The sequence below is a fragment of the Paroedura picta genome, chromosome 5 (genome assembly GCF_049243985.1).
Source record: "Paroedura picta isolate Pp20150507F chromosome 5, Ppicta_v3.0, whole genome shotgun sequence".
In the NCBI taxonomy this organism is placed as follows: domain Eukaryota; kingdom Metazoa; phylum Chordata; class Lepidosauria; order Squamata; family Gekkonidae; genus Paroedura; species Paroedura picta.
In genome coordinates, this window is record NC_135373.1 from 68,917,714 (window position 1) to 69,061,892 (window position 144,179).

At 41.2% G+C, this 144,179-nt stretch overlaps 1 long non-coding RNA gene across 1 annotated transcript; it reads right to left on the bottom strand.

Moving 5' to 3' along the window:
* Positions 1 to 23,291: 23,291 nt before the first annotated feature.
* Positions 23,292 to 76,729, bottom strand: LOC143839071 (uncharacterized). The gene is made up of 3 exons (XR_013231579.1): positions 76,659 to 76,729; positions 64,215 to 64,449; positions 23,292 to 23,590 (listed from the first exon to the last, which is right to left on the bottom strand). It is a non-coding gene; the product is annotated as an uncharacterized LOC143839071 (long non-coding RNA).
* Positions 76,730 to 144,179: the final 67,450 nt, after the last annotated feature.

The following is a 144,179-nucleotide window of genomic DNA, read 5'->3' on the forward strand; positions in this document are numbered from 1 at the left end:
TGATGGCATTTCATTCTAACATTAATTTTCTTTACATTAATATGAGTTTTAATAGGCAGTTAAATATTCCTACTGGAAGATCATATTTTTTAAAAATAGACTTTGTTAGAGGTTAATAATATTAGATGATACTGCAATATATCCAGAATGCAAGCACCAGGTACATGACACATGTACAGACTATGAGACAGCAATTTATTGAAAGGAGGCTGTGCTATGATGACCATGTGGCACGTTACCTGGAAATAACAAGAATGAGCTATGCATACTATACATGTGCTTCATAGTGTCATGTGCAGGGAGAATATATATATTTGTTCCTTGTGGAGAGATAAATACCCCCATCAGTGTGTGAACTATACAGTCCATGCTGATTTGTGCAATTGTCAGAAAGTTCCATGGAGCGATAGATAGCTACTGCAGAAAAATATCATTGAGCGGCCCGAAGTAAGTCTTGGTCATGTAGTAGAATGGAGTCAGACTGCCATAATAATGTTTTGAGGTGGCTTAAAATGGACCTGTTCCTGTGTGTTTGAGGACCACATCCTGGAACTCTGTGCATGGGTGTATGCATACAGATTTTCCATACTTATTGTTTATTTATGTACATTAAAAATTCCTTTCAAGAGAAAACAATCAGAAGTAAAAAGGCTAACCTAGAACTTTTGTCGTGATGTTTGAGTTTTTAAGTGCTAAAAGGTTTTAAAGAATGCATTCAAAAGTGGCAGTCCTGCACCTGAAGTGGTACTTTGTCAACTCAAATTCTACTGCCACATTCTGTAATGAAACCGTGTTCTTCATTGGAGAAGCACAGGAGAAGAATGGAAACAAGCATAACAATGAGAATATTGTTCCTTTTGACAAAGGCCTGGATCCAAATATTCTGTGATCCAAACATTTTGTAAAATATCTATAGTGTGAAAGAGTCCTTCCTCAAACCATTTCTAGAAAGTCACTATTGCTTGAGAGTAAATGGACTTTAAATACTCATCATATTCCATTTAGCATGGTGAAAGTGGCCCAGAATGTGCTGTCTCTTTTATCACTGATCAGACTTAAGATTTCAGAAATACTGAACTTTGTATTGACTGCAGGATGAAGTTTAGTTAAGCAACAGTATCCTTTAAAACCACTGCCCTACCTAGATGTAGAAGCAACTGACATATTTAATTTCAGGTTTCTACTTAATGAGACCAGTGCCTCTTCTTTTTGTGAAATGGTTTTTACTCCTACTTTAAAATATTTTTCTAGAGGCACCTGCAGAGAATGTTACACCTGTGACAGAAAATCCACACACTTAAGATGTGTTATTTAATTTGTTAGAAATACTTCAACTTTTGAGTGGGTCTAATGAAGTTCAATAGATTCATAAGCATATCTTCAGCTCGCAACCTACTGACAAGCCAGCAGTTCATTTTGCAAAAAATATAATTATAGGAAAAGAAGAAATAAGGCTTGAATTATGAGTGAGCAAAGTCTCAGGCTTAGTGAGGGGCTGTGAAAGGTTGGGAAATATATCCCTCAGAGAAAAGTAATATAATGTTTGAGTTGTGAGTAACTCTGAACTAAGAATATCCAACCAAGGGTAGTTAGATTCATATATTATCACTCAAATATTATATTTTGTAATTAGCATATTGATTGGCTAAATAGTTCTATTGTATTAGAAATACAGCTTGAATTCCAGTGAGGAAGGTAACTGTCATGTCATGCCCCACTGCATGCCATCATATGGAAAAACTATACACTAAGCCAGTGTCCCAAGAACCTTTGCAACTTTGGCTCTCTTGCATCCCCCCTCCCTTCCTCCCCTCATGCTGGTTCTTTAGTCAGTCTGTCCCTGTTCCCAGGAAATGCAGATGTGTCCTTCATCTAAAGGATGCTTGTTATGTCTTTGATGTTCTTGCATCTTCTGGGTGCCTGGGGTAAAACTGTAACACTGTAACTGTCATTTTAGCCCAACTGCCTTTTGAAGATAAAAGTCTTTCAGCTGTGAGAAGTGAAAATGGTGGGAATTTGAAAGGCAAAGGGGGGCAGGGGGTGAAGCCTATATCGAGCCTTGTAGTGTAGTTTCCTGATGTTCTTAGCCATAGACCTTTTTCCTATCTTTAAATAGGACAGGGTCCTATTAAATAAAAGAGTAAGGCCACCTGGGGAGGAGATAGGGCGGGCACTGTCCAGGATAAAAACTCAGAGGGCCCAATCAGGAGCCGCGAAGCGGCACCTGATTGGGCCCTCCGAGTGTCCATCCAGGGCCAAGCAGCCAATGGGGAGGCGCGCAAAGCGCCTTCCTATTGGCCCCTCACCAGGACAGACCAAAATTCCATTCACCCAGCCCAGTCTGGCTGCCAGTCTGCTCCTGACCACCGCAGGGAGAGGAGGTCAGTAGGGCTGCCAAGGGGATGAGAACAGAGGCTTGGACAGGCTGCGCCAGCCCTTTTCACCCCAAGGCTGTCCTAACTGTCATGTCCAACTGTAAATTGCCTCAGAACCCTGACAGAGCTGGCAGGAGGCTGCAGAGTGCTCCCCCTCCCCCCTTCAGGCCTGCTGCGAAGGAGCCTCTGACAGGCCCCGACTGAGGGAAGGAGGCCTTTCCAAGAGCAACCCAAGGGAGCCTCAGGGCCTTCCTTTTGAGGGGGGGGGACTATCCCCTTCTGCCAAACAGTTGCCTGACAGGGAGGCTACAGAAAAGCCCCTTCTCACTTAAAATACTGCTCTGGCCAGGGGTTAGACACAGCCAAACCATGTGTCTTTGTTCTTTGCAACTCTCTGCAGATTTGAGGCCACTGCACAACGTTATTCTGCAGACAAAACTGGTTCTTCTGTTTCATCTGCACAACAACCCTGTGCAGTAGGCCTCAAGTCTTTCAATTCAACAACAACCTGTGTGGGAAGCCTTAAATGTTTCTTCTCTACCACAGCCCTGTCCAAAGTAGCCCTTTCTGCCTGGGGAGCTGATCTTTATACTCTGCGGATGAGCTGTAATTCCAGGAGCTCTCCAGGCCACACCTGTAGGTTGGCTACCCCTGAGTTGGAAATATTCCTGGAGGTTTGGAGGTGGGACTTCAAAATCGTACAATGCCTCAGAGTCCAGCCTTCAAATGAGCCATTTTTGCCTGCAGTTGGTAGGGAGTGGTGCAGGAGTGTCCCTCCTGGCCTATGGGTTATGGCCAGCCCTTACCAGCAACTGTTTGTATTCTGGGGTGCAGACAGGCAGACCAGCATCAGTCCTGTGAGCCTGGAAAGTGCAGGAAGATCTAAATAAATATTTACAGCCTGAAACCAAATAGAGAACAAGTAAATGTCTGGAGACACATCATTACTGAAATAGTAACTGGCAAATAACCTTGGCCTGGCAAATAAAAAAAACAGTATTAAAAACCTTACTAAGGTCAAGACTGCTGTGCACAGACAGTCTTCCTCTTAGGGTTGCCAGCTTCCCTGTGAGGCTCGCTAGCCCACCTCCCTCATGGGGAGTCTGCTATGGGGAGAGAAGGGGAAGACGATTGGAAAATGTTTTGAGACACCTGAGGCCTGCTGGGTCACTGCGGCCCATTCCCAGTTCTCTCAGATCTCTCACAACCCTACATACCTCACAAGTTGACTATTGTGGAGAGACAAATGGAAAAGGTGTTTGTAAACTGTTTTGAGACTCCTTTGGGTAGTAAGCAATAGGGTACAAAAATCCGTTCTTCTAAGGAGCAACCATGAAAGAAGCATGTGGGCACATAACATTTTACCAACAGTGAAAATATGGGAGACAGAAGGAACAGGGTGGACACCTGTGTACTGTGACTACCCTATGTGTATTAGGGCAGAGGGGCATTTTGGTGAATGTGGCCTAATTCACACAAGAAGGGAAATGATGCAGAACTGGGGGGAATTGGTTGCCATGTAATCTTCCCCTAAGAAGAGTCTCCTGTCTGATTTTCCCTTCACATTTCTGAGGACATGGCTCTGGAAAGCTCATCTGTAACCACTATGCCACAATTCCCAAAGGTCAGTCCTCTCCCACAATCAACGAACATTCCACACCACAGGTTCTTGACACCCATATCTCCACACCCATGGCCTCATTTGCCACCATGCCACCACAACCTCCCACACAACACACACGATAACCCCATGCCCTTACAGACTGGACAACTCCTCCCCTTCCTCTTCCCACTGCCAAGCTCTAGCGCCCGTTGTATTCTTGGAGACAACGGGCTTTGCCCCTAGTCATGATATATTCCAGAAGTACCCTTTGGACCTAATAAAGTGCTTCGATTTTTTTCTATGAAAAATAGTCTTGGTCTCTTTCTGTTCCCCAAAAGAGTATCATTGGTTCTAGGACAGTAACCTATAAATGAAAATAAACAAACAAACAAACAAATAAGAAATAATATTCTCATGGAAAACCATCCATTTCAAACTATGAGTTACTTAAACATATTGCAACATAACAGGATTGGCACACTTATCTGCTAGTTCATCAGTTTGACTCAGTCCTATAGCAAAACCTTCTGTCTGACATGTCTCTGATATTTAGTCCACTCCAGAAGAAGAAGAAGAAGAGGTGGGTGAGGCTGAGAGAGCCCTGATATCACTGCCTGGTCAGAACAGTTTTATCAGTGCCATGGCGAGCCCAAGGTCACCCAGCTGGCTGCATGTGGAGAAGTGCAGAATCAAATCCGACATGCCAGATTAGAAGTCTGCACTCCTAACCATTACATCAAACTGGCTCTCTGCCTTAAGCAAGGCAGGACTCCTGTCTCCCAGTCCAGGCTTGGGCCAAAGCCAGACACTATAAAAGCCAGGTCAGACTCCCTCTTAAGAGCTTGCTCTTAGGCACAGGTTCAGAATGGCAGCCTCTGCCTGCCACATGTATTGCTCTCCTCCTTCTCTCCCATCCCATTGTATTGCTGATTCAGTGGCCTAGCTCAAGTCTGTTTGCCCAGCTGCTCCTAGGCAAACCTCTTTGTCTTACAAATATGGCTCATACTTGGCCCCTCTGAAAGGGAAATCTTTTCGCCAACCTCAGCAGCTAGATCCATTAAGACATGATGGTTCCCTTTCTTAGACCCATTAACTCCTTTGTCTAAGCCCATCAATGGCCATCTCCAGACCTGGCCAAGGCATTGCTCCAACATCCTGCTCCATGGAAAATTCCATCATGTGCTCACCTAGGTTACATCACTTAGCCCCCACCCCCAAAACACATATAAACAGTGGCCTCACAAAGCCACGTTGTTGTTTCCAAATTGGGATCCATTGGAAGCTCCTTTCACACTGGTTTGTGTTGCAGCTCTCTGCCTATCCACTCTTCAAGACCAGTAATTATAGTGAAATCTCTTTTACCACTCTATTTTTCCATATATGACTATTTGCTAATGTGCTAGATATATTTTTATTATTTTTCTTCTAATAAAGATTGTTACTATTTTTACTGTATACCTGTTGCCTGCCTTGAGTTTTTAAGGGTGTAATCACCTCTGGCAAATGGTCCATTTCGCTACGTTACTGACCTCTCACAAAGCTGTATCCCCACTGCTGAATATACACGTTACAGCGGTGGTCCCCATTCACCGGGCCGCGGCCCGGTGCCGGGCCGTGAAGGCCCTGGCACTGGGATGCAGCTCCCTGCCTCTGTAGGGCCGCGCATGCGCGTTTGCGCTATGCACGGCCGCAAACGCTCATGCACGGCACTCCGGGCGATCCCCCTCCCCACCGCTGCCAGTCTGCAGCCTGAAAAAGTTTGCATTACAGGACATGTGTGTATGCGATTACTAGTAACGTTGAAAAAGCTGCATTAGTGAGATGCAGAAGAAAGTAGAGCTTTCCGGGACCAGGGCGCAACCAGAAGCAGCTCCGGAGTAGCCATGTGCATAATCGGATATTCTGGGTTTTGCTGCCATTGCATTCCGTCCCATGTGTAAGCAGTTTGTTTCGCTTCTTCCTCTTCCGTGTTCTCCATGCCACCATTTCAGCGGCCATGCATAATAGGTCTTCATGAAGGGATGACAAGAGTTTGTAACAGGATTAACTGGGTTTCTGGATAAATATCTAAGTAGTAAGTTGCCTTTTAATAACTGGAGGTGACAGCAGAAGATGGTGGCCAGGGTAACAGCAGTATACAAAGAAGTATAATCTGTTGAGTTGACACATCGGAAATTATTTGGTCACATCCAAACATCTCTGTGAATTATAGACTTCATGACTGTGATCAGCAAGCAGGACCCAGGACACAATGACAAATGTTTAATACCTGATGGTATAGGCTTGATTTCTTTCTATGTTTTGAATATTATAAAGTACTGAGAGGTCCTGATTAATGATATGAGTGCAAGGTTAAATGACAGTCTTATTTCTCTTTGAGACTGATATAGTTTATAGCAAGCATGGTAAGATTATCTGTAATTATATTGGTTCATATACCTTCTGTGCTGCTTCCTAATCTTTGTATTGGAAATAGCCCCAAAGTCATCTTTTGAACCCCCTGAGGCTGGCAGAGGGGAGTTGGGCTGCCTCCCAAGATGGACAGTAAGAGAGAAGCCAATCAGATGGAGGCTTGATGGCAGCTATAATGTGCACATTACAATTATTACTAAGATTGTTTGAATTCTTAAATACAGTAAGGATTGCACACTTACCCTCAGGTTCTGACCCAAAATATAGCACCTGCATCCTTCATAAAATTTAGGTACTATTAAAATTGTTGAGGTACCATTTTCCACTATATATAGTTTTATGTTTTTATTAAGGTTAGGTACTGATTGGTGAGTTGGTTAAACCTTTGCCTTACAGTTCACTGTTCACTGAACAGAGGGAATTGATTGGTTGTTGCTTGAGCATGCTGTAGCTTTTTAAAAAATAGTACATTTTTTGAAAGATTTGCAGTATGTGAGAGTGCTCAAAGTGAAATAAATGTATCGAATGTAAAATTACATTAAATAAGTTAACATATATAATGTGGAGGCCTGTGTGTATATGAGGAAACAAGATTATTTCCTCATATAGAGAGGTGTTTTGAAATAATTTTGCATTGGTATGTAATCTGCACGAAAGAAGTGTCACAAGGAAGAGCATATTGGTTCTTGCAACAATGGTGCTAATAAGAGATGATGAGTGCATGGAAGGAATTATTGCTGGTACTCAAGATATGACAACTGAACTCCTTTCTCAGTCTTTTGAAGAGATATACATGAAGAAGAATCCATACATTTTATATCACCATCTGTCAACTTGCACTATCTGCCATAGAGATTTATATCTAAACAGAGGATACCCATTTGGTTCTCATTTCCATGCAGTCTTTGTTTTCCATCTCTTTCTCTCTCTAAAGAGGAACCATGCAAAGTAGCTTCCAGTTTAGTAGGGCTAGCAGGCAAATCTTAGATGATAGTGTTTACCAATGCATATAAAAGCTACAGCTGAATTTTTTGCCACTCTCATTCGGAAGATTAATCAACCAGATTTTTAGTTATTTGATCAACAGAAGCTAATTTTAATCACAGGGAGCCAATTTAAATGAGCTGATTGGTCATATATTGCAGGTGCTATTTTGTCGGTGTGGTAATGCATTATAGAATGGAGAAAAACAGAAATGGTCTTTGTTTCCTGCAACAATCAGAAGTTGTTATGATGCTCTGAATTAGCTTAGTCTTCCTTCAAAATTCCAAAAAGACAACAAATTGAGATTTTGGTAATATGTAAATTAAATCTCTGGATCCATCAACTAAAATTTCTAACACGGGTTGAAAGCTCTGGTTAATAAGAATCTTAAATGTTAAAACAAATATATGCTGTCTGTTTTCCTTTCAAAACAACAAATAACATTTGCTACCACAACCAAAGCTATGAAGGCCTAACATACCCAAAACATTATAGAGGGCAATTCAAAGTCCAATATCAGTAATAATGAATAAATAGATTTCTCTCTTTATATATCCAAAGGAAACTGCTTTTATGTGTAAAGTTTCAAGCATCATTTGCTTTCAGAAACTTCAAATATATTTACAGTGTCATCCTAAATCAGGTGGTGCAGGGTGGTAAGGCAGCCAGCATGCTGTCTGAAGCTCTGGCCATGAGGCTGGGAGTTCAATCCCAGCAGCCGGCTCAAGGTCGACTCAGCCTTCCATCCTTCCGAGGTCGGTAAAATGAGTACCCAGCTTGCTGGGGGGTAAATGGTAATGACTGGGGAAGGCACTGGCAAACCACCCCGTATTGAGTCTGCCATGAAAACACTAAAAGGCATCACCTCAAGGGTCAAACATGACCCGGTGCTTTCACAGGGGATACCTTGACCTTTACCTTACCATGGCAAAACTTGTCAAAATCTTTCACCTTGCAATGTGAGCATGACCTGCTATGTGACCTGCTTCAGGATGAACTTTCTCCACTTCCTAAGAAGCCAGCACAATATTTTGATAAGTTAGTCAACAATTGCCAAGTGACATTAAAGCTATTAATTTCTTAAAATGTAATTGTTTGAAAATACTACAAGGAAGGCATATTAAGTTACACACTTCTCTTTGAATGCAATCAGTGGAAAAGCAATTTCTCTTCAGAAGTTTGCAAAATTGTGCTTAATTGCTGAAATTATTCTTCAGCTGCCACCTCCACATTGCAATCATATACACAATACTGTTTGGACCATAATTTTCATAAAAACAAAAATAAACAAACAACACGGCTGCGATATGAAGCTTTCACCACCAAGGCAATTAGTTTTATATTAGCAATGTTCTAATGTATTTCTCATTAGGTGGGATGTTGTAATTACAAAGGCTGATAGATTAGAATTTGCTTTACCATAGATCACAAAGTCAGGAAAGTATGGCATATTTGCATATTTATTGTATTATTTTAGCATATTAGGCGGGTATATTTTATGACGTGCATATTTATTAGTTCAGTGAAAAGCAGCAAGAGACTTATTGAATAGTCATATGTGTCACAAAAGCCAGTCTCCCTTTTTATTATGATTGATTATTAATAATTATTGATTTATTATGGATTTATTATGGATTGTGTGATAACCTCCATAGATAACCTCCACCCCCAGGAGACGGAAAGAGAGAATCTGTTATCCTAGTCTTCAAAAAAGGGAAGAAAGATGACTCAGGATACTATATGCCAGTGAGTAGGACTTCAATTGTAGGGAAGATAGTGGAGCAGACATTAAAGTGGGCCATCTGCTAACATCTGAAGGACAACTTAGTGATCTGGGGAAGCTTTGTCTCTAACCTGGTTTCCTTCTTTGACTAACTAGTTCATGGGAAATCAGTTGATGTTGTTTACCTGGATTTCAGTAAGGCTTTTGATAAGGTTCCCCATGATGTTCGGATGGGTAAACTGGAGGATTGCAGACAGGATTTTCAAATAGGGGGATAGGAAATTGATTAGAGAATCGCACCCAAAGAGTAGTTGTCAATGGTGTTTCATCAGACTGGAAGAAGATGAACAGAGGGACAACACAGAGATAAATACTGGGTCTGGTACTTTTCAGCATTTTTATCAATAACCTGAATGAGAGAGTGGTGGGACTTTATGCTATGAAGCAACGGTGAGCCATACAAGCCAGACAGCTGGTGGACAGCAACGGTGACTTCTGCAACAGCTGGGAGGGAACCAGTGGCAGCCTCATCTTCGGCAGACAAGGAGTAATCCTGGTGGTGGTCAGAGTGGTGAGGGCAGCAAGAAGCCCAGTGCGACAGCAGCAGCACCAGCCACTTGACTACAGCACCATGAACAGCTCAGGTGCCTCTTCCGCTTACATGGAGTCCAGCTATGGGGGTGGCCTATTAGATATGGTTAAAGGAGGAGCGAGGAGACTCTTCAGGAACTTGAAGGATAACTTGAAGGACACCCTAAAAGACACATCTACTAAAGTTATGTAGTCTGTTGCCAGCTATACCAAGGGAGAACTAGATATTCCTTACATTACCTCAAGAATTAATATGTCTTTTCCTGCTGAAGGGGTTGAATTGGCAAATGAGAACAAGATGCAATTGAATAAAGATAAGTGCAGAGTTCTACATCTGCTTCACAAAAACATAAGAAGCATGCATACTGAATGGGAGTTACATTTCTGGGTAGCAGTGCGTATGAATGAGATCTTGGGTTACTTGTGGACTGTAAGCTAAATATGAACAGACAGTGTGATGCAGTAGTAAAGAAAATAAGTGCAGTCTTGAGCAGTATGAACAGAAGCATGATTTCAACATCACAAGGTGTCATTGTCCAGTTGTATACCACATTAGTCAGAATGCACTTAAGCATACTGTGTGCAGTTCTGGAGGCCTCACTTCAAAAAGGACATGGAGAAAATTGAGAGGCTGCAGAGCAGAGTGACAAGGATGATCTGGAACCTGGGGACCAAATCGTATGAAGAAAGGCTGAGGGATTTGGGAATGTTCAGCTTGGAGAAGAGGAAGTTAAGGGGAGACATGATTGTTCTTTCTATGTATTTAAAAGGTTGTCTCTTGGAACAGTTCCTGTTAGTAGTAAAGGATAAGATCTTCAGTAATTTGTATAAACTACATGTAGAATGGTACTGGCTAGATATCAGGGGTGAAAAATCACAGTCAGAGTTGTCCAGCAGTGGAATCAGCAACCTAAAGAGGTGGATAGCTCCCCTTCACTGGCAGTCTTCAAGCCACAGCTGGACAGATAGTTATCATGGATGCTTTAGGGCAGCTGATATTGCATTGAGCAGGAGGAATAGACTAGATGGGCTGTATGGCCCTTTCCAACTCTATGATTCTAAGATTCTATTCTATAATTATCTGTCGATAATCTCAGAACACTTTTTTGCATAATTTGCATAAAACATTTTAGTGGCTTGATGTAATCCTCAGAGAGCCAGTTTTATTTGTAATGGTTGGACTAGGATCCGAGAAGCCTGCGTTTGAATGCACATAGCAATGGAAGCTCATTGGGTGACCTTGGACCTCTCACATTCTCTCAGGCTAACATAATTCTCTGGAATTGTTGTCAAGATAAAATGGAGAACAATCTATGCTGCCCTAAAATTCAAATAGAAATTGTGATATATATATATATATATATATTTAAACTAGATTCTTTGTACCCCCTGTTTTCATAAGAGTATACTGTCCCTCTGTATTAAAGTTAGATTCATGCAGAAAGGTTTTTTTAAGCCTCCAGAGTGTTGGAATATCATAGAGAATTAAGATGTAGAAGTGAATTATTTCCTGTGCTACAGTGCATACTGGCTGCATTCAGATGTCACAGCACAGGGTAACTGCAATGCTATTGGGCATCTGTGCCACCCTCATACCTTCCCTTCTTTCCTCCCACTTCTTGTCTTCTCCGACACATGGAATTTTCCAGCTTCATTAAGCTTTGTCATGATGTATAAATGCTGGTACCTCAACTAACTGGAATCTGTCTGCTTTCACCTGCTAGGATTCCACCAGCGTAATCCTATGCACAGTCACTCCAATCTAAAGCCATGGAAATCAATGAGCTTAGATTGAAGTAACTCTGCCTAGGATTGAACTGTAAATGTCACTTAATAGGCTGCCTAAGGAGGTAGTGAGCTCCCCCTTACTGGCAGTCTTCAAACAAAGGTTGGATACACATTTTTCTGGGATGCTTTAAGATGCTTTGGGCTGATCCTGCGTTGAGAGCAGGGGGTTGGACCAGATGGCCTGTATGGCCCCTTCCAACTCTATCATTCTGTGATTAATCCCAGTCTAAAATCCTGGTTTGTGTGGAAATTTTCAGCACAGTTCCATGTGCAAGAGAAGTAAAGAGGTGAGGCAGTGAGAGATGTGTATAAGCACAGCAAACAAATTATATTTATGCCCACTGCTGACAAACCTCTGATTACATTTAATTTCTATAATGTCAAAGTAGCATCATAGTATCTTAATAGATTTTCTTTGTACTGGCTGTGGTTTCTATTGACATTTAACACATTGGACTTTCCTCCCATTTGGTTCATTTGTATTAATAACTAATACCTTAAGGTGTTATTTTGTTATTTTTTTAAAAGAAAAATAGCGCTTGCACTTTGCATAGTTGCAATATTTAATACTTCTTCTGATATTGCTTATCTAATAAATGGGAACTGGACAAACCACTACTGAATTAGACTATAAAAGGGCTTTTCATTGATAGTAACTTGCCTTAAGAATGCCCTCCCTCTTGAGGTTTACTTGGACCCTATTCTTCTTTCCTGTAGGTGCCACAGCAAAACATTTCTTTTACATATGATTTTAAGTGAGGCATTCTATCTTTCTTGGTTGTTCTATGGTCTGATACTAGCCTTAGGACTGTGTTATAGAATACTAGGGGCAAAGCCCGTTGTATCCAGGAATACAACAGCACTAGAGCTTGGCGGTGGGAAAAGGAAGGGGAGGAGTTGTCTAGTCTGACATGGGGTTGAATGTGTGTGTTGTGTGAGGGGTTGTGGTGGCATAGTGACAAATGAGGGCATGGGTGTGGAGAGATGGGTGTCACGAACCTGTGGTTTGGAATGTTTGCTGAGTTTGGGAGAGGACTAGTCTTTGGGAATTGTGACATAGTGGTTACAGATGTACTTTCCAGAGCTATGTGAAGGGAAAATCAGTCTGGAGATTCTTCTTAGGGGGGATTACATGGCAACCAATTCCTCCCAGCTCTGCATTCAACATAATTTCCCTTCTTGTGTCAATTAGGCCACAGACACCAAAATGTCACCCTGCCCTAATCCACATGGGGTAGTCACAGTACACAGGTGTCCACCCTGCTCCCTCTGTCTCCATTTTTAAACTGTTGATAAAAAACACTTTTCACAGTTGCTCCTTAGAAGAAGAAGAGCTGGATTTTTGTACACTGCTGTTTTCTACCCTAAGGAGTCTCAAAGCAGTTTACAAAAACATTTTCCCTTCATATCCCCACAATAGACAACCTGTGAGTGATATGGGGCTATGAGAGGTCTGAGAGAACTGAGAATAGCTTGCAGTCACCCAGCAGGTCTCAGGTGTCTCAAAGCAGTTTCCAATTGCCTTCCCTTCCTCTCCCCATAGCAGACTCCCTGTGAGGGAGGTGGGGTAGAGAGCTTAACTTGGAAGATGGAAACCCTATGAGGAGTTCTCCCTGTGCACAGCAGTCTTAACCTTAGTCAGGTTTATGCACACCTAGGTAGTGTGGTATTCCAGAACATGAACCTACACCATCAGTTGTCTCACCAGAACCAAGGGGACATTTTCAAAAGAAGTTATTACATTCAGCAAAGTAAAATGACAGAAAAACATAGTGATGTAAGATAAAATTATCCAAAAACATAAACTATTCATAGATCCTTATTGCAGCTTGAAAATATTTAGCTACCTGCAAGGTGATAAGGGATTTTTGCTTGATAAGAGGTACACTATCAGCTGCTCTTTTGGGAGACCCTGTAGAAGAGTTTAAATAATTATATTCCTCCACTCCAAATAAAAATTATAGTAAAGTAATACATGAGGTAATTGTTTGGAAATCCTGGTCTTATATTTCACAAGAAGGGGTTCCCAAGTTTCCACCAAATAAAATAGCTGAGGGAAGGATATTAAGCCAGGCAAGCATAAAGGCTGTATGATTATGAGATGATTCAATATTAGATCAATAGGCAACTCTTTTGAGGCTTTTGGACTTGGCTTGGTCCTAAGTCCCTCCAGAAAAACAGAGCCGCAGTGTGTTTTGAAAGTATGCTGTTATTAAGTTACTTTTATGGATAAGGCACAGATCCAGACTCACAGACTGGGAAGATAATTTGCAAACATATATCATATTCATGTACTTCAGTCTTCGAAGTGATGCAGAGTACAAAAGCTGAAAGAGTACTTACAAAAGCAGCACATTGCAAGCCTCTATGGCTGCACTGCAAGCAGACTACATGCCTATACATCAACAGAGAGCCTGATGGGGTTTGTTCCTTGCTTCAGAACACATTGGTCCGCTCTTCCTGAAGAATCAGGGAGTGGATGGAAGCCCTCAATGTGGTGAAAGGGTGAACAGCCCGCAGGCCAATAAAAGAGGCACGGCAAAGGATATAGCGAAAACACCCTAAATAAAGGAATCCTCAGAGTTTGGGGGGACTTTCCATGGCTCATGGGTGCAATTCCTAATACTGACCATTTGGCACCACTAGTGAGCACACAGGTGCAGCTCACCTGCTTAAACAGCTCAAGAGCCCTTCATGGTTGCTTTCACCAAATTGCTTTCTGATTTCAGTTTCAATAGCCTGAAATACCATAGTCTGATGCAACATTATGGGACACAGGTGAGCAAAATCAGCCTGTAAACCGAATTTATGTAAGGGAAGTGAATTTAAAATTATGATTATGATTATTTAATTTCAGGAAGGGCATGATTATTTCCACCCCCCGCCCAATATTTGGGAGTATTGATATCATTTCAAAAATCAATTTTTGTTGTTTTTTCCAGGATTACTGGTTATTAGTAGATCTGGTCTCCAGATTCCAAGTTTACTTTCACATTGTTCAATGGGTATAGCAGTCCTGGCATCTGGAGACCAGATCGACCCCAATTTATTCCAATATGTAGTCTACCTGATGTCCAGATCTGGAGACCAGGACTACTGCCCATTGAAAACAGGACTGAAATAAACCCAAATAAACTTGGAAGTTGGGGTATGGATATAAATTGGACATATTTGAATGCACACCTCAATATGTGTTGCTGTAGAATAATATATACGTGATTCCCATCATTAACAAGCTTTTTTTTTTTTTTTTTGCATTGCTAGGAAAATGCATGGAAATAAAACTGACTTCTTGCCTATGTGGCTCAAAATGGATCATGGCAATGCTTACATTTAACAACTGAGGCTTAAATTGTCCTGGTATCCCCAACTAAATTATGTGGCAGTACATTAACCAACTGATAAGATTCAATAAATCCCCTACTGAGCATTAGGGTAGAGATTGTTTTGCCTGGCATCCAAATGTTTAGAGAATGGATGGTCCTCATCAGCCATAAATAATTTGCTCCTCTCTGTTTAGACTTTTCTGGTTTTCATGCACTATTGATGTCAATTGAATGGGAACATTTGTTAGACGAAGGCCTGGGCAATTGGTGCATATGCTATTAGAAGAGATGGTTAATAACAATGAGCAGAAAGGAAAGGAAGTACCTAAGTCCTGTTGAAAGAATTGGTCTATGGTCTTGAATTGCATTGAGCATAGTAGAATGTAGGTAGATAACTTTCTCTGTTGTATGCTTGTTATATACAATCAGGTTGGATACAGTGTGATGCTTCTATTGCAATCATAACCTAATCACAAATTGTTGTAACGTGAATGAGTGGGGTCTTCAAATGCTTTAAGTTACTACATCTCTAATATTTTGCACATGCAACCATCTTTGTGAGGATACCAGTCAACAAATACTGTTTATTAACTGTGAAAATATCCGATGGTATGGGAAACAGCTTGAGAATACAGACACTACAAATGAGGTAAATTTAAGTTTTGAAGCTACCTAATCAAAATTCCCCAGATATAAAAAAGAATGCAAATTCCTACATTTGCTTAAAAGCAGAGACACTATACCTGCAAAGATGATCACATAATCAGTGACCATTATAATCAAGTGTTTTCCTTGCTTTGATCCACAGTGCCTTAAAGGCCGTTGCTCACTTTAACAGCTACCTAGAATCATAGAATTGTAGAGTTGAAAGGGACTTCATGGGTCATCTATTTCAACCCCCTGCACTATGCAGGACACTCACAACCCTATTGCTGTAACTTGCCACCCCTTTAAACTTTCACAGAATCAGCCTCTCCATCAGATGGCTATCCAGCCTCTGCTTAAAAATTTCCAAAGATGGAGAACCTACCACCTCCCAAAGAAGCCTGTTCCACTGAGAAACTGGTCTGTCAGGAACTTCTTCCTGATGTTTAGATGGAATTTATTTTGAATTAATTTCATCCCATTGATTCTGGTCCATCCTTCCGGGGCAAGAGAAAACAACTCTGTTCCATCCTCACTCAGCAGAGGGTGGAGCTAGTAGTCAGCTCCTGAGATAATACTCTTCATTTCCCAGCTCCTCCAAAGACTGCCTACTCTGGCAAGCAAGAGACTTTTATAGCACAAAGGCTTACTCAGCAGAGGGCAGAGCTAGCAGTCAGCTCCTGAGTCAGTTCCTGAGATAATACTCTTCTTCTCCCAGCTCCTCCAAAGACTCTCCTCTATCTTGCATCATGTTAACCTTTAGGTAAGCAGAGACAAACACTACTAATCCTACACTACCTTTGTCTTTAAGATGTTGTTTTAACTGTTGGAATGGCCAAAGAATGATGACCCTGAAAACTTGGGAGGGGGATGAGAAGACTGAGATCGTGTCCCAGAATAATACACATTAAGGCAGTGGGACATTGCCCATAAATGGAGTAAAGTATTAGTATTACTTGAAAAGCAGAGTTTGAACAAAAGACTTGAGCTAAGGATATTGTTACAGGGACGGGGGTGGGGACCTGCTATATCTGTCACAGCAGCTCTTACTGCTGAGGAGGCAAGCTTTTGTTCAGTTTTAAATAGGGTTGCCATCTCTGGGTTGGGAAATACCTGGAGACTTTGGAGGTAATGCTAGGAGAGGGCAGGATTTGGGGCAGGGAGGGACCTCAATGGAGTATAATGCTATGGAATTCACCAAAGCAGCCATTTTCTCCAGAGGATCTGATCTCTGTCACCTAGAATCATAGAATAACAGAGTTGGAAGGATTCTCCTGGGTCATCTAGTCCAACTTTCCCCCCAGTTCAGGACACTCACAACCCTATTGCTCATCCACTGTAACCTGCCACCACCTGGAGATAAGCTGTAAAATGGGGGAGTGCAAACAAAAGTTTTAAAAAATCTGCAAGTGAAACATTGGTTGTCCTTTTCTCGCATTTAGCCTCCACAGCTTTTGAGAGGAATAAAGATGAGTCTTGTGAGAATTGTTGAACCATTCAAAAGGCTAGCTCATTCAACTAAAAATCATCCTACTAGTCTAATTAAACCTACTAATATAAACCTACTATTGCATTTCTAAACAAATGTTGTGTCTGGAGATCCAATTTTAATTCTTGTATGTCAGGTTCTTTATATGAACTATCTATGCTGTTTAATTCATGCCTCATTTCAGACAGTGCTGTGTATTTCATTCCTCCTGGGCATTTTCTTAACAGCTCCAGTTAGGACAAAAAAGTGAAAGTCAATGAGACTAAATCTATATAAGTCTTAATATGACAGCTGGTTGTTTTACGGGCTGCATGACAGTTTAACTGGATTGTGTATCAGGCTGATTATATGTAAACATTAGCAGTAGTCCACTGAGATCGATGTTTCTTTGTTCTTTATAAATGACTTAAGATTACTAACAAAATGCATATAATATTAAATAGTCTGCATAGTGAATTTATGGTTGGATAACTACTTAGGATAACAACGGAAGGAGTAGGACTTACTTTGGGGATCCTACTTGGGGGGGGGAATGGTAGCCTAGATAAAACAAACAAACAAACAAATTAATTAAACGGACCCTAGTCTATTAGTCCTGTGAAAATAGACTAGGGTAAGAAATATCCCAATTCACTGAATTTCATCTGATTATGGCTGTCCAATTTGAAATGGCTGTTTTGATAGATTAAACTACCTGGTTTAAAGTAAGCACTTAGGCTTGGATGCTGTGAATGCAAAGAACCAAGAGGGTTCCATCTGATTCTGTAAAGCTGCCTATCTTGTTCCTCCGGTGAGATGATTTGTTACTCAGGTATAGAGTTTGTAGATTGCATGTTTCTGTTTGACCATTGACTGCTAAGCACAGACACAAGTTTTCTCAACTCTCTTGAACAATGAACAGTATGGAAACTGACTCTGCACCACCAATGGAAACAGGATCATGGGGGTGGATAATCAGCAAGTTCCTCAGACAGGGGACAGTCCTGACCATCCGTAGGTGATTTCGCCATTAAACTGTACTTTTAAACTATTCATATAACAATCCTTGTTAGTATCCAAACCATAGTTCTTTTAGTTATACAGAATATGTATATTCCATATTACTCTAATGTTATAGGTACCCAAATTGAAGCCCTGGGTGCCAGCATGTGGTCAGTGCAGCACCAGCAAAGCTTGCTCGGCAAAGAAAGACCTGTCTCCAAGGTACAGAGAAGCATAGCAAGTGTACCCAAGTCCCTGCTCACAATTGTGGAGTGTTAGGCTGGCAATGCCTCTATGTTAGCCATTGATAGAAGTAGCTAAAGAACAGCGTCTTCCATGTACAGAGGTCTGGAACATGACCAGTAGGTATCCTGGAGCAAAGTCCCCACAGGAAGCTCTGCAAAAGAAAGTTTGAGTCCTCTCTTCCAATCATGTTTTCTTATGGCAGCCAGACTTACAGAGAAGGACCTATGTCCGCTCTGATCACGTAACCCTCTTGCTTCCATAGCTCCCTTGCAGAATGCCCAAGACCTATTCAAGCAGGACTCCAGGTTGGGTGGTGGGTGAGGTTAAGAAGCACAGTACAAAGCTGGTGCTGCAGACACTAGACCACTAGATAGTGGACACTAGGTCACAATAACTGACCCTCAAAGTATGCCTGAGTATGCCTGTATGTTCCTTGCCAGTATTCTCTCCATGTGACAAACAAGAAGTATCGATTTGAACAATGAGAGTATGCTGGCAGAAATACAAAGCTCATGTTTGGCCAACAGCAAAACAGAAGGAAAAGTTTAGATTAGAACCTATACCTTCTACACTCAAAAGCATTTCAAATCACACCAGTGTACACCTCACAAGTATGGCACAGAGAATTAGGACCCACCCACCAGCTGTAGTGTCAAGACTAATCAGATAAACCAGGACAGGGAGGACTCTAGAGCAGCAGTTCCCAAACCCCGGTCCAGAGACTGGTACTGGTCCATGAATCAGTCGGTACTGGGCCGCAGCTCCTCCTCATCCTCCTCCCTGGCTGCTGCCTCGGGGGCTGCCCTGCCACTCTGCTGCTGGCTCACCTTTGGTGCTCTCCAGCAGCCGCCATGGCTGTGGCTCTCCCTTGGCCAGTTGCTGCAGGGAAGTCAGGGGCGCTGGCGGGAAAGCAAGTGGAGCAGGGGTTCAAGCAGCATCCCTTGGCAAAAGACTACCCCTCCCTGGGCCTCAGTAAAATTGTCAAGCATTGACCGGTCCCCGGTGATAAAAAGGTTGGGGGCCAGTGCTCTAGAGAAATGTAGAGTATAGTGAGAATGTACAAATACCACACATACAGGTACCCCAGTTAAGCTTTTCATGGAGTTAGCTACAAGACACCCTAGAAATAGTCCCAGGCACAGCTAAGATGTCACACCATGCAGTACAATCACTCCAAATGGCCCACTCAAAGCAGCTAGCTGCCATACACAGCAGTCATTTTGGTCAGCCAACCCACATGCTTTATCCTTCATCAAAGAGCTTCATTGTTACCAACAGCAGTGATCACCAGCAGTGATATGACAGCCTGAGAGCCTCCTGTTCCTTGTTAGAACATAACTGTACAGATACGGAAAGACACCCTTACCTTTTTCAACTATGAATCCTGTATTTGTTGAAAACCAAGCCAAGGTCATTCAGGAGCAAGAGGTGGGAACTAATCTTTATCTATCTGTTGTAAGCAGAGACACAGCTGTGAAATGACCCCTGCATCTATCCAGCCCTCATGAAAGAAAGGCAGACAATGAGATTGCCAAGTCTCTTGTTCCAATGAGGAACCTGTGGCACTGCCAACTTCACTGACAGATTGCAGGATGATGAGTAGAGCTGTCCATATCATCATGGCACATCCTTTTGAAGGAAAAGTACTCTGGTGAATCTCGCAATGGGGGTAAGAGCCCATCTAGAACAACTGAACCGGCAACCTTACAGTACAGCAACTAGATGTGCAATGGGCATTGCAGCTGTTGTGCTTTAGGTTCTGCCAATGATTGGGGTACTGCACGGTGAATGGAATCAATCCTGTCCTCCCTCAGCAAAAGGATAGCTGCCTGCAAAGAGTCAAGAATGAGTCATATTCACAGTGGCTAAGTTGAGTGCTGACAGGTTGGGCACTAATTGTGCCTGGCAAAGATGGTAAAATGCCTGGTGAGCAACGTCGGTGACCTGAGCCACCTATTAAAAGTTTACCTTGCTCATAGGTGGCATACATCTGGGAAATTTTCTGTTTTAAATATACATATTACAGAGGAATCTGTGGTTTTCTCAGTGCAATATTTTTTTAAAAATTAAGGCTGTTGAAATCAGCATCATTTCTGAGCTTTGTAGCTTGGGGTATAAGGTGAAGACTAAATTAATTTTTATTTATTTATTTGATTTATAATGTGCTTCTCTCTGCAGATACTTATAAATGATTCTAAGTAAAAATATGCAGCTTTCATACTAGCATTGAAAACCTCATGTAATTTTAATTTTTATGCAACTACTGTAATAGAAACTATAATCTGATGGGGAGAAGGTGCAAAAATTTAGATAGGAGGCATGTAGCAGTCCAGACATTGCATTCAGAATTCTACATCTGTGTTACATTACCCACTTAATGGGAAGAAAGAAAGCAAGCCTAAAGGACAGGGATTAATGGCCTAGGTTTGTTTCACATCAGCACTGTTTGTCCACTTTATTTGAAATATCAGTGCCACTAAGCATTTATTTCACTCAAATAAAGGCAAGCAACATCAGCAGGAAATAACAAATACTTTTTACTTTCATGGTTCTCTAAATGGATGCTGCTGATAGTACAGAAAAGTATGTACAAAAACATCTGCATTCTATAATATCAACCAGCATTCCAGTATCTTAAAATGAAATAATAGACAGATGTAGATTTTGCTTTATTCTCTGAGGAGAATGTTAATACTATAGTTAAATATAGCCATAAACCATACCTGAATCCATAACACATAAAAATACATGCACCAGTAAATATTTACAGCATACCCCTCCCTACTCTTGTGATGGGAGGAGACTTGCATTCACCTTATGAAACATATGGTGCTATTTACTATTTTATGGTAGAACATATGGTCTGTGTGTATCTCAGGGTCCAATTCCTGGCATCCCCATTATAGGATATCAGGTGCTGAGAGCTACTTCAAATCAGAGCAGCCAATATACTGCTGGAAAGAATAAGGGTGTGAAATCCACTCTTCAGTTCAAATAGCAATTTGATGGGAAAAGGAGAAAAGTACCTTTCCATGACCAACATAATGTTCATTTATTAACTCTCAAGATTACTGTAAGTTGTGCTGCCTGTACCTGGGGGTGCCAGCCTCTACTTCCTTCTTCTCTTCCTGGTTGAACTCCATTCTCAAGCAGAGCAGCTATTTTGTTTGAACAAAACTGCATGGCAAGAGAGCTCCCTTTGGGCTGCTTTAGTCAAAATTAATCTAAGGGGAAAGAAGAAATTGTAACAACTGAATTATTTTGTAAAGCCCCAGCAGCCAGCTATTACAGATGGAGGGACCCCTCCCCCCCAGCAGAAGAGCTCCTATTCAGGTCTGCAAGTCCTTCCCAGTTCCTTACAGAGTGGGCAGGCAGCTCCTATGGGGGGAGGGGGGGGGGAAGAAATCCATTGAAGAGCCCATGTTTGGGACTGCAAGGGTTTGGGGAATTCTTCCCAGTCCCTTACAGATATCTCTAAGGGCTCTTGGAAGGGAAAAGCAAATAGAAGAGGGGAGCATTTGGGCACCTTTCCCATGGGGGGCAGAGGAAGGAAGGAGGGAGGGTTTTTTAAAATATCTGGTTGGGTTATTCTGCCTGCCAATGCATCCTGTTCATTATAGGTGAAAGCTTGGGGGGGGGGGCATGTTCCTTTACTATCGCATTAGTACACTATTTGCATTATTAAGCATGCTTAGCTTTAAGAAATGGAAGGGAGGCAAGTTGGAAGGCAGGATGAGTCACCCACCTTCCCAAGAAAACCATGGGAGGTGGGACCAGCTGCCCATACCTCCATGGTGCTAAATCAATTCTCAGTATTTCTATTTGGAGACGATATATGTGGAATGTGAGGTGCAAATTCAGAATCTGTTTACAGAGACAAATACAAAGGAAACCTGGAGAAAAAACACAACTGTGGAAACACTCATACTGTTTTCCTGAGGGCATCCTTTTCCTTCTCCTCACGTGTGATGGCTCCTCAACACACCCAAGGGATGGGAACTGTAGTAAATTTTAGGACAGATGAGAAATACTTAGATAATATATGCATGGAATTCACTGACAGATTATGACCACTAGCTGAGATAGACAGCTTTAAAACGAGAATTAAATAAATACATGAAAGAGAGCCATATTTGAGAGGCAGCATGCTCGGGCATTTGAGCCAGCAACATTCTTTGTACATTTTTATGCATGTTTGCAAATATGACCAGGAATTCAAGAGCAGAAATGCATTCTGTAAAATTCCAGAGGCTATTAAGATTCAAGAAAAGTACAGGTGTTATAGAGAATAACCAGAAATTATACATGCAGAACTGTATGATAGTTACCATAAGTAAACGAATTCTATGGGATGTAAGGATGATTTTGTGATGCTGAAAATTTACCCAAGGAAATTCAGATTCTATCTAATGAATTAATAGAAACTTCATTTCATTTAATACTAGGAGTGTTAAAAATACAATCCCTTTTGTCTTTCCACCTTAAAAATAACATGTCAAGTAAAATAGTGTGTTTATATTTCTATTTAAATAATGTCATTTGATATCTTTGAGTATTGACCATGGATCAACAAGCAAAGGGAGATAATCTCTAGTAATACCTTGATCAGCTGGGATCTGACATTTACAGCGCAATCCTCAACAACCTTCAAATCCACTGTAGCCAATGGGTTTCACTCTAGTTAGGATGGCTCTAAGCAGGAATTTTCTCTATCATATGGAGATCTGAGGGGTGCTCAAGCCCATCCAGATATCATAAACAACTAGAGAAATAATTACATTAATTCAATAAATGGTTTAGATATAAGGAATCAGATTGTCAATCTACTTGCACTGTTTTTCTCTGAGAATTCAGATACTTCCAGGAGAAGTTATGCAAAACCCCATAATACTCTGAACTGTATTATTGTAAAGCTGTAGGATTCCTACCTCGGTTTCCATAGAAACAGCCAGTTTGCAGAATTAGATTCTTATAGTACTGTGTGTACTTTTACCAGTAGGATAGTAAAACAAGAGTAACTTTCTGTGGTTTAAAATATTTATTATCTTAATGTTGAAACCAAGAGAGTATTTCTTGGAAGAAAGATATGCCTCAAAGTAAGTAAGCATGGATCAGGGAGCACTATTGATCACCATGTGAAGTGCAATGCAATCTTTCTGGTAATAGTTTCTAGAAGACTGACTATGTAATTTTGCCTAAAGGCTTCTGACATGGACGTTTTTTTATTCCATGCCTCTGTGGTCTCTGTACTTTCCCTAGAATTGTGCCAACAGTACAGAAACAAAAAGATCATTTCAAACAAGAAGCAATCTGTGGACTTTTTTTTTAAGTGTAAAAGATTTCTTGTTCTTCTTTTCAGTACAGTTCTTGTCATCAGCTGGTGATCACCCATGAAAGCCTCAGGCTGAATTTTATTGATGATTTACTCTGAAAGATGCAAAGTTTCAAGAATATGTTAAGACAATGATCACACATTACACCCATTGGATTCATTACACAGTCAGAAATTCTGCAGGCAAACATTCTTTCAGTATAAATAACTTGTTCATCGTTGTTTCAAAGATACTACTTTTGACATTACTTTAAAACAAAGGATAAAGGCAATGTTTTTAAAAAGTGAACACTGTGATTCTTCAAAAGACAGAGAAAGTGTTGCTTCTGTCCTTTGCTTTTATCCAGTTTATAGTGCAACCTGAAGCAGGAGTAAGACCCTTCTGAGCCCATTGACTTTAGCTGGCTTAGAGGGTACCCCTAGTTAGGATCATGCTGTTACTGTACAAGAAGTGTGTTGTCAATGTCCTTCTGTACTGGTTCATATTCCTTCACCCTCTGATTTTGATGCCAGGGTCAGTTCCATTCTGTGTATCACACCGGGCCTAGAAAGATATTCTCAGGCCATTTGCACAAGTATAAATTGCCTTTACTATGGAAAACAGCTGTCCCAGACAGAGCCTGCAAGTCAAGTCACCAGAGAGTTGGTCAAGGCTTGGGCATCCTTAAGCTACCCAAAAACTTTTCTGTTTAGCATTCTATCAAAGAAACAACTTTATGCACATCTGTATTCCACACAAACAGGGGACTTGACTGTTCCTACAGTGGAAATAAGACCAATTAGACCATTGCCTGCCAAAGCCATATGCCTTATATCAAATCTCATTTGTTTCGTTATTTTGAAACATTCCCATGATCCTAACTCACCCCTTTGTCTTGTGCTCTCTTTGCTCTTTCAAATCATGTGTCTTGCCATATAATTAGTTCCAGATTTCACTCACAAATCAAGTTTTTGCCTGCCCAAGACTACTGTGGCCTTGTGAGAGCTGGAGACCTAATTCTGCCCAATTTTGCACTTGTCACAGATGCCTTTCCCCTTTTTAGATGATTCAGGGCAATTCCAAATGTAGTGAAATACTTACTTTTGCATACACCATATTTTAGGCATTTTGCACAATGTTGCCAACATCCAGCATCCCAGCAGCAAACCGGCAGCTACATTCTCCATTTTAATGTGCTAGCTGGGGAACTGCATAAAGTGGATTTCCCCAGCCATGTAGCATGAGCAGGAGGAGAGCACTCAGCAAGCAACATGCTAAGGAACTGTGTGGAGCCAATGTAGTGCTATCTCTGCCTCTAGAGTCTGCCCCACCTCCCTCTCCCCTCTTCCAGGGGTGGGGTTTCTTTTTTTTTAAGTAAAGTGCCTGGAGCAATGAATATGTATTTAATTGTCCAGGCAAAGCAAAAAAAAAAAAAAAAACCCAAAACATTTCCCCCTCCAGTTAACACACTAAATATGCCTCTCTAACCCCCAACCCCCCGATTCAGGAAGAAGATCAATTTGTAAAGGCTACAAGGCTCATGAATACAAAAGGGGTGGCATTAAAAATAAGCACTATACATCTTTGATTATATGCCTAGGCTTCTAAATGGAGAAGTTTGACTCTAAAAATTTTTTGGTTTGGCTTGCAGACCTTTTAAAAGAGGGAGAAAGGTGATTGGCTCACTTGCATGACTGACAGGCAGAGGAGAAGCTCATGTATAGCGTAGCTGTCTTCTACCATTACAGGCAGGCGTGCAGAGTGCCAAGAAGTGAGAGAAGGTGGCAGAGGGAAATGGGAGAGCCAGGAGGTGAGGAATGGTGGAAGGCACGTTATTTTTTTGGCACAACGATAATTTTTTTCAATGTGCAGAAATGCCCTTAATTTTTGGACTGTCAGACCCTTGTTTTGGAAAAGGGAATTTAAACATCTGTATTCTGTAACCCATGATTTATTCTCTTGCTCTCTCTCTTTAGTTTCTTGCCTCTCCTTTTAAGAGGAGTATAGATGAAGTATATGGGTGCATGGAATATATGGTTCCTAAGAACACTTTCCCTGGAGTAAGCTCCATTGAATATACCTGATTGAGTAGATCTCCTGAGGACTGCTCTTTTTGTGGGCTTTTTACACCCCACTGATCTATCTGAAATGCAGCTTTGGAAGGAGGGGGAAAGAGTGGGAATGACATGAGGAGGGTCTGCTGTAGGAAGGTAGAATCAGTAGAAATCAGCAGCTATAGCCTGGATCTAATTCAATGTCCTAAAATATTATTTAAATCTGATTGAATGAACACTGGCTACTCAAGAGTTCCATACCTAAGTTGCAATAAGAGAAGAAAACCTGAATTCATGAATCAGCAGGAAAGGGTTTAATAAAGAGTGCAAAGTCCATAAAGGACCGTATAGATCAATAAGAGATGAAATTTTAGCAGGAACTAGAAAAGTAACTAACAAAGCCCCACACTTAAAAGAGAGAAAAAATGCAAATATTGTGTGTGCATATATATGTACAGAAAACAATAATTCAGGAGAATTTTTCTGTGCTTGAATTACAATAGGACTGACATTCTATGACAACAAATAACATAAATGGAAATAAAAAACCAATCTGGAAAACAAGTGAGAACCACAAAGGTTAGGGATAAGACCAAATATAGTAAAATAGAAACTATGTGTTAATAGCGCTCAAAGGTGTTTATAAACCATAAAAGTATATCTTATTTATTGGGCACACATAAAACATCTCCGCGTGTATGCAACAAATGCCAACAAGTTCAGACCTAATGCATCTCGATCATACTGATCTTCATCAGAGGTGAAGATCAGAGGTGTATATAAATATACACAGTTGTATATAACATTTTTTTCAGTTTACAATGGGAGGGGGAACCTGTGGGAAACATAAATGATGACAATCTATGAGCCACACTAGGGAACTCTTGGGATCTCTCCCCCAGGCATTCTAAAATAACTTGTAATTGTTACATATCTCTTCACTTGAGCTCCTTTTCTCTGGCAGGATCTGTCTCTGCCCTGGTATCATGTACCCTGGGGCAAAACAACAACCACCCTGTCATTTCCAGATTTTTTTGCAGCTTGAATAGTGCTGTGGTACATTCAGCTTGCTGGGGATGGCGAAAAAGTACACAGAGTTGAAAGAAGCTGATACTTCCTCTGCTGTGACCCCAGGGAAGGGAAGGAGAGGATTCTGCTGCAGCCGGAGACGAAGCGCAGACAGAGCAGTTAGTAAGCAGGTGAGAATGGGAAGAAGCTCTCTGAGCTGACTAAAAATCCACCCTTAAGAACTCAGTGACATAAATCTTACCTTAATACAGAAAGTCAGCTTTCTAAGCTGCTGAAGTTTGTTTTCTGAGCTAGGTAATCATGCAATACAGCAGCAAATAAAAACTAATTGAATTAGTAGATGGAAAAATGCAACACATACGCAGAAGGTTTAAGAGGAGAACCATGAAAACTGGTGAAAAGGGCATTACAGTAGGATACTACAACTGAATGAATCAAGCTATGGAAAGAAGCAACAGAAAGAAGACATCAAATTTTAGTGATATCTGACCATTGAACATCACAGGCATCAGGAAAACAGGGAAGAAAAAAATAAATGCATCCAAATAATACCAAGACATTTTAGGCCTAATGAGAAGATTTCATAACAACATTACTAATAAAAGGAACAAGAGTGGGAACAGAAGAATCTGACTGAAATATGAAAAATTTTTGAGTTTAATGCCACACATTTATTTTGCTACCAGTGATGCTTTCCTCAGGCATAAAGGGCCTTATACAGGCACATGAGAAAAGGAAAGAGCAACTGTTAAATCTAGAGGCTCCAATACCAGAATTTGAAAATTTAGTAATCCAAGACAAACCACACTTACAGGGCCAAATATACAAATTGCTATTAAGGTATGAGAGAGAAATGGAACGGGTTAAGCCATGTATGATTAAATGGATGCAAAATATTGAGACTAATGTGACAATGGAACAATGGGAGTTAGTATGGTCTAGAATACCAAAGTTTACAAATAGTCAAATACTTAAAGAAAATTGGTATAAAATGTTTTACAGGTGGTATGTAACACCAAAACTGATCGCCAAAATTGCCAAAAATTGTAATAATAAATGTTGGAAATGTGATGATAAAATAGGCTCTTTCTTTCATATGTGGTGGAGATGTGAAAAAGTTTATAAGTTCTGGGCAAAAATACACATTATTATGCAGAAAATGTGGGGTCTTAGATTTCCTATGAAAGCTGAAGCTATGCTATTAAGTGTACCTCCGCAGTGCCTCCCAACCCACACACAAAGTTTATTCTTCTACGCGATGACGGCAGCAAGACTAGAATTGGCCAAGAAATGGAAAACGCAAGAACTACCCTCGATAGAAGACTGGCTGAATAAATTAGCTGACTTTGCCAAGATGGCTAAACTGACACTGATAGTCAACGGAAGAACAGAAGAGGCCTTTCAAGAACAATGGGGCCCTTACCTGAACTATTTAAGAAAATAATTTAATAGGGGATGGAAACGGGGAACTAAGTGTATTAAATGAAGAGCATAACCTCTCTTTTTTCTGTATTAACAATGTTGATTACTTGTATTCTATTATCTTTAATCTTGGAAAAGAAAAATAAAAATCTATAAAAGAAAAGGAAAGAGCCAGAGAAAGTAACTGATCTGTAGAATCCAACTCAGAATTTCTACCTAATAAGAGGAAACCTCCATGAACGGGAGGAAAGCACTCCTCTTAGCAAAATAGACCCATAGGATTCAACCTGTATTTTTTGGTGAATAATTTAATTTCCAAGAACAAACTGACAGCCACAATAAAATACAGGAAGACCAAATGAATTAATATGAAGAAGATGACAAATCAGCAGTAGGGAAGACTAACTGAATATTGTCAGTATAAACATGAAAATCCATGCCAAACTAAAATGAAACCTAAGATGAAGAAAGGAAAATAGTAAAGAAGATAAAACAACAGCATAAGGAAATACAGTGCATGAAGAAAAGAATGACCATGCATACAAACCAGTAGGCATAGTTAGAAAAATAAGTCAAAAAATCAGATGGAATAGGACTTGTGATGAATCTAGATCATACAAAGAAGGAAGGGTCAACTATACTGACAAGAGGCAACAGGGGCTAATGCTTCTGTTAAGCCAGCCAAAGGGTGCATGCAAATCAGATTAATAGGGAAGAGATTTTTCCAATACTGCCAGATTAATTGAACCTCGGATCCGTGTGTACTCTTGGTTATTATTTCATGTGTCACTTTATGATAGCACTAGGGAACAAGCCCATTGTACTTGTAAATGCAATGGGTGCTAAGTGTGCTTTTGGGGCCGGGGGGAAGCCTTCCCTCCAGGCACAGAAGTGCAACCGTGGCCTCCTTTAAGGCTGGACTCTGAGGCAGTGTACGATTTTGAAGTCCCACCTCCAAAACTCCAGGGATATTTCCAACCCAGGGATAGCCAACCTCCAGATGGGTTCTGGAGAGCTCCTGGAGAGCTCACCTGCAGAGTATAAGGATCAGTCCCCCAGGCAGAAAGGGCTACTTTGGACAGGGTTGTGGTAGAGAAGAAACATTTAAGGCCTCCCACACAGGTTGTTGTTGAATTGAAAGACTTGAGGCCTACTGCACAGGGTTGTTGTGCAGATGAAACAGGAGACAAAAGAACCTCTGCAACAGCATCCAGTTTAGTCTGCAGAATAATGCTGTGCAGTGGCCTCAAATCTGCAGATAGTTGCAAAGAAGAAATAAACATGGCTTGGCTGTGTCTAACCCCCAGCCAGAGCAGTATTTTAAGTGACAAGGGGCTTTTCTGTGGCCTCCCTGTTAGCCATTTGGCAGAAGGAGAAATCCCCCCCCTCAAAAGGAATGCCCACCCCCATGTCCTGAGGCTCCCCTGTATTGCTCTTGGAAACGCCTCCCTCCCCTCAGTCAGGGGCTGTTAAAGGCTACTTCCCAGCAGCCCTGAAGGGAAGCGGAAGGGAGCGCACTCACCAGCCTCCTGCCAGCTCTGTCAGTGTTCTGAGGAAATTTACAGTTAGACATGACAGTTAGGACAGCCTTGGGGTGAAAAGTGCTGGTGCAGCCTGTCCAAGCCTCCATTCTCATCCCCCTTGGCAGCCCTATTGAACTCCTCTCCCTGCAGTGGTAAGGAGCAGACAGGCAGCAATGTCTCCAGATTGCGCCTGGGTGGGCGAGTCGGGAGTCGCTTTGCACCTTCCAACTGGATAGAACTCTGGTCTATCCTGGTAAGGGCCCAATCGGAAGGCGCTTTGTGCCTTCTGATTGGCCCCTCACCCGACTGGCTGGAATTCTTGTCAGTCTGGGCAAGGGGCCAATCAACACCTTCCACTATCCTGGACTGACCCCACCCCCTTCTCCTCCCAGTTAGGCTTTAACCAATTATTTATACCGCTTCCAGCGGTTTACAGATTATTTAAAACAAAATCATTTTTGAAGGAATGAATAAAAAAGGCAGTGTAGCTGTGAAGGAAAGAAAATGAGAGACAGTCATCAGATTCTAAGAAGGGAATTTTCTGCTGTTTAGAAAATAAAACAAATGTTGTACAATAGTTTCTCTGCAGTCTTACTGGCATCTTTAAATTCAGTCTGCTTATCTCTTGAGAAGAGAGCCCAGGAAACTCAATGAGGGGGAAGCCAGCTGAAAGGAAAAACTTTTCCCACAGACTTAAGGATTGACAATGCAGAGGAAAGGTGGGCCTGATAAAGCCAGTTTAGAAACAGGCCTGATATCTTGGCTCTTCATCACTCTCTGTGTAGAAGGATTTAGAAGAGATTTAAGAGAATTTGTGGTTGCCTTCTTCAGTAGCAGGATAGAGTAGAAAAAGCAATTTTTCTTCGGGGAGCCTTTGGGGAGGGCGATATATAAATATAATAAATAAAATAAATAAAATAAATTGCAAGAAAAGAGCTCACTGTGCTAAGTTTTATATCTGGCATCCAAATTTGCCTTCCTGAATGTTTTCAGCATGGAATGTCAACATTATTTTTAGTAAATTTTGGCATGAATGGTAGCCATTATACCAACATAATGGTCCATAAGACAGGATTTCCTTCCTAGCAGAACCATGATTTTGGCTGAATGTCTCTCCTGATTAATTTCTTGATTGTTTAGAGGAGCAGAGTTACTGGAAGAATGCTGAACTTTCATCATATGTGTCCGTAAAAACTGCACACGGAAAGGGGAAAAGTGACACTATTAGAAGCGCTACAGACATTTTAAACAACATACTACAATGACTCAGAAGAAGGGATGGACATGGACTGGAAAAATGCAGTGAGGAGGCATTCCCTACTGTGCAGCTGTTTCAGACTGTTTTCAGCAATCACTTTCAACTTGAAAAAGACTATAGAAGACAACCTGAAAAACAGTGAAAGGCAGATATAGTGGTGGTGCTGTGTGTGTGTGGGAAGATCTTCTGGGCAGGGAAAGGTGGGGGTGAAGTGTTGCTCAGAAGTCATGCCATCCCTTTCATTTAAAACCTCCTTTCTGCTCCCTGTGAAAAGCTGCAGGGAATTAAAAGCAAGGTTTAAATGGATCAACAGAAAGGCAAAAGGGAAGCCACAAAGTTGCTGGGAGCTCCCAGCCACTTAGCTGTTTCTTGTGAAGCACACGAAACACCTCTGATCTTCATGAACATTAGAGCCACTAGGAACTGTGCCAGAATTCATGACAGTTCACCCCAATTCTTCAGGCTTCAAAACACCCAACTTTGCTTCAAAAAACCAAACAGTAACATTTATTATGACATTATTATGACATTGGTTATCTGCTGGTTTGTGCCCATCCCTACTCAGAAGCACAAAAAAGAATTGACTGTCCATTTTTGTCAGCTGGAAGGAAGTGACTTTAAATGAAAATGTAAATAAACTACATTGCATAGCAGGTGGGCAGGGCTTGGTCAGAAAGAGCACTCAGACATAGTCAGTAAACAAGGCCACAGCATTATTATTTACAGGAGCAGAGTGCAGCATGGGGGGAGCTGTCTTCTTGCAGTCAGCGGACTGCTTGGGGCATCTGTTACCCGAGGCCTCTCTTGCAGCCAAGGCACACACTTGGTTAGCAAGCAGAGACATCTGGGAACCACCCCATCTGGGAACAGCAGCTGTTGGGTGCCAATGGGTGTGAGCCTTTGAGTGGCCGCCCTCTGCCATCTGGCACTGAATGCTGCCAGGCCACCCCCACTGTGACAGGTCTTGTTCAGTGTATGTCCATCCTTTTAAGGAGACCCCCATTTCAGGCAGTCTGGCACGCAGACTCAGACTGCCCACCAAAAACAGTTCTGTCTCCTGCTTTGACAAACAAGCATAACCACAACTGGTAAATATAAACCAATACAGGGAGGGTGGGTAGGAAGCATCGTCACTGGCCAGCAGGAAGATGGAGGCCTGGCACATGGGCAGCTTGATCTGCCCTCTTCCCCTTGTCTGCAAGGGGGCTGGCCAGCCATACATGGTGCCCATGCCACCTGCACTCATAGTAAACTTCTGGTTCATGTGGCATGCACTCGCCCTCTTCTGTCCACTCCCAACTGCTTCTGCAATGGAGCAGCCTCAGGTAAGTTGGGACCATCCTTAGCAGCCAATTGCTAAAACAATTGCTTCTGAAATGCAAATTGCTTCTGAAGTACAAAAATCTACTAGCAACCAGCTGCTAAAACAGATTACAAAAACTGTTTGAAAGGGGTTTTGTTCTTCCTGTTGTTGGTTCTGAATGATGATATGGTGCTTTTAAAGTGTTTACTCAGGGCCAATTTGCACTTGCTTGTAGCCACTCACAAGAACTTTGAGAAGTGAGGCAGTAGCAAATAAGCATGTGACCCCCATTGCTCAAGGTGGGGGGACACAAACCCAGCCTCATCCCCCCCAGCCAGGAGCCCACAGGATGAAGCCTTGTGGCTCGTGAGGAGCCACATGATCCAGGGTGGGGAAGGAGTCAGCCTGACCAACTAATGAAAGCAAGTGCTAGGCTTCATTCACCACTCTCTCCCCACAATTGTTCCTGCTTTCCCTGTTTTTTCCTTAATTTGTCGCTATGTATTTATTCAGTTTATGTTTCTGTTTTCTATGGTCACAGCTAGCAGATGAATGGAAGCGGATCCTTTTGGTTGGATCCCATGTCTGTGAAAAGGGTTCTGCCTGTTGGCAGGAACCTCATGTAGAGGTTGCTCATGTGCTGGACAATGGCGACTTCCCAGCTGGAGAGCTGGTTGCCTCACATGGCTGGGGGGAGTTCCAAAAGATGTTGACACCTGTGGGTCTTTTCCTATGTTTCACCTCCCCAGGGTTTCAGGAGGCCTGATGGGCAATTTGGCCTGAGTGTTGCTCAGTCTCTGTGGGAGGGCCTGCTGGTAGGTGATCCCTCCGCACATGTCTGTGGTTGGCTGGCTACAGGTAGGGAGGGGCGGTTTTCAGATCCGCCCCCTTTTCTGTGTGCCTCCACTCATTTGAATAACAATTTAAAAAGCTGTGCCCTTGTTTATACCAAATAAAAATTATGAAGTGTGTCTGTGTGTTCTTTGTGTGCCAGATCTAGTTCCCCCTGCCTAACAATTAATGGGACCACTACTGTGCTCATGGCCAGATAGTCCATGTGCAAAGGGACTGGTAAAGTGGTACCCCGTAGGGGGCTTTTATACATATAACTGCCGTGATTTGTGTAGTGAAGAGACACTTGAATGCATATAAGTAAAAAATGATAAGAATCCTTTTAGTGTTCCATTAAGTTTCTCCAGCATGCCGTGAGACTATGGAATAAGTAGTTTTGCATCATTCCCCTGCACTTTCAAAGACACTCTGAATGAAACTTTATAAAAGATTTTGCTGCAAAAGCACAGAAATATTTTTAGTGTAGTCCTTCTTTGGAGGCACCCATCCCTGTACTCAAATTGCTCATCTGTGTGGAACAAATATGACTTGGTCAACATGCCAATTTCTAGATAAACAAAAGCTTGTCCACTGAAAACTGAATTACAGCTTGATGGCTGTTTCATCATCATCATCATCATCATCATCATCATCATCATCATCATCATTATGGTTTAATTTATATCCCGCCTCCCCCCAGAGGCTCGAGGCAGGTCACATAAAATCAATCCCCTAAAAACAGTAACAAGAATAATGAAACACAGTACACCAATCACAATAAGGCAAGACAAGAATGGCGGCCAGGTTCATGTAACTAACCCAATTTCCATAACCCCACTAAAAGGAAGAAAAAAAAACACTTAACCACACACAACAGAGAAGCATTTTTATTGATTTACTGGATTTCAGGACTCCTTTGACTATCTTTGTCTAAGTAGCATAGACAAATTCTATTACATTTCAAAGCAAATGATATAACATCTCCTTAGAGATGAGGTGCTTTAATCTTCCAAAAGATAGCATACCAGAGGAAGAGAGATGTCAGGAAACTTAAGCCCAGCAATGAATTTGTACTAGTGACACTTAAATCCCAAAGTGTTTATATATTCTATCATTACTGGTAATATTTTTCCAACATTATGTAAAGCATTTTAGATGACAATTGCAGCTGGCTGCTGCTGACCATCAACTATTGTTGAAAGATGTGGGGTAGGGGTTATACGGCCTGCATAGTGAGAGAACTGGTCTTTTTGAAAACAGTGTTTACAAAAAGCCGCTACTGGAGAGGATGATTCATCAATTTGTGATCTGCACTATAGAAACTCTCAAGGACCTATCCTCTCTCCAATGTCCTTTTCATAGCTATATGAAACCATTAAATGTGACCATCTGTCAATCTGGAGTATTGGGGAATTTATGGGCTTTTCTATTCAGTTAGCAGAAGTCCACATCAATGAAGTGTGAGTGGAAACATAGCAAACATGCAAGACAGAAGCAATTTTAAGAACTCAACTGAAGTAGGTTCACAACCACTGGGTTATCCATGTTGAGTACATTATTTTTCCTACAGACAGCCTTCCTTGGCTTGCTACACTAATGCAGGAATGTACCCTTGAGCTTGCCCAGCATCCTGCTAGGAAGATGACCCTCTAGTGTCCAAAGCATGAAAAGTCACATTTACTCTAATATGGAGCTGGGCATCATTAATAAGTTGATAATATCTGGCTCTAACGGTTCTTTATAAAAACCCAGAAGCAGCCAACACAATTCTGAATTGGTGCTTAAGTACTGCAGTCAAATGCCTGGGGTAAAAAAAAAATTCAAATTATTGCTGCATGGGACAACTGATGTTTTGGATGGAATGGGCTTGCCAGCATTAGAGGAGAGTGAAGTTGTTGTTGGCCAATCAGGTGAAAAGGCTGGATGCTCTTAAACTCAATCATGTTAATTGAAAGCAGCTTGGAACTTGTTGCTGGGAGCATCTTATTTATGCTACTTGGAAACTCCCTCCCACACTTAGCTGCTTAGCCACAGTGATCCATGTTCCTGTAATGTCTTAACTAGATGACTGTAGTTTCCCTTTATGTGAGATTAACCTTGAAGATGACTTGCAAGCTTCAACCACTTCAAAACCCCAAACTGCCTGCTTATTAAAGATGGCTTGCCATTCTATCATTCCAATATTGAAGCAGCTATGTTGGTTGCCAGTTGCCTTCTGTATCCAAATCAAGTTGCTTGTACTTGCCTTCATATACCTTCATGGCTTTGGATCCACATATCTAGAGGAGGACCTCTCATAATATCAGTGTGTTCATCAGCTCAGATCAGCTAAGAAATATCTTCTGGCAGTGCCTTCCTTACTGCTGACCCATCTGGTGACAAATATTCTCAGTCATGGCTCCCAGGCTTTGGGACTCCTTTGGGTAGTGAAAAGTAGGGCATAAAAAACTTGGTCTTCTTCTCTTCATTTTTACCTGATTAGTATATGTGTTTTTATTTTCTTGCAAGATCCCCTGATGTCCTGTGATTTTAGGAAAAATCAAATAAAACATTTTAATTACTTTGTATTTGTAATGAACAAGTCTAAATAAACTTCAGTATGAATGAAGCATTTCTGGTGTTTTGATATGTTTGGCACTATGGAAGATGTTTGCTCCTGAAGAACATGGAGGATAGTATGTGGAGGTGGATCTGTCATTTAGGGGAAAGGAGTTGTGTGACAGAATTGCAACTGAAAGTACAGTCAGTCTGAAAACATGGCTGCCAATGAGTGCAACCTTGAGAAATGACACTGAGAAGTGACACCAAGCACTAGAAGATGTCAGAGGAGCTGAAAAATACAGTTAAAAGACATCAAATGACATCCTGAAAAAGGCCATAAACTTCTCAGAAGGAAGAGTTAGAGAATTTAATGGATAATTAAAGAGACAGTAAGAGCTTGAGAGAAATCTAAAGAAAGACAGAAACAGAGTATTTTTTCCTTCTATTTAAATTCAAGTGAGTATGAAGTCTAAAAAAGAAAAGAAAAGAAGAGTGTATAAAAACTCATATGAGACATAACATTCCAAGAGTTGTCAAACTGTGCTACTGAGCCATTCTTCTTTTCAGTATAATGGATGAAGGAAGGAAGGAAGGAAGGAAGGAAGGAAGAAGAAGAAGAAGAGTTGGTTCTTATATGCCGCTTTTCCCTACCCGAAGGAGGCTCAAAGCGGCTTACAATTGCCTTCCCATTCCTCTCCCCACAACAGACACCCTGTGGGGTGGGTGAGGCTGAGAGAGCCCTGATATTACTGCTCGGTCAGAACAATTTTATCAGTGCCGTGGCGAGCCCAAGGTCACCCAGCTGGATGCATGTGGGGGAGCGCAGAATCGAACCTGGCATGCCAGATTAGAAGTCCGCACTCTTAACCACTACACCAAACTGCCACCAAACTGAAAGGAAGGAAGGAAGGAAGGAAGGAAGGAAGGAAGGAAGGAAGGAAGGAAGGAAGGAAGGAAGGAAGGAAGGAAGGAAGGACGGACTTATTATGGGGTAATTCAGACAAAATGAGTCCTGAAGGATCTTCACAATCAAGTCTTGTGTTGACATGGAATATGCATATTATATCTGATTAGTTTAAGGCAGCAATAAAAACAAACTAAATTAGTTCTGATTTTTAAAATTTTATTCTTGCATTTGTCATAAAGGTGCACTATCAACTTGTCAAAATCCATTATTTTTAATATGTCAAATGATTGATTCATTTTTTATTATCTCTTAATTATGAAACTATACAGCTAGAAAATCTAATTTTATCTGATGGATATTAGTTTTCTTATCTGCTCAGTACATATCAACACAGAACATTATGGAAGCAGTTGTTACCGGTAGTAAGTGCAGAAAAAAAATAGTGTTAATAGATATTTGATTTAAACTTCAGCTCTTAACAAATTTTCTTAAAAGAAGGACACATACTTCTTAATCTGATGGCATTTACAAACAAAAATACCTCACATGTGACTACTGCTGATTTAATTTTTTAAATTCCGAATAATGTTTATTAACAGAAAAAGAGAAAGGCTATTTTTGACCAGTATAATTGACCAATGGGGACTTGCACTCTTATTTAACATAGACCCTAGTGGTTTAGATTAGCACCATTTCAGGTCACTACTTGGATAGGAGACTTCCAAAGAAGAACACAGCTGCTATATGTCAAGGAAGGCAATGTCAAACCACCTCTGCTCATTTCTTGTCTTAGAAACCTCATGAAGCATCACCATGTCAGTTGTAACTTGATGACACTCAGTATTTTAAATCACAATTTATTTGCAGGCAAGGAAAGTATCATACCCTCAATTCCCTAAATGTGAACACCACTATTTGTGTGAGTAAAACAAAAGCTATAATAATTCAATATCTGCTCTGCAGGGTAGTTTGTAGCTAGATAACTGACAGGCTACCCTAGTTTGGGACAAATCCACCCTGGCTTCAAACTTGGCCAAAGCTACTGCTGACCTGCACATTAACTGTGCTGAGGGAAGCCAAGCCAAGGGAAGCTGAGCCTGCATGCCAGGAAGGGCAGTCACATAAATCTAAACATAAATAAGCATAAATCTTATCCCCCTCCCACATCATGCTACCCTGACAATAAAAGGTTCAATTGATGCTCAACATGAATGGCATCCTCCTCACAATCCATCCTACCAATCCATGAACTGTTATCTTGTTTTAGGAACAGTCTTTCATCTTTAGAGCTCTGGAGATATTTGGCAGTGCTCCCTACCTATGTTGTAGTAACTCCCTTTATTCCTGCTGGCCTTAGCTATGGTTTAACCAGTGAAAGACCAGGTATTGACAAAGATAAGCAGAAAAGGATTGTCACCCTGCCACCCGCTGGTGCCATGGGGAGGCTGGCAGCCCTACCACCTTGCCTGGTTCCCAGTTTCCCTCCAATTTTCCTGTGACCTCCAACTTGCATTGTTAGAATCTTGATGTATATTTCAAGCTGCATGCTTCAGGCCTGTGCAAATAAACCAAGCATGCTCTGCCCTGCCAAATGCTTATCAGTAGCCACAGTCAGGTAACAGCTGCTTTACTCTAGTTGAGTTTTATGTGAACATGTCTAAGAGAGACTCTGATGGCTGATTGATAGGTCACAGGTTATACAGGCCTGCCTTGTGATGCACATAACTCCATCACTGGGTTGGTGTGATTGACTTTAAGAGCTGTTCAGTCCAAGTAAACAAGCTTCAAATAGCAGCACTAGTATTTGAGGATGAAATAAAGAAGAAAGCAAAACAAGCTTTGCATGGTGGTATTTTCTCACCTTAGTCAGGCACAGACAATTTGATTTTGGCATAAAATTGGCCACAGCCTTTAATTCTCCAATGACCAAGGCATAAAATGGGGAAGGATCTGCCCTCTTGCCATCAGCCGACTGCAAGGCAGGCCCTGTCAGCAGGCTCTCCCGGCCTGGGCTTCTGGCTAGCCAGCCTAAATGCCCATGATTCCATGGCCTGGTGACCAATGGGAGGTGGACACTGGGTAAGAGCCCTCTGGGCATCCGCCTCTGTCAGGCTTCATCCTCCACCCATCATCCTCCTGGAAAAGAGTGACAAGTGGAGTACCCCAAGGATCTGTCCTGGGGCCTGTGTTGTTCAACATATTTATAAATGATTTGGATGAGGGATTACAGGGGATACTTATTAAATTTGCAGATGATACTAAAATGGGAGGGGAAGCAAACACATCTGACAACAGCAACAGAATGCAGGATGACCTTGATAGGCTCAAGAAGTAGGCCAAACTGAATAAAATAGGGTAAATAGGGACAAATGTAAAGTTCTGCATTTAGGTAGGAAACACCAAATACACCAATATAAGATGGGGGAGACTTGTCTTGGCAGTAGCATGTGCGAAAAGGATCTAGGAGTCTTAGTAGACCATACATTGAACATGAGTCAGCAGTGTGACTCAGTGGCTAAGAAGGCAAATGGGAAAATGGGCTGTATCAAACAGAGTATCATGTCCAGATCACAGGAGGTGATGGTACCGCTGTACTCTGCTCTGGTTCAGCCTCACTTGGAGTACTGTGTTCAGTTTTGGGCACCCCAGTTGAAGAGGGATGTTTACAAACTGGAACATGTCCAGAGGAGGGCAACAAAGATGGTGAGGGGTTTGGAGACCAAGACGTATGAAGAAAGGTTGGGGGAGCTTGGTCTGTTTAGTCTGGAGAGGAGACGACTGAGAGGGGACTGATAAGCATCTTCAAGTATTTAAAAGGGTGCCATATGGAAGATGGAGCAGAATTGTTCTCTCTTGCCCCAGAGGGACATACCAGAATGAATGGGATGAAATTAATTCAAAAGAAATTCCATCTAAACGTCCGTAAGATGTTCCTGACAGTTAGAGCGGTTTCTCAGTGGAACAGGGTTCCTTGAGAGTTGGTGGGTTCTCCATCTTTGGAAATTTTTAAACAGAGGCTAGATAGCCATCTGACACAGAGGCTGATTCTGTGAAGGCAAAGGGATGGCAGGTTACAGTAGATGAGCAATAGGGATGTGAGTATCCTACATAGTGCAGGGGGTTGAACTAGATGACCCATGAGATCCCCTCCAACTCTATTATTGTATGATTCTATTATTCTGATTCCACCCAGAATGGTGAGCTCCTCACAGCTCAGCTTCCACAAAGCCCCTTACAGAGGCCCCCTGTCTCAGTAGGCCAGCATGCAAGCTTAACTTTTCCTCAAAATATCCACAGCACTTCCCCCTGAACCACAGCAAAAAGCCCCCTGAGGGCTCAGATGTGTTTATCAGAGTACATACAATAATTAATTAATTACTGCTCTGCTGAAAGTCATTCCAGATTAGGTTTCTTCCTCCTTACTGAAACCATTATCATTTCAAACCACTTCTGAAAATAATTAGCCTCTTTAAACTACCCAGTGCAACCAGTATTTGGTTGAAGGCAGAGGTTTCAATTTCTCTCACAACACTGCAGATACAGAAGCAAAATCAGAATTTTTTTGCTTGTTACAGGGCAATTCTTCTCCAATTTGATGAATAGGCTGTGGCAGCTCCTGCCAACCTTGCATAAGGTTAGGGCTATCTGTTAGGGCTTGGTCCTGGTGGAGGAGTCAACAGTATGTGGCAGTGATTCGGAAGCACCATCCTAGACTTCAATCCTAGTTCCAAGGTTCACTAAGCCCACCCCTGAATTAAACGTTTATCTCTACTCCACCAATCCTGGTATAATAATTTTTCTTATACTTTCTTTTCAAACCACAACTGCTGCTTCTCTTTTCTATGGAAAGGAAGTGGTGATACACACACAAATCCACCTTTGCTTTGGTTGGGAAAATAATAGCTCTGTCACTCTCTTCCATCCATTGCACCTCTTCCTCCTTTATAACCCCTCTCCCCCTCCCAAATACTTGCTCTGGATGGAAAAAGAGTGTGCTATTAACTCTTTCCCATGCATTAAAGCTGTTATTAGTTTCTTCCAGGGAAAGCATAGAAGTAACCTTTATATTTCTCTCTTTCTGGGCAAGTTAGAAGTTGGGGTTTGGTAGGTGGTTTGCTTTTGGAAAGGAAGAAAGGAAAAGTTTCCTTGAGTACTGTGTAGACTTTTCTGAAATGTTGCAATTTGTGTACATGCTGCCATGATGTGACTGGCTCCACTGTCAGAGGCACCGAGTGGTGGCAGGTTCTACCCACCCCATTTTATGACTGGAGATGTGGGAGACAACTCTATACAGCCAATTGCCTCACTTCAAAGACACTGTGCTTTAGAGCAGTGGTCCCCAACCTTTTTATCACCGGGGACCACTCAACGCTTGACAATTTTACTGAGGCCCGGTGTGTGGGGGGGGGTAGTTTACTCCTCTACTCTCAACCACTGCCCTAACGCTCTCTGATCGCTATGGTAATGTTTAAACATCCCTTCAAAATAAGATACAGACATGCCACAACAATGAACATAAGGAACATTTTATTTTCATGGAAATTTTAACTCATGACAATGACAAATCAATGGGAACCCTGAGCTTGTTTCTCTGCAACGAGTTAGTCCCATCTGGGAGTGATGGGAGACAATGACACCTGAAGTGTGTTGTAAAGGGCCAGGGGGGTGAAGTAAAGGGCCGGGGGGGGGGGAGAAGGCGTCCTTCGCGGCCCACCTCCAATTAGTCGATGGACCACATGTGGTCCGCAGCCCACAGGTTGGGGATCGCTATTTTAGAGGGGCCAAGTGGAGTATGGTGACAAGGTCATCGTTGATTGTATCTGCCCATTTATCCCCAATTTTGACAGATTTAATCTCTGCCTAGGAGTATGGACTGGTGATTCCCATTTCATCAGGTTCTCTTATAATTACTCTTAGATCCCACCACTGCAAATTTGTCTGTCCATTAATCTTTAATCTTGACATTTTTTGTTTCTTTTACTAGGTTTCCCCCAGAGTTGAACTCAGATGTATTATGACCTTATAAACTTAGCTTGTTATTTCTGTAAGGCTCTTGTATCCGGTAAACATCTTCTTTATGCTGTTCCAAGCTTACATCTTGAATAAAATCTTGTTGATCTTAAAGGTTCCATTGGACTGCAACTATGTTCTGCTATTCCAGACCAACATGGCTACCCACTTGAATCATAATACAACACTGAACATACTTTATTGGTAGCAGAAACTTCTCCAGTGGTATGAGTGAGTGTGATCATATCCATTAACACTGAAACCAACATGACTTTCTGCTTGTTTCTATTATTTGGGCCTACAATGGTCTGGGTTCATTACCAAGAACCCACTTGCAAACTTCAGCATTCATACAACTCATACAACTCATTACATATTGTAACTGGTGACCAGGTAAAGCATTTTAATTCTAAAACCATCCTTCAGTGCCCCAGTGTACCACATGGATATTGTCAACTGACATTAGCTCACAGTCACTGAAGCAAGATCTATCTGAAGAGGATATTGATCGCTGGGGAAAGTGGATGGTTCCATCCCCCCAGTCAGACTAAGAAGTATCTTTGGCTTATGTACCTGCCTTCTTGATATAGTAGTTAAGAGCAACAGCTTCTAATCTGGTGAGCTGGGTTTGATTGTCCATTCCTCTACATGCAGCCAATTCCTCTACATGCATGTTAGAGATGTTCTTACAGAGCAATCCTGTCCAAGCTCTTTCAGCCCCACCTACCTCATGAGGTACCTGTTGTGGGGAGAGGAAGGAAAGGATATAGTAATCTGCTTTGCCACCATTGGAACAAACAAGCCCAAATTCTGGCATAGTTAGCTGGAGAAGATGGAAATGAGAAGACAGGAAAGCAAAAGAATAATATTTCTCTTTCTTATCCTCTGTCCATTACAAATTTTTATCAGTCCTAATTCCTATATCCAAAATAAAATTTCTGGTACTGTCTAATTTTTGCTAATTTTATAGCAAAAAGTGTTCATACTGTTTAGCTGAGGTGACTAGAAGTGAATTGATCACTGGAATCTTTTCCACACCTAGAATTTGGCCCAACTCACTGCTTGTCTGGTTGTGGGGCAAATTCTGGGTTCTGCATGATATTGGCACTGACCTGGGGTAGTTCTAGACCTGGTCTCAGGCCCTCATTTGCCCTATGGCAAGGGGATGTAGATAAATCTGTGTTTACTTTTTTGCCCCAGGCATCAATGGGGCCTATGTCAGGCCACATCTATCCAGAAGGGAAGAGTTGGGCTATCCTGGCCTGGCTCTTCCCCACCATCACCTGGGTACAGCATCCTGGAAGGGAGAAAAAATGCCCAGGCAGCTTTGCCTCTAGCATTTTTTTGTTTAAGAACATGGTATTGTATTAGAATGCAATACCATGATCTCTAAGAGCCTCTTGTGGTGCAGGGTGGTAAGGCAGCTGACATGCTGTCTGAAGATCTGGCCATGAGGATGGGAGTTTGATCTCAGCAGCTGGCTCAAAGTTGACTCAGCCTTCCATCCTTCCAAGGTCGGTAAAATGAGTACCCAGCTTGCTGGGCGGTAAAATGGTAAAGACTGGGGAAGGGAATGGCAAACCACCCTGTACTGAGTATGCCAAGAAAATGCTAGAGGATGTCACCCCAAGGGTCAGAAATGACTCGATGCTTGCACAGGGGATACCTTTACCTTACCATGATCTTAAACAAACAAAAAGGCCCATATTGCCCCGCAGCATGGCAGAATCTTGCTGCCCTAACTGCCATGCAGGAGCACAAATTTGGGGCAGATGTGGTACAGAAAAGCTGCAGTGGGCCAAATACTCCTCAGTGGGGAAGCAGAAAGAGGTGAGGCAACCTGCCCTGGCTCAAAAAGAGGTGAGGCAACCTGCCTAGGCAGCAGCTGGGTCTGTTCATGCATGTAACAACTTGAACACCTACCAAATAGATTTGCCTCATGTTTTTGCAAAGCTGTGCATGCATGACAACATGGATGATTCAAAGAGATGGTCATCCATTACCCTCCCTAAAGGCTACTTAACTGAACAACAGTTTGTTTATATTATACTTATTTATGACAGATTATGAGCCTGCTTAAAGAATTACCTCCAAAGCAGAAAAAAGGATATGGAGAAATAGAACTCTATCAGGCTGAGTGAAAATTCACATCTATGGAAAGATTGCTTGCTATGTACCAAGTTATTAAGAATTAATAGTTGAAGCAACCCAACAAACAGCCACAGATGAATCAATGGACAGACAAATGATCCACTGAAAAACTGACTCCTTGCTTGCAACTTACAACAAGACGGAAGGAGAGTCCGCAGATATTTATGCATTCTTACATGGAGCAGACTACAAAATTCTGGAAAAAGTTGCTCTGGATGCACAGACTGATTCTAACAGACCTGATCTTTTTATGTGTATTATTAATTAATGTGGCGCACTCCTGTTTATCCTGTCTTGCCAAACACTAAGGAGAATGGCAAACAATGCAGGAGCTGACCCAGATGCCCAGTGGAGTGAGCTCTTGAATGTTTGATGCTGATGACCTTCTCTGACTCCGGAGTAGGAACTAAACATTTGCACTATCATCAAAGCTGTGTGGGCACTCTGCTATGCCCAATCAAGCTACATTCTTTGCCAAGGAACTGTCAGTACTCTCAATAGATGATTCAAACTAAGTAATTTTGCTTACATCTCCATTTCTTCATTTCAATAAAGGGAGCTCCCCACCCCCACAGTGTTAAAGAAGTTATGACAGATTGAATACAGACAGAGGGGAAAGTCCTGTCTAACTATCTAACTGTTGTTCTGCATTCATTCTGTCTGTTCTGGAGGCAAGCAGGAAGGAAGTGTGCTCAATGGGACAAGAAGTCTCCAATTAAATCAATCAAGACACTGGAGGAGATTATTTTTTTAAAACGTCAGGAAGTTCCTATTATGACTATGCTAAATACACATCACCAATGCCTCCTGTAGAATATACATTATATCCTTTTGAATCACTACAGATCTTGCATATTTCAACATTAGGGTTGCAAACTCTGGGTTGGGAAATCCCTGGAGACTTGGGGGGATGGAACCAGTAGTGGGCAGGATTTGGGGTTGGGAGGGACCTCAATGGAGTATAATGATATGGAGTCCACATCCCAAAGCAGCTATTTCCTCCAGAGGAACTAATCTCTGTTGCCTGAAGATGAGCTGTAAAACCAGGGCATCCTCAGGGTTTGCTGCTATTATGATCCAACATCCACTACACCTGCACTGATAAAGCAGGACTTCCAGATCAGGTGCTGTGGCCAGAGATTTTAAAAAATTGGTGAGCTCTCTTCTAATTAAGGATTTGAAAAATTCTGGAGACAGCAATAGAAGTGTCTGTCAGCTTCCCTGAAGCTGCCTCCCTCCCTCACCCACCCCTCTTGTCCACTCCCTTTCTCCCTGCTCTGGATGCCTGTAGACACATCCACTACTCTGCCTGACTACTTGGCTGCCCTGACCATTCTGTGCACCTCTCTTCTAGCTCATCACTCAGTCTGCCCCCTGCTGTCGCCACCCACTCATCCACTTGCCCATGTCCTTGGCCTTTCTTGGCAGCTTCTCAAATTGTCTACTGGGACTTCATGACATCTTTTCCCCATGAAAGTAGAAATTTGGATCTTACAACCTTTTGCTGACTGACATTCAGCTTGAAGACTGGCAATACAGCTGTAGCTGCTTAGCAAGGACCATTGGGGGTTATAATTTCTTAAAGCTTCAAGACCAGCTTCCATTATTGGGGGTGCTAGGCCCCCAAATTTTTGAATATTTCAGGTTTTCTGCAAATCTAGGGCTTTCTCAGGTTTGTAGAAAAATGTGTCTTGTCTGTCCTTGGCTTTAGTCACCAGAGATAAGTATTGGCCGACAATGCCATGTTGAAAATTAGATACACTGTTGATAAGGGAAGGGATTCTCAGAAGTATTGATGTGCCTTCAGCATGACACAAGATGTAATCTTACACAAAATCTGAAACAAATCTGGAGTTTCTTTATGTAAAACACCTGTGAAATTTCTTAGGCAATTGGATAATTCCTATTTTTATAGGATATAAACTACCCTGCCCCCTGTCCCCCAGTTACATCTGCCCCAAAGCCTATCAGGCCACAACATCCTTTCACAGAAGGTGTTATGAATATATTTCGAATAGCCTTCTTCAGTTTGAGATCTTTGCTGAAGTGTTAAAACGCCATATAGAAGTCTATTTTTGTAAACATAGCCAGTATTGTAATAATACATTCAGGACCTATTCTATGGCACTATAAACAGACTCCTAGCATGACTGCAAAACAAATCTTATAAACCCTATGCATCATACTAATAATGCTCTGTTTGTTAGTAAAATGGAATATAGCTCTTGAACATCAAGAAAAGCCATTCAGAGAACAGGAGTGTCATACATATACCTGTATTTGCTAACATAACTCTTCTTAAAAACCATTCCTAATTTCATGCAGGAACTTTATTTTCACATTAAAGCACATAACCTTTAATGAAGATGTCTAGACAATAGATTCTTAAAAGCTATTGTGATGAACAATCCTTGTGCATACCTTCTTCCTTCTTTCATTGCGTACTACCTTTACAAATACTTTGGGTATGACCTGTGAAAACTTTAATGGGGCTCTTTCTGGGTATGTTTCCTGCAAGTTATTTCTAAGCTTAATTAGGGGCTTTTTCAAAGTTCTTCATAGCCTGCTTGATTGAATGCCCAAGTTTGTTGAAAAGCATAGATTAAAATGGCTTTAATTTGGAACTGCTCTTGATTTTCAACGCTTACCATAGTTTAATTTATATTATACAATTTCTAATTTGAATGATAAGCTTCTCAGTCACTAACACAAGTGAAGCAATTAAGCAGAATTTGATATTGTACAATATTTTTTAACTGAGTGCTTTAGGAACTGGCCATTACAGTTGATGACTATGGGTATTTCTGCCGCAATCAAAGGCTAAATGCATCAACTCCTTATTAACTAATACTCCAATCACAGCCATTTGTTGGCATAAACCCCACTGAAACTTTAGGAATATCTTTCTTCTTCCATCGTAGACCTTTGTACATTCCTTACCGTTGGCTATTGCCTGAGTAAGATAATGTAAAATGTTTGTTCTTAGCTACTGTTAATGAACAATCCCAGGACATCTATTTATTATTTATCACATGGCACGTGTTTAATATAGCTAGGAAATCCTAAGACTGGCTGGCTGCCAGGCAAGAGACATTTCAGAGGTAGTTTGCCATTGCCTGACCCTGCATCATAACCCTGGTATTCCTTGGAGGTTGCCCTTCTAAGTGCTAGCTAGGGCCAACCCTACCTAGCTTCTGAGAGTGGATATGACTGAGTAATCCCAGAACAATAGTATATAGCAGTGAAAATATATACACTTAGAAAGTGATGTCACACATTAGAACACTCTTGTTTATTGTAAGATGGCTACAGCTTATGACCCATATTTGGTGCTTTTAAGAGAGTTCAGACTAGGGGAAGTAAGTAGAAGTATATATCAGATAGTCCACTGCAGAGGGTTCTTATTAAAACATTCATTCATTCTTTCTGGACTTCTCTCAAAGTTATGCCCCACTATCTTCTTTTTTTACAGTTCTGATGTACACACAGATGTCTACACAATTAGTTCCTGGAACTGATTTCCTGCTACAGAAGAAAGTGTGGAACCCTCTGTTGTCACAGATCTTTGCATGTGCTTTGGGAGGACTTGTAGCCACCATTGAACAAAATTCACGTGTATATGTAGTGTGGTTATGTTTAGGGTTTTGTGAGAGTTAAACTGCATGATTGAGAAGGTGACCACACATTAGGTAAGAATCATGGAAGGGGCCAGACAGGCCATCTAGTCCAACCCCTTATTCAATGCAGGATCAGCCTAAAGCATCCAGGATAAGTACCTTTCTAGCAGCTGCTCAAAGACTGCCAATGAGGGGGAGCTCGCCACACCATTAGGCAGGCAATTCCACTGCTGAACTACTTTGACTGTAGTTCAAAATACCGCACCTTAATTAAGTACCTTATATTCCCATTAAATGACAACCTAGTTTGCTTTTCCCACCATGGCAGAAAAAATATAAAAATTCGTTGTATACATAAGGCTCCTTGGACTTACTTTCTTTATAAATTATTATTTTGATTTATTTCTGTGCAGTTACCTGCTTGTTTAGTTTTGTGGGGCTTTGCTTCTAAAGTGCCAAGGCCTTTCCCTCACACCGTCTTAAATAGTGTGGCACAGTGCCAAAAATATATCAAAGCATCAATTTCTTCTAGCCTCTTCAAAGCCCATTTAAATTAGGTTTTTTTCTCCAATTTGTGAACTTTAGAGAAGATGCTGTATTAAAAAGCTGTATTATCTGTATTATTTTTACACTGTTTTGGAGACAAAAGATAAAGGCAAACTCTGTTTAAATATGGGGGGGGTGGACTTTTTTATATTCTCCAATTCTTCCACAAAATATGCAGTGCTGCTTGAAACTTAGGTCCATTCCCCACGGCTTTAATATAGCACTAGTCTTGCATTTTGTTTTCATCACTAAAACTATGTTCAGCATGACATCATGAGCAATCTGCAACACTAGCGCGAAAATCACATCGTTGTAGCGATTTCCGGGGAATCCAGAAAAGTGGATTCACCCTCAGAAAATCGCTACACTCCTGCCAACAACCTGCAACACTTGCGAAAAAGACCTGTGTGTTCTCAATGTAGCGGTTGCAACAAAGTCCCTCCCCCTGGCTCTCTCCTCTGAACTTCCGGCAAAGTGATCGCCATTTTTTTTCCTCAGAGCGAGCGGGGAAAGCAACGAAACAGCAAAGCTTCATTCACCCAGCGAGGCTTCTCTGGCTACAGTCCCTCCACAGAAGTGTTTTAAAGCTCCCCTAAGTCCCCAAGCACAACACCCCCCCCTAATTTCAGCCAAAAATCGCGCACTTGAGGGGAGGGGATTTTTTTTCCACTCGGGGGAGCGTGGTAATGATGACTCGCCAGCTCACATGTTAGGAAGAATCAATGCATATTCGTTGAAGTGTGTGTGTGTGTGTGTGTGTTTTTTAATCTGTGCTTAAAGGGAAAGGGGCTTTTTGGGAGCATGATAACAACCGCCCATTGGCTGTTCGTTTGATTGATGGCCAGGGTCGGGAACAAGAAAAAAAAATAACTTCCTTTCTAGCGATTTCTGCGAGACCGGAAACCTGTGGGGAACGAATGGAACGCTACTGGATTCCACTATAAATAAAGGTGTGCGGAACACCGAGATTCCACTATTTAAAATAGCGTTATTGCTTTGTGAAACCAATTGGCAACATTGGTTCTTGTGCGGAATGGGCCTTAATATTCTTGGGTGTGTGTCTTTGGGGGGGGGGGAATCTTAAAAGTCTTTGAACCTGGGGAAACTCAGAAAGATTTTTTAAAAGTCTTCAGAACATGGAAGTAAAAGCTGGGAAGTCAAAATTTCTATGAACCATACTTATTCTATAATCTTCCCCAATATTTGAAAGTAAGCTTCATTGATTTCAGTGGAATTTACTTGCATCAAAATGTATATTTGATATTATGATGCTTAGATGAGTAACAGTGGAACCAAATGTAAATGATCCCTAGTCCTTCATCTTTGTAGTCATGCATTTAGTACTTGATTCACCTGGTTGTCTTTTTCTTTTGATTACACTAGCCTTTCTCAACTTTTTTACCATTGAGAAACTCCTGAAACATTCTTCAGGCTTCAAGAAACCCCAGAAGTGGTGTGATCGTGCGTAATAAAGTTGGGAAATGCACCTGTATGTGCACCCACCTGGGGCCTCTCCCTTTCCAAGCCCATCATTGGCATTTCTGGGAGGAGGGGGGTCAGGTTGACATGACCATATAAGGTCATATCACCTAATAAATGTTTAACTAATTAAAATATATTAAAAATTAATTAACTCCCACCCATTTGGGAAACCCTTCCCAGGCCATCAAGAAACCTCAACCCTGGTTGAGAAAGCCTGGATTAAACACTCAAATGTTAACTGTAACCATTGGCTCTATATTGCTTGAAGCAGTGAATAAATACATTGTCATGTGAGCTTGTTAATAAACCAACCAACCAAAAACATATCTAATCACTCTGTTTTGACATAAATGCCATTCCTGACCAACCAACATGATAAGAGGCCATATATTTATGAGCTATGACATATTGTTGAACCTCCCGTTTTATGATTGGATCCCCCCCCTCCATGGCAGGCATTTTGTTGTGGCACCCACTGACTCTTCTCCAAATTTCAGTGTGCCACCAGGTTCAGGAAGACATGGGGGTGGGCTCTGAACTAGACTATCAGTACAATTCTAAACAGAGTTCTAGCCAGTTTGGTGTAGTGGTTAGGAGTGCGGACTTCTAATCTGGTGAGCCAGGTTTGAATCTGCACTCCCCCACATGCAACCAGCTGGGTGACCTTGGGCTTGCCACGGCACTGATAAAGCTCTGGCTGAGCAGGAATATCAGCCACACCCACCACACAGGGTGTCTGTTGTGGGGACGATTGTAAGTCGCTTTGATACTCTTTTGGACAGAGAAAAGCAGCATATAAGAACCAACTCTTCCTCTTCCTCTTCCTCTTCCTCTTCCTCTTCCTCTTCCTCTTCCTCCTCCTCCCCGAGGGCTCGAACAGTGCAACCCTGTTTAGGATTGCACTGTATGTATTTATATTTTGCGAGGGGATTGTTTTAAGGGGATATTTTTTTATTTTTTATTGGATATTGTTTGTATTTTGTTATGTGAACCACCATGAGCCAGTTTGCTGGGAATGGTGGTATACAAATGCAATAATAAATAAAATAAAACAAATTTTCATGAGGCTCTTGTGCCACAATAATATATATTGATAAGAAATTGGCAATGAGTTGTCATACAGATGTTCTTTGCAGGGCCTATTTATATAGTCTAAATTTTTGCTTGAAGGAGGCACTTAATGATAATATTGTGTACCTAGTAGGTGGGAGGGATTAAGAACTGTTGGTGGAGCTTGGTCATTGCTTTAGCCAAGGAGCTTACAATGTACAAAGAAGTTTATCAGTGGGCTCTGCACAGGCTTGCACTGTCAGTTTTTTTCCTCCAAAATCTCTCTCTCTCCCTCTCATTTATCTCTCATTTAATTTATACCCCACCACTGCCAAACCAGCTCAAAGGACAACTACTGCAAATCCATGTTCTCTTGTGGATTATAAGCTAAACATGAGCAGGCAGTGTAAATCTAGCGGTAAAAAAGTCAAATGCCATTTTGGGCTGCATCAACAGGGGCATCACATCAAAATCACAAGATGTCATAGTTCTATTGTATACGGCACTGGTCAGACCACACCTGGAGTACTGTGTGCAGTTCTGGAGTTCAAGAAGGACGTAGATAAAATTGAAAGGGTACAGAGGAGAGTGACGAGGATGATCTGGGGCCAAGGGACAAAGCCCTATGAAGATAGGTTGAGGGACTTGGGAATGTTCAGCCTGGAGAAAAGGATGTTGAGAGGGGACATGATAGCCCTCTTTAAGTATTTGAAAGGTTGTCATTTGGAGGAGGGCAGGATGCTGTTTCCGTTGGCTGTAGAGGAAAGGACGTGCAGTAATGGATTTAAACTACAAATACAACGATATAGGCTAGATATCAGGAAAAACTTTTTCACAGTCAGAGTAGTTCAGCAGTGGAATAGGCTGCCTAAGGAGGTGGTGAGCTCCCCCCCACTGGCTTCAAGCAAAGGTTGGATACACACTTTTCTTGGATGCTTTAGGCTGATCCTGCGTTGAGCAGGGGATTGGACTAGATGGCCTGTATGGCCCCTTCCAACTCTATGATTCTGTGAAGAGCCATTCCAGTTGTTTAAAATCTTTTTTGTGTAATTGACCCTCATTGTTTCCAAACAATCATTTCCCATGGAGAATGCAATACATGCATTAGAATTATTGCATACTAGTACGACAATCTTAAACTGACATTTGCAATCATGTGGTGGATTGTTTTGCTGTTGTGTTCATATGAGTTTAGGGTCGTTGTGGCTGCATGAACTTAGGATATAGAATGTATCTCTAGAACTAAGTCCCCAAGGATAGTTGGAGAATATTTTATGATGATTATTTGAAATCCCCAAATATGCCCAACTCCAGTTCATTCTGAAACTTTCCAAACTACATTCCTTCAAAAAGCAATACTAATAAACTGAGAACAAGGGTTGATTGCTTAGACATAAATTATAACAGCATCCTGGAATGACAAGCTACAGCCTGCAAAATTGCAGTGAATGCACAGACACAGTATTGTTTATAAAGAAAGCTGCACATTTGAAGTCTTATTAAAAACATTAAGTATTCTAGACACTTTTATGGACAATTGTTATTCCTGGACATCACCAAACAAAAGCACAGCAGACAGGCATTTCTGACTTGTTGAAAATATAGATTTGCAATATCAATACTCCAGGTTAGAATATAATACCAGGGTTTCTTTGTTTTACTGTCCATCTTCCACTTTCATTTCCAAACAAGAGTATTATGGGTAAATTCATACTTCATTGTAATCCTTCAGAAATGTTCAAAAGAACTCCAAAGATATGTTACTTTTATGGGTCTAGAAGCACAAATAACTATAAACGTAAATACTAGAATACCCTAGTTGTGGCAGCACAAATACTGGGTTGTGTAATCATGGTTCATCATATTCTTTTAAGGTTGTCAGATGGTTTCAACAGGTATACTGGACACAGTGGATACAAAAATGTGTCGACCCCAAACTTGCATGCGCACCACACAGACACAGAGAGAGAGAGAGAGAGAGAGAGATGTTCTGCCCTTTAATAGAAGCTTACATGTGGAAATGAGTTGTTCAAGCACTGGATTGCATAGATTTAAGCAAGACCTATTAAACTGCTATTAAAAGGACAAGACATTTTTCTCCAGGCATCTAGCCACCCTAACCAGGTTCTACTTAGTGCTAGCCTGACATTATTCCCTTTCCCCACATTCAATACATACAATTATATACTGGAGTTTCTGGGTTTTAAATGGGTGTGCAGCTGATAGAATTTCAACAAAGCTAATAATAGATTGAATTTTTCTTATACTGCTACTTAATAACTTCCAAAAAGCAAAAATACTGAGTTCTTCATCATATTATGGTCTCCAGGGGACAAGTAATAAACTGTAAACATATATTTAAATGTTGCACTTGTTTTGCCTCAGCTCCTGGTTTTGTTGGCAGAACCTAAATATGCAGGAAAAACTGAGTACAAGCTGCTTAAGGTTTATTAATGAAAAGCACATATTTTATAGGAAAGAGAAGAGATAGAAGCCTGTCTATACTAACTAGAAAGAGAGAAACTGTTATCAGAAGAACCAGGAAAAGCTCAATAAGCCGATCAGAGACAAGAAGGGAACAATTTGAAATAGGGGAGATCCCTAACTTTGCTAAGCTAGCTAGCTATCCCCTTTATTGCCCCTGCAGAATTTTTCAGTCCTCTCTCTGTATCTATGGACATAGATCTTACATATTCCAACATGTTCAAGTCAGTTTCTATCCAGTTTTAAACAGGATACATGGCAATCCTACATTCTCTGTCCAGCAAATTCTGTGCCAACATATTGCATCCCATAATGTTCTATGTCCAACAAACAGCTAATCAGAATACAGAGAAGGCAAACCATCCACTAAGGAGCTCCTGGAAGAAAAGCTTGTTGCAGGCTGAACAGATTTTCTGGAAACCCGAAAAGCTTTTGGGATGTCATACTATCACCTAGCGAGGCCATCTAAGCACCAATATGTGGCAATGGCTAAAGGGATGTTTAGACCAATTATGCTAGGACTGGTCAGTGGCAAAAGGAAACTAGGTCAACAAATAACACAGTGATAGATTCAAATGAGTAGCCGTGTTGGTCTGAAGTAGAACAATAAAATGAGAATCCAGTAACACCTTTAAGACCAACAAAGATTTATTCAAGGTTTGAGCTTTCGAGTGCAAGCACCCTTCATTAGACTATGATCTTCTTACATGAAAGGGAATATATCACAGTAGTTAGAGGTGATCAAAATGGACACTGGCCAGAACATTATATAGCTAAAAGAAGCAATGCAAGGTTGAAAAACATGGCAAAAGCTGACCCACAGGATCGCCAGGAGTTGGACAGTACTGAATGGCTAATATCATTATCATCCTTGCTGAGGTTACCCTTTGCAAAAATCTTACAAAGTTTGAAGATGAGTCTAGTTTGTAATGTGGGATTTGTATAGTAGGTATACATTTCTCACTCCAGTAAAAAACACTGATCCTTGCAGAGACTTCCCAAGACACACCATGAGAAGGAGAAAAGTGCTCTTGTGTTTTCTATCTTGATAGAATGTGCAAGAATCCCTGAGTATAAAAGGACACAAGAAATCAGACCTCAATCTATTCTGCCACTTCTAATTTCTCAGCTTCTACATATTCACAGCATAGTACTATGTCCTAATAATACATCCCTTGGTGCATTTCCTTGAATTTCTAATTTAACACAGCTATTTCTATAATGAACAAAACAACAACAACAACAACAACAAAAGCTTGGTTATGATTAGTTTTATAGCATCCACTAAAATCAAGAGCTTCCTATTCCCAACCTGTCTAAATTTTGTTTCCATGGAGTTCTTATTGAGCATATCTTATTCCTCTTGTACTGTTCAACCTCCATTAAATGAGATCCCGATGCTGAACAGTTCGCCCAGATGGATACCCTGGAAAGTGGAGACCCCTCCTCTTTATCTTATGTTTCTTTTACAGTACTGCAAGTGCAAATATGCCATTGTCTTTTCATCTGTCTACAGTGTTATTATTCACAGAGGATTTGGAAGATATTCTACGAATGCTGAAGCAATTGTATTTCTGGTTAATGGCTGTTAATAACCCTAGAAAATTCATATTTTTACCTCCCAAGCAGATAGTCAGTAAAACTTAATATCTCATTACAAAGTAACATGCAACCTAGAAATCAAGTTTTAAATAAATCCTCAAATCCTGTCACAAGGAGGGTTTTACCTCTTATCTCAAATTGGCCAATGACTTTTCTCATTTATTTGCAACACTAAACAGCTGTCTATAACTTATTATCTGTACTTGAACTTCTTAATTTTTTTACCTGATCTTCATTAAAACCTTGAGAATTTTGGAAAATGGGGAGAGAATTGTTGAAATGAAGAAAGTATCTTACTTTCATGTGTCATCTTTGTTCTGCTTGCTGACTGGAGGATGTAACTGAGATGACTGTCTTAAGTTTGTTTGTCATTACACTTCCTGTGGAATTGTATGTTGTGTCACCCCATTTCAAGTCCATGGAAACCAAGGAATTTAGACTAGAGCAACTCTGCATAGAATAGCACTGAATATTGTACCTTTTATTCTCTACTAGTCTTTCTGTCCTGCTTGTTTCCTTTGCTTGTATTTTAGAATGTAAATATGCAATGACTCAGTCTGCACATCTGACAATGCAACCCTAAACAGAGTTACAGATTGTACTGTAAAGACACTTGACTGAAAGTAATGACTATGAAAACTGATGTGATTTGATTTCCAGTATATTTATTTTGGATTGAGGCTGCCATCTTGTGAAGTACTTCATTAGCCTACCCATGCTAGAAGTTATGTATAATAACAATTATGAAAACTAAAACTCAAAAGAGAAGTTACCATGAAACATTCTTTTACTAGTTTCACTAGAAACCACATGCACAATTTAGGAGCAAGAAAAGGATTGAGCCCTTCAGAGTAGAAGTGCTGAGCCGGCCAGCGACCAAAGTACTTGTGGAAATCCCATCTAAAGGTCAATCAGAAGATCCATTTATGGTATCAGCCTGATAAAGATTGAAAAAGGCTTTTTTATAGCTATCTGTTGAGAAGCACTCATAAAACCATAGCAGAAATGTATAAATAAATGAATCCCTTGCTTTCTATTACACAGATACAGTATAAAACATGCTGGGTGAAGAAAAAATCTCTATGTACCTCTGAGTGGGGTGAAGATGATAGGACTAAAATCTGGTAGCCAATGAGTAAGTACAGGAGCATTTGCTACACAATTTCAATTTGTACTTTTCAATAGTCATTCAAGTGCCTTCACCCAACATGACTATATGTTGCACAATTTTAAGAATGTTTACTCAGATACAAGTACCATTCTTCTCAAGGGGATTTAGTCCCCTGAAGCTTTCATATTTCCTTGTTTACCAGTCATCAATGTTGACATTGAACAGAGGTTGGCAGTTGACGCTTGTTAGACGTATGTCTTTCCAGACACATTTTGTCTTGTACTGTGATTTACAAGCAATTGTCAGAAATGTGTGTGTTCTGAGGCTTGTTTCGAACATTTACACCAAGACCATGAAAAAATGTTATTCCTTTACCAGTAAAAATTGGCAACATGGACATAAATGTGGTACTTTGACAAGAGACAACTGATTGGCCTTGAATTTACAGTGTGACAATGAAAACTAGAATGGTGAGTGAATACAATTCTCCCCACTGGAGAGCTTGCTCTGTGCACGAGAGCCTGTCTCCTCCAGTACCAGTTAACAATGCTTTAGATTAAGAAATCTAAGGCAAGCCTTCAGGGAGGGCAGTATATAAATATAAATAATTAAATAATCAAATAATCAAATAATCAAATAAATAAATAATCAAATAAATAACTAATCAAATAAATAAATAAATAAATAAATAAAAAAAAAATAGTACTGTGGAGTCTGGGAGGAAATGCAGCAATGTTTTAATACACTATGAACTATTTTGGAAGGACTGAATTATCCTGAATTATCCCAGAAAGACGAAAACACTGCAAGAGCTCTAAGAAGACTATTTGGATGAACAGAGAACTTCAAGAGGAACTAAGAAAGAAAAAGGAAATGTTCAGGAAATGGAGGGAAGGACAGAGCTCTAAAGAAGAGTACCTACAGGTTACTAGGTACTGCAGACCAATCATCAAAAAGGCCAAAGCTGAGAGTGAGCTAAGATTGGCCAGGAAAGCCCATTGTAACAAGAAAAGATTTTTCAGTTATGTGAGGAGCAAACATAAAGTAAAGGAGGCAATAGGCCCACTGTTGGGTGCAGATGGACAAACACTAACAGAGGATGCAGAGAAAGCAGAAAGGCTAAGTGCCTATTTTACATCTGTTTTTTTCCTCACAGGTCAAAGGGTTTAGGCACATCTAAAGATGGCAGTAGCCAAGGGATAGCGTCTGGGTGGCAGGTTGACATGGACAGAGAGGTTGTCGAGAGGCATTTTGCTACACTGGATGAGTTCAAATCCCCTGGGCTGGATGAAATGCACCCAAGAGTGCTCAAAGAATTTTCCAGAGAACTTGCACAACCCTTGTCCATCACCTTCAGAACCTCTTTAAGAGAGCAAATGTTATTCCAATCTTCAAAAATCGGAGGAAGGATGACCCGGCAAACTACAGACCAGTGAGTCTGACCTCTGTTGTGGGGAAGATAATGGAGCAGTTATTAAAGGGAGTGATCTGCAAACATCTGGAGGACAATTTGGTGATCCAAGGAAGTCAGCATGGATTTGTCTCCAACAGGTCTTGCCAGACCAACCTAGTTTCCTTTTTTGACCAAATAATAGGGAACCGGCCGAGAGAAGGCCGGTTCCCGGCCCCCCACCCTGCCCTCTGGAGCCTTCTCCCAGCCACTGGAGAAGGCGGCGCGGCCCCCCAGAGGATTCACCGCATTGGCTGGCAGTCCAGTCTATGCGGTGATTCCATGGCCGGGCGAAGCAGCCAATGGGGAGCCGCGCTTTGCGCGGCTCCCCATTGGCTGCTTGGCCAGGATGGACACTCGGAGGGGCCAATCAGGAGCTGCTTTGCGGCTCCTGATTGGCCCCTCGGAGTTTTTATCCCGGACAGGGCCCACCCTAACTCCTCCCAGACAGCCCTTACTCTTTTATTCAGTCCGCGGTGCACCGCGGGGCTGTTTAAAGATGATTCATGCTAGGGAAGAAACAATGGGTGGCAGAAAAGACATAACCCCAAAACTACCACAGCTTAGCAAAATAGAAGGAAAAAGTTATCATGGCCAACATTAATACCTGAATTATAAATAGCCTATTCACCAACAGCAAAGGAAGATTTCTTTTTATCGTGAAATATCATGGAAGGCAAAAACACCTTGCTTAGTTGGCTGGGGTAGGTAGGGAATGTATATCATCCTCCCAGATGACTGACACGAGCACACGTGGAAAGTGAATATGATTTACTACCTTCCTGTGTATGTTGCACCATTCCATTATAATATGAGCTACATTGCTGAAAAATCAACAGAGTGACATCAGGAGGGTGTCTGGGTAAAAAGTTTTTTATGCAAAAAGCATGAAACTTGGTGAAGATCTATACTCTCACTTGGAAAATGATACTTTTAAGGTAGGGAAGTTTTTACTTGCAGGGTAAAAGGTAGGTGCCACTACACTAAGAACATCATGGCAGCAGTGGAGGAAGGGAAAATGTCTGAAACTTCAGAGGGAATAACTTCCAGAGATGCTTCCACAATAGCTATCCAGTCTGAAATCACAAATATTTGTTCACAGAGAATCCATTCTTGTGATTACCTCATTACATTCCACTATTTTATTCAGTTTCTGGAACAACTGAATACTCAAAGAATCCTCAAAGAATAATAAAGCCAAAATTCTACATACCAAAAGCACCTAAAAAAATGCTCAGATATTGTTTTTCAAAAGGTTAAAATGAAATATCAAGGTAGCAAATCACAACTAATTAGAGGATAGACAATCCCAAGATGACTGGAAAGTGTTTAGCTTTAAATGCGACATTTTAAACATTGAGTGAATCCCTCTGTCTCCACCCCTGTAGCTTCAAACTCTTGCATCCTAATTTACAATGGCAACTGAGGAGATTTTCCAAGTCATTTTCCAAGTCAACAGCATAATCAAAGAGTTACCAGCTGACAGGTTAGTGGGAAAAGTGACTAATAGTGCCTTTTGAAGCGAAGTTATATATACTTAATCCATCAAAACCAACATCCCATATTTTCATAGATTTTATACCTGTTTGGTTCATATATGGATATGTGATGAAAGGAGAGCAATAGATAAATATAACAGATGGCTGGGAGGACAGATAGGCAGAAAGCCTGAGAACAAGGGCAGAGAATTCAGTACAGGAATAAATAGCCAAATAATGTCTACAAAATATTAAAATCACTTGTCAACTCAAAAGGTTAACCCATGAAAAATATAACTTTAGAAGACATTCTTAAAACAAGCTGTTAAGGAATTAATGCTGGATTTATAACTATTTCAAATAGCACCAAAATGTCATTCCGAACCTATTTTCTAATGGTTCTCTGGAGAACATTTTCAAAGGTGTGTGTGCCCGCATGTGCAGATGGAAAAACCCAATAACAAACAGTCCCCTTTCCCTTTGGTTCATGGTTTTCAGACTGCATCCAAAGCATTTACTGGAGCCATTTACATTTGCTATGCAAAAAAGTCACCCCTTACAGTTAAGTGACAGATGAGAAATCAGGAAGTAAAACTCCTCCCTTCACTGCCTTTCCCTGCTGAGAAAAAAATACAGCTGCTGGATCACTTTGCCTTTCCTGTGTCTGCAAAAGGCACAGGAGCTCTGACAGAAAAAAAGGCAACCTTAATAATTTTGCTCAGATTTCTGCTTCCTCATGCCACTCTTAGTGAATTTATGAAACTCCCTGCAACGGGTTTGCTGACAAGTACTTGCTCACACACTATCTTTTTTTCTTTCTTCTGAAACAAAAGCATTCAACATGACAAATGAAAATGTGCTGAGAGCATTTTTAGATGTGAGACAATACAATTGACTAAATTTTTTAGGATTCAGGTTCCTGAGGGTACCAGAAGATGGTATTTTGGTTGGTTTACTTCGTACAATTAACACAGAGAAGTGTTAGTAATGTAAAGTTTAAAAAAGAGACATCAAATCAATCATAATCAGTGGTTGAGCATCTAAAACTTGGCCCAACAGGCCTCCCATGGCCACTCCCAGGGCAACTAGAAGTGACATCTGTCACAAACCCATCCCAGCTTGCATGTCTGTTGCGACCACCCCAAACTAAAGTCCAGCTCCTTTTATGTTGACTGATAGTTTTGGGTCACCAGTAGAAACTGTCTTTGTGCGTGTGTCTGTTGAGTGCTAGGTGCATGGGGAGGCTTTCTTTCTTACAGAGAAAAGCTTAACAAACTGCAGCAGCACATTACAAGGAAAAATGATGATTATACAATAGGCTATAACATATCTAGGAAAACAAAAGGAAAATCATGCTTCTAGTCCAGGCTTTCTCAAACAGGGTTTCGTGAAACTCTAGGGTTTCTTGGCAGCCCTGGAAGTGTTTTCCGAATAGCAGGAGTTAATGATTTTTTTTTTATAATTTTAAAATTTGTTGAACATTTGTTGGGTGATATGATCATATATCCCCCTCACTGGCAGTCTTCAAGCAAAGGCTGGATACACACTTTTCTTGGATGCTTTAGAATGGTTAGGGCTGATCCTGCGTTGAGCAGGGGGTTGGACTAGATGGCCTGTATGGCCCCTTCCAACTCTATGATTCTATATGGTCATGTTGTCCCCCCTTCCAAAATGGCCAATGTTGGGGCTAGAGAGGGAATGGGAGGGGGTGGGACCCCGGGTGGGCATGTACATAGCTGTGCTTCTCAATCATATTTGGCATGATTGCATTACTTCTGGGGTTTCTTGTAGCCTGAAGAATGTTTCAGGGGTTTCTCAATGGTAAAAAAAAGATGAGAAAGGCTCTCCTTGTCACCTGTCAACCCGCACCCAGTGTGGTATAGTGGTTAAGAGCTGGGTTTCTAACCTGGAGGCCTGGGTTTTATTCCCCACTCTATCCACATAAAAAGCCTGTTTGGTGACCTTGGGCCACTCACAGTTGTTTCTTATACCATCTACAATGGTTCCTAATTTGGTTTGGGGCACAATTCAAGATGTTGGTTTTGACCTTTAATGCCCTGACCTACTAAGGAAACTAGCAAACCACTACAGACATCTTCCAGGTCCTTGTTTTAAGAGCCCCTGCTTATTGAGATTAGACAACTGGTAACCTGGGACAGGGTGTTTTTTCCATGGCACCAAAACTCTCAAACTCTGTCCTCAGGAGGAGTTTGTATAGCTCCTCCTGTATAGCTCCTCCTGTTTTCCTTTTCCATCTGTAGGTGGAGATTTCTTTTATACTTGGCATTCCTTCAGTGATCCTTTCTTCTATCCTGTATTTTAATGTTTTTAAAAATATTTTTATATGTGGATTTAAAATATAATTTTAATTGTTTTAATAATGCATTTTAGTTTGCTTATTAATAGTTTTAAAGATGTGTTTTAATGTGCATGTTTTTACTCTGTTATCCATCTTGGTGCCCCAATGAAGGCAGAAGGAAGGATATAATTTTTTAAAGATAAATAAACACAAAGGCACTTTTGGGGAACGGTATGTGGTAACATACTGACTTTGAAAACGCACATGTAATTATGGCCTGAAATTAGATATGTTCGTGCTCCTTAACAAGGATGGGACTTCAATACCAGACACAAAGTTTTGGTATAGATGGTTAACTCCTGCTCTCCTTACAATATCATGCTGCTGATAATTAGCTATCTTGGTCTGTGAGACTGACTAAAAAATAAAACCATTAGAAACAACCAAAATTAATTAACTAGCTCCACACATTTTGGCATCAAAAACTACCTTTGGAGGACCAGAGTTCTTTATTAGGTTATTCAGATTAATGGTCTGTTCCGATTGAAAGACTCAGGGTAGCTAACAATAATTCAAATATATATACCATTGATAAAAATGATGAGTGAAGTAGCATATTCTTTTTGGGTCTTTAGATCTTATGGTTTCTCACACAAGATATACCGTATATACTCACATATAAGTCTACCCGCATATAAGCCGAGGCACTTAATTTTACCGCAAAATCTGGGCAAACTTATTGACTCGCATATAAGCTGAGAGTGGGAAATGCAGCAGGCTACTGGTAAATTTGCAGGGTGGCCTAAGTACTTAATCCATGCTCAATCATCACAGGCTTTCCCATCCAGCCTCCCTCTCAACAAATACAGAAATGTCAAGAGGATGAATAGCTGCTGGTTTTTGTACCCCACTTTTCACTAACCAAAGGAGTCTCAAAGCGGCTTACAATTGCCTTCCCTTCCTCTCTTGATGCCAGACACCCTGAGAGAGTACTGACAGAACTGCTCTGTGAGAACAGCTCTGGCAGGAGAACCAAACAGTTCCCCCAGGCCATCAAACCAGAGCAGAACAACAGTACCCAAAGTTAGCTACCTACTACAACAGGTACAACAGCTACCAAACTGGGGGCTAAAGTGCCCCTCAGAACAAAACACTGAAATAAAGAACTGTAAAACTGAAAATTCAAAGAAAGAACTGTAAAAAATCAACTTAAAAAAAACACAACCCCAAGAAGAAAAGCCAAACAATGCTGCCCCTCAGATAAAAGAAGAAACACTAAAGAAACAGTAAATCCCAAAGCCCACCCACAGAAACCAAAAGAATAGTTTGGAAGAAGTGATTAGGAAAAGAAGGGGGAAAATATCAGAATCCCTTAGTCAAACCATTGATGTCCTACAAGCTGCCAGAATAAGCTTTCAAGATATTTGCAGAAGGCAATGGTTAGCTGGGAGCAACTAACTCACTTGCAAAGAGCTTAGTTTTTAAGATCTTTGCAGAAGGCAAAGGTTAACTGGAGGCAACTAGCTCACTCGCAAAGAGCTCAGGTAGCAAATGCAATGCTGCGATTGGCTGGCTGGGACAGGCTGTTAATCAACTACCTGCGTATACCAAGGAGGTCTTTTAAGTGCTAAAAACTGTGCTGGAAAACCTGGCTTATATGTGAGTATATACGGTAAGTCCATTCTTGGGCTGATAGACAGAATTGCATCCATTACAAATATTTGTTGTGGGTATTAGTCTAAAGCAGAGATTTCACACTTCTGGCTTAAACCACTTTCTGTTGTGCCCCCCCCCCCCCAGTCCTCCTCAAGCCTACCTGTTAACAAGAGTGGTGATGACACTTCCGGGTTTGGGCTGGGGGTGACAGGGAGGCAAGACCAGCTGGCTCCTTGAAGCCTGAGTACAGTATTTGCTGGCGTATAAGACTACTTTCCCCCCCTGAAAAACATGCCTCCAAGTGGGAGGGTCATCCTATATGCCGGGTGCACTTCAGTTGGGATAGACATAGCTGCCCATAGTGGCCCATAGTACTGTAATGTAATGTAACAAACTCTATATTTTGAGTGGAAATGTTGGGGGGTCGTCTTATACGCCCAGTCGTCTTATACGCCGGCAAATATGGTAATTATTTCAGGGACTTCTCCACAGTCAAAAGGCTGGTCTAAAGGAAGGCAGCAGAGGAAGAAATCACTTGCCTTTCTCTTCCTGCAAAATCATTACATCTTCTTGGAAGCCAGTACTATAGAGATGTTGCCTGTCACTGCCTTTGCGTAAGATCTCTATATAACTTTAATTATTTGCGTATTTAATCAAGAAAATTCAGCTTTTTTCTTGCCCACCACACTAAACCTATTTAGGATTGTATTCTAGGTGTGTAAATCTGGAGGAGTCCCTATGTGTCTGTTTCTTTTCTGAAGGTACACATTATTGACTCCCTAAGTTCTTCTTCCCCCTTTGAGTCTTCTTTATACCCATGTCATTTCACTGTCTCTTTATAATTTCCATGTCTATGTTTAGCCTTGTCTAAGAGTCTATCCAGCTGAGACACAAAACCAGTGAGCTGGTGACATGACTGAAGTGGTCGTGTCAGAATCCAAAATTGAGGTCAAGCACTAAATTGGAGAATACATTTGTATTGCAGCATTTTTTTGTTTGTTATAACAATGACTTGATAGCTGATCTATTATTAGAAGTCTAGTCTTGTTCAGGCTTTTATTTACTAGTCTATCATGCTGAATTTAAATTTAGGTCCTAACAAAGAGAATTCAAAAGAAATGAGAGAACAGAGGATGAATCTCTGGTCTATTGCCTCCCAGATTCCACAGGAAGAAAAAATATTTCTCATAGAAAAGGATAACAAGATCTTTTGAAGCTTCTCTCAATATTGTGTTGATATTAAAGAAAAATGTTCATTGCAGCAAGATTGTTAAACAGTCAGGAATGTTCTTTTTCCACATTATAATAACAGCCCTTTATTACTAGACCACACAGCACTGATTCAATAAAGTGATACTCTGATAATGAGAAATATAGTGACATAGAACTGATGAGCAGTGACAATGAGGTTTTTAGGAACCTCAAATCGCTGTGAGTGTTAATTCATTTTCAGGGATATTACGAAAAAAGAGGCAATCTACAAATCACGCAAAGACTTTTTCTTTGTATGTCTGACTGTGCAAGCAGAGAAATGAAAATGCAAATAATATACAGTATTTGCATTTTATTTACCCACTAGCTTCAAGCCTGTTCCTAAGAACGGGCCTTGAAAGGGCCCCCCTGCCACAGCCAGGCAGCTTAAGATGGCTTTGGGCTGCAGCTCACAGCCAGATCAAGTGGGGTGGGCAGGGGTGGGTGGGGGCTGGGCAGCTTGTTATCAGGACCGGGACAGAGCTCCTTAGCAAGCAGTCAGCAAGCCCAGGCATATAAGACTACTTTTTCCCCATGAAAAACATGCCTCCAAGTGGGGGGGGGGTCACCCTATACGCCGGGTTCACTTCTGTTGGGATAGACATAGCTGCCCATAGTGGCCTCCCGATGCCCGCCCGGTGCCCATAGTGGCCTCCCAATGCCCGCCCGCCTCATTCTACATACCATCCAATATCTCGCAGTATCCAGCGCCCCGGCAGCGGTTCATCAGCGAGGCTGCGGCAAGCATCAGCAGCGAGACAGGGGTGCCAGCCTTTTCGGTGTGACCGGCCTGTTCTGTTCTGTGGGAAGCAGCAGCACTCCGATCCGCCCCTTGTCTAAGCAGAGCTCACACATGCACACTAGTGCCTGTCACAGCGAGATGCAGGGGTGGGCTGGAGGCACTGCAGTCGCGCTGTGTCTGTACAATGGTGACAATGACAGGTACTGTAATGTAATGTAACAAACTCTATATTTTGAGTGGAAATGTTGGAAGGTTGTCTTATACGCCCAGTCGTCTTATACGTCAGCAAATACAGTATATATAGGAGCAACAATGGATAAGGATTAGTCTTTATTATACTTCCACATAAAGGAGAGCTATTACTCTTATTTAAGCAATTGAACTGTGGGTGTCTAATTATATACATACCATTATACCACAGGGAGGATTAAAAAAAAGAAAGACATTTCACCTGCTTTGTTTTCATATCTTTAACCCCCCCCCCCCGCTCCGGAGGAGCAGGAGGAATAAAGGAGTAAGGGCAAGTGGGGAGGAGTTAGGGCGGGCCTGTCTGGGATAAAAACTCAGAGGGCCCAATCAGGAGCCGCTCAGAGGAAGAAGCCTTCCCCAGCAGTTAGTCCTCCAGCCGGCTCCCCCTCACCCAGGGAGCCTTCTGCTGGGCCCTGGGGCAGGCGCGCCTGCCCTTGGGCCCGGCAAAGCCCACTCCCACCGCCCCGAGCCTTCCTGGGCCCAGCAGTAGGCCACAAAGCCTGCTGCCACCTTCCCGAGCCTTCTGCCGGGCCCTGGGGCAGCCGAGCCTGCCCCTGGGCCAGGCAGAAGGTCCCAAGGCCACCTACCTTACTCTGTTCCTCCCTTCCTCCCAGAATTCCCTTTATCCTTCCCTTCCTCCCAGCATTCCCTTTGTTTTTCCATTTCTCCCTTCCTCCCTCTCTTCCATCTGCTTCCTTCTGGCTACCTGTTTCTCTGCCTCTTCTTCTGTCTCTATCTTCCTCCCTTTCTTTCTGTCTTTCTGTCTCTCTTTCTCCTTTTCCTCCTTCCTTCGTCCCATCCCTCCACCCACCCACCATGCTAGGGCCCGCTGTATTTTGGCCACAGTGGGCTTAATATTTAGTAATATAATAATGTGTAATATATATAATACATTAGAGCCTCTTGTGGCGCAGAGTGGAAAGGCAGCTGTCTGAAAGCTTTGCCCATGAGGCTGGGAGTTCAATCCCAGCAGCCGGCTCAAGGTTGACTCAGCCTTCCATCCTTCCGAGGTCGGTAAAATGAGTACCCAGCTTGCTGGGGGGTAAACGGTAATGACTGGGGAAGGCACTGGCAAACCACCCCGTATTGAGTCTGCCATGAAAACGCTGGAGGGCGTCACCCCAAGGGTCAGACATGACTCGATGCTTGCACAGGGGATACCTTTACCTTTACCTTTTATATAATACATTGGTTGAACAGTTGCATAGTTGTAGATTTTCATGTTGCTAGTCTTTTATTATAGAACAGGTCACATTCATCATAAAAATAAAGGTAAATCAGGAACATGAATGATGGCGAGATTTAGATTCTAAATTTTTGAACAATCACAAGCTGGAAGCCTCACAAAGAATCAGAGGAGGGCCTCACATTTTGAAAATCCCACCCAACTCTCAAAATCTCCACCTCCATGATTCAATAAACTCTCAGGGGCTTGATCAGGCTAATTTATTCTGTCCCTTTTTCTTTTAATTGAGGTTTCGTCTAGATTATGTAGAAACCACCGGAAATATTAGTTCATTTAAAAATCTTACATTGTCCATTTGCCACCTCAGCAAGGCACCCCAACATTTCTCTGATGGTTTCCTGTGATATTTTAGCCAGTGGCAATTAGAACATTTGCAATATACTCCTTGGAGAGAAAGCTTTCAAGATTGTCCAGCCATAACATTGATTCCACACTGTCTGAACGAATAGGAGCTACTTAACTAGCTGAGTCTATGTTCTTCTCTCAAGGAAACTCCAAATGACTTAAAGGTAAAGGTATCCCCTGTGCAAGCACCAGGTCATGTCTGACCCTTGGGGTGACGCCCTCCAGCGTTTTCATGGCAGACTCAATACGGGGTGGTTTGCCAGTGCCTTCCCCAGTCATTACCGTTTACCCCCCAGCAAGCTGGGTACTCATTTTACCGACCTCGGAAGGATGGAAGGCTGAGTCAACCTTGAGCCGGCTGCTGGGATTGAACCCCCAGCCTCATGGGCAAAGCTTTCAGATGGCTGCCTTACCACTCTGCGCCACAAGAGGCTCATATGACTTACGAGATAAGATTTCAAGAGCATCTATATCTAAGTCTATATATATATACATCCAAATTTTCAATTATCTCAGGTTATACCTGTGTGACAGACTGCACTTTTTAAAGCTCAGAAGTGTTGCATAAATAGATATAGGACTCTGAAGAGCATTCCTCCCAGAAAAATAGAGACTTTTTTTTGAAACCAAGCAATAACTGGATGCCGATTGGCTAAAGTCATTTGCACAGTTTTGACTCATTCAGAACAACATTAACTAATCAAGATGGAGCACTTTCAATATTTGTTCATATCTTTATTGCCTCTTATGGTTTTTGCAATACTTGCTACTTTCACAGTTTGGCTCAATGTGGGAAAAGGAAGGATAGGTGATTATAAGCTGCTTGAGAGTACTTGTGGCAGTGGATCTTAGAAAGCAAGAGAGAGAGAAACTGTTTCCGTACTAGGGTTTTGACTCAAATTTGCATTTGTATAGGAAGTTTTTTTTAACCCATTTCTGCACTGAAACTCTCCTTTTCAGGCACAGACACAATTTTTCCTCTCACTTGCCCTGCAGCAAGAGAATCCTCAGAAATCTGTTTTTCATTTTTGAAGCAGGAGCTAATGGGGGACTAAATTGGGGCTAGCCAATGTGGAGCCACCTTTGGGTAGAGAAAAGCAGCATATAAGAACCAACTCCTCTTCCTCCTCGTCCTCCTTCTTCTGCATTCACAGAATCAGCCTCTCTGTCAGATGGCTATCCAGCCTCTGGTTAAAAATTTCCAAAGATGGAGAACCCACCACCTCCTGAGGAAGCCTGTTCCACTGAGAAACTGCTCTAACTGTCAGGAACTTTTTCCTGATATTTAGATGGAATTTCTTTTGAATTAATTTAATCTCATTGGTTCTGGTCCATCCCTCCAGGCAAGAGAGAACAACTCTGTTCCATTATCTATATGGCAGCCTTTTAAATACTTGAAGATGTTTATCAAATCCCTTCTCAGTTCTCTCCTCTCCAGGGTAAACAGACCAAGCTCCCCCAACCTTTCTTCATATGACTTGGTCTCCAAACCATCTTTGTTGCCCCCCTCTGGACAAGCTCCAGTTTGTCTATATCCCTCTTCAACTGGGGTGCCCTAAACTGAACACAGTACTCCAAGTGAGGCCAAACCAGAGCAGAGAAATGCAGTACTTTCACCTCCCGTGATCTGGATACAATACTCCGTTTGATACAGCCCAAAATCCCAATGAAGCAGCCAGTGAAATCAACTGCTCCTGAAGAAGAATGGTGCAGAAAAAATTGTTTGCCAATTGGTGAATTTGGTTATTTAGCTTTTATGATGCAGTTGACATGAGAACTTGATCATATACATAGTTTTTAAAAAATGGTTTTTCATGCTGTTTGTATGTCTGTGGGCTCCCCAAAGCTCACTGCAGCAGACCAGCTCCTGGCATACTTGGAGGAAACTTTGGTGCTCAAGCCATACCGATCGAGCTTCTGTCCTGGTCATGGGATGGGGAGAGAGTGCTGGTCACCTTGGTGGATGATCTCCAGTGCCAGCTGGATCAGGATGGATTGGCCATACTTGTATTGCTTGATCTGTTGGCCATGTTTGATGTGGTCAACCATGATTTATTGGCCCACCGCCTTGCTGGAGCTGGGATTTGGGGAACAGCCCTTCAATGGCTATGCTCATTTTTCCAAAACCTGACATAGAGGATGGCAGTGGGTGAGTCCCTGTCATGCCTGTACAGACTCCACTGTGGGGTCCCACAGGGTGCTATTCTCTCCTTTTCATTGTTTAACATCATTATGCACCTTCTAGTATAGCTGGTCCAGAGCTATGAGTTGGATTGCCATCAATATACAGATGACACCCAGCTCCCCTCCCCTCCCCTCCCCTCCTCTCCAGGTTACACATGCAGTGATCCTTGGTCTCCTCCTTGGGTAATGTCGCCATTGTTGGGTTGGATGATATGATTGTGTGTTAGGGTGTTTTTATGTATTAGGGGTTTTATGGGGTTTTATATGCTGTTACCTGCCATGAGCCTTAGGGGAGTGGCGGGCTATAAATAATAATAATAATAATAATAATAATAATAATAATAATAATAATAATAATAATAATAATAATAATAATAATAATAATAATAATAATATTTCCTCATGGTTAGCCACCCGGACTCCCCCTGGATATATTTGCCAGATGTTTGGAAGCTGTTGCTGGATTGTTAGAGCAGAACTGCATGAAACGCAACCCCTCCAAGATGGAGGACCTTTGGTTGAGCAGGAAAATGGCAGGACAGGAAGCACATCTTTGTGGGGTCTCAGATTAACATCTCAAGGAATTTGGGAGTGATTCTAGATGCTTCCCTATCGATGGAGGCACAGGTCACTGGAGTAGCGCACACAACATTTTACCACTTTCGCTTGGCATGGCTACCAGTGCCCTATCTGCCCCCAGACTGTTTGGCCACAGTGACCCATGCAATGGTCACCTCTAGATTGGACCTCTGCAACTTGTTCTATGCTGGCCTACTCTTGTCCTTGGCCCAGAAAATCCAGCTGATACAGAATGTGGCGGGTAGGGTCCTCACTGGTACATCTTGGAGGACCCATATCCAGCCTGTGCTGAGACAGCTGCACTGGTTACAAGTTATGGCCTAGATCAAGTTCAAGGGTTTGGTTCTGACCTTTAAGGCCAGACCTTTAAGGTGGCTTGGGCCCTGCCTATCTGAGAGACTGCTTGTGCCCCTCACAGGGCCCTGTTAGTGATCCCTGGTCCTAGAGAGTTATGCCTGGCCTTAACCTGAGCCAGGGCCTTCACAGTCCTGGCCCCGACCTAGTGGAAAGAGCTCCTGGGATAGCTGACAGAGCTGTCAAAGTTCCACAGGGCCTGTAAAATGGAGCTTTTCCACACAAGGCTGGGTTGTTTAAGAGTCCCCCCCCCCCGGTTTTGCTACATCATTGATTGGACCCTTTGTGGATCATCTTGGAGGGGGTGGAAGGCTCCCCCCCCTGCCATCTGGAGATATATGGTTTTAAGGATTGGGGATGTTATGGGTTTTTAAATAATCTACCTTGAGTCCCACCATGGAGGAAGGCAGACTACAAATGTAATAAAGAAATAAATAATAAAATATCTGAAATATGTGAACAGATTAACAGCTATTGATTTAGCTGAGAGATAAAAGAAAAAGGAAGCAAAATATTTTAAGGATTTCATTGTTGAAGGTAGTGGTGGAATCAGCTGTGGCATGTCTTCTCATATGCAATTTAAACAGGTATTCATTGAAGTCCATGATTATTCCATTGCCTGACTGCTATCCCAACATAATTCAGTTAACTGAAATGGTAAGTTATAATTTACCTTCACCTCACCATAACCAGAACATCTTATTTGTCTCTTCAGAAACTTATATGCAGGTCAAGAAGAAATAGTGAGAACTGAACATGGAATCACTGATTGGTTCAAAATTGAGAAAGGAGTTCGGCAAGGCTCTATACTGTCGCCTTGCCTATTTAACTTGTATGCGGAGCACATCATCAGAAAGGCAGGATTAGAGGAGTCACAAATTGGGATCAAGATTGCAGGGAGAAATATCAACAACCTCAGATATGCAGATGATACCACTCTAATGGCAGAAAGTGAAGAGGTACTAAAGAGCATGTTGATGCGGGTGAAGGAGGAGAGTGCAAAAGTTGGCTTGAAACTCAACATCAAGAAAACGAAGATCATGGCATCCGGCCCTCTCAATTCCTGGCAAATAGATGGGGAAGAAATGGAGATAGTGACAGATTTTATTTTCCTGGGCTCCAAGATCACTGCAGATGGGGACTGCAGCAAAGAAATTAAAAGATGCTTGCTCCTGGGGAGGAAAGCTATGGCAAATCTAGACAGCATCCAAAAAACCAGAGGCATCACCCTGCCAACAAACGTGCATTTAGTCAAGGCTATGGTATTCCCAGTTGCAATGTATGGCTGTGAAAGTTGGACCATAAGGAAGGCTGAGCGTCAAAGAATTGAGGCTTTTGAACTCTGGTGCTGGAGAAGACTCTTGCGAGTCCCTTGGACTGTAAGGTGAACAAACCAGTCAGTCCTAGAGGAGATCAGCCCTGCCAGATCCTGAAGATGAAACTGAAATACTTTGGCCACCTCATGAGAAGGAAGGACTCCCTGGAGAAGAGCCTAATGCTGGGAGCGATCAAGGGCAAAAGAAGAAGGGGACGACAGAGAATGAGGTGGCTGGATGGAGTTACTGAAGCAGTAGGTGCAAACTTAAATGGACTCTGGGGAATGGTAGAGGACAGGAAGGCCTGGAGGATCATCGTCTATGAGGTCGCGATGGGTCGGACACAACTTCACACCTAACAACAACAACACCACCATAACAAAAGCATGCTAGGATATCTCCAACCCTCACTTGGAGTTTGGCAAAACCAGGTGTGTCTTGTTTCCCTTACTTCCCCCTTAAAAATTGCCCTCTAACAAAATAAATCTGGCTATGGGCCTATTGAGATTCATTCAGGTAGTAAAAAGTGGGCTACAAAAAAACAGCTCTTATTTTTAAATGTTTTTTAAATTTTATTTTTTAAAAGGCAGGTTATGTCATTGTGACTTTAGTTGTTTTAATGTAGCACTTTGTTTTGTAAGCTGTCTTGGTGCTATGTTGTCTTGAAAGGCAGAGTACCAAATAGATGATTTTAAAGTGTGCAGGATGTCTGATGAAAGGCTACAAAGAAAGCCTTTAATTTTTCCTGCTAAGAACAGTTGAAATTTTTAAAAGATACTGCAGGCTGCCTTTGTACCTCTTCAACTCATTATTGAGCTAGTGTTAAAGAACATTAATTGCCTTTAATCTTGAACATTACACCAATCATTCAAAAATAGTGATGGCTTCAAATTAATTTTGAGTAGAAGTTACTTATTATTTTGTACAAAATGTTTGCTTTTGTCACATTGTAGATCTATATGAAGACTTACAGTGCAATCTGAAATATAGTTCCTTCTTTTAAATTTACTGAAGCTTTGTGAACTGTATTAGTCTGAACTGCTATTCCAGTTAGCCAGCTTTCCATTTCCCTCACTTCATTTGAGGAATCTGAGAACTACTTGACATTAAGAATGTAAAAAGAATGGTTATTTGTCCTTTTGACCCCTTGATGTTAAAACTCCAACCTGGGAAAAAATAAAATAGCTAGAAAACTTCCCTCTTAGGGTATGGTGCATATTTAATCTCCCTCCTCCCATAGAGCATTCCCCAACTAATTGCTTTAATTTCATAATGATTTTGTTGTCGGTGAGCATGAACAATGAATGAAAACATTGCCCCAAAATAATGAATCAGAATCTGAACAGATTGGTTTTTTTTTAAATCTTCCAGTTGCAGCTTTATGAAAGCAATTCCTGTTAGCTATGCTTGATTTCTAGAATGTGCACACATATAATCACATTAGCTGTCTATTTTATGTATGGGACAGAAGACATCGAACTGGAAAATTCATTAACATGTGGCTCTAATCCTTCAAAGATGTTTTCTGCTGTGTGAAAGAATGATTGCTCCAATACAGGAAGCCTTCAATGACCTGTATGCTGCTGTTCATTTAGAAAAATGCTCCCTTCCCTCTGAGCTTTATTTATTTTGGTGCTAAAAACACCATTGAGGAGAGGGATTAAATGATTCAGTGCATCCTGGTTTCATTTTGAAGCAGTGGAACAGTTCTGATGCTGGGAGGGTGGGAGAGACGAATAATCAAATACTATACAGTTGCAGGGAAGACGGTTGCAGGGAAACAGTCTCCTCATGTTAATTGCAAGGTTTTAATGGCTTCCTTATTGGGCAGATGGATAATTAGCTGCACCACTAGTCTTATATTCTCTTCAATACCCTTTTACTGGAGATATCCTCAGGAGCTCTCATCAGAGATGTTGCAGTATGTCTGGGTTTTGTTGGTTGTGTTTAGCTGAGGTCCTTTGAGATTCCAAAAGGAACTGAGACAAGGCCAAAGGGCCTACACACAAACAAATCAAAGCGAGCTCTGGATATATATATGGTTGTTATTGGATTATCACAGCAAATGTCAACCAGAAATAACACTTTGTGTCTCTTTTTCATGTTGCTTGTGGAATGGTATTTATATAAAGAACACATAGCCCCTACTGACTGAATTGATATCTCTGGGGAGCTCAGTTTTGCAGAGCTGGTAATTATTGGACAGCCAGTGTGGTGTAATGGTTTCCGTGTTAGACTAGGATCTGGAAGGCAGGGATCCAAATCCCAATACAGCCATAAGCTCACTGGGCCAATCACACCATTGCAGCTTGATATCCTTGACAGGGCTTTTATGAAGTGAACAAGTAATGATCACTGGTCACTTTTTGCACTAACTACACCTGTACTGTAGAGGAGGCAGTAGAGTTAGTAAGGTGAGCAGATCAAATCCCTTAGTATCCTTTCTCTTGACTGTTTTGCAGTTGTCTCTTTAATCGTTAGAGGAAGGTTGAAATTCCAGCCTCCAGTTGGGACCTGGCCATCTCCCAGCATTACAACTCATATCCAGGCTGCAAAGATCAGGTCCCCTGAAGTAACCTGATGCCTTGGACTATGTGGCATTTATGTCAGGCCTGTCCAGTTCCCTCCCTCAGTGGCAAGATTTTTCCTCTGAGCAGACCTAGTGGTCTGTTTTCTTCTTTCCTGAAGAACTCCACGCTGTCTCAGTGTGGTATTTTACTGCTGGCTTAGCCCAGGAACCTCAGGGAAAGGTCAGGATTACCCTTTAACTTAAACCACTAAAAATGGCACTTGAGATGTTTTGAAATTCAAAATTCAAATATTTTATTTAACATAGAGGGTAAAGGTCACGTGAAATTTCTAACTCAATATATATTACTCTAAGGTAAATGCACTTTAGTTTTCATGTTTCAGGCTAATGAGAGTTTCTTAAGCTATTCAAAGTTACTTAAATTTTTATGTTGAGAGGCTTTTGTCCCAGTGTTTCCCAAACTTTCCAGCAAACTTTATCATTCAGAATCCCCAAGTCAGGGAAGATTGAAATCTGAGCCAGAGAAGAATGTTCAGGTTTCAAGTGAGCATTGCAATATTACTAAATTTCTATTCTGAGCCAAGGGAATATAAACTTGAACACACCTTAAAGTTATAATAATTGTATCAAGTTCCAGTCAATTTGTCCACCACTAATTTTGTTTAAAAAGCATGACAAAGCATAACATTGACTGATTATGCATGGCAGCAACCACACTGAGCTGCTGTCGGGTCCGTGCACTAGGGTAGCATGCCCTACTGCATCTTGCATGTGCATGGGGAAGGGAATTCCCTGGCGTACATGAACTGCCCCGGCGTAGCACGTGCTGGGGCCAGGAGAGCCCAATGTGCTGCACGGTAGCAGTGGGGGAGTGGGGGGCATGGGACCCCCACTACATATTGGCAGGAGAGTAGCATGACCACAGTATCACAGGAATATTGCCCAAAGTATCACAGGGAATGAGAGTTTCTGCATTCACATACCATTCACATAGCATCCAGGGCACTACGCCGGACCTGGGACAGTATAGCGGCAGCGTCATGTGTAATCTGGGATTAGCCCCACTGCCTGGCTGCCACCACCCCAGACTTCCAGCCCCGTGCATAATCACTCATTATGGCTTGGTTTCAGAGTATCAGAAGATACAATTCAAATTACTCTGGCTCAGCTCTGTAAATGGGCTTTAAATTCTGATGTTCTGGGGTTGTACTTCTAAAAAACAGCACACTCAGTTTTATTATTATGTGTAGAAATGTACAGGGGAGAAGAGGAGGTCTCTGAATTCATTTTAATGGCCTTTCATGTTAAACCTGAGGATCCATTTTTTCCCAAATACTGCCCACAGTATTTGGTGCCACTTCAAGTGCTTTTTAAAAAAGGAGCTCTGTCAAGTTTTGAGTCCCCAAACTGCCAAGGTCATAACCTTCTAGCACAGAGTATGGCCAAACTGTTCACTGTAAGTCACATTTCAAAAGGTAATTTAGTAACCTGACAGTCCCGTTTTCACAGGCTATGTTTAGAAGTCTAGAGAAAGGCAAGAGGGAGGAAGAAAGAAAACTGAAAGATAAAGAAAAGGTAGATAGCAGTGACTTCTATTTGCCATTTGATGTTTTTCACAAATCACTACTGCTATTTGCCATTTCTTTAATGTTAACAGGAAAACCCTAAGATTTCTAGGCACTTCAAGCACATTTTCCACAAATGTCTTTCTGATAGTAAGTTTAGTGACATAGGAGCTGCAGTGTAGTTTCTTCCTGCACCATTTGATTATATATTCAGTCTGTGATCATGTGGGACCTGCCCACACCACAGGTGTTTTGTTTCCCCCTTAGCATTGTTCTCGTTTTCGGGAAGGAAGGTGCCATGAGCTCTTCCTGCATGCCTCTGAATGCAGTGACAGCAGTATGGCATAGGCACATTTTCTACAGCTCTCACATCACTTTGTTGTCATAATTCCTTAGACCCAATTCCAACACAGAAGTTAAATGACTTAAAGCAACATGAATGAAGAACAAAATGCTGATATCCAAACTGGCAGTTCCTGTGTGGAAACTTCGCTTTCCATCAACTAAATTAGTTAGGTTAGATTGGATCACTTTATTGGATAAATTCAATATTCATATCTAAGATATAATCCCTACCATTTTTAGAAAATTATTTGCTGGCATGAAACTTCAGTCATCTAATATTGTACAACTCAGGCCTCAAATTCCTTTCTCATCTCAATAGCATTCCAGTTGTTTAGGGAAAAGGTATTTGAGGTGCAGGATTCAGACTATGTAGATAGAATTCAATATGGAGCAGGGTGAACATTTACATTTCCCATTATAACCTACCCAGTTAACACTAAGATTTATCTCCTCCCACCTCACTGTTTACTTAGATATATTCAGATCACTTTTCTTTGGCTTCTTGTACTTCACATAATATGATTAAACCAACAATATAGGTCAAGAAATATGCTGAAATAACACTGAGGAGCCAAGTCTCTTTGCATGCAAAAAGTCACAGGTTTCCAGCACCTCAAGTTAAAATGAACCAAAATGTAATGTGGGAGACCTCAAGTTGTGAACCTGCATAATTGCTACCAGTCAGAGTAGACAATAATTGCCACACTAGACCAATGGTTTGATTCAATATAAGCAGTAACACATGTTCTTATGTTATAAGGAGGAAAAGCACGTGCTGGGGCCAGGAGAGCCCAATGTGCTGCACGGTAGCAGTGGGGGAGTGGGGGGCATGGGACCCCCACTACATATTGGCAGGAGAGTAGCTCCTACATTGATCCTTTTTGGTAACACTCTTGTTTTTTGTATCACTGTTTGTTGTTGTGATCCCTGAAGACTCTGAGACGGGATCATTCTTAAGGACATTATTTATCTCACATCTTTGAGCTCAAGATTAATTTGAAAAATTCACACACACATGGATACTCTTAAAAATGTAATGACATACTTAACAGTGCTGCCTTAAGTCTCTTCTAAATCAGTTGAAGTGAACAGGCCGAGAAGGATATAGCTCTGCCTGGGATTGCACTGTTAGCCTCTTGTCTCTTGTAAAACCAGTGTTGCTTTCAGCATATTGATGCAGGGTGACATTGATCATCCTATCAAAATACCAGAAACCACAAGATTTACATTCTGTATTTATTGTACCTTTAAGACCAACAACATTTCATTAAAGATATATAAGCTTTCTTGTGCATGCACACTTCTTCAGGTACAAATGTGTATACACTGAAAATGTTATACCTTGAATAAAACTTTGTTGATCTTAAAGATGCCACTGGACTCAAATGTTGTTCTGCTGCTTTAGACCAACATGGCTAGCCACATAATCTAGTATTTATTTCTTTTAAACAAGGATGCTTTTTTTCAGCATCTCAGGATAGCAATAGGATGAACAATAAATTATATATGATTAAACATTTAAAACTCAGTACATAAAACCTAACTGGTAGAACCAAGCCAAACTAATGAAACAGAGCCTAAGCACCTATAAGGGCCAACCAGAAAAGATAATCAGTATAACTATCACTGAATATTATAAAGTTGAATTTGTATGCAGACAACTAACTCCTTACCTGACTTGGTCTCCTGGGGGTATGCCACCAGTAGGAAGAGAGCACTGCCAATGAGGGCTAATCAATTCAAATTGCACTCTGCCAATCAGGGCCAATCAGTTCAAATGGCATGCCGAGAACTCACTCCCTAACTGATTGGCTCTCCCAGGGGTGTGTTATCAATAGGGAGAGAGCACTCCCCCAATGAGGGCTAATATTGAGGCTTGTCTGTCATCTTCCTCTTCCTGCTTCTTGCTGGGTGGAAGAGGTGCTGGCCTCTCTAAAAGCCCTTGCTGCTGGTAAGTTGGCATCGCTTAATTGACTCCAGTGAGCCTGGTGGGCTGACAAGGAAGACAGCTGCAGCTGGAGACTGGGTAGAGGAATGAGGAGCTCCTGCAGCAACTTTGGAATCTAAACCCTGGTTTGTCTGCAGCTCCTGCAGACACCTCCTGCTGGTCTGAGTTCTCTGTCTCTTGAACATCTGGATGGGTTAAGTTCTCATACAGCTGAGGCTCAGGTAAAACTGGAGCTTTTGGCAAGGCTTTTCCTCAGAAGAGTCCTCATTAACAGGACCTGGGTTCACAATACCTCCCCATAGCCCTGCACCTGACCATCAGAGTGTTCTTTGGTTTCCTCCACCCTCCAGTAGACCTTACTAATGAGGAACATTTGTTGGTTGTCTTGATCATGCAGAGGATCATGAAGTGAGTGGCTGAGAGAAGCTGCATAGCTTATATTGTTAGTATTACAATCTTGCCCATTTTAGTTCCCTTCCTGATTCTGATTGCATCAGAGTACCAGATAGTAAGATGAATACCATTGTCGGTGCACAGGCAATATATAAACTCTGCCACAGTTGACAGTAAACAACATCATGACTTTCCTGATGGCCACTCTGTGGCAAACAATAACCCAAGAACCAAGCATTAGTAGCAATCATTTGGCCAGCTAATTTTCTGAATGCCACTTTAGGACTGAAGTAAATGAAAAGTTTAAAGGAAGCAAAATAATTCAAGGAATGACCCCCCCCCCCTTCCCATCACACACACCATTCTCTTTATTGGTACATTAATTTTCCTATTATTATCTCAACCCTTTAACCTGGTTACATGCTGGTAGGGCAATTTATAGAATTTGGATGAAGGACCTCTATGTTGGATAAAAATACTAACTGTATCACTGTACCAACTCATTTCCCAGTGCCTGTATGGCACATATTTTCTTGAGACAGCAGGGTACTCTGACCTACAAACACAGCAAGGATTTTGAAAAGTAAGGTAAGGTTTTTAATGCATTCATCCTACTTAGGAAGCTGTTTTATATCTATCCATGGTAGTGAATGTAAAATGGCCATTGAGGGGCTGCTGTTATACAGTCATCCTGAAATCTCAGCGGGACTATGCTAAGGCCAGGGCATTTAAGAGCAAAATATGTTTTAGTTTTGTAAGCTTTCCCCTTCTATGTGTGCTTTGGAATTTGCACCATGCCTTAAGTCTAATCTTTATTTATTATTCTTGATAGAGCTTTAAGAAATGAACAAATCTATTTTCCCTCTCTGTACTGGATTTCACTCAAATGTTGTCAGGAAGCAAGATATTAACTATTCTGAATGTGTCATTATCTAGTTCACAAAAGAAAAACAATTTTCTGTTTCCTTATGGTTTCAGTATCATCTACACCAGTGCTGTTTCTTCCATAGCCCCATCTCTCTTCTTTACTGCCAAGCTGACTTCTTCATAAATTAGTGTTTTTAGAGAAGACCATGGCAGGAAGAAGGAACAAAGCAAATGCTGATTGTTAAATTCTTGCAGTGCTGGAATGTCTGGGATTTATTTTAAACTAGTACTAAAGCCTGCTGTGTGCTGAAGTGCAATGAGTACTAACTAGTGGTTTGGTGTGTGTTTTGTGGAGTGTTGTTAGGTCAAGTGTTTGTGCTTGAGAAAATGTTCGTAGAAAAGTAATCCTCCCAGGGTGAGAGATGTGGACTCCCTTCTGCATGTTACCCCACATATTGTTGGTTTTGTTTTGCTTGGTGCGGGGTACTAGTTTTTGTTTTTTTTTGTTTAGGCTTTCTGCATGGATGTTGACAGACAGCTGATGTGCCATGTGGCTGGTGTGGTAGTTACAAAGCTTTTGGGTTTTCTGTGTGTGTTGTGGTTGTTTTCATTATTGTATGATTTCTTTGGACATTATGTTCCTTTTCAGAATCTTGTCTGAATTTTTTTCCTTCAACAATGTACACAGTAAGGTACTTGAAGTATCATACTTGTGACAGCAGCACATATAGCATGGTACTGGCCTCCTCTGTGCCCTCTTGGAGCTTACCGAGGCGGCGCGGAGGAGGCCAGTATTACAGGAGCGGTGGCGGCAGCAACATGGTGCTGGCCTCCTCCGTGCTGTCTCGATGAGTTCTGAGGTGGCGTTGAGGAGGCCAGTGCCACGCCACTACCGCGACCCCCCAGGAAAGGCTGAATGACCCCTTGAGGGGTCAAGATCCCCAGTCTGAGAACCACTGGTCTAGATATAGGCCTCCTGTTTTGATGGTTTGCCTTTGCTATTTGTTTATTGTAATGGCGAATGCTAATTTGAGGGAATTGGTAGTATCTGAAGGTGAAAGGGAGATTGATATCCAATGGTGCTAGTTTTATTCTGGGGATGAAGACAGTTTCACCAGATGCTGAGCCTTTAATGGCCTAAGCTACCATCAAGCTGAGGTCTGGTTGGGGTCCCAGTGCATAGTCCTTTTTTAGTATTAATTTCTTAGTAGGACGATGAGCGTATGCACCTTTAGTGTAAGTTGATATAGTAGCATTCCTGCTAGTTTTAGAGAATGTAGGAACTGTATGGGGAAGAACTGTGTTGTCTTCATTGTATGAATCCATGGAGTCAGAGCTGTAGTACGTTGTCTATGCATGATATTTAGGTCATCTACATGTGTGTTTTGGGGAAACAGAATGGCTTCATGTGCAAATGCATGGAGATCACCAGTTGTCAAGGTTGTTGTTGTTAGTTGCGTAGTCATGTCCAACCCATCGCGACCCCATGGACAATGATCCTCCAGGCCTTCCTGTCCTCTACCATTCCATGGAGTCCATTTAAGCTCGCACCAACTGCTTCAGTGACTCCATCCAGCCACCTCATTCTCTGTCGTCCCTTTCTTCTTTTGCCCTCAATCGCTCCCAGCATTAGGCTCTTATCCAGGGAGTTCTTCCTTCTCATGAGGTGGCCACCTGTTGAGAAGGAAGCCAAAGTTGTCAAGGTAAACTGGCTAAATTCTCTCTTGTCAGGGTTTCTGGTGATATCTCTATCATTTCTGGTGGTATGTCTCAAGTTTTGTCATAATTTCCAGTTGTCATGTTTGAAGACAATACATAACGCCCACCTGCAAGCTCATGTCATTAAACAAGGCTTTTGGAGGAATGCTTGTCATCTTGGGGGGAGACATCCAACAAACACTCCCTGTCTTCAAACATGACAATAGAACAACAATGATTGAGAAAAGTAAGAAATGACACCCTCTTGGCAGCACTTCACAGTCCTCAAGCTAAATAAAAATGTCCACACCACTGGAGATGCCTTCAGTGACTGGCTACTGAAAATTGGAAATGATGACCATGACAAAACTCCAGGCTTACCATCTGACATGATGGAGATATCACCAGAAACCCTGACAGAATTTAGCCAATTTACCTTGATTACTAATGATTCCCATACATTCCCACAGGGAGTGTTTGTCAGAAGTCTCCCCCCAAGGTGAGAAGCTTTCCTCCAAAAGACTTGTTTAATGACATTAGCTTGCAGGTGGGCATATGGGCTGATGGGGTGCTTCAGGAGGCATAGACCTCCTTTGGCCCACCCCAGTTCACCTGGTTCTATGAATGCTTCCCAGCCAGGCTGGCTTTACTCAAGACTGTTGCCTTTTCAGAGGCACCTTCACTGGGGAGACATTTGTCCCCCTCCTGGACTCCACTACCCTGATTAGGCTCCATCCCCTTGCCATCCAGCCAGCTGTGACAGATTTTTGTAACTATTGCATAAGAACCATTTAACAATTATCAATATTTCCATAAAACCAGTAACCATTATCAACATCATTTTTAAAAAAAGTATAAAAGGGTGGTGGGAAGCTATTTGCTTGGCTGCCGAGGGAGGAGAGGCCAGGCTCTTTACACGTGGCAACTTTTAAGGCACTGTGTGTACACACATCCTCCCCTCTTCTGTGGCACATTCGTGCCACACATGCTCTGCCCACTTCTGATGCTCCACCAGGGGCACCTTACTTTCCTGCCCTCCATCTCACTAATGGCAGCCACAGTAAGTCATGGCAGCTATTTATCTCTTTAAGTATCAGTGCTGTTCCAAGTACCATTAGTGGCCTCATCCCAAATTATTGCTTTTGCTGTACATTATCATTCTGGCTTCTGCTGAGTCTCATGCAATGTTTGATGTTCTTGTTTCAGTTAGTGGTGGTACTGGTTTGAATAGGCTGTAGTAAGTTTTCCCACTTTTTGGGAGGTTCACTGCAATCTCTCTTGATGCTACTGGTAATACTATTTCTCCTGCACCTTGGAATATGTTAAGTGGAGTTTTATATAGGTAAGTTTTACCTGTGCCTCCTGGTCCAACAATGTAGTACCATCTGCTTTGGAGTGTGTCATCTCCGCTTGTGGATGTTATGGTGTTGTAAGCTCCCATCTGTTCATCATTTAGAGCACTAGTCAAGCACTCTGCAGTTTCTTGTCATTCTTCTAGAGTTGTTCTTGTGGTGATTTGTGTGATGGTGACTGGTGGATTTGGGAATCCAAACTTAATACAGTGTGTGGCATGGTACAAGGTTGTCAGCAAATATTTATATTTTGTATGCTGCTTTTAATGTTTTATGGTTTTATATAGTAAACTATTCTATTTTAAGGTGCCTACCCTTGTGATGCCCTTCTGAAGCCTGAGGCCTGCTGCTGGAAACTGCAGTTGTTATTCTCATCTGCAAAGCCACCTAGTGGTTGGAACACCTAGTCCCCCACCCCCACCCCCAAAACTCCTAACATTAACTTTCCTGTAAAGCCTTTGGAATTGAACTTCCAAGCTAACTCTGTTTGAAATCCTGGGCTACTTACGCCTTTGATTTTGTAGGACCTTCTTGGAAAATACTGATTTTTATTTACTAGGCCAGGCCTTACCACAGTGATTTTAGCCCCTGTGTCCCTCCAGTTAGTTATTTGTTCATCATTTACTATTTCCGGCTCTAACTATTAATCTCAAGACTCTTGCTGGTCTGTCTGTCTGTGCTTCCTGTGGCTCAAAGTCTGTCTCTGGGGTTTCAATGGCTGTTTCTGCCCTTTTTACTTGACAGTTGTCAATAAAATTAAACTTAAATACTTATATTTAGTGCATCCAACAAAATCACTGATTAAAAATTAAGGTCTACATTCTACAATTTTCACATCTTCACAGCTTGCCCATTCACATATCACATAGATTAGCATGGGCCCCCTGTGCTTGTGGGGCCCCAAGGGAATGACCCGGTGTGCCCATGCATTAAGACAGCCCTGCCCTTGTCTGACAGTGATAACACACTATCCCTACCTGTCTATTTTGTCTGGGAGTGTTCTGCCTGGAAGGTTTGATGGCTTGATTTTTCTCTTGGGTGCCCCAAACTTTATTTTTCTTGATGGGAAGTGGGAAAAGAGATCCCTTCACATCCCCCTCAATCTCATCAAATAAAGTGCTGGCTTCAACCACTGTTTTTTTAGGTTTTGTACCTTTCAGAAACCATCTAAGTTGTGAGGAAACTTGCCTGTAGAATGGCTCTAAGCTATCAGTTGCTTCAGTTCTTCAAACTGATTTTTCTTTCTCTCCTCAACCCACCTATTCAAGGTTTTGTCTAAACAGCAACCTAGCTGGACATAAGTTTCACCAGGCTTTTTTTCATTCTCTAAAGGCATTTCTGCTTTGCTCTTACGCCATCAACCCTTCTAGTCCATCAGTCCTCCCCTCATCCTTCTCCTTGTCCAGTCCTCCAGCTAATATGGCAGGCAGTATCTTCTCTAGGCACCAGCTGCCCCTTGTGTGGAAAAATGCTATGGCCCAGAAGTTATTCCCCAAGCAACTATCAGAAGAGGCAGCCCTTAAAACCTTTATGGCAATCATCCCCCAAAGTCCTACCTCTCCTTCAGGGCTCTGAACCACTTGTCTCATGTTTTAAGAAGTGTATTGTCTTCTGGTACGGTACACATTTTGTTATACGGAAAGATGTCTGTTGTGGACCAACACTATTTTGCAGTATCTCTACCAAATGAGTAAAATAAGAAAAGTAGAAGAATTAGTAACTTTAAGTTATTGGTAATGGTTGCCTAAGTATTCTGTCAGTACATTAAAGTGTTAGGACAGCAAATAACAACCCCCCTGGGTTAAGATTTCTTTATAAATCTTTAAATGGCTCTTCACGTTAACAAGCTTAAGGGCACCTTTATTTGTTGTTACCTAGAAGCATGTGTGTTTCCACTGCTAGGTTCTTTCGAAGAAGAAACAGGTGCATCTCCCCAAAATGCTATTCATGCAATGGATTATCTCTGGGAAACAGAAGCCAACATTTATCTTCCACAACCTCCAGTCTCCATTTTTAGAATTCCATTTCTATATGCTGTCTCGCTTAATTCCTCCATTGTACACATCACATTGTGCCATCAGATCTTCTTTTATATTTTCATTAAACACAGACTTAATTTTACTATCAGAATGAAGAATATTTTTAGTTCTTATTTCAATACATTGTATGATAATTGCTAAATTCATCACAATTACAGAGCAATTCAATCAGATTCTATTCAGATGTCTCCTTTACTTTCCTAAGCAGAAATGGAGTGCTCACTATGTTCCAAATGTCACTTAGAGAGGCTATGAAATTGCTACCAGTGCTCAGAAGCCTATTTGTAGCTAAAGGGCCCTTTCTCCCTGAGAATGGCACTGTCAACCAAGTATGTATCCTATACCATAGAATAGAGTTTTGGCAATGAGATTTGTTCTCTTTTGAATTCTATGTGATTTGATTTCATAAGTTTAATTTAATGTTTATCACAGTAAATGGTCTCTGAATTTGAATCATCTATGATTGTCAATGTGCCGCTTAGTTCTACATGTACACACTAACCAGTTACTTGGATTGCATAGGGTAAGCTAGTAGTAAAACCCATTGCTCCCTTAAAAGCAATGGGCACAAGGTTATGGTCTGGTGTGGGTCTTGCCAGGGAATCCTCACGCACAGAGACATGCATGTCATGACAAACCACTCACCCCCAGAATGTAAAAATCAGCTCTGCAGGGCAAAATTGTGCTTTGGAGGCCGGACTCTGAGGCATTGCACTGTTTTGAGGATCCAGCTCCAAACCACAAGGAATATCCCCAGTACAGGGGTAGCCAATCTCCTGGTGAAGCCTGGAGATCTCTCAGAATTAAACCTAATCTGCAGACTACAGCTTTCCAGGGGGAAATGGAGGAGAGAGACTGAGGCAGCACACCCAACTGAGGGTTAGGGATGACAGGTTCCAGGCAGGATCAGAGGATCCACAGGAATTGCAACTCATATCCTGGCAACAGATAAGTCTCCCTAGGAAAAAAAATGGCTGCTTTGGTGAGTGGATTCTGTGGCATTGTCACCGAAACCAAGTGCAAGTGGCAATAGGGAGCAGTCAGGCCACAGGGCAGGCCTTGGGGGCTGGCCTTGGGGGCTGGCCTTGGGGGTTGGGATGCAGCATTCTGCAAGTAGGTCACCCAGGGTGAGCAGCACAGCTGTATGGTCATCTCTTGTCAGGGTTTTTTCCCCACAAAGAGGGAAAAGGCAGTCCTAGTTGGTCAGCAGCTGCTGGGCCGATCCCTCCGACTTGCTGTTTCCTATTGATGGGGCACACCCCCCAAAGATGACCAATCACCTTTAATTTTAGTGAGTGTGTCCTCTGTCCCACAAGCTGGATTTTAAGGGGAAGATAGTGTCTATATACAAATATCTATTTCCCTAGGCTGCATGCAAGGAACCACCTGTTTCTCCACATTGGATGAGAACTAAATAAGTATGAACAGGATTTTTTCCCATAGCCACAAACTAAGGAAGTATAATCATTGTACGCTAATTTCTCTAGAAACCTGCCCTTTACTGGAAAAATCTTCAGGGTTGGGAAAGGATGAATAATCGAACCTTGTGACATAGTCCAATCAATATCTTACAACAAGAAGCAGAGCTTTTAAAAGGCAAAGACAACAACTTTTTGGAGGACAATTGTGTCATTGTTCATGCTAATGTGGATCAATGACTGCAGGGAAAAGATCTGACTTCCACTTCTGAGTTTCACCAAGATTTAAGAACACTAAAGGGTGTTTTTATTAGTGAATAGGAAACCGTTACCAAGGCAGCATGGTTGTGGAAAACCCAGATTAGGCACTCAGGACTAGGTGACATAAAATGAATATACATCTCAAATAAGATAACCTGGCTTTGCTTACTTCCCTGCCCTATGCAAGTGGCAGCTGCTGGGTCAAACAGGGTATTATTGAAGGTCTGATGATATTGTTGGTTCTCCAAATAGTCCCAGGTCCATGTTTATATAGTTAAGACTGAGGCTGTTCTGTTTTCCAGTCAATCTAGGATTCCCAAAACTGAATTTGCTGATATTGAAGATGTATAATAATTTGAGTTGTAGTTTGACTGTTCTTGGTATTTGACATTTGCAAGGTGAAATTTGCCAAACCATTATGGAAACGTTCTATTACATTAGAAATTTGGACCTCGTGATATTCACAGAAACAAAACCAACCCAATAGCAAATACTTAATAAATTGTAAATCCCATGATAGTCAAAGATACTTTGATATCCTACAGACTTATGGACCCTTATAAATGTCATCAGTGAAACATTCTGAAACATTGACGTTCTTATTCACAATAAATACATTTCTTAATGTTGCATTCCTAAAATAGTTCAGATTATTCCTAAAAGGAGGACTATAAATATAAATATACTATATAGTATTTTGAGTAAACATATTGTAAGTTAATAGCATTTGTGATCGTAGCATTTGTGATACCACTAAAACCCTTTGTTGGGATCCTTTATTGGTGTAGCAAATTGTTAACATCATATTCAACATCTCTATTGTGTGGTTTGTTTATTTTAGTTTAAGTTTTTGCTATTCACTGTGTCTTAGTAAAGGTCTTATACCTTTACATTAGTTTTTAAAAAGTTCACATCACTCTGAATACCAAGCATCCCAGGCTGTAAAATGGTGTCGCTGTACAGAGATGGGAAACATACTGTGAGGTTCATCAAACAATAGTTTAAGATAATAAAGAAATATTCCTGGGTTCATAGTTGAGATTGCCTAATTTAAAAATAGGTCCTTTATATTGTATATATATCACAAGTGCTCTAGGGATGCAGAACCCATTACTCCTTTTCTGTTGCTAACACATTAGTGCCCCCCCCTTTCAGGCCCACCAGGATTTTCTATTATTTCAGAGTCCTTTGTTTTATAAAAAGTCAGGAATAGTTTCCATTTATATACAGAAATCTTCTGTACTTCCCCCCTCCCTGAACCAATAGATACATAATCTACTTTCCCGTCAGGAGAGGGATTGTTTTTCTAGCCTTAATCTTTCCCAGTTATTTAGTCTCTTATATTCTTGAGCCCTGAGGAACATGTGTCCCATTCTACCATCAACCTGAACTTCAACCATGTAGCTTTGTGATCCTAATGAGGTTATCTGATTTTCAAAGAGATTCCACCCCTCCCCCCATTTCCCTTAAAGTGAAAGTGAAGTCAGAATTTACTTCACAGGGAGTCACTCAATGAATAGGAATGAAAGCTAAGTATCTCAGTCAAGTTTTTCACCTCTGCGTTTAGTGTATTTATTTTGCAAGAAGAACTGGGCGGGGTTGTACCCAGCAACTCCACCCTTTGCATGTTCAATCCCTAAATCTCCAGGAATTTCTCAACCTAAATTGTGTATCTATACATCATTCTGCACAATGATGTATGCACAAAACAAAGCTATGGCAAATCCAGAAGTCAGTTCATGTGTCCCAAATCTGTTATTACATGCGGAATCTGTCCAATGCCCTTATTGTGACGATATAGGAACCACACATATTGACAGAATCTATGCTCCCTGATATATATAACATCCGAAAAGATGTATGATCTCCAGCAGATTCTTTGGAGCTTTCATGTACAAAAATAAGCTAATAGAAAATTTTTGTACTTGGGGAAAACTGAACCAAGTTGAAAGAATATCAATGAAATGACCAAAGGTAGATTTGGTTAAGGCTTTAAATCTAGAACTAAGTATGTGCAGAAACTATTTCCATCCATGAATAACTAGCAATAGCAAACCAAGCAATTCAGAAATTGGGCACCAAACTAATAAGCAGTACATCTGGTAACTAAAATGTACTTATTATATTTGTGGCGTTGTGATAGACTTAATATTTGAGATAAGAAAAACATCTCAAGAAATTTTGCAAGACAGGATTTGCTCCTGCATTTGTCTACTGCTGAAGAGGAGAAAACGAAGTAACACTGATGTTCCTTAGAATAGAATGAAATAAAATGTTGAATAGAATATGGAGGTTCACCACAATATTTGAATAAGTTCAAGGGGAGGGTTATGATGTAATGGGCATAACTTCATGGACAGTGGGTTGGGTTCTCTGTACATTCCTAATTCCAACTCAAGAATTCAGAGACAATGAGAAGAAGAAGAAGAGTTGGTTCTTATATGCCGCTTTTCCCTACCTGAAGGAGGCTCAAAGCAGCTTACAGTTGCCTTCCCATTCCTCTCCCCACAACAGACAACCTGTGGGGTGGGTGAGGCTGAGAGAGCCCTGATATCACTGCTCGGTCAGAACAGTTTTATCAGTGCCATGGCGAGCCTAAGGTCACCCAGCTGGTTGCATGTGGGGGAGCGCAGAATCGAACCTGGCATGCCAGATTAGAAGTCCGCGCTCCTAACCACTACACCAAACTGGCTCTCCAATTTGTGGGAGTATGTACAACGCCCAAATTCCCAGTTGTATTTTTAGCAAATCTTTATGTTAAAGATTTATTATAGCTATCGGCATATACCCTGAGAATTGGTGGTGGTGGTGGGGAAACCCACCAGGAATTTTGCAGCATTATATATGTCTAACCTTTGGTTGAAAGAGGACATTACACTGTGGTTTGACATATAACTCATTCTTCTAGCGGTGGCTGGTGCATTGATGAGCATGAAGCATATGAGTTGCTCTAGTTGTTACTCAGTTTATGTTATTAGATTGAGGCTATTTATAATCACACCTGGAAAATCCTTTTAAAATGAATATGGCATGTGGATTTTTATTTGCAAGAACAGCTACCTCTACAATGAAGCAGTCTTATTATTTCCAGCTCATTTGCAGGTACTCCTAAAAGGCACACCTAGCAGAAAACATATCAGAGGACAGATTTATCTCTCTTCTTCTACATAGCTACATACTGCATCTAGTATTCATGTGACTGGCTGTTGTAACAGATATTCGGAATGACAGAAAGATGTCCCACTGAGGACATCTATAGCAATGTTAGCCAGCCATGTAGTGAGTACCACCTCTGATAGTCCTTTTTATGGTCCTGGCCAATATGGCCCAGTAGAAAAGCCACTTAGTCTGAAGTACCTCTCACATATTGAGCAAAGTGATGAGAAGGTCTTGAACTGTAGCATAACTTTGAAAATTGGAGCTCTTGAAATTCTGATACTTCAACTTCATTGCAATATTGTAAGCACCATCTCACTAGGAAATGCTTCATATATTCCTTAAAAATTGATGGAGTAGACCCATTTATGATAAATATACCTATACCTATACCTATATATGTAGAGCCTCTTGTGGCGCAGCTGGCTCAAGGTTGACTCAGCCTTCCATCCTTCCGAGGTCGGTAAAATGAGTACCCAGCTTGCTGGGGGGTAAACGGTAATGACTGGGGAAGGCACTGGCAAACCACCCCGTATTGAGTCTGCCATGAAAATGCTGGAGGGCATCACCCCAAGGGTCAGACATGGGATACCTTTACCTTTTATACATATACATAAACATATACAATTGCTTCTCCTCCAAAACCTGGATACCCTTACTTACCAAATCTAATTCTAGAAAGTTAAGGGGTTAGTTATGCTGCTCATCAAATCAATAAATTGAAAAGCAAATCTGAACAATGTGGAATCTACACTTAGTTTCCGTAGTATTTCTCAGCAACACAGAGTCATTACATGTTGTAAGGATCTAATTGAACTAGTGCATTATGGCAGAAAATTGCAACTTTGGTCATGTAATAGAAAACTATGATTTTGCAGCTATACCAACACTGTTAAAATATCTTATAATGCAAATGTATCATGGTTAAAGCAAGGCAATTACTAGAATAGATGGAAAGAGCTCATTTACACTCCCTAGACCATATTAACATCATTGGTTTGGTGTCTGCTTTTCAAAAATTACTTTAATTCCCTAACTAGTTAATTAAACTTGAAACCTACATTGCTTCAAACAGGAATATATTCCAATTCTGGACTCTGAAAAAAAAATTACGCCATCTGACATTTTTCTTTAAACATACATTTCTTCCAAAATTAATCCATGAGACATATATTTCTAAATAAATATACTTCTATATAAATTGGGATTTCCCAACTTTTTTAAAAGGTAGAAACTGAATATTGTTATAGCATAACAATCACAGTATCAGGTTCACCAAATTCCCAGTTTACATTTTGTAAAGTGCGTTTCCAGTCCCTTTCACAGCTGTGATATATCTTTCCCTTTATATCTCCACAATGAAAGACTTTCAATGTAAGCTTAAAATTCAGAGAACTTGATACACTGATTACAATGTTACAGTGATGAGGGAGGGGAGAAATAATGGCCATGGGGATGGATCAGAAAAAAAATGGCTGCCAAGTGGGCTTGATTAGGAAAATTCAAACTTTTCTGTGAGCATGGCACCTGTCCAAGCTTGGCTATGGTTTTTCCCAAATCCTTGTAGTGAAGCAGGATTGAGGAATGCAAATGTACCATTATGCTATGGAGAAGCTGGGGCTTGGGGGTCTAGGGAGGGAATTGCGACTCTATTATATAACTTTTTACTCTATGTTTTCTGCTGGTTGTTAGCTGCTGAAAGATTGAAGGCCTTGGAGCAGTGGCATATAAAGATAATAAATAAAATGACAATCCATCAGCATCAAAGCTAAAGCAAATAAACCATGTGGAAAGATAGCAGTTTTACAAAAGCTGATGAGAACCCATTCAGCAGGTGTTCAAGTCCTTTTGGGACCAGATCAAACAGACCAGATGATTAGCTTGCAACTGATTGTCAAAGATGAACATGTTACATTTTTGTATTGGACACATTCTCTACAAATTTGTAGCATTACTAATTTCCATATCCTGCAAAAGTTAGATTTGATTAGGAAAGTGAGACAAGGATAAAGAATGAGGAATGGAAGCTCTTCCAAGTTTGTGATTTTGACTTTTTCAGACAAAACACCAAGGGCCATTTCGCACCAGGATCAATGTTGCCAATTGTTCACAGAATGCAGAAACGCTATATTAAATAGTGGAATTTCATCATTCTGCATACCATTTTTTTAGTGGAATATAGAAGTCCCAGTAGCGTTTCATTCATTCCCCACAGGTTTCCGGTCTCGCTGGAATCGCAACAAAGGAAGCAATTTTTTTCCGTGCTTCTTCCTGCCCCTGGCCATCAATCAAACGGAACAGCCAATGGGCTGTTGTGTTCATGCTCCTGAAAATCCCCTTTCCCTTTAAGAACTGTTTTTTTTTTAAACCAAACACACCCGTTGCAATGAATCTGTGTTCAATTGTTGCATTGGAAATACCTTTTTGCTGGCGTAGGAGCTGGCGATTAATCGTTTACATGCTCCTCAAGTAGGAAAAAAAATCCCCCCCCCAATGGGCACGATTTGTAGCCAAAATTACAGGCAGTGCTGAACAGGGGGCTGTGTTGTTCTTGGGAACTTTAAAGACACTTGCAGTAGGGAGCTTTGTTTTACTGTGTTAATCACTTCTGTGAAGGGACTTTAGCCGGAGAAGCCTTGCTCGTTTGTTGCTTTTGCCGGTCTAAGAAAAAACATGGTGAGAGTGACAACAAGCACGCTGACTGGGAAAGATCCCCTTGCAAACTGTGGGCTGCTGGCGTGCTGAAAAGCGAGGGGGGGGGAGGTTTCTGGACTTGCTGCAGGGCGATTGACACTCCAGTAGTTGGGGTGGGGCTGCAAAGGGGGTGGGGCACCCGTCTTCTTCCTCGGGAGCTGCTGCTGTCTTCAGGGACCCGCCGCCACCCAGCCCCGCTCTAGGGCTCCTTCTCGCCTGTCGCCTTGCCTGCCGGGCAGCACCACTCCACATGAGCTCAGCCAGAGCCATTCTGACCACGGGTCTTTCTGCTGCTGAGGCATAAGTGCTGACTCTTGGGTGCTTGCTTCCCCGGACATTCGCTTCACTTCTGTGGAGGGACTTTAGCCGGAGAAGCCTCGTTCATTTGTTGCTTTCCCCAGTCTAAGGGGGGAAAATGGCGATCGCTTCTCCGGAAGTTGGGGGGTGAGAGCAGGGGAGGGACTTTCTTTCTACCATGACATTGAGAACGCACATGTCTTTCGCTGATGTGTTGCAGCTTGTGCTCAGAAGTGTAGCGATTTTTTCAGGGGGAATCCACTTTTCCCGATTTCCCGTAAAGCACTACAACGAAGCGATTTTTGCGAGAGTGTTGCAGGAGTGTAGCAGATTGTGTGCAACATCATGCGGAACCTTGAATTTGTAGCGTTTACCAAAAGTAAGACTATATTTAAGTCGTGCAGAATGTACCCAAGTTTTCTGAAAATTCTTTCAGAAAGCCAATAGTGGAGAATTGTGGAAGTGTGACAATCCCCAGTTTAAATGGAGAGAGTAGGAGTGTTCACTTCAAAAACTATGATTTAAATTCTATATCAGAAAGCTGGGAAGGGCATGATTATCATTTCCATTAAATATTAGGAATAAACACCCAAATAATCCTCCTATTTCAGAGAGAATGTTAATCCTGCCAAAATTGAATTATGAAATAAAAATAAAAGAATAATTTATTTCTAGAAAATATCAGACTCAGAAAATGGAAGTGCCTTTCACAATATCAGATATTGCCAATATCAGGACGTATTGGACATTGTATTGAGCACTCCTAGAAGTGAGAGAAAGAGTGAGAGAAGGGGAGGGAGAGGGTGAGTCCTACACACTGGCACTCTGAAACAATGCATTGAGATCTAAAGAGCATGACTTGAGAGCACTGGAGCTGGCACATAGGCTAGTATCTGATTTAGCAAGGTGAGAAGGGGTGAGCATTAGGGTCAATCCAAAATGAAAATATAACTGGAAAAGGCCTTTTCAGTATTCGTAGGTTATATTTGGTGCATCCAGGAATTTTCAGGAGAACCAGATTCCCATCCACCATCCTCCCAAAAGAAAAATCCCATATATATCTAGGAATTACCAACAAACCCAGAGACAGCAGTTTAAGATTGCTCCCTCTACTCAGCTGTTTTGATGCTTTCTTCTGCAGTCCCCATAAACTGGATGTAGTCTTTTGCTGAGGGACATCGCTGCTGCCTGAGCCCCTGCTTCACTTGCTTTCCCTCTGGCTTCCCATCACCCGCTGGGGGCTGCTGCCAGAAGCAGCTACACAGTGCCATGCCGAGGGGGGAGCCCCAACCATGGCAGCCACTGGAGAGGACCAAAGGTGAGCTGGCGGCAGAGTGGCAGGGCAGCCTCCGAGGAGGAGCCGCGGACCGGTACTGACTGATCCACGGACTGGTACTGGTCCCCGGACCGGGGGTTGGGGACCACTGCTGCAAAACAACTAGGGGGCATTTTTCCTATTAACTCAGATGATGCTCTTTTGGACTGTTCAAGTGAACTGCTGAAGAGAGCTTCAGCTGAGCCTGAGGGAGACTTATCCTGCCCAGTCCCCCAAGGATCAGGTGCTCTGTGGCTCTGCGGCTCTGCTGGGCATTCCTATTTAAACCAGTCTGTGCAGAAGAGGCCCAGCTGAACCTGTGGGGAGAAGTCTTCCACAGGATTAGCTACTTTGCAAACTCTTTGGGTCTGTCCAGTTTCAGGAGGTCATTCTCAAAAGCCCCGGCTGAGTTGTTCTTTGCGGCTTTTGCATTCTTTTCTTTGTATTTTTTTGGTTCAGGATAATTGGACCTATACAATTTCATGATTTTTGAAAAAATCCTGGATCCAACTACTCCGGGCTATATTCAAGATCTGCTCAGTTGAGGCATAGTGACTATCACAGTGGTTCATAGGTTTCACTTACAGGTACAAACAAGGTGGGCTCTGGCATATTGTCCAATGGCACCTTTAACATGTCAGGCTCTCCCTGATCCCCTTGGTCTTCCTCAGCTTTGGTTCCTCAGACTCTTCCAGTAAAGACACTTAATCCAAGTTGCTGGGCTGGTTGGACAGGGACATAACAGAGAAAAAAGAGAAGAAGGCAGAGGGAGAATGAAGGATGATCAGATCTAAGTCAACACAAAAGACAATGTATTATTAGGCCGTCTTCTATGCTGTTTATGAAGTTGGCAAATTAAGCATAATGTTGCATGTTGCTGAAGGAGAGTTGCTGAATACATGTTGCTGAAGGAGAGAATGTCTCAAAGGTGCTTAAAATGTATTTAGTAGGAAAAATTATTTAATATCCTGTTTTGAATCACTGAAGGCTTTTTATATAACAATTCTGAGATGCACTAAGAGCACTGGGAGTTTTGAACCTGCTAAATTTTAAAGGCTCTTCTGCATTAAGAGCACTTTTTAGCACCACTGAGATTACCTTTTTTCCACCTTGAAATCTAGGAATGCAGCCTTTACTTTTGTTATTTCATCAATATAGCACACCATGAAGATATGTTTGATCTTTTTCATGTTTATCTTTCTCAACGTCTAACAGTCAGTGGGTTTTCTAAAATGTGTGTCATCAGATTGCATTAGGCAATAAACAAAAACTGGTGTCATCAGATTGCACTGGGCAATCAATCTATTCCTAAATCTACATGTGCATATATGCACATCTACATCTATGAAAAGATTTATTGGCCAGTGCAATCTGATAACATCAATTTTTATTTCACCCTCTGTACAGTCTGTCAGATTAAACATGCAGGGAATGCTATTTCAGAAGTCTGCAATGGATAGAATTAGAATGTCAAAACCCTTTATGTTAAAGCATCCCTTCATTTAGGAAGATAACGCCTTAGGATAAAGGGGGCAAGGTGAGCCTTCTATCTAATTTGCTTAAATTTCTTTGATATGAGGGAATATTCAGAGAGGTCGCTACTATATGTCACTGCTAGAAGTAAAGCTGAATGCTTGGTGTTCAATGACAATCTCATAATGTATCTCATAAATGTAAAATCGATGGGATAACTATGGGATATAGTTATTCCTGTGTATAAGCTCTATAGGCAGGACAGGGAGGGATGAGTTTGTGGTAGTGTTGTGTTGAACAACAAAAAGGACATATAATCAAATATTAGAAAGCCGCAGGGGAATTAATTATCCAATAGAAAGGATATGAGTAGAAATACTGAGCCCTTAAAATTGGGGTGTACTATCACACTCCTGTTCAAACCCTTGAGTCTGATCTTGTGACCAAGAAGGAAATAAAGGAGTTGACTAAAGCAGACAATGAAGGAGACTTGAATTATCCTCACATTGATTGAGTAAGCATGTACTCAAGCCATGCTATAGAAATTAGATTCCTAGACATCATAAATGACTGTGCACTGGAACAGTTTGTCACAGAGTCAGCCAAAGGGGCTTGGTTATGAGTGGGTCTCAATATCTTGTGAGAGATGCAGAGGTTGTTCCACAAATTGGGAACAGTAAGCACAATGATATAAAGTTCAGTATTCAGATTAATAGAAAACTATCCCTAATGTCCAAAACAGTATCATATGATATCAAACTTTACAAAAATGAGGGGAATTAGTAAAAAGGAAGCAGAAAGGGACAGTCAAATCCCTATAGTATGTTTGGAAGCTATTTAAAAATCACATTAATTGAAACCCAAATAGAATGCATTAGACAGGAGGGAGAAAGGCACTGTGAAGTCAAAAAGGCCAGTGTAGTTAATAACACAAGTAAAAGAAGCTATAAAAAAGTAAAGAGGTGTCTTTTAAAAAGTGGAAGCTCTGCCCCAATGAATGGAACAGAAGGGATCACAGGCTCAGCCAAAGAACTGTAGGTTAATAATTAGGCATGCAAATATATTTTGAGACGGGGGTTGCTAAAAGCATCAAGACAAACAATGCTCGGCAAGGAATAGCCCATGCCGCCGGTTGACGCAGTGGAGGGTGGGCTGGAGGCAGATGCGACTGCCCTCTGGTCTGTGCAGCATGTGCGCTACACTCACACAGCACACACAGCATAAAGAAGCAGGAAGGACCCATGACGCCTATAAAGGCACCTCGCATTGTGGGTCTTGGCTTCTTCAACTGGCGAGTCATTGAGCAGCTTCCCTCCCACCCACCCTATGTGATGTGTAAACAGCCGTGTAACTGTGTCTGAGGTGGATGATTCGTGGATAATATTTCATCGCAGGTGCGGGTTTCACATGGGATGGTGGATGACAATGAAGTTCAGTGTTGTTAAGTGTAAAGTGATGCACATTGGGACAAACTAACAAACAAACCCAACTTCAATTATACTCTAATGGGGTCTGAATTTGGTGAGACAGAAAAGGGAAAAAAATTGGGGTTGTAGTGGATGACTCAATGAAAGTGTCAGCCCAGTGTGCTGCAGCTGTGAGAAGGCAAACTCTATGTTAGGGATTATTAGGAATGGGATTGAGAATAAAATGCCTGATACTGTGATGCCTTCTATAGATCTATGATGCTGCTTCATCTGGAATACTTCTTAAAGTTCTGGTCATGACATTTCAAAAAGGACATTGAAGAAATGGAAAAAGTGTAGAGGAGGACAGCCAAGATGATTAGGGGGTTGGAACATCTTTCCCTGTAGAAAAGAAATGGCTAAAGGGGGTCATGTTAGAGGTTTATAAAATTACGCATGGGAAGGAGAGACTTGACAATGAGAACTTTTCCTCCTGCACCCAAAATACTGGAACACAAGGGCACCCAATGAAACTGATGGATATTAGGTTCAGGACAGCAAAAGGGAATACTACGTTACACAGTGAGGATTAAAATTTGGAATTTGCTGCCAGAGAGTGTAGTGATGGCCACAGTAATAAACAGACTTATGGAGGAGTCTATCAATAGCTACTAGGCATGGTGACTGAGGCACTAATTCTCTGAATCCCAGAGCCAGGAGGAAACATCAGGAGAAGGCCTCAGCCTCTATGCCCTGTTGTTCACTGTCCAGAAGAAATAGTTGACTGCTGTGTGTGACAGCATGCTAGGCTAGATGGGCCATTGGTCTGATTCCGCAGAAATATATGCACTCCCTTTCCCATCTCCCATTACTACTTTCTCTTTTCTCCCTGTCCATACTGCTACTTAGTCTTTCTTTTTTTTTCTGCACTACTGCTTCCTCTCATTTTCCCTACCTTTGCCGCTGTTTTCTCTTTTGCCTTCTCGTGCTCATCAGTTTCCATCCCTGTCCTACAGTTAATGGACCTTCTCAGAATGACATACATGACCTTTTAAAGGTACTTCAGATTCCTTCACTTTTGGAGAAATATCTCCCTTCTCTGAAACTGGCCCCGCTATATGGTTGTTGTTGTTTTGATCCACAGTATAGTGGACAGGTATATTATTAGATACAAATCATATTCCCTTTATCTTAAACCAATTGACAAAACACTCTAATCCAGAGAAGGTAATGTGCACTTGGAATTACACATCAGAAACTGTAGGTAACTCTAGTGCATTCAGATATGCTATGGATTTATTCATATTTATTTATTTATTTATTTATTTATTTATTTATTTATTTATGTTTGTATTTATTGACTCCCAACCAGTTGTCTCCCCCCAACCAGTCAGTGTGGTGATTCAGAACAAGGTCCACAAGGACAATTACAATAAAATACATAAAACCACACAAACAGCATTTTCAGGTGAATTTAGTTATGGTTCTTGCATTTTCAGGTGAAGATTGCCTTATTTTGGACTAAAGTGATTTTGCTAATTGTTTTAAGGTAACAAACATACATCTAAATGCACATTTGAAGGAGGAAGTCAATTACCTGCAATGGATTAACTTCACTGGTACATTTAGTTATGTATGCCCATTACTATTTAGATATGAATGGGGGAAGTATAGAGCTGTGTAGACAGTTAGCCTCTGAATTCAGATGTGCATTTAATTTATATTTTTAGAGATGAAAAGGAGTACAACATTCTGTTTTGGGGTGTAGAGCACCTTCTTAAGATAAAGCTCTCTGTCACTTATAACATCCTGCTTCACTTTCTCTCAGTCTTTCTTTTTCTTTTTTTACAAATGGACCATTCAAGTTACACAGTAGCTCAGATCACAACTTTAGAAATCTGATGACTATTTAAATCACTAATGGTAAATTAATCAGTTCCATCTGAACTTGATCCAGAAAACCTGAGAACTCGCTGGAAAACCCCATTACCTGATATGTGGTTACGTGAACTACTGCTTGTAGTAAAGAGGATAATCTTACTGTTCAATTTGCCATAGCTTTTAACTGAACAAGACAGATGTCCTGATCAACTGGAGTTTGCTTAAAGTTCATTATAGGATAAAACCTTTGAGAATTTCCAGACTATTAATGCAGAAAACAAGCTTCCCTTAACTTGCCAAGTGAAAAAAGACCCATGCAACCCAAGATGTTAACTTATTTCTCCACTATTGCTTAGATAACCTGTTATTTAAGTCTTAAGGGATCCTCCAGTAAGCCTTTTCTGTCATATATACACATTGTTGTTAGTTGTTAAGTTCCATTGAGTTGTTTCTGACTCATTGTGACTTTATCAACAAAGGTCTGCCATCCAGCTCTGTCTGCAGTCATTTCTTTCTTCTTTTTTTGTAAGATCAATTCACTTATGTATTTGATTCTATCCACCATTGCACTAATTTCTCATGCTAGCAAAGTTATGCTCAAAATCCTACAAGCTAGGCTCCAGCAATATGTGGACCGAGAACTTCCAGAAGTACAGGCAGGATTTCAAAGAGGCAGAGGAACTAGAGATCAAATTGCCAACATACGCTGGATCATGGAGAAAGCTAGGGAGTACCAGAAAAACGTCTACTTCTGCTTCATTGACTATGCTAAAGCCTTTGATTGTGTGGAGCACAACAAATTGTGGAAAGTTCTTAAAGAGATGGGAATACCAGAGCATCTTATTTGTCTCTTGAGAAATTTATATGCAGGTCAAGAAGCAACAGTGAGAACTGAACATGGAATCACTGACTGGTTCAAAATTGAGAAAGGAGTTCGGCAAGGCTGTATACTGTCGCCTTGCCTATTTAACTTGTATGCAGAGCACATCATGAGAAATGTGGGTTTAGAGGAGTCACAAATTGGGATCAAGATTGCAGGGAGAAATATCAACAACCTCAGATATGCAGATGATACCACTCTAATGGCGGAAAGTGAAGAGGAACTAAAGAGCCTGTTGATGTGGGTGAAGGAGGAGAGTGCAAACGTTGGCTTGAAACTCAACATCAAGAAAACAAAGATCATGGCATCCGGCCCTCTCAATTCCTGGCAAATAGATGGGGAAGAAATGGAGATAGTGACAGATTTTATTTTCCTGGGTTCCAAGATCACTGCAGATGGGGACTGCAGCAAAGAAATTAAAAGACGCTTGCTCCTGGGGAGGAAAGCTATGGCAAATCTAGACAGCATCCTAAAAAGCAGAGACATCACCCTGCCAACAAAAGTGCGTTTAGTCAAAGCTATGGTCTTCCCAGTTGCAATGTATGGCTGCGAAAGTTGGACCATAAGGAAGGCCAAGCGTCAAAGAATTGAGGCTTTTGAACTCTGGTGCTGGAGAAGACTCTTGCGAGTCCCTTGGACTGCAAGGCGAACAAACCGGTCAGTCCTAGAGGAGATCAACCCTGACTGCTCTTTAGAAGGCCAGATCCTGAAGATGAAACTCAAATACTTTGGCCACCTCATGAGAAGGAAGGACTCCCTGGAGAAGAGCCTAATGCTGGGAGCGATCGAGGGCAAAAGAAGAAGGGGACGACAGAGAATGAGGTGGCTGGATGGAGTCACTGAAGCAGTAGGTGCAAACTTAAATGGACTCCGGGGAATGGTAGAGGACAGGAAGGCCTGGAGGATCATTGTCCATGGGGTCACGATGGGTCGGACACGACTTCGCACATAACAACAACATCCATCTTGTTCTTTGTCTGCCTCTTCCTTTGCTTCCTGCAGTCTTACCAAGCATAATCATACATACGTATATACACACACACATATATGTAACATATAAATCTCACTATATAACAGAGGATTCTGTGTCCACTGTTTTTGTGGCAATAATGGGCAAAGAGGCTGAGCTGCCCTTGACCATCCTCCTGTATAGGACTGGCACAGATCAGAGGCAAGTCTCCTGGTTCCTTCTATCCAACATCACACTCCCAAAGATCAAAAGGTAGGGTAGAGCATTGGACCATCCATTAAGAGTCACCATCCAAGAGTCACCATGCCCATCCTTCTCCTCCTCTTCTGCCAGATGCAGCAGTAGTTCTTGCCAGCTAGCTGAACACATATCAGCCATGTGAGCCTCCAGTTCTTTCTCTTTGCTTGTGAAGGTTCTTATGATTTCTACCTCAGTTGGATCTATAACTGCAGATCCTTAAGCCTGTTCCATTGATGAACTGCTCTAACTGTAAGGAACCTCTTCTGGCTGTTCAGCCAAAAATTCTTTACAACTGATTTTATGGTTCTGGTCCATCCCTCTGAGGCAACAGAAAACAACTCTGCTCCATCTTCTATATGACAGCCCCTCAAGTATTTGAAGATGGTTATCATATATCCATTCATGTATCACTGGATCCAACTTGCTGAACAGCTTTGGAACAATTTATATAAAACACAAGTACCTTTTAAATTGCTTATATCTTCCCTATAACCAGGCTTCCCTATAAGCCTGATTATTGAAAATATTTAGACACAATGAGGGTTACCATATTCCCCTTCCTACCCATTGGTTGGGATATGAAGGTGTAGGTTTACCAGATCTAGGTTGTGAAACTCCTGGAGATTTGAGGATGGAGCCTGGAGAGGACAGGGACTTTAGAGGGTTACAATGATATAGATACTAACCTTCAAAACATTATCTCTAGGGCGGTGGTTCTTAACCAGGGGGTTGGGACACCTTTGGGGGTCGAATGATCTTTTCACGGGGGTTGTGGCAGGCCAAGCAGCTTGGCCGGGGGCATCTACACAACAGCCTTGCGGGATAGATTGAGATACAGCGTTCCTTTGTCTGGAGCAGCGGAAAAGAACGAGATCGGCATGGTGGGACAAGAGGCAGAACTGAACTGAGAAAACCCAGAAATAAAAACAAGTGATATATAATCATGAACAATGGATCTTCACGATATTGGTCAATTTCAGTTTAATTTCTGTGAAAGAACACTTGCATAATTTTATGGTTGGGGATCACCACAGCATGAGGAACTGTATTAAGGGTCATGGCATTAGGAAAGTTGAGAAGCACTGCTCTAGGCGGAACTGCTCTCTGTAGTCTGAAGAAGAGCTGTAATCCTAGGAGATCCCAGAGGTTCCACCTGGAGGCTGACATCCCTAATGGGGCTCCTGGCGAGATCACTTAGCAGCTTCCTGTGGGGCACTTTTATTTTGGCTTGATGATTAAATACTGAGTTATATGTGCAGTGGACAAAAGTGTTTCAAATTATTTTTGGAGTGGCTGTCAAAATCTATGTATCTATTTACTACAAATGTAAAATGTTGGTCAGATTGGATGCTACTTAAAACCAATAACATGAACACAAAGAAATTCAGCCATGTGTCCTTTCTGTCCTTCCTTAGTTTCATTTCAAAGTTGCTTACAATAGCAGCAATCATACTGCAGTGTTGTATAAACAAGTGGAGTTCACCTAAGATGAAATTTTTGTAGGAATCCACTCCCTTTTAAGGAAGTTCTCAATTGGATCTTAACATAAGTGTATCATACCTCTTGAAGAGATCTCCTACTGAGACAGTCCTAAAAATATTTATATATTTTTATTATGTTTCAATATTTATGGTTTCAGCAATAGCTTTGAGATGCATATCTTCTATTTTTCTGTCTGAATTTAAATTGTATTTTGCTCTTTGTACAGAAAAAGGCTTTACATTTACATTTAAAGCCACATACGAAAATGTATTGCTCTGGCCTAGTTTTCTACAATACAGAGATAATCACCAATATGATCTTATAGAATAGCAATTGTTTTTATTTTGATGACAATTTTAAATTATTCTAATGACAGTTTGAGGTAATTTGAAAGATACTCAGATGTTCTCCAAAGCCCCTTAGATGTTCCAACTTATACATTTTTGACAGGTTTTGCCAAACAGCTCACCTGAGACTCAGCAAAATAAGTGCAAATAAATGTCTTTGACAAAGATGGAATTTAGGGCTGCTAAGGGATTCCATGATTTACTAGGATAGTTGCATATCTGTTTTATGGTTCTAGGAAATTTCTTCCTAACTTGAAGTTGACTTTAAACACATTTGAAGTACAACTTTTTGGCAATCTGGGTGTTGGTGAAAGCATTGCTCTGATCCTCTTAATGTGGGGCAGTAGGCTAATCACCCAGTGCTGCACATGAGGATCTGTGCTTGTGTATCTTCTGAACACATGGGTACTCTGATATCAGGAAACATATTTTGCAGGATGGGAAAGGGAGAAATTAATGCATAGACTCCCTTCTCTCACCACACCCAAGGGATTGCAAGTATCAGCACTATCCATACTAATCATCTGTTGACAATGTACACATTGGGCTATTTCAGTCACAACAAATGTGCTTCCATCTACTGGACATGTATGAGACCTACAATGCAACCCTAAACTTGGCCACACTCTTCTAAACATACTGACTTCCATGAATATCATCACACAGCATATGTTTGCTGGAAAAGAATGTAAGAGTCAGTTGGTAAAATCATGAGGGGGTGAATGGACTGCAGGATGTCAAAGTGCAGGTAAATTACTACATTTTGGAATATATTTTTAAAATTATCTGCAAATATATATCCCAGCATAGTAGGCAAAAATAGGTGGGGTAGACATTTTCTATTTTCATTGAGGATTTTTTTTATTGCGAAAGTGCAATCGAGAATATATTCACCAATATTGTTAGCCATGGTACTGTCTGTACTACTGTTTCAACATGCTACCCTCTCATTCTTTTCCATGTATAAAAAAGGCGGACTATATTTATGTAGAAGTCTACCATGCTAGTATCTTTTTTTGCCTTCCAGTCCCAAATTGTGAAGTAGGGTTGCCAACAACCTGAAGAGAAATTTGTAGACTGATACAGTAGAATCAGTAGAAACCTGGCTGACTAAAATAAGATGTAGCAGCTATGAAGCTGCAGCTAAAAAGCTCTGGGAAGAATCCTCTCTCAGGGAAAGGGCCTAGATAGTAGGCTTCAGCAAAGTAACAATGATTATAAATGTTGTTCATCAAATAAGCTTCTCATTCTAACTGTTAAATTCATGTAATTCTGCTGACGTTTACTTATAAAGTGAGATTTCTTTACTCCTCTGGTGTCTGGTTGTTTTCAGAGGCAGGAGAAAGAGGAAATACTCCACTGGGGAGGAAGAGGTCCCTCATCCACACAGTATCACATACCTACATTGAGACCATGCATTCACACATCAAGTGGTACTTCAGATTTCTCTATTCCTCTGCAATACGTGTGTATATGTGTGTTTCTTCTCTACAAAGTTGCCTCAGGCAAATAAGACGTGGTAATTGTTATTAAGCAGTGTTGGTTCAAAGTTTTTTGATATTCTCCCTCTGTGCCTCAGTGATCTTGTTCAAGATTCAGAAGGGGGAAAATCTTTCTTCCTTCTTTAATGATCCAGCTCTCTTTGTAAAATAATGTGGGAAGCCATTGTGTGGGAAAGAAGAACCAGGATGTAAACACGCGATACTGATGTCACCTGGACATGATTCAGTCATGTTGGTTAATTGGGGAGGTGGGCTCTAGCATTTGGGCAACCCTCTATGGTAAGAAGTTAATTCTACCATAGAGTTTCCCCCCCAAAAGCCAGAGCATTGCCCCCTGATATTGCCAACATGCTGACATCATTTCCAGGTGATGTCAGCACACCATATTAATTTTTTGGTGTTCCTCCCTGCTCCTGGAATGTGCACCTGCTGACATCTAAAAAGAACCTGGCAACCCTAAACTAGGACATGGGAGGCCCTGATTCAAATAAAAGGCTACATGATCTTGGGCTAGCCACTCCATCAGTGTACTGCTATTTCACAGAGTTGATATGATGATAAACTAGGGAGGGGAGAAAGGTGTAGTGTGGTCTGGAGCTTGAAGGATGGAATAAAAGATATATGAGAAAGGCTGGTAAAAGAACATCTTGATAGTTTAGGACTGAGATGTATGACTGCCACATTGCTTTCAAAGAGGCACGGCTGGCCAAGGAGGTAAGGAGAAAACTTCTTTAGCTCCCAGGCAGGTGGTGATAGGCATCTAGCTGTGACTACCTAACACTTAGTGGAACAAGACATTGCTGTCACCCAAAGTCTGCCAGTTGGGGAGACCATCTCACCTTGTCATATATCTGGCCCAGTCACTGGACATGACCATAGATATTTTAGTTCAGATAGTAAGGTGACCATTTCTATTGCTGAACATTTAATTTCAATCTTTAATTTCAATCCCTCCAAACATATAGGCATACCACGATTCTGGAGAGGTGGGGGATCTATTAAGGCAGTCCACCCCTGGAGCTTGATGGATCCAAATGACTTTCTGATGGATCTGAGGGATTTTCCTATTGACATGGTTGTTACTTGGATTAATGCCCTAGTTGGTCATTGGTACCCTCTCTCAGGTGTTAGATCCCAGGCAGCACCATGGCTTACTGAAGGACTATGAGCAATGAAAAGATAAGAGAGATGACTAGAGTGACAGTGACAGTGGAGAAATGCTTGGGTCAGCTAGAACATGGGTAGAAGCTCATTTTAAAATTCCCAGTGATGTCAGTAATGAAATAACACTTTATGGTCACCATTGTGTCTTCACAGTGTAGGGCAGCAGAACTGTTATGGATGGTCAGACCCCTGTTGGGATCTGGCTTGCAGGCAGATGTGTACTGTTCACTGGCCTCCTGTGACTTTTTGCTCAGCACTTTGCAGATACAATCTCTTGCATCTATACCAACTTGGACTCTTAAATTAGCAGTGACAGGACTGGATGGTACTGATGTTTAATTTTGTGGAATATTTGTCAGACTGTTCAGTCTGAGGATGTGGTGATCCTTGTAAGTTTGCCAACCACTTGCTTGTCCTTCCTGGTTACTTAAATCTTCCAGGTTGTGTGATGCTTCCTTAAGAGATGAGGTGATCATCCCAGCCTGAAAACAGGCTGTGATGCATCCACTTCTAAAGAAATCTACTCTTGACCCCAGAGATCTTAGTTATTATCAACCAGTCTCAAATGTTTCATTCTTCAAGGGATTGGATGCAGGCTACTAAACTGGAGTTAATAAACTGGATCTTAAGCCTGGCAAGATGGAAGTGCTGCTGGTGGCAAAATGTCTGACCCAGAACTTAAGATGTTACTCATTCTGGATGGGTTGCACACCAGTTGAAGTAATGTGTCTGAAGTCTGGAGGAGCTCATGAACCCAGGCCTACTGTTGGATAATCGGGTGACAGCTTCGGCCAAGAGTGCCTTTTACCAGCTTGAACTAGTTAGCAAGCTGTGGCCTTTCTGGGCAGACAAGACCTGGCCACTGTGGTGCATGCCCTAGTTTATCTCTGGATTATATTACTGCAGTGTGCTGTGTGTGGAGGGGGCAAGTTATGCAGCACATTCCTTGAATAAGCTTTCCCCCAAAAAACTTGAAGAAACAATTGCTCTTTTTCTCAGATATATAGCTCATGATGCCCTTTAGCAGGAGAAATAAATTTCATGACCATCAAGGGGAAATGACTAAAGGCAGAAAGAGTTCTGTTTGGGTTTGAGTTTTTCCTTTTTTAATACCATCAAGACAACCTGTTCATTATTTTCCCTCAGGGCTGATAGAAGTTCATTCTGCCAAAAAACTGTCAGAGCTGGTTAGTCTTTAGAGCACTATTTGCATTTGATTTTCATTTAATGGTGAGGAAGTGAAATGTTGGGAATAGAACTTTAAGAGAAACTTCAGCATGCACATTTCTCAGGGAGGGAGGGTAGGTGGCAAAGGCCCAGCTTCTACATGTGATAATGGCAGCTGTTTGAATGGCAGTTGGCCAAGTTTTAAACTGTATTCAGGAAATGGCTCTCCTAATCCAATGTATATATTTTCTATTGAGAACTGCTGGTAAACTTTAAAAAAATGCCTCTTGTTAGTGTACAGCACTGTTAAAACCAGCACTGGAATGTTCATCCTGCCCCCCCCAAGAGTATTGCCATCCATATAATAATAAGGAATAATGATGCAACTGAATTTTGCAGTGTGGCTGGTTTGATTCTAAAATGTCAATTTTGCCTTCTCTCTTGTGGAAACCAAACCCATGAATTTTTATTTTCTTGACATTTTCTGTTTCCTTACACTGTATTTTCTCCCATAAAATGTATGTATACTCAACATGATTCTTTCTGATATGGACATTATACTTACAAATAATATGAATGATGTATAAATTGCATAAAGATGAATCAAAATATACACAGGAAACAAATGAATTACCAATATCAGCAGTATTCAGGGTTGACAACACAAGGAACCAAAAGAAATGAGAAAGATCACATTTTGTCCATTTGATGCAAAAATTAAGTATCTTGTAAATCATGTACTGGAGCTACTGCAAGTTTTCTGACAAAGCCAATCTAGTTAATTCACTATATATAACTCCTGAGCACACTCTTTACAGCCAACATTTTGAGAGCTAGTGGTGTCAGGCTAACATCTAGGAAACTTTGGTTCAAATCATCATAAAGTCAGACAGCTCATTGGGTGACTTTGAAGTAGCCTCTATGTGTATCAGGCTAACTTACAGTGTTGCTGCAAGGATGACACATGGGTTCAGATAAGATACTATACTGGATAGAGAGGCCTTTATGATGCCCAGTTATAATGGTGGCCAATACAACCATCAGGTCACTTGCAATATGACAAAGGCAATTCATAATCAGTGAGATGATGCTTAATGCTATTGTCTTGCAAGAACCAAGGCAAGTGGTGGGTAGAGCAATGAAGAGTAACCAAGTGAGTAGCACAGAGGGATGGCAGCCTTAAGGTGGGAACTGGTGATCCCCTGGGAGTGAAATTGATTTCCAGACTACAGAGATCAGTTCCCCTGGACCAAAATACGTGCTTTTGAGAGTGCACTCTATGATATTGTAACTCCACTGCCAAATGTAGGACCCATTGCCAAATCTCCAGGAGTTACCTAACTTGGATCTTGCAACACTAACCCTATCTTCTCCTGCCAGGGGCAAGGGGGGGTACCTGGAACCCCTTTTAGCACATTCAAGCAGGCAAAATAGGCAGGATTTTCAAAGAGAGTGGGATGGTTTAGTCACAAAGAGACAAGATTGCAGTCTCCACAGGAAGACAAGTTTAGCAACAGGCTCTGGTAGTCATATATCAAGGAATTAATGATTGATTCTTTTTTAGAGGTCTACAACTAGCTAAGTGTCTTAATAAAGCAGTGAGAAAGGAATTGATAGCCTCAAATTAATGGAAATACATAATTAAATATAGGGTTGCCAGTCCCCAGTTGGAGGCCCTCCACATTTCAGGCTCTCAGAAATCAGGGGGACTTACCAGGAATGGGGAGGGGGGAAAAACAGGAAGCCATCATGATCTACAGATGTCACTCAGGGGTAATACAGGCATGTCTATGATATCAGGGGAATTACACTCTGGTATAGGAGCAAAGGAGTAGTTCTACTTTGGAATTTTGGCCCTAAAGTCAGAGCATTGCTCCTGATGTTGCTGACATGCTGATGTTACTTTTAGGCGATGTCAGCATGTTGTGTTAATGTCCCAGAATGGGCACCTACCACCACCAGCTGCAAGGGACCTGGCAACTCTAAAGATGATTAAAGTATTCATTTATTTAAAAGTTGGTTGTCTGTGTTCTGTAATTTCCTCAGTCTGGTAACTTCCCATGAAAGGATCATTCCCATTATCCTCCATTCTCTTTTATTCATGGTGCAAGATTGTACATTTGGATATTTTCAGTTAGAAGAGAGTCCAAATGATTGGCCAGCCAAGCCTGTTCATTCATAGGCAGAGTGCACTTTCCTTGTTCCTAGAGGGAATTTGTGTAGTTGTCCAGCAAGCTGTTAGATAATCCAGAGACAGCCGTTTTCATATTTGAAAGAAATGATATTTACTTAATATTCCCATTATAGATTCAAGTTGGTGAATAAAACCACAACATGTTAACATCCAAAAATAACATATTGTAGCTTTACTCTGGTATCCAGTATCATTTTGACCGTCTGTGTTTTTTTTCCTGTGGTACTCTGTTTTCCCTAGCTGAAAAGCCCCCTAGGAACTGATCTTTCACTGCTGAGAACCACAATGCCTTACTTAGCCACTGCTTCTGGATCTCCCCACAACTAGGGAAGTAAGATAAATTGTGATCTTTCATATAGTCTTTTCTGAGGTGGCACTAAACTTGTAGAGCAGTCTGCTCTTTCATTGTCAGAATGTACTCTCTCTGGCCACTGGTAGAAAGGCCTGCAAAATGGTTTTATTCATAAGGCAGAGTCACCGTAGCATAGTGATGGACTGGATCCACAACACCCAGCTTCAAATCCCCATGCAGCTTTCTAGGTGAACTTGGGCCACTCAGTCAGTGATGAAAAAATGGAGAGAATGATGTGCAGTGCCCTGGGCTGCTGGGAAGAAATGAGGAATTTGGTTGAGGCCAGGCTAAGGAAGATCTGGGTCCCTCCTTTAGAAGCCGCCTGGATGCCCATCCATCTGCGTAGATGAGCTCTCCTGAGGCTAGTAGGTGGTCTGAATGGGAACTAGACTGTGGGTTGGTTGGGAGGGAACAAATAGGACTGTGCTTACAATACTGTATCATTTTATACCATTCTATGGGTCTTTTATTTATAAACCACCTTGAGCTAGCATGGCTGGGAGTGGCGGTCAACAAATTCAAAGATAAATAAATAAAATAAAATAAATACGTACTAAATTATAATAAGGGCTTTTTCTTAATGGACAGGTGGATGTTTAAAAACTGTCCTTGCTTGGTGTTTTTATTTTTGATTAAAAATCTTGATGTTGTTGTTGTTAGTTGCGAAGTCATGTCCGAGCCATCGCAACCCCATGGACAATGATCCGCCAGGCCTTCTTGTCCTCTACCATTTAAAAATCTTCTTGTCCTCTACCATTTAAAAATCCATTTAAAAATCTTGATAGCTGCGCTTTAAAACTTGTTTTCATTTAGAGTTCTTTTCGTAAGTCATCTTCAAAAATGAAATATAAATAAATTATTTCCCCCCCCCCCCTTATTCAATATATATTAGATGGATTTTGCTAGGTAGGTATGATTTTTCTATGTAGGTATGGAAGCAGCACCATTATTTTAAAATGAGTGTGCATGTGTGTGAGCATGTACAGTACAGTCAGAAGGGGGAAGTTATGCTCTTGTGTTTCTACAACCTCTGAATGATTGATTCTGGGCTCTACTGTTTTCAGCATCCAAGTAGGTGCTTCAAGACTTGAATACTTCCCTACGTTAAAAAAAAAAACCTTTAGCTTGTTATCAGAAGGTTTTGTGGGAGGATTCATCTACCTGCAAACTCAGTAATGAAGTGCAATAGTTTATAAGTACACTTCTGTTCATTTGCTTTGGATCCAAGATTGGAACTTTGGATGTGGTTTCTCTTCTGCCACTTTAATAAATTATCTGATCCTACTTTTATGAAGTAGTAATTGTATGGAAGTATTGAAGGACATGGCTTTCAGTGGCAGTGCGAGGCCTGTTTGCATATTTTTTCCAACAATGGACTGTTGAAGGCTGCTAAAGTGCTAATGAATGTTTATGTGGCAGAGCCAGTCTTCACCATACCATAACCAATTCCAGAACTCTGGAACTGACCACATGTCCCCCATTCGGGCCTTGAGGTGGCTTGCAGCTTGTTAAAATCCTATCCACTCTGGGCTCTATCCCCAAAATCTCCAAGTATTTCCCAACCTAGACCTGGCAACCCTAGCTATTAGCTATGGAAGCTGAATGGGACCTCTAGGTACAGAGACAGATTCCAGAAAGCAGTCAGCATCCATTAAAGGCCTAGAGTTCCTAGTCTCCAGGTGGAGCCTGGAGATCTCCTCGAATTATCACTGATCTCCAGACTGTGGTTGTCCTGGAAAAAATGCTTGCTTTGAAGGGTGGACTCTATGGCATCATGCCCTGCTGAGATCCCTTTCCCCCAAAGCCAGTCTTCCCAGTCTACACTCCAGATCGCCTGGAATTTCATAACATGGAGTTGAGAACCCTAGGGCTACTGGTACTTGCTTTTGTGCTACCCTGTGCCCTACTTGGAACCAGAATTCAAGACCAGATAGACCACTGATATGATACAGCATGGCAATTGCTATCTTGTCAACTTGTTGCAATTACAGTAATACCCACCACAACAAGTTATGACTATCAAAAAATGTCCAGTATATATACAGTTCATTGGGTATATTGATGCTGTCTTTATCTCACTATTTTCTAAATGTGAAATCTAGTTTACTGTTTTCAATAATGTTTGAAATCCAGGGTACTGGATGTATAATACTGTTTTTATTTCATTGTTCTTTAGCTGAGATTCATTACACTGATTGTGGGATGCAAACCCCTGGTCTTTATTGGAGTGTTCTTATCACTCTGTAATCCACCTTGACTCTCAATGAGAAAAGTAGACAGTAAGACCGTTTATGCACTGGGAACTTCACTGCCCTGGCTCCCATGCAAGAGCACAAATCAGGGGCGGATGAGGTGCACCAGGCCAAATGCTCCCCCGTGTGGGTGCAGGAAGAGGTGGGGCAACCTGCCACGTCTAAAACTCCAGCTTGAAACCTGGCATGAAACCTCCAGTGCGTAAACAGTCTAAATGAAGTAAATGTAGGGCTACCAACCTCCATGTGAAGCCTGGAGATCTCGCAAATTTCAGCGGATCTCCAGGCAAAAGAGATCAGTTGTTATGGGAAAATGGCTGCTTGGAGGCTGGACCTATGGCAGGTCACCCAAGTCACAGTTGGAGGGATGTTACTCTATTCACATGGGCATAATATTTCTACTGCATTTGTATAGGCAGTTTTGCCTACAACTTTTTCAAAATGAATTAAGTACTTGTCCGGTACAGAAAGTTCCAAATAATGTCTGTGAAAAAAATCATATGCTACTAAAGCTATGGATTGTTTTCTTCCTTACTCTAATGTTCTGAGGAGAGAAGAGGGAAAGGACTGTGAATATGATGTTTCACCTTTCAGTGTTGGAAAGAAAACAATGCTTGACTTTGCAATTTTGTACATTTTTGTTGTTTCCTTGCACTGGTTTTCCGGAAATGCTGCATAAATGCTGTAATCTTTGAAGGCTTAAGAATAATGAGGGTTTAAAGGATTGTTCTTCATTTAATGCCAGGAGATAACAGGGCCTTATTTTTCCCTGGTGCAAAGTTGCAGAAAATAAGGTAATGATTTTCCTCCCTTCTGAACAGCTTGTTAGTCTTGTTTCTTTGGTGGTGAAAATATAAAATCTTTTTAATTTAAAGGCAGAAAAATAGTTGCTACTGAATAGATATATTTTATACTAGACTTCAGGTAAACTAAATGTAGCTTCTATTCTTCTGATGGACTTCTGAAAATGGAACAAATGGCACTTGTTCCATTCAGTTCTAGGGATGTGCACAAACCAGGAAAATGCAGATTGTGGCTGGCCCCTTAACAAAACCATGATACAAACCAAGCTAGGAGGCCTATTCCTGAGCTGAACCAATTTGTGGTTTGTGGTCTGGCACACCCCATTGAAAAGGACCATAGACCCGAAAATTGGCTGCTGCCCACAGCTCAGCTCTTTCAAGCTGTCTTGTGTAGACCCTTTAAACTTGAAAATGACTAGAGAGGGTTGTGCTGCAGAATCTGTGCTAGCCCAGATTCAGGCTCCCATGCACAGCCCCATTTAAAGAGGCTGCACAAGGGAGCACAGTAGAGTTGAGCCCACAAAGAGGAATCTCCTTCCCAGTCCAGCTTCAGTCTTCAGATCTGTTTTAAAAAGCTCAATAGAACTGACCCTGTGTGGAGGCTCAACCTTGGGCTCTCTTGTGCAGCCCCAATTAAAAAGAGAGAGAAACAAAGCTGGATTGGTGGTGCCAGCCTTGTAATGTTTGTTCTTTAATGCCCAGGGGAAGTGTTCGGAACAAAAAGTTCATTTTGGGAATACCATTATTTTTATTGTCACCATTCTGGCCGACCATGAAAATTTTTGTGTGATCCACCTATCAAGATCTGATTTTATTTGGGGCCAAACCTTATTGTAGTTGTTTTGCATTAGTTTATCAAGATTTTTATCTAAGTAGATGCCTAAGTATCTAATCTTATCAGGGTTTACCACACAATCTGTAGAGGATTCTGATTCTGAAGAAAGATTTTCATTTTATTTTGATTGATTTTATATCCTAATACTCTTCCAGATTTTTCTGTACATTCCATAAATTTAGGAATGGACTTGTCCTGTTCTTACACAGATAGAACAACATCATCTCCATAGCTTCTTATTTTACATTCTAGATTTTCTGTTTTCATGCCTACAATTTCTGGATCTCCTCTTATTTTGTTGGCTAGTACTTCTAATGTTATATTGAATAAAAGTGTAGATACGGGCAGCCTTGTCTGGTGCCTTTATTTATTTGGATTTATTTGAATTGATTCCTCCATTGCCAACCCGTTAACTAAAATTCTTGCTTTCGGCTTAGAATATATCAGCTTAATTTTTTAAAATTTATTTTGGATTCCATACTTCATACCTAAGTTCTTTTGTGACTCTGAGCAGTGGTTCATGGAACAAACTTTATGTATTATGCATGAAACCCCTGCAATCTTGCAGAGTCGAAAAACTAAGAGAGCATTATAACTTATTATTTTAACAGTTGTGAGAAATGCACTATTTTGCAAGCATATAATCTAAAGGCTAGTCATCGTTTTTAGCAAGTAATAATCCATTATTTGTAGCAAAGTAACTCATTCACTAAGGCTGATATAGTATTGAATTTTCTACCCAAATTCAAATAATAGAATCTGATTAAATACTCTATTCAAAAAAGTATATAACAGTTTTACACTAATTGCTACTTGCAGAGTGAAGTACAATCTGTAACAAGTAGTTGCTCTTATAATTGTGAAGAGCCCATATGGGAGGAGTGGTGTCCGGGTCACGTCCAGGTATCCGGACTCTGCTTCTGGCACCACAGGCCAATTCGGGTGCACCCAGCAAAGCTGGGTGCACCTGGATTGGGCTGGCCCCTGGAGTGCCCACCCCCAGAAGCTGGCTGCGAAATGCTTATGCAGCCTTGTGGCCAGATGCTGTCTGCCTGCTGCTCCTGTGGCACCTTAGCTCACCCCTTGAACTGGCCACCAGCAAATGCAGCAGGCTGGCCACCTGCACAGCTGTCGGCCCAGCCACCAGTGGACAAACAGGTAGGGTGATGGTGGTGCCATCGGGGGGGAGGGCCCACTGCTACCGCCCGTTGCCTTCCTGGGTGCAATGGGATTTGGGACTACTACTATATGAACTGTATTTAGGGTTCTTTGAATCCCAACCTGAACCAAATATATTCCAGCAGATAAAGTCAGTATCAGCTTCAATCCATCAGAAAAATACTTTTTTCACTGTATCTTCAAATCAAGCTAGTTAAAGTAAAATTTCACATGTTAGAGACCTTTTTCTCTGAAAAAGAACTAGAGGAAGAACCTTTCTTGGTTGACTATACCTGAGCAGCTTCTGAATTATGCCTGCAGGAGTATGGTTACTTGCCAAATTATTGCTTTAATTATGTATTATAATTTAAGAAGGGGGAGGATTATTATTTTTCATTATATGTTGAAAGTTAGTTTATTGTATTGAAAAATCATGTTGGGAAAAATTTCTAGTTTCATAGATGTTTGATCAGACATCTTCCCGTTGTTTTCTACCGAGGGATGCATATTTTCTGCAAAAGCAGTTTTATTTACCAAATGGCACCAAAACCCAGTCTTCTCTTTCCAATAAATACCTTCTAAGTTTCATAGAATCATAGAATTTCTAATAAATATGTTCCTAATAATTTCTAAAAAATACTCTAATAAATAATTTCCAAGTTTCAAGTGTATTGGACAATGGGGTCTACTTTTACAGGCATGAAGAATGTACCCCCAACTATTCTTCTCCCATTAGAGCAACTATTTTAAGCTAAATGTATTGGGCTATAAGATTGGGCCCTAGTTTTACATCTGTTACACTGCTGGGAATAGGTTGAATGAGGACGATGGGTCTAATAGGAACTATTATGCCTGCCATCTTTGTCATTTTTAAACACATGGCTTGGCTGTGTCTAACCCCCGGTCTGAGCAGTAAGTATATTAAGTGAGAAGGGGCTTTTCTGCAGCCTCCCTGTCAGCCAACTGTTTGGCAGAAGGGGAAAGTTCCCCACTATCAAAAGGAATGCCATCAGGCTCCTCTGCATTGCTCTTGGAAATGCCTCCCTCCCCTCAGTCAGGGCCTGTCAGAGGCTCCTTCGCAGCAGGCCTAAGTGGACCGGGGGGAGGGAGTGCACTCACCAGCCTCCTGCCAGAGTTATGAGGCAAAGTTACAGTTGGACATGACAGGACAGCCTTGGGGCAAAAAGGGCTGGCACAGACTGTCGTCCTCCGTTCTCATGCCCCTTGGCAGCCCTGCTGACCTCCTCTCCCTGTGGTGGTCAGGAGCAGACTGTCAGCAATATCTCCAGATTGTCCCTGGCTGAGCTGACTGGATGGAATTCTGGTCTGTCCTGGTGAGGGCCCAATCAGAAGGCGCTTCGCGCCTTCCGATTGGCCACTCCGCTTGTCAGTCAGGGGCCAAGGGGCCAATCCAGGAGTTTTGATCCTGGACTCAGCCCACTCCAACACCCCTTACTTTTTTATTAAGAGGGACAGATTGTCATCTTGCTGTCATATGTTTTTTCGTTTTTATTTATGAACCACAACAAGCCGGCTAGTCTGGGAGTTGTGATATAGAAATTTAATAATAAATAAATAAATGGCATCTTCCCACTCCCCCCCAAAAAACACAAATAATGAAGAATAATTAAAATAATAACTGTGCATTAATAACAACAAATCAACTTCCACTTCCCCTACCCCATAAAATATAGGTGTGTGCCTTTTGTAACTTATAAATTAAATCAGACTGTAGTCCAATGTAAAATCCAACAGAGGCCTTTAAGTCTTTTACTCAACCACCCAAACACCCAGAGTGATGGGAGGGAAATTGCTGCACAGGATAGCATAATTGGCTAAAATCAGCTTTGCTATTCTCTCTTGGGCCCATTATGCACGGCTGCCCAAACAGCGATTTCAGGTCACATGGAAAACGCAGAGGGGGAAGACGCGAAGCATACAAGTTATGCACGGGACGGGGCGCGACAGCAGCAAAACCCAGAGTAACCGATTATGCACGTGGCGATCCCGGCGCTGCTTCTGGTTGCACCCCGGTCACCCGGAAGCTGTGCTTTCTTCCGCGTTTCACTAACGAGGCTTTTTCGGCGGCATGCACCGAACCTGCGGCCAGTTGCAGCCAGCACCATGCGTTATTGGTGATTTTAGTCGCCGCCATTCCATCTCGAATGTGCGTTATTCCCCCCCATGCATAATGGGTCTTGGGGATCATATTACCTGGGAGACCTGCTTCTCTTTCCCTGTTCCCTCTCTTTTGCTGGGAACAGAATGAATTGTGGACAGAGAATAAGTCTCTTAATCCAATTCTGGATTTTTCTGGTAATAATCAGATGAAAACTATCATGGAAGCCCTTTGCTGTGTTGAATGTTGCCTATCTGAACCAGAGACAGGAGAATTGTACAAGTTCTAGTGCCAGAAGGAGCCAATTGCATGTCCATTGTGGGCATTCTTAATACAAAGTCCTGATAGTAAAGCACTGTGTTGAAGACTGTATTCCAGAATTGTGGTCCTCATTTTGCCATGGAAACTGCAAACACAATATAAGACACTTCCCTCCTTTATTGTGAAACTTTTTTTGTGTTTCTTTTAATGTAGAGGCCCCACAGAGAAATTTTGATAGAAGTAATTAAATAATATGCTTCTTATTCCAGTTCTGATTTGGACCTAACTCTTCCTGCATCTTTTTAGATAAAAGCAACACCTATATGTTGCCATATGAAGCTGCCATAAAGTACAATGCTGGTAAATGTTCTAGCATTTAGGCAGCATTTATGATTTGCATGAAGGGTTTATCAAGAGAGATTCTCCACTTCATTTCACCCCACCAAAATCTGACACAACCATCCTATGAAAAAAATAAAGATTTGTACTTATCCATGGGCAAATGGGATGATTGGGGTTGGTGGGTTTTTGTGTTCTTAATCTCTATCCCTGGCAGTTTTGTTTTCCTGTATTATAGCCTATATTTTGTTAAAAGGATTCTTCTCCAGCATTCTTAGATAAACAGCAGGGTCCAAACATAACAAACATTACTGAATAATGCCCATTTCAATGAAAACAACATGGACTTATCCTATTCTATTTCTTCCTTAATGCTCTGCAAGTTAATAATGCAATTTAACTTTTTAAAGATTCCAGCAGCAACATCTAGGTTAGTATTTACATTACCTCAGCAGGTGGGATCTTAGCTGGCTCTCCTGTGGTCTTTGTTTAGCATTTAAAGCACAGCTGGGTGTGGCCCATCTGTCACTGCATCAAAATCTACAATTGCATCTTCTATAAAGGATGCTACAATTCCTGCATTTAAAATATGATTTTAAAATAAAAATATCACATCTGCATTAGGTGGTGTCTCATATCTTCCAGTACCATGCTAGGAACGGAGCAACTGTTCCTCATTGTTATTTATATTTGTGACAAGAGTTTGGGGCTCTTCAGTTTCACTGCTGGTTTTAAAGTCATTTGCATTTTGTGGTTCAAGGAGACAGCATGAATAAAGTATAGTTTGATTCACATGGAAGAAATGAAATTAAAATGGAGATTTCAAATTGAAACATAAGATATAAGAAACCCCAAATAATTCTTAAGAATACCAATTGTTCTTGTGCCATCTTCAGTTTATTGGTGGCACGTTATGGTCTTTGGATCCATAGAAACATGACTTCCTTGCATCCCTACAACACACTGGAGACCCAAATGCCCCAACAGCGGCTCTCAGGAGACTCCCAGGAATTGTTTGAAGAAAGTTGGAAGTCTGCAAAGGAAGGGAGAATTGGTGAAAGTTGCTGTCCCATTCCACAGACAGAATTTCAGGATGGAGCCAGCTTATATATTAAATATTGGAACATGAAGCACTTCAGAGGCATGTCAAAACCCAGTGTGTCAAGTTAAATGTGTAGCATTTGTGCCCATGACCACTTCCATCGGAGGCTGAAGTCAGCATAAGCAGCAGGTAGGAGATCCAACCCACAGCACTGCAGAAAGTAATAGGAAATAATGGGAAGCTGTTCATTGACCTGTTCATAATTGTTCAGCATGTTCTTTTACTGCATTCCTTCCTAATTATACAGTACACTGTAGCATTTGTGCTAATTCTAACATAGATTGATTAAATTCTACATAGGTTGATTGAATTCTTTTCCCTTGCTTCATAACTTCTGCACTCCACAGGCAAATCAGTTCCAAAATGAAGAGACGGAGAGATTGTCACAAATTTAAATAACACTTTGGAACACGATATGATTTGCCATGTCCATGGAAAAATTTACAGTATTCCTAAATTGAAGATTATCTGAGGTTGTTGTCCCAGGTTCCCTCTTCTCCATGTCCCCCTTCATATGAGACTTCCCCTGTATAAGGGGGCATTTTACCATCATAATCACTTGATTTGCCAGTTAAACTGTGGCGGCTATGGAGCTATTTAAAAGGGAAAAAGTGACTGGGCTGCTCCCATGTGAAGCCAGGCAAGTGTGATATTTTAAATTGCATGAAAGATGTCCCCAGTCATTTGCATGTAAAGCTGCTCTACACATCCCTACATTTGCTGTAGCTACAAATGCACAGCAAACAGGAATGTTATTGTTAGTCAGTAGAAATGTCAACATGTATTGTGGATTTTCTCTTTATGAAGTAGAAACAAAGCTGCTTCTCAGTTGTATACAAAACCTTCTTTGAAGATGGAACGATTGAAGAAAAAGGGGACAAGGACAAATGATGCAGACTTTTCCAAAGTCATTGTGTAGAATTTCACTATTTTTGTTGTGCTTGCTTGTTACTGAAAGCACAATGATTAAAGCAGAAACTCTGCACTGACTTTTTTTTAAGGCAGTCTTTCATGGTTTCTTGGCAAACTCTTCCTGCTATATAATCTGTTAACACTATTTAACACATTTCTCCAGAATTCATGGGATGACTTCAAGAGTTATCTTGTCTGTTTACACTGATTTGACTCATCTTTGTAAGAAATATTTGTTTAGCAGTGAGAGCTTTTTTCTTTACCAATTTCTTGGCTTATATACATTTGTTGGATTTGGCAGAATTCATCAATGCAAGGTTAATATGACTGATGAAAAGTATATGCAAGCAGGGCTTTTCAAAAGTCTGACAACAGTTCCCTTAAGGAGATCATGGACTTGCTGTTTGTGATTTCATCTTCAAAGCAGCCTTCAAAAAAGATTCTCATACCAAGTTCTACTTTATATAGCATCCTAGTACCTACCATTCACATTAGGTTAGAAGTTAGAATTGGAGAATATTTGCACATACCCATAGCGATAAAGAGCCCAGTTTCAATGATGTGATCATAGCCAGTTTATATTTGTGGGGGAAGGAACCCTGACAACAACCTCCTCCCATGTACATCCTTCACACATGCATTCCTAGAACAACATAGGATCTCACCCTGCATATGAATCAGTTCAAGGATACACACCACCATCTGGGAGTTGTAGTGTGTGGAAGGACAGCTTTTCTCCCATGCCACTAATTATGTGCAACATTGATTGGACGATGTGCTACATTCTCAAGCTAATATCATTACAATCATAAATATAAGCAACAGAAAAGGCCTACCTTCATGTGGGGGAGGGCTTTGGTTCTGATATGGCCCACTGGATCTATATTTTTGATTCTTGGTCTGAAAACTGAACAAGCCTCTGAGGCTATTAAATTCCTAGTTGTTGTTGTTGTTGATGGTTGCAAAGTCGTGTTCAACCTATCGCTACCCCATGGACAATGATCCTCCAGGCCTTCCTGTCCTCTCCCATTCCCCGGAGTCCATTTAAGTTCGCACCAACTACTTCAGTGACTCCATCCAGCCACCTCATTCTCTGTCTTCCCCTTCTTCTTTTGCCCTCAATCACTCCCAGCATTAGGCTCTTCTCCAGGGAGTCCTTCCTTCTCATGAGGTGGCCAAAGTATTTGAGTTTCAATTATTTAAACTTAAACTGACTAATGTATCCTGACTATCTCTGTTTATTTTGCTAATTTGCTTTATGCCAATAAAGGTATTGTGTGTGTGTGGAGTTTCAATTAAATGCCAACATTCCTTTTTTTTAAAGTGTGAGAGAGCAGCCAAGGAAATTTCTCCTGGTATATAGTTAGTACTTTAATTCATTGAAGACATGTATCCACACCTGTCCATGTGAAGAACTTTCAAGTTTCAAAATGCCATGATTTCAAACAATAGGCACACACCAGTTGCACAGATAAGATCATGTCATCACTCATATTAACTATCATACTCCTTGTAGAACAGATCAAATATTTCTTTTCTAGAAGCTAAAATTGAGGTTTACAACAAAGGAGAGATCATTCCATAACCTCTAAGCCAAATTTTTGTAACTCAATCTGACTCTTCTTCTACAAGAAGAGAATATGGAGCAGTGGTTCTCAACCTTCCTAATGTCATGACCCTTTAATACAGTTCCTCATGTTGTGGTAACTCCCAACCATAAAATTATGCAAGTGTTCTTGCACAGAAATTAAACCGAAACTGAACAATGGCATGAAGATCCATTGTTCATGATGGTATATAAATTGTTCTTTTCTGGAGTTTCTCAGTTCAGCTCTGCCTCTTGTTCCACAATGCCAATCTCACTCTTTTCCGCCACTCCAGACAGATGAACGTTCATAGAATCATAGAATAATAGAGTTGGAAGGGACCTCATGGCTCTATCTCAAGGCGCCCCCACTCAGCCAAGCTGCTTGCCCTGCCATGACCCCTGTGAAAGGGTCATACGACCCCCAAAGGAGTCCCAAACCCAAGGGATCCCAACCACTGTATTAGAAGATCTCATCTGGCAGTGGTGAGCAGCACATACAGGGATAATCTCTTTTGGAGAGATATTGGACCAAGTGTATGGAACTCTTGAATTGAGCCCAAAGCAAAGCAGCTGCTGATGCAATTTCCTCAATATTGATTAAGCATGCCCCTTCCTCCAGATCGAGTGTTGCATCATTCTGCGTTATCTGACACTTCCAGACAATAGTGCATTGAAGTAGTCATTCTTAGATGCTACCAAGGCACAGGTAACTGTATCAACTAGCAAAAACTTCATAAGCAAATTGGATGGGCATTGTTAAAATGAAATTAATTGCCACTATTAACTTGCAATGTTAGCTGCAATTCTAGTATAAAGCTTGCACAAAAAGGAGTTGTCATAGAAAGCCCACAGTTGGAACATAAAGACCAAAGTATCATTTGCTGATGCCCCCCAGAAACTGGCACTAAGAGGTCCATATTAAGAAGCAGGGGAATTTAATTTAGTAATCAGAGATTATAACCATTGATAGCACTGTTCTCTAAAGGTTTTGTCTAATTTCCAACTATCAGCTTCATTCTTGACAAATTTTATTGAATCTTAAAAGTACTAAACACCTTACTCCTTTTCTCAAAGGAGGATATTCCTGCCCTTTGACAATTCCCACCCCCCACTTATGGTCTCAGGTCCTAAAGAGATCAATCTGGCCTTGACCAGGACCAGGCATTTTGTGTCCTGGCCTGGTGGAATACTCTGCCTGAGGAGACTGGGGCCTTCTGGAACCTTAAATAGAGCTACTCTGCCAGGCCTAAGGCTGAGATCAGGTATAAACACCAAGATACTGACCTCCCTGCCTAAAAACCCATTCATTGGTATAAGAAGCTCCTGACCAGCCTTTAGGAGGAGGTGGTTTAAACGCTTTTATTAAAATTGCATGATTGTTTTTAAAGTCAGCTGTTACCCACCCAGAAAAAGGCAGGCTAGAAATAAAAATGTATTATATTGTTATTATTACCTCTTTTTGAGAAGAGAATTACAGCAGGAATTCCAAATTCAGGCACAACTTAGATTTAGAAGGATATTTATGTAAGGACCTCCCCATAATCAGATTTTGGACAGTTCCTCATCTAGGAAGCCACAAGGCAATCCTGAATTCATTGTAAGTTAACAAACGTCTTGAGACATTAACAACTGTTCTTATTTGACAAAAATTAAAATGGACATGCTTTAGAACTAGGTTTTACAGTTTTCTGTTGGTTGATGAGGAAACCCTTGATTTTCCAATCATTTATCCAAATCCTGAGCTAGAAGTAGAGCAGTCCCACTGAGAGAAGAAGGCTTGCTATGGTCTTGCATCCACAGTGGCAGTATTCTGCCAATCTGTAAATGGAAACATGGGTAGGTATAGACCTATATCTCAAAATACATATTGCTACAGCAGATAAAGTATGTCTGTATTTTGTCTCCCTTATGGCTGTCTGCTCTGTACTTTTAGAATTGTATTCTTATTTAAGTAATTGTATTGAATTTTACTGTTTTAATTTGTCTATCACATGATGTTAAGTTCTGTGGCTATAACACTTAATAAATTACTACTACTACTACTACTACTACTACTACTACTACTACTACTACTACTACTACACAGCACTATTTTCAAGCTCCTCTCCCAAACTCTTGCAGTGATTAGCTTTCAGTTTACAATGTTTTACCTTTTCACTCTCTGCAACATTTTCCAGGCTAGATAATTTTCAATAGTGGAAGGGGAAAATGACAGTCAGTTTTCAGAATGGTTCCCTGGAGATCAGAAATGTAATGCAAACAGGCAGGGTTGCTCAAACATTCCCATCACGTTTCTGGCAAGCTGGAGTAAGATGTGCACTAGTTCAGGACTAATTCATAAGTGATACTAGGCAAGCAGTATTATACCTAAATATTTCAATAGCAACTCTTAGTTATGCAATGTTCAGTGGAAATTGTTGCAAGTGTGGGTACTTTCAAAACAAGAGGAGATACACATCATGGTAGCTGAAATACACACATACAAACACACACACACATTACTATAAATGAAGTTGCTTTGCACCAAGGCCTCATGCTTAATACTTGGACTGGCAGTACACCCCTGAGGTGCGTGCCACAGATATTTCTTCCCTCACATTTGCTTCTGGAGATCCTTGAACTGGACTGGCAAAACTGGGATATTTTTAATGTATTCTTCCATGGAGCTACAGCCTTTCTGCTGGAGAGATCAAGTTATTTTTCTTAAATTATTTGAAGGGAACTTGTACTTTAATCTACAGAAAAAACAGAAGGATAACAATATCAGGGCATTCAGTTATGAGATAAAAAACAGAACTTAACCTGGTCAGCCTGTAGCTTAGAGGTCAGCCTGTAGCTTATTTTGAATATCACTTCTGTAATAAATATAAAATGGAGCTCTGCTGAAGTCTGGACAAATTTGGACTATAACAGCAGTTTATGGAATAAGACTAGGTGGAATTTTGGGGGGTTCTGACTGGCTCTAGATTGGATTCTGTTGGGTACTATTGGGTACTATTGCAACAGACTGGTGCAGGCCTGCTTAGGGTCCAAACCCTAGTTAATGCCAGCATCATTGATGGTTCATGTCAAGGTTTAGAGGCTTTTGCCAACTGAACCCAATAATGGCTACTCTCATAAATTCATCTTGCACCACAAGGAGTGGTGCAATGTAAGCAGTAGCTAGTTCAGAATGTACTGTGCTTCTTTAGAAAGAGAACAATCCATTTAACAAAAGCCTCTAAGCTGTGATTAACTTCACTGATATGATCGTTGCACCCCAGAGCCTATGACCTCTAGCAAACTTCTAGGAAATGGATAACACTGGAGTATGGAATAACAAACTAGCTATCAGTCATGCATAGGAAAAGGAATCTAACAAGTTGAACACAACCAATAGACTTGACTTTCAGTAATGCAGTAGTGTTGACAATGAACAGGGCACATCCATTGCCACTGAAAATCATGGGCCACCTGGTAAAAGGTAAGGCAAATAGATGTGTGAGGATGAGATGGCTTCCCAGAGCATCTATTTTAACACACACACACAAAATTTAACCAGTGTGAAGAGTGCTATGCCATAAAGGAAACCAATTAAAGGCTTCCATTTAGTGAAGCTCTGGGGCTTCCTTGTAAATTAAGTTAAGCACTTGGTTAAAGTTAAGCACATGATGAATGAACTACCTGGAATGGGTCCAAATCAGCACAGAAGAAAATTAGCTGATTGGAATTCAGTACCACAGGATGAAGCTGAGCCAAGCATTAAGCAAGATGCTAAAAGAGTTAGATATTTAGAAGTACAGAAGAGACAGTTAGGAGTATGACAGCTATGAGCATCTAACGCTGAGAATCATTGCCAGCATCTTGGGAATGGATTATCTTGATATCAGTTCCAAGCTCACCCTTTTCTCATTTGCAATATATAGCTCTGTAGTAAACTGTGCTATTACTTTATCACAATGAGCCCACACTGTTAAGTCTTGAAATTTCTATGAATTTAAAAAATAAACTAGAAAAACCCATTTTGCTTTCATTTTGAAACAAAAATGAATAGGAATCAAAATAAATGGACTAACAGCATTTGTTTTTGTTACGATTGGTTTCAGTTGGAGACAAATTTTTGCCTATAACTTTGTTTCCAACCTATGTTGATGACATTTTCAAGGACTGTATTGTTCGCTAAAAGGATCATCATACCTGCCAAATTTTTGACAGATAGGTCCCAATTTCATAGGCAATTAAAGAAAAAACACATTTATGGCCATAATGTCTTTATTTTCCATCCAATTTGGATCGTCTCAGACAGTATGTCCCTTACACATGGGACAATGCCTGCCAAATTTCAGAGAATCAGGAGGAAGGGTCTTATTTTTGTGGACAATTAAATTAAGTCTTTTCAGTCTGCAAATACAAAACTGGAAGCTTCTATAGTACCCAGAAAACTACTTATTGAATTACTAGGAAATGGGGGGTCATGCAGTTCTCATGCAATCAGGGTACATCCAAACAGTTACTGGAACATCCAGTCAACAGAGAATTCCAGCAGGCATATTATTTTTGGAATGTATAGTCAGAGGAAGAAAGAAATATAAAAGTGGCACATAAGAAGCACTCTATCATTCTTCATTACTGGTAATTTTTCTGTGTATATTTTGTATCAAATTGCTTATGAACCTGAGACACTTTATGCCTCTCTAAAATTTACAGTACACCTAAGCCAACCTTTCTCAACTTCATTACCCTTGAACATTCTTCATGCTTTGAGAAACCCCAGAAGTGTGCAAACATGCAGAAAATGTTTATACCTACCCAGAGCCCCTCTGCCTCCCCCTCTAGGCCCATCATTGGCCATTGGAGGGCAGACCAACATGACCATTCATGGTCATATCACATGAAATATGTTTAACAAATTTTAAATAAATATGTTAAAAAAATTAACTCCCACCCATTTGGGAAACTCTTCCAGGGGCATCAAGAAACCCCAGGGTTTTGCAAAACCCTCATTGAGAAAGACTGCTCTAAACAAAGTTTGAGGAGGACTTAAATGGGAAGTTCCTACAGTATGAAAATGAAGCCCTTAAAAATGTTGACTGCCATTCCCATTGGATTAAAAACTGAATCTCCTGCAACCATTTTGGCATGTTCTTTGTTTGGAGCAGAGATGGAACAAAAACAGCTACTCTGATCAAGAAAATCACAGGACCAAACTTTTTCCTGGAAAACATTCATAGACCAATTATGCACTGGCTGGAGTACCCAAGATGGCGGTGACAGGGTGCCGCTGAGCACTGGCCCAACCCAGGCCCTTGGAAGGCCCGCATTAAGGAAACACAGATTCTTCTGCATTCCCGGGTCCACTGCGGGCACAGGAAAGGGCTAGGTTGGGCTAACCCTGTGCATAATCGGAGGGATGCCTCTTGCTCCTCCAGGGACGCCTCTTGCCCCTGCCAGCTCTGTGGCTCCATGGAGCTGACAGGAATGTCCCCCTCCCCCGTGCACCTCCAGGGAACAGTGGGGCTTTTTGCCCCGCCATAACAGAACGGTGGTAACCAAGTGTGGCTGCCACCATGCCTAATAGGCTATAGTGAAACATTATGTCTCGGCATACATTTTGCAGAAGGAAGGTTCCCACATTCAATCTCTAGGATTGCTGAAGAATTAGAAAACATATCTCTCTACTCTGCAAAGGCTAAGGCTGGCTAAGGCTTCACATATCCAGTGGCCTGATTTTTCACGGCCGCTTCAAATGAAAAACTGTTTAACTTGAAACTGAATTGTTTAGCTTGTCGGTTACAATTCTCGTCCCAAACACAGCACTTGGTAGGACTTTCCAAAAAGATTAAATGAATGGCAACTTTTGGAATAAGGTTCCCATTGAGGCTTGCCTACTGCCATTCAGGCTCAGGCCAAAGCCAAAAACACAAAAAACTGTCCACAGAGGCTTCGATTTGAAATTTTATTCCATTCTTTTAGATGTTTGTCTCATAGACCTATTCTTTTATAATTTTTATGAATTGCAGTTGGGATTTTTTTCATATGGCTTCTGTGTTGCTGTTTTAATACTGGTTTATACCATTATGTGCTAGTTTTGGCGGTTTCACAATTGCATAACTGGATGGTTCTTTGCTGTAAACACTATTTTATTGATTTATTGCTTTATGGAGGTTGAGCTTATTTTTTTATAGCTAGTCACTTCAAGAAGATCCCTGGAGAGGTGGAACAGAAAATTTCCTAAGGGTAGAATTTCTTTTTGTAATGTTCAGCATCCTTGGCTTGATTGCTTCCCAGGTTAATCAAATTTGGGGATATTCAAATGAAATTCATGAAAGTTGCAAAATATTCCCCAGTAATAACAGAAAAAAAACCAAATGTTAAAATTATATAAAACAAGTTTATTATTGTAAAACTTAAAGCTAATCATTTACCTATATACTCCCCTGGGTATTTAGAACAATTGCAGCATGCATTTGCTGTCAAGAGTTGCCATCATTAGTTATCTGCTGTAGATAGTCCAACTTTACATTAAAGGAAATAAATCCAGGTCTTCCCATTGTCAATGCCTGAGAGAGCTTCTCTTGTCCATTTTGGTTGTGGCCAATTAATGGAGCAACAGCCATTTCTTCAATGTAAGTTATTAGTGGCACTGGGAGACTTTTTATATCTTGATGCCATTAAGGAAATTGGCCAGCTAAATCGCTTTGAGAAAGAATAAATATCAAACATCTGTTCCAAATCAAGTTGTCTCTTCAGCTGGGGACAGACTGTATATTCTGCTTGTTCAGGTTGTTTCAGCGAAGTATTGATTTTTCATTATGCATTTGAAATTATTATCTCTTCCAGTGAGGTAATCTTTTACAGTAAAGACTTAGCTAGTTTATCTGTCTGGGATCAGCAGCATTCATGTGTCTCCCCTATACAACGTGTCAATATAAATTAATGGCTTGTTTCTGCCAGTCCTGAGAGGAATTAAGGCACTGGAGATAATAGCGCTCAGAATGATCTGTGTCACTTGATCCCATATTTAATGACAACCACAGAATAATCGCTGTAGGAATAAATGATCTGATTGGTTTTGGAATTTTCTACAAAATAAGGAATTAATGGAACAGAATATTCAGTTTCAAAATGTTTTCCTGTGTGCAACTTTCCTTGAACAAAGGGCATTTACTGCTGAGTAGATAGGCTTTATATTTTCCCTCTGTTCCTTATTTATTTGCAAATACAATTTCTCTCCCGCCATCACCACAAACAGGCAAATACATCCATTCTAAGCCAGGCTTCTACCTTTGTCTTCAGTTGCCAGAGGGTGAGAGATGAAATGAGAACAAGTTATTTCATCACTTTTTTGCACCAAAACAAAACAAAGGCATTAGAGGATCTAGATTAATAGCTTGAAAGATCCTGACTGATTCCCTGATACCAGGAAAGAAGTGTCTTCTCTTTGGAACACATTCTTCTAGTAGGAATAATGAGATTAGGGGAAGGTCTGCTTTCTGTTAGTCCTTGAGTATCCTGAGATGCTAATAACCAGAAACTCTGCTTCCAGGCTGCTTGTGAGTAGCATATTGATCTGGATCCATGTCCTCTAGGCCAGTGGTCACCAACCCCCGGTCCGGGGACCGGGACCGGTCCGTGGATCAGTCAGTACCGGGCCACATCTCCTCATCCTCCTCCCTAGCTGCTGCCTCAGGAGCTGCCCTGCCCCCGGTGGGCGGTGGGCAGTCAGGGGGATCAGGGGCTCAGGCGGCGGTGGCGAAATCCCTCAGCAAAAGACTACCCCCCACTCCTCATTAAAATTGTCAAGTGTTGACCAGTCCCCGGTGATAAAAAGGTTGGGGATCACTGCTCTAGGCAATAGATGGAAAATAAAGATTAATAAAATTTGTGGCTTGATAGTAACAGGCCAACAGTAGGAGTAAAGTAGTAATACTCTCTTAACTTAGTCATTGATGGAGTTGCCACCTTTTTCTACATCTGATTCTATATCTGTTGCTGTTTTGATAAGAAATTTTGATTTCTATTATTATTTTTGCAAATCAAACCTAGGATTATTTTTGTGCTACTTTTGGTTCATGCACACCAAAACAGACCTAAAGAGTGTATGTATTTGTCAATATTAGTTGTTCAGCTTTATATATCAACTAGTATTGTTGTGCTGAAATACAACAGTCACTATCTAGTGGTTAGTTGTAGGTTTTGGGGAGTGTTGTTTGGTTATGTGGTTGTGGTTGCAGAAGCATTAACAGAATAGTAATCTTCCCAGGGCAAGAGGCATCCTGCTGAGATTGTTTTGCTGTCGCAAATGGCAGATATTCTGAAGAAGTCTACATTCACAGGAAAGCCCACTCCTTGAAGAAAACATTGTTGGTCTTCAATTGCCATTGGACTCAAACTTTGTTGAAAAGTTTATTATTATGTTTTGGTGAATTCCAAGCAACTGGGTTTTGGTTTTGTTTGTTTTGTTTTGCTTATCTGCCTACATCCCTGAAACGTTCCCCATGGCAACTGGAGGAAATGCCTACATGGTTGGCCCCCTGTCTGGAGATGTGCTCTGCCACTGGAGAAATGCTGCAGCTCAGGGGATGACTGATAGTTTGGTAAGAGGTGAAGGAGAGGATCAAAGGAGGATAGGAGCTCTGGTGATTCACTGTTCACTCCTTTCAGGGAGCAGAACAAAGTGTGAGTGGCACCTTTAAGGCCAAGAGAGTTTTATTCAAGTTATAAATGTTCACTTGCAAGCACACTTCTTCAGATACAATATTTCCTGTTTCACTGTTTGGTGGAATTTCCAAAGATGAAGAACCCACCACCTCCTGTTCCACTGAGAAACTGCTCTAACTGTCAGGAACTTCTTCCTGACGTTTAGACCGAATTTCTTTTGAATTAATTTCATCCCATTGGTTCTGGTCCATCCCCCTGGAGCAAGCCTTTCCAGGCTAAAAAGACCAAGCTCCCCCAAACTTTCTTCATATGTCTTGGTCTCCAAACCCCTCACCATCCTTGTTGCCCTCCCCTGGACACACTCCAGTTTGTCTACATCCCTCTTCAACTGGGCTGCCCAAAACTGAAAACAGTACTCCAAGTGAGGCCGAACCAGAGCAGAGTAAGAATTGGCTGGCACTGTGGGCCCTTTAAAACATGGAGAAAGATTATTAACTGCTTGGCTTGATTGACAGGGGTAGTAGAGTTGTGTGTAAAGCATGTTGCTCTCTTCCACCATTTCAAGCAGTTGTGCAGAGTGCTAAGAAATGTGAGAAGGTGGCAGAAGAAAGCGAGAGAGCAGGTGAAGAATGGCTGGATGCACATTATTTTTTAGTGTTGTGCCATTTCACTGGCATAACGCTATTTTTTTTCAATGTGCAGAACTGCCCTTAGAAATGCCAGCCTCCAGGTGGGATCTGGAGATCCCCTGGAAATACAGCTTATCTCCTGGTAACAGAAATCAGTTTCCCTGGAGAAAATGGATGCTTTGGACCACAAAATCTATGACATTGTTCCCCCCTGAGATCCTTGTCCCCCCTGGGCTCCATTTCCAAATCTCCTGGAATTTCCCAGCTTGAATCTGGCAATCCGACCTCCCATGCCCCACAGGTGGTCAGGGGACACCTGGCAACCCTGTTCTAACCCCTTAAACCTTTCAGTATCATTTCTCATATGGGCCAACCCTTCCCTCAGCCCCTCCTCCCTGTCCAGTCCCCCAGCTAACATGGCAAGTATTATCTTAGCTACACACCAGGTGGCAACTACCCCAAGAGACAGCAATTAGAACTCTTGTGGCAATCATTCCCCAAAGTCCTGCCTGCCCTCCAAGGCTCTGAATCAATTGCCTCCATTTTTAAGATGTTGTCTGCCGGTATGGTACACTTGGTATACTTTTAATTATCTGGAAAGATATGACATACATTTTAGACATAACAGTTATATAAACTATACAGGCATATATAATAAGAAATAATCTCTAAGAAGTTCGTTCATTCTCTCTCTCTCTCTCTCTCTCTCTCTCTCTCTCTCTCTCATACACACACACACTAATATAAAAACAAAACAAAATGATAACATTCTCTCACCCATAGAATATTACCTTTATCCTTATACTGAGAGATTGAGAATGCATTCCTGACACCCTTTGATTTTAATAGACTTAGAAGGGAGTAGCTATGTATAGCATTGCATTGTTAGAAGCTTTACTTGCTGAATCTCAATGTGCTGAGCTGTTGTCAAAGGCATGATAGTAGATCTCATCCAAGGTGGTGGAGGATTAGGAGCTGGTTTTTATACCCCACTTTTCACCTGGGGCTGAGAGAGCCTTGATATTAATCTGTGAGAACAGCTCTAAAAGGACTGTGACTAGTCCAAGGTCACACAGCCGTCTGCATGTGGAGGAGGAGCAGGAAATCAAATACAGTTTGTCAGATCACAAGCCACCACTCTTAACCACTACTACACCAAGTGTTAAGTGTAATAATTATCAATTCTTCCTTACAGATTTATGCAAATATTTTCCAGTTCTTTGGCAGTATTAAGGGTTTCCAGATTTTCCTCTATTTTAAGAGCTGCATGAGTGAGAAAAATTAAATAAACGCTTTTCCCACATTGAATCCCCATACACTTTGTCTACTGAGTCAGTTTTGTGCCATGCAACTAGGATATGTAGGGGTGAAAGGTACAGGGATATGCTAAGGGGTGAAAAGTGGCAATCAAACATTCTTCGGTATAGGTAGTCAAGGCAAGTTCACTCCAATCCCATTTCACAATGATTTGCCTCCCTTACAAATTAATTTAAGCAGAATATTTAGAACAATGTTATTTGTGAACCTCAATTATCATTGTTGGACATATTTTTAAATATAAGATGACACAGCTTTGAATTAGCTCATGGGCCATCAAGTGCATTTAATCTCAGAGAATGGAAATGCAAGGAGATGACACTGGGAAAAGGCAGCAAGTAGTAGCCAGTGGAATCAAGGAATTAACCTGCTTTTAACAAAGAATCAAATCCCTCAGTATCACTAATAAACACACAGGCCTAAAAAGGTTGCTCAGAACATACCAATTTTTGTTCCTCTGATCAACTGTTGCTTCTAGTGCCCTCCCACTGCCCTGTGTCTGTTTTCTCTGTTTACACCAGAGTTTATTTGATAATTGGACCAATCTTATGAAACAAGTTGCTGGAGAATGTCTGGATAGCATGCAAATCCTTTTTTTATTTCAGATAGTCTTTAGTTTAAGCGGTTCAGTGAATTCATTCAGGACATTATAGAGGGCAAATATGCATCATTGTAGCTTTTGGATTGTTGGCTGATTTACTATCCTGTGCATTTATTCTACTTTTATGTTGTTCATCCACTGTGCATGTTGGGTGGCAGTCATGAGTGATCACAGCTGTTGAAAGTGATATGGTGACTTGCTATACCCTATTTGCGCACAAGCTCTTGTCATTCTGTGAAGACCCCAAGCCCCCTCCTGGTGCAAAGTCCATGAACCATACAAGTCCATGAACCTCCCTTCATAATATTTCTGGTACACATTAGCCAAATATGGCTGGGCCAGGGAACTTGTGCACATCTGTGTCCATTCTTTCACTAATTCCTTCCCTGCTTAAGCTGGGTACCAACCATTTCCCTACCCATGTGCACCGGATTGTCAAAATCTATTTTTAGCAAAGTGGCTCTCTCACACCCAAACACCTCTTCAGGCAAAAATGCTAACATTGCAGCTGCCACAGAACATCTTTTCTGAATTACTTCAGTCAAAGTTTCATTGTAACTGACTTGCTAAAGCCATTCGCTGGTCTTCATTTCTTTATTTCACATTGGTAATTAGTTCAAACTCATTGTTTCAGTGGCTAACTACTCTATCCTGGCTGGACTTGTGTGTGCTGTTCCTGGATCCACACCACACACCACACTCTTACTGCTTCTCTCATCTTTATTGGACTTCTCCATGTTGCTGAAGTCAGATATTAAACTTTTTCTGACCCAAAAAATTAATCTTTGGTTCCATCTGAACTTTTCCTCCGTCTTCTTGTGTGATTGTTTGGTTTAAATAACGTGGATGTGTTAGTGACTTTAATTTTGTTTGTCAATATAAATCCTTTTTGATTAATTTCAGAGTTAACCTTTGCCTGAGATTTTGGGTTAGGATCCTCTTAGAATACCACACATTATCCCTCTCATCCAGCAAGTCTCTAGAATCACTAGTTTCCCCATCATAAACTCAGGATACAAGTCTACTTTAGGTAACAATTCCTAGGTAAATATTCAGAATCCACCTCATATTTTGCTTATTTTTAGATTCTGTATAAAATTAGATAAATTGAGTTGTGTAGTTTCATTTGGGTTTGTTTTCTGTTTCAATGTATGTCTTTTGAAACTCCATCTGTACTGCTATTAAGTGGACAAATTAAATTTGTAGGTTACAGTCTAGGTCACAAATATATAACCACCCATCCAGATGGGCTTCATTGTATCTCTTTAGTTCTATGTCCTAGTGAGAAAAATCAATGGTATAAAGTACACAGGGTCAGCCCATTAATCTGTACTTGAAATTAACAGACCTTGATCCCCTCTAAAACTTGTTTATATTTCCAGGATGGTGGTGTAGTATTCTGCTATGATGGCTGCTGAATAACTACTCTCCATGCACTCATATGCACAGGGAAGCAGGATTTCTGTCCATAGAAAACATGGATGTTTTCTATGGAAAATTCCTGAATTTTCCCCCCTAGCTTTTGTCTACCCATCAGCTTAACCAATGAATAGAATTTCTCAGGCTACCATGACTCTTTTCCATTATAATGGGAAAGATTGTACAGGAAATATATTTGGATGTCAAGACAAGTCTTGTGCTTAAGTGGCTATTTAAAGGACAGGATGCCCTGGAATTTTGATGCTCTGGAGGGGGAGCAAATACCAGTTTGCGATTGCCACTTGGTGTCATCACACTGCACAATACCCTAGTTATAAAGATTGACATAGATTATTGGTAAACACCCAAATATTAAGTCATGTGAATGCTCTGGGTAGCCATGTATCTGTCCTGCTGAAAATATATCTTCAGAACAGAGTATAACACCCCCAGAATGCTCATAACATATATTTACTATTCTGTTCAGAGAAATACTTTATTTGGTAGCAGCTTCATGTAAATAACTAGCATCCGAGGCATTTTGAAATCTAATTGCACTGAAGATTTGACACAATCAGGTGTCAGCAGCTTAAAATGCATATTTGTGAAATCTAGTACAGTTTGAGAATTTAGATATGGTATTAATTGTTCTTTCCTATATGGATTCTTTCCTTTCTGCACAGCTTTCTTTTTTATTATATCCTGCAAGTCAACTGAGACTAATTCAAATGTTTACAGCTGCTTGTAAGATATCGCTGCAGCATGCATAAGAGACACTGAGGCTACCGGGTGACAATGCCTGTATCCTAATAAGAAAAGCAGTTTTCTCCGAAGTGATCTTAGTCGAACCAGGCTCTAGGTAGGAATTCGGAGGCACTACATTTACAAACCAGAAACAGGATTAAATTCTACATTTGGTTTCAATTTAAATTTTCAGCTCATTCCCTTTTGATTTCCCCTTGGATTGCCAGGCTTTGGTTGCCTCCATTGATTTCTCCCAGATGGGATAGCACAGATACAATCTGCACTTGCATCGCTGTGGTAGAAAATCATGAGGAAAGGGCATGACATTGGCTGTATTAATGCAACCATGAACGGTGTGGCCACCTTTAAAAACAAAAATAGCATGCACTATCTTATACACATCTAAAGCACTGATAATACACGAAGTTATGATTTTAAGCACCTTTTCTATGGCGTTTTTCCAACTATGCCTAGTGTGGCTACTGGCGCCCTACCTGTCCTCAGAACACAGTGATCCATGCAATGGTCACTTCCAGATTAGACTTCTGTAACTCGCTGTACACAGCCTACCCTTGTCCCTGACCCAGAAATTGCAACTGGTTCAGAATGTGGCTGTGAGAGTCCTCACTAGGACATATTGGAGGGCCCATATTCAGCCCAAGTGCCAGTTTGCTTCCAGATCAAGTTCAAGGTTTGTTTTTGACCTTTAAAGCCATATGTGGCTTGGGTCTTGCCTACCTGAGGGACCCCTTATTTGCCTATGCCCCTCGCAGGGCTGTTCACTCTGCAGGTATGAATCTGCTGGTGGTCCTGGGCCCAGAAAAAAAGGAATCACAAGGCAAAATAATGTATTAATCGTCTCTGTATTATTAGTAAACACCCAGATAAACCAATGCTTTGGACAGCTAATTATACCAAGCATTCTCTTCCACCCTTCTTCCATTTCCCTTGTTTTTCTTTCAATACAGCTTAAATTTACTGTTTTACCATTTACATTTGAGTCTGCCTTGAGTTCCTACACGTGTACATGCAAAACTATGTCTTGCTCTAGTTACCTGTAACCTGGCCTTATTAACTTAAAGTGTGACTGTAAAGGGGTTTACTTGCATGCACATGTGCACAGCAGGACAGCAGCCTTCAATTCCCTTCCTCATTTCTCCCTGATTCCTGCACTTCCAAATCCATCTAGCATCCATCCGCAACAGCATCCGCAAAGCTGTTGGATAGCTGCTTCAGGTGGATGGTGGAAAAGTGAAGAGATCTGAAATACTATGTTCATTACACATGTTGCGAAATTACAAGAAGAAAGGCATTAACTTTCTCTCTTATGGATGAAGCAGGTTGAGTTGCAATCTTCTCTAACTCAAACTTTGTTCCACAACAGGTTCAGAATCAAGGGATTAGTTCTCCCTGTTGTCTACTTTCCATCTTATCTAGAGCAATTGTATCTTTGTGCAACAGATCAGGGTAGGAAACCCTGTTGAAAAAGAGGCTACTATTAGAACTGGAAAAGAGTAAGCTGCCCCAAAGTAGCCCAAGGAAAGAGTGGAGACAGAAATCTTTGGATGAATGAATGTGCACCCTGCTTTTAGAATGTGTGAACTGCGAGAGAGGGGAGGGGGGCAGTAGTGATAGCAGCGTGATAGCATTCTTTCCAGCTTGGGACAGCTACCCTGATCCCACATCCTACACATGGCCTCAAAATAAGAAGGTCAGGAATGCATTTGTGTGAAACCCCACCATGTTTCCAGGGCATCAAAAAAGGATTTAAGTGTTTGCCCACTGAAATATTGTGCAGCACTGCTCAGGGGAATGTTAGAAGCCCTGATCCTCCAGCATGATGGCCACTGTGCTGAAGAGGGCAGATTCTCTATGTGTGTGGAGCCAAGCGCCCTGCTCCACCTCCAGAGGAATGGCCAGAATGGCCTCCATCTCCCTTTCCTGATAAAATGACCTCTTTGTCTGGTGGCCAACTCTGGAGTGAATCAGTACTGGAATGGTAAACTAAAATCAACATGAGCTTTTTGTTGAACATTGGATCAAAGCTTAGGGAAAAGAGCCAGCTCCATAGATACTCTCCATTTTGAAAATAAAGGGCAACAGATTGGCCAATTGCCTAATTGGGAGCATGCTGTAGCGAACCAGCTATATCACCAGCGTGCATTTCTTTGATCATTAGTGCACAATCTTGGGTTGCTTTCAAAAACAAACATGATCAGCTGCCAGAGTAAAATAAGTGCAGACCTGTGATCAACCATCATCATAGCTGTGGTGTGGTACAGTAAGTCTCTTACCTAATGCAAACCAGGTAAAAGAATTCAAAGTTTTAGGGAAAGTCAGTCAGAGGTCCTGCTCTACCATGGGAAGAGACAATAAATCAGTGGAGAGACATCTACTCCAGGTACAAGCTTCAGGTGATGCATGACGGGAGGATATTGGGCTTGAACACAGCCCCTTCAAGGGTTGAATCAGCACTCCAGTGCATGTGCAAAACACACACAAAATCAATTGACTGTGATTGAGAATGGATGAAAGCTGGGCAGGGAAAACCCCCAAAAGTAATATGAGTGTTAACTTGTCGTGATGAAAGGGTGATCATCAAAAGTGCAATGATTATATGGACCACTCAAAAGGTGGGTGCAGTATGAAAGACGCCTATATCTGGGGTTGTGGTTGATTGTTCTGATAGGTCCTCTGTCATCTTAATTTAAATTAATCCCCTACTTGTCATGCTGTGGTCAATTTGATGCACCACTTGGTATTTTACAAATAAGATTATATACACCTAGCTTCAAAGCCAGTTCCTAAGAACAGGCTTAGAAAAGGCCCCCTCCCCTGGCCCCTGGCCAGGCAGCTTAAGGTGGCTTTGCTCTCAGGCAGATCAAGTGGGGCAGACGGGGGCTGGGCAGCTCATTATCAGGGCCGGGACAGAGCTCCTTTGCAGGTAGTCACCAGGCTGGGAGGCCCTTGTCAGCAGGCCCAGCCTAGCAGGCCAAGAGGCCCTCGTTAGCAAGGCTTCCACCACGACCCTTTGCCCAGGGCCCTCTCCCTTTACCTGCTGCTGGCTCCAGGCACTGAGACATGTCTGAGAGCAAAGAGGCTAGAGTCCAGGGTGGGAGCTGCAGGGGCAGGGCCAATCAGGGCAAAGCTGGCTGCACTCTGGCCCTATTCTAACTTGGACAGTCGGACATGTCTCCCCCCCCCCCCAGGCTGTTTCATAAATATATAGAGGAGCAACAATGGATAAGGATAGGTAAATAAGCATGTTTGAAAATGTCTGGGAAGAAATATGTTTGCATGCATGTCACTATGCAAAGAAAGTAACGTGGAAGGAGTTTTCTGCATGACCAGATACCAATTGAACTTAGAATATTTTAGAAGCTGCCAACCTTACACGTATAATGTGTTTTGTCTTCCTAACCAGATGGAAGCTGTTTGTGATTATGTGCACCATGCTGCAGCATACAACATTGACCAGATGCTATAATAGTTGAGCCTCAAGTAGATCTAATTAAAGTTAGATGGAGATAATTCAGTGAACATGAAGGAAGCTAAATAGGTTCTTATAGTATAAGCAAGATCATATTCCGTTCTTATCATGGCTCTCTTATATTTATATGTCAGTTAAGGTGAATTAATTGTGAGTGGCTGAAATGGATATCGATTTGGAGTTGATTTTGATGGCACAACTAAAACACTGCAGCATTTTGTATTGGTGCCTTGGACAATATTAGGTTGTATATATTCTGTTAATTTGTTGAAAAAATGAAGTTGACATTGGTTGCAAATTTCAGTAGTCTGAAAATCTATGTTTGTTTGTTTGTTTTTGTCTTTCAAAAGCATGCCACTCGTTTCTGGCAATATCTGGAGACATCTTAAATGGATGTGGTATGTAGGATACCCAGGTAGCAGGGCTTCAGAATGTAGACCCCCTTTTGTGTATCTCCTTAATCCTTTCAACTAGCAGGAAAAGATTAAGGAAATCTAGAAAGCAGCTTAATATTTACACATATCAGCCTTTCCTGGTACAGAATTGTAAAAGTTTCAGTGCAGAAATTGCATAGTTGTTGGCATTTTTTCCATAAACATGATGGTTTAGAGTCCATCTACCATCCCCAAAGTAGTAAATGCTTGCAGAATTAGGCCTACATCTTTATCTTTATAACATAGGAAGAGAACTGCCATCCCTTCTAGCTTTGCATTTGGGGTCCAGACCTGGATTTGTATTTCTGGAAGCAGATTCAAGGTTGCAATCTGCTATTTATGTTCCCTTCCTCATTGTATTTAGCAAGCAGTGTTAAAACTCAGAGATGGTAAACCTTGCACTTTCAATAGGTACCCATCTCATAGAAAGACATAGTCCTATAGAGAAGGGAGCTGCTGTGTAGCCATCCAGGTATCTCCTGTGCCAAACTTTAGGCTCTGTCAGCAGACTAAGATAAAAGGAGTTCCTGGGCTACAAGGAAGGAAAATTATAGGCTGTCTTAATCAGGCAATTTGGTGAGATTGGCACCTCTATGAAAACTACATTACACTGAATTAAGAGCTAATGGAATCAATAGACTTCTCTCCAAGCAGTGCACTTGGCACCAGGATGTAAAATGGCTGAAATCCATACACTTTTAACTGAATAATCCTAAGTAGACAACTGTTCTATATCTGTGTTGTCTGCTGTCACTGGCAGTGGCTCTCCAAGTTCTCAGGCAGAGGTCTTTCATATCATGGGCTACCTGATCTCTTAGACTAGAGATGCCAGGCCAAGAATTGAATTGAATCTGAGACCAAGAATGAAATTTGAGACCTTCTGCTAGCAAACCATAAGCTTTGCCACTGAGCTACAGCTCCTGCCCATGGAGGGTATTTATACATCTGCCTCCCAGAAAGGTTTCAAAAGGGATTATTAGTAGATCTTAGCATGCAAAGGAGTCGTCCCACAGTCCAAGACATTTTCTGACTGTCTCTCAGTTTATAGCATCCAAAATAAATGGGACTTCTGTATCCATGGGTATTTAATGTAAGCAATACAGTAATCACTGTTTTACACTCCACGTCTTCCAAGTCCCTACCCATTAGATAAGCGTTTATGCATATTTTACACATTAACAGTTCTTCCTCACATTAACACTGCATCTGAAAATAAAACACCATGATGGCTTCAGGGGGGTTCAAGCTTCATTTCATAGAAATTACTGTGCTCAAAGGCAAGTGCCCTGCACATTGATGGTGCTGCAGAAATGAAAAATAAGCTGGCATGCTTTGCTAGATTAACTCCTCAAAAGCTGATTCCATTTCCTATTGAAGTGATGGGGGGGGGGTGTTGTTATTTGGCTTGATATGAAATGGATCAGCCTTTTGCTAGCCTGTGAACTTTTATGCACTGTTATTAATAGCCAAGTTCTGTGTAATATATATTAGTTTTTTGGCAGGAATCAAAAGAGCTGAAGTATTACACACGGTTATTTTATTGTTTTCACTACAAATATTTCCATCAATCCTATGTTCTAGATCCTTCAATATCATTTCTAAAAATTCACCCTGGGGCAGGCTGCTTGTTTTGGTCCAGACAAGAACAAATTATAATTCAGTCTGCCAAATGCAGCCATCTACTAGGGCTTACCACATGGATGTCATTCTTCCTTCTGCCATATCTGGTGAGAGAAAGCAACTGTGCCACAGACCAGAACTTTGCTTGTGTGTGTGAAAAATAATTTTCTGATGATGTGTAGAACCTGCCTTACTCCTGTACTTACTTCACATAGTGACACATCATTCACCAATCTTCAGGGTGTTCATGGGCTGACAAGCTTCTGAGGAGTTGATGCAAAAGTCAGCAAGTGGCATCAGTCTCTGGCCAAAACAAACCACCCACTGCTCTTTGTGTTGCCCACTCAAATGAAATGAAGAGGACATGGTTTTCATGCAGAAAGGGAGTTTGTGACATTTCCAGCTAAAGGAACTTAGGTACAGGACGGCTTCTAAAGTTCTTTAAATCCAAATCACTCCACAAATTTGGATTTCTGTATTGCTAGGCGTTGTGTCCAAGGTATGGGTTATGCTCCAGAGTTTCTTTTAAATTCCTGATGTTATATACAGTACTGTGCATTACTACCTTGCTACACTTTCCCATTCCTTCAATTTTTATTTACATTTTTGTTCATTTCTATCATACAGAGTTCATGAGCCAGCTCTGGGTTAGGCAATACCTGGAGACATGGTGGATGGAGCCATGAGTGCGTGAGATTTGGAGTGGGGAGGGACCTCAATGAGTATAATGCTATGGAATCCATCTTCCAAATCAGCAATTTTCTCCAGGGCGATTGATTTCTTTCATTTGGAGATGAGCTGTAAAACTGGAGGATCCCCAGGTCCAACCTGGGGACTGGCATCCCTATGCTTCTTGATCCCACACAGCAAAACAATTTTATTGAGATTATTTGAATCAACATGATGTGTTTAACCAGTGCACAAACATTCATGGTTGTATCAGGGAAACAATACACAAAGGACTTTAATACAATCATAGATACAATTGAAACACAATTGGCATTTTTGTTTAATTTTGGTTTTGGTTCTGGTCTTATATGATTTTGGCTAGAGCTGGAAGGGCAGAATAGTGGAACACTCGTAGACCATTTCAAGGGAGGAGGGCCCAGATGACAGTGCATAAAAAAACCCCTTAGTATTCCTGTTTTAAAGGTTTCCCTCAGTTATTAAATGTCTGTATCACACTTAAAAAAGACGGAATATGCCGTTGGATATTTTAGGTAATGTGGTGCCACTACTATCCCTACCCAGGCTATCTCTCTCTGACCACTCAGAAGGATATGAAATGCTACTGGATCTTAGACTACAGGGCATTCCCTAGGGAAAAAAATAAGATGTTGATCTGCCCTGCTACACATCTGAAAGGTTTGAGTCTAAATCTTATGTACAACCTTTGCTGAAAGTCAATGTCTTCTGAGCTTTTACAACTGCTGTGTCAAGATTTGTTGTCTACTAAGACTTAGGCTGTCTTTTCTTATGGAAATTGCCCTGTAGTTAATGTCATGCATGTTCCCTTGTCACTTTTATCAGATATTCTTTGGGCTGGTCAAGTTAATTTGTTTCATGAGAATGATGCCATGTTTTCAGCTGTTGTCTGAAAACTGATAAAAGCTGCTCTTGCTTAGCCTGTGTTTGGAATTTAATTTGCATCAGTCATCTAGAACGAAAATAAAGACTTTCCCCTCAGAATTTTCTCTTGAATCTGGGAAAGGACATCAAACAAAAACTGCTACCTCGAAATCCAAACACTATGAAATCAGACTTCCAGCAGAGCAAGGGATCTGCCAGTATACCCCTGGGTACAAGAAGAGAGGACGGACAGGAAAATGGGAACATTGGCAGGTTAAATTGTAAGATGTGTACAACAAAAACAATATATGTCCATTACAACCCTAAAACATTACACCCTTGACTTTAATGGACTTAGAAGGGTGTCACTCCGTTTAGGATTAGTGTTCTGTACAGTGCTCTTGATTTATAAAAGTATCTGGAAGAACTGCTTGCAACAACATTTTCAGACCTAGCTCCATCTGGGTCTTTTGTATGATAACAGAAAACTGGTTATGCAATTGAATGTAATCTGTCTTTTCAGAGTCACATAGTGCTGCAAAATTGCTGTACAGCTGCCATAAAAAAGTGTGCAGGAAAGTGTATTGACATGATGTGCCTGTTGGAAAACATAGAACTGAAAAGGCAGAAGACCCAAAGGCTGGATGGCTGAAGAAGGTAATAGAGAGGATATCAGAAAGAAGAACAAAAAGGAAACCTAGTATAGGTTCCAGGGATAAGAGGAAATTGGAATTGTAGGATGGAAGACATATAAGGAAACTTTAGAGGCAGGAGTGCTCTCTCTGTCTCTCTCTCTCTCATAGTCTCTGAATTTGGGTTCGGTACATTTATATTTTTGACCACTGAGGAAGGCCACAGAGGATGAACACATCTGGTTTCATGTAGTTCATAGTTCATGCTCATCTATTAGGAATGCTTGTAAACTGTAGTCTGATAGTCAGACACCTAATGTTTATAATTTTATATATGTGCACACTATATATTAAATATTAACTTTTTATTTTGTTTTATTTGTTGTAGCTTGACTCTCTTGACAAAATAGCCAGTAAGCTGCTTCAAGTTCAGCATGGATAATAATAATTTGTAAGGTCACCAACCCCTACTTTGGAAATTCCTTGATATTTGCGGGTAGAATCTATGAAAGGTAGGGTTTGGGGGAAGGAGTGCACAGAAGTAAAATGCCATAGTAGCCACATCCTCTGAGAGCCATATTCTTACTGTATTCTGGAGATCAGGGCATCTTCAGGCATCACCTGGAGGTTGGCAACAATAGATTTTATACTTCAGGAGATTCATGATAGCTATTATACAACAAAATAGCTTGATATTGGCCAAGCGTATTTGCCTTGTGGGGCCAGAGGTTGTAAAGAAGTGATAAAGGTATATTTGATTTGATCCGTGTTATGATGACTTAGAACCATATTTACTTTGTAATGGTTTTAATACCTCATACTTTATCCCTTCAGTTTGGTGCTAATACTTTAGACACTGGAGACTAATGCACCTTGAAAAAGTTCTCTCATATGTCAGTGTTCTCTCTACAAGATCAAAAAGCTGTGGCTTTAATGTGGCCTAATGGAGAGGTATACAAAGCTTCAAATGGGGTTGCATGTTCACAAAAGAGTTTATCCATAAATAACTGCAGAGGGGGCCACCACACTTTTGCGGTACTGTTTAAACTAACACATTATATAATGAGTAATTTTTATCAGGCATACTAGGAACTCTATTAAAATGCTCAATTAACTTTAGGGCCCTTTTATTAAGATAAAGGTCATTTTAAGTGATATTTCTGGAAAAAACTGTCCTGTGCTTTTCCATAATGTCACGCTATAATGCTGAAACTCCCCCCCCAAGTAATTAAAAAAATCTTTTGTTCCCTAGTTTAATTTGAGAGATAATTGAGTAATAAGACTATATTTAGATAATACTGCTGATTCACAAAGGCTTTATTTAGAGTGGAACAATAGCTGTAGTTGGGCATTCAATAGTCATACATTTTCTTGAAGAGGGCAATTTACTTTTTTAAGAAGAATTTTGTTTTAAGTTGGACAAAGTAAAGAATAATTGTTCCTGGTTCCTAGATATTTAAACTTAATGGCCTCCGTTCTTAATATCTATTAAATCTGTGACTTCAGTAAGACTCAGACACTCAGCTCCAACAACCTACAGCTTTACTGGAAGCAGAAATACTGACCACAGACAATCAGAACAGGGGAACTTATATATGTGCTTGAGACTCTGGCCATGACACATGATTGGCCCTTAACAAAGGCCTGTGAGAGGGCCTTGAGTCTGTTTGCTGATTGGTTGCAAATCAGGACCCGGCTAATCCCTAACAAGAATGCAGGATTCCAGTCCTTGCTCTGAGCTCATGATTTCTAATTATATAAACATGTCTTAATAAAAGAGAAAACAGAAAAGGCATTTTATACTCTTTCAAGAGCAACCCATTAATGAGTAAATTCCCCTGAATTTACTGCAGTTGAATCTGCTACTGTCTACAGAGAAATTCTCCAAACTACACAGCAGTAAACTGATTTCCTAATACATACTGAAAATGTCTTGATTTATTTAGAACACACTAGAACTTTTAGAACTTTCAAAGTTAAAATAATTAATTTCTAAATATTAATAGCTTAAAACAAAAACCAAACAAACCTCCATCCCCCAAAACCATTAACAATGTTTCATGACTGACAAGTAAAAAATCTCAAGGACATTAGAAGAGTTCAGGTGTCTTTACACACATTTAAGTCCATATAAACATACAGTTGTTGTGGTTGAGCACAACTTAATTTTTTTAAAGGTAGAAACTGGGTCTCAGGGTTGTGTGACAGTTAAACCACTTGTATCCTGGATCCCTTTCATGCTTAATTGAAATGGTGTGAAGGGGAAGTACAAACTGTAGTTATTCAATAGAAAAGCCAGTAATAGCCCTCATGTCTGAAGCCCCGCCTTCTTCTCCACCCCTCCCCTGAACATTTATGCTGACTACCTATTATGGAAGCAAAGCCTAATCTCTGTAAACCAGCTTGCCTTTTTGCTTTCTAGATTGTGCATCCCTAGACTCCAACTCTCAGTATCTAAATGATGATTATATTATTATTATTATTATTATTTATTTATTATCCGCCAATCCCTTACGGCTCGTGGTGGGTTACAGGGTCTTAAAACCCCCATTAAAACCCCCTTAAAAGACATAAAACATTACCAACATGGCAGAAAATCAATAAAACCCGACCCCCCCCCACTACTATTCTCAAGGCATTCAAGAACTGCATCCCCTATGAACCCTGCTATAGTGAACTCAAGTGCCTTCTGTATTGCATAGAACCTTTGTATATGTACTCTCTTTCCAAGATGTCAAAGTAGGTAATACATGAAAGGGGACATACCACTCAGAGTGCTTTGCTGATAACCTAAGTTGAGCTAATGACATTGCCTACCTTGGAGATGTAAACAACCCATTCTCTGTAAAGAGTCTGGAAACCAACCTGAGTTATTGCTTGGAAGAATGGGGAAAGTGTATACTCCATCATATATTGATCTGACCAAAAATTAAAACAAATCATATAAGGGCCTGAAAGCAGGCAACTATAATGAGCAAGAAGGCATTGCAGAACTGCAATGGCAAGTGGTAAACCCATAGAAAAGGTAGTTTATGAACTGTGTTGCTTGCATTTCCCTGCTCTACTACAGAATGTCAGCTTATGCTTCAATTCACAAACAAGCACAATGGAAACTCTAACATTGCCCTTTCTGCTTGCTTCCAGTGTGGACAGAATACTAATGCTACAATACAATCAAGCAAGGTGAAATAGCTTCCTTGGAAACCTTCAGAAAATATGGGCTGGTGTTAGCTTGTTGGTGTCATAGATCAGTCCCAGTATTCGTCCTGTTGCACCTTTTCCTAAATTGAATATCTCCTTGCCAAAAAGAAAAGTGAGGAAGGTAATAGTAATAGTAGTAATAATAATAAAATCTTTCCCATGGTGGAATTTTTTTTGAGAGGAAAAATGAGTTTGTTCTTTTCCTACTGTGTATCATTTTGGAGGTTCAAAAATCAATTTGTGCTTTTTGCTTGCAAGTGCTTCTTTTTCTTGATTAAAAAAACTTATAATCTCTTCTGCTCACAGCCAGGATCTTATATGGTAGTATATTTAGTCAGACTAGGCAGAATTTTGAAAGATATTAGGTAATGTGACCATTTCTTGAGGCACAGAAGTATTTTCTGTATACTTTGTACCAATTTTTCTGCAAGTGTCTCTAATTTACAGAAAACGCTTTTCATGTGGTTAATATATTGGTAGCATTGTACACCCTTGCCCAAGGGAACACAGAAACAATATTTGAATCATATGTTTTGATATTAAGATTGTACAATATGGTACAATAAGTTGGTTATTTAGAAAATTCAGCCACACATGTTGAATCGTGTGGAGAACCATTCTGCACACTTAACCATACATGCTGAGTGGGGGGAAGATGCATATTAAAATGTAGCATGTCATAACTGGAGAAGCAGTGGGTCAGTGAGGATGGTCTTGTGTCTTAACCTAGGCTGAGTTTCTTGCTATGTAGCTTAGGCTACAGATGCTCTCCTCTTGCCTTGTCTGGTGGAACCATTACAAAGCAGCCTGGCAGGGACCATGCAAAGATTTCTGGTGCTCGGCTGCTCCAACTACCTCCACTGCTCCTGCAATTACTGGATCTACTGAGACAGGAGCTGTGCAGGATAACAGTTGAGTGATCTGTGCAACTGGAGAGAGAGTGGATGAATCTCACAAAAAAAGATATTGAACAGGTATACATCCCTTGTTCTGAAGGAATCATAGAATGGACGAATCCCACAGCAGCAATGAT